The sequence below is a fragment of the Rutidosis leptorrhynchoides genome, chromosome 7, assembly GCF_046630445.1.
Source record: "Rutidosis leptorrhynchoides isolate AG116_Rl617_1_P2 chromosome 7, CSIRO_AGI_Rlap_v1, whole genome shotgun sequence".
NCBI classification, from domain to species: Eukaryota; Viridiplantae; Streptophyta; class Magnoliopsida; order Asterales; family Asteraceae; genus Rutidosis; species Rutidosis leptorrhynchoides.
In genome coordinates, this window is record NC_092339.1 from 251978901 (window position 1) to 252123079 (window position 144179).

Below are 144179 nucleotides of genomic sequence, written 5' to 3' on the forward strand. Positions count from 1 at the left end.
TGCATGGCATATAGATTTTAGTTTCTTATTATCTGTACTGCATATTTTTGCTTTCTGTGTGCATTTTCTTGCATGATCTCTTTCATGTTTGCATGCTAGTCTGTAGCTATTTTCTGTTTCCTTTGTTTAAAATGCTAAAAGACAAAAAGATTTTATGTTTTAGTATTTTAGGGGGAGTATATGTTTCAACAGAAAATACCTACAAAGTGTAAAATGCCTCATCAAAAAAACCCTAAAAAGTTGAAAATTCCGAAAATGAGCTTGTTTTGATTAATTTGTGGGATATGAAGAAATTACTGTACTGAGAATTAATATATTTGATTAGTAAGGACTGATTTGAACGTTTATGTTTATCTGTTATGTAATGGACTGATAGATGTGACTTATGAATTCTTAGAATTAGACAATCATAATAAGAATAACGATCATCTAAGATTCAGAAGTAATGAACGATCTATAGCTTTTGAAGGTAGTCACCTAGTTATCTCCGAAACTGTATCAAAAGATAATTGTTGAGGAACTCAACAGTCGGTTGAGGGTATCCCCTATCATAATTGATAATCACTAGAAAAGGTTGGGGGTGGATTTAAGGTTGAGGATTATCTGTTTGGCTGGTGCATACCACGTTTTCACGGGCTTAAGACTTAATAATCGAAACTAAACCCCGAAAATATCAGAGAAAATTAGTTTATGTCGAAGTAAGTGTCCCATCTCGCTTAAGGTCGAAATGTATAATTCCTTATTGCGGACCGTTCAAGCATTTAAGGGAGAACACCTTCGATTGATCTGACCACACAACAAAGAAACATGAGTTCACGCATAAAATTGGAAAATCCATTCATGATGGCATTCAAAATCAATATATCAAAATACAGTGATATGCTAAAAAAGAAATATAAAAAGAAAATCAAAGTAAAAAATAATTGGCGTATCAAGATGGCAAAGTCCTGAAAGTATGAAGAATGCTGATTCATGATGTGCTCATAAAGAACTCAGATCATTCTTAGTGTGATGCCCCCGCGCAGCTTGAATTATTTAATCATGACGTTCATACTGAACTATCAAGATTCTTGTCGTCTGCAATTTTGATTTATACCTATTAAGACTGTAAGTTAGAAAGATACTTACCTAGATATACTCTAAATAATATATAAATGAAAGTTTATCTTTCGATTCCGTTTTCCATTTCAAATTGAACATAAAGAAGTTAAGGGCCTTGAGATTTATTTCGTGTGATGACTAGTCATCAGGCAAGTCTGCTTTAACTGTAGACCAATCCCCGCGGTAAATAATGCGCCTATTCGGATAATCCAATATATTCTAAGATCTACCGACCAACTAGATTAAAGATTGTCAACACATTGGTAGAAGCAAAAGGCTGACAGGGTTATTCAAAATGCCGTGAGAACCATCATGTTCAATTTGATTGAAGTACATGGATAGAGATAATGGAAAGTTAAGCGTAATGAATTGACAACCTAATAAAAACGCACAATCATAAGTGATGAAAGAATCAAGGATTAATGAACTTAGCGTGATCTCAAAAATCAATGCTCTATAATGTTCAAGCAATTAATGCCAACATGATTGTCGAAGTGTCCTGAATGAGTCTGTTCATGTTTAATGAGGATTGATATCAGTAATTGCATGATAATAGACATAGACTGGATAATTAGGAATGAACAACAGAAATGGTTTCAATATGTCATTTTTGATCCATTTTTTTAAAATTGTTAATCATCTTGCTCACAAAAAGAATGTGGATTTGTATGTTTAGCTTATCTGTTTGTTAGATAATTCGCTTTGAAAACTGTAAAACAACAAAAAGATTTTGGTTTTCATGTTATTGCATTTCATGATAGAATGTCTTTTCTTTGCATATTTTTAGTTGCATGACATTATATTTCAGAAACTTATAAAGATTTTATCTTCTCTTTATTTTCTGATTATCTTCTGAATGCACAATGACATCTGAAAGAACCTTGTCAAGATCAAGATATGTTTGGCCACCAAATCCATAAGATAGAAGTTTATAGAGCTTATGATTGTTTGAAGGACTTTAAATGATTTAAGGTGTTAGTGAACTTAAGATGACATTACACTGTAGGACTTACTCAGGAGAAACAAAATGTTTAGAGTAATAACCTCGTTTTGGTTAGGATTTTTCATCTGCCTAAGTGATCATTAACTTGATGGATTAGTGATTTATGACTCAAATTGAAAGTGCTAGTTAGCTCTAAGATTGCCAAATGAGTCGAAATCCTAAGTTAGTGAAAATTTGAAATTTCCTAAGTGGCTCACTCGCACGATTGATGTGTGAACCGTACGAGTAACCACACGATTGAGGCTAACCGTAAGGATGACCCTATTCTAGATTTGTCTATTTCACTTCTGGGTCACACGTACGAGTGACTCTGGGACGCGCGGTTAATGGTGAACCGTGTGCTCAACCGTACGGTTGAGCACTAGAGTATAAATAGAGGGTGCTGAGCACAGGAGCTCACATTTGTGCACCCATTTCATTTTTTTTCTTTCTAAAATCGATATTCACCAATCGTGTTTTCCACCGCAGCATTTGTTAAGCATATTAAGCCGACCTCAGCGCCACCAAATGAAATGTCCTGTTCATATCGATTATAAATGTTTCATATTAATTGATTTCGTTGCGAGGTTTTGACCTCTATATGAGACATTTTTCAAAGACTGCATTCGATTTTTAAAACAAACCATAACCTTTATTTTATCAATAAAGCTTTAAAACATTACGGCGATCATCAAAAAATGATAATCTAAAATATAGCGTTTCACACAACCATTACATAATGGTTTACAATAATATTATACTTCAACTTAAGTCTTCGAATGCAGTTTTTAAACAATATTATACAAGCATGGATTCCAAATCTTGTCCTTAATTTAGTATGCAACAGCGGAAGCTCTTAACAATCACCTAAGAATAAACATGCTTAGAACGTCAACAAAAAATGTTGGTGAGTTATAGGTTTAGCCTATATATTCATCAAATCGTAACAATAGACCACAAGATTTCATATTTCCTTTTTTCATAAATATACATCCCATAAATAGAGATAAAAATCATTCATATGGTGAACACCTGGTAACCGACATTAACAAGATGCATATAGAATATCCCCATCAATCCGGAACTCCCTTCGGACATGATAAAATCGAAGTACTAAAGTAGTTCAAATTCTCTGACTGGGGCTTGTTAGTGCCCATAGATCTATCTTTAGGATTCTCATCAATTATTGGCCAGTTCCCTAATTCTTAGGCTACCAAGCAAAAAGGGGCATATTCAATTTCGATAATTCAACCATAAAATGTAGTTTCACGTTCTTGTGTCTATTTTGTAAAAAATTTATAAAATTGCATGTATTCTCATCCCAAAATTATTAGATTTTAAGAGTGGGACTATAACACACTTTCACATATTTTTACTTTGTCGATAATAAGACTTGGCCACTGGTCGATTCACGAACCTATAACAAATATGTACATATATATCAAAGTATGATCGATATATATTCACAACATTTTTTATTACGTTTTAATGATTTAAGTTTGTTAAGTTAACAGTCCAACGTTAGTAATCTACAACTAGTTGTCCACAGTTAGATGTACAGAAATTAATCAATATATATTACCTCGAATCAATCCACGACCCAGTGTATACAAGTCTCAGGCTAGATCACAACTCAAAGTATATATATTATTTTGGAATCAACCTCAACCCTGTATAGCTAACTCAAGCATTACTGCATATAGAGTGTCTATGGTTGTTCCGAAATATATATATAGATGGGTTGATATGATATGTCAAAACATTTTATATGTGTCTATGGTCTATCAAGGTTACATAATATATGTTAGAACACATGTACAATACATAACTTCTTCGTTTTAAATCCGTTTTGAGTGAATCGAATTGCTATGGTTTCATATTGAACTGTACTTTATGAATCTAAACAGAGAAGGTATAGGTTTATGGTCGGAAATACAGGTTACAAGTCAATTTTGTAAGAGGTAGTCATTTCAGTCGAAAGAACGACGTCTTGATGACCATTTTGAAAAACATACTTCCACTTTGAGTTTAACCATGATTTTTGGATATAGTTTTATGTTCATAACTAAAATCATTTTCAAAGAATAATAACTTTTAAATCAAAGTTTATCATAGCTTTTAATTATCTAACCCAAAACAGCCCCCGGTTTCTCTATGACGGCGTATGTCCGGTTTTACGGTGTTCTTCGTGTTTTCAGGTTTTAAATCATTATGTTAGCATATCATATAGATATAGAACATGTGTTTAGTTGATTTTAAAAGTCAAGTTAAAAGGATTAACTTTGTTTGCGAACAAGTTTAGAATTAACTAAACTTTGTTCTAGTGATATATATATATATATATATATATATATATATATATATATATATATATATATATATATATATATATATATATATATATATATATATATATATATATATATATGAATTAAATGATGTTATGAACATCATTACTATCTCAAGTTTAGTAGGTAAACCTACTGGAAGTGACAAAAATTGATCTAGCTTCAAAGTATCTTGGATGGCTTGAAAGTTCTTGAAGTAGAATCATGACACTAAAACAAGTTCAAGTAAGATTATCTGTTGAATTAAGATTGTTATAGTTATAGAAATTGAATCAAAGTTTGAATATGAGTATTACCTTGATTTAGAAAGATAACCTACTATAAATAACAAAGATTTCTTGAGATTGGATGATCACTTGAAATGGATTTGCAAGATTGGAAGAAAGCTAGTAAACTTGAAAGTATTTGTGAAGTGTTCTTGATGTGTTCTTGAATGATGATGTTTCTTGATTGTAATTGAAGCTAGATTGACCTAGATGATCAATATTACTGAAGTATAGATGTTCTTAAGCTTAGAGAGAGTTAAGATGGAGAGAATTTGGATTAGAAATTCAAAGAAATATGATGTGTGTGTTGTTTGAAAAAAATGCCTAATACTTAGTCAATATAAGGTTACTAGTTTTTGTTTTCATGCTCATAAGTCATGCTAGTTGTCAAATGATGGTTCCCACATGTCTTAGTGACTCACAAGGGCTGCTAAGAGCTGATCATTGAAGTGTATATACCAATAGTAAATACATCTAGAAGCTGTGTATTGTACGAGTACTAATACGGATGAAAACGAGTAGAATTGTTGATGAAAACGAATGAGGATGTAATTGTAAGCATTTTTTATAAGTAGAAGTACTTTGATATGTGTCTTGAAGTCTTTCAAAAGTGTATGAATACATCTTAAAACATTACATGTATATACATTTTAACTGAGTCGTTAAGTCATCGTTAGTCGTTACATGTAAATGCTGTTTTGAAACCTTTAAGTTAACGATCTCATTTTATGTAGTTAACCCATTGTTTATTAAATCTAACGAGATGTTAAATTATCATATTATCATGATAACATGGTGTATGAATATATCTTAATATGATATATATATATATATATATATATATATATATATATATATATATATATATATATATATATATATATATATATATACATTAAAATGTCGTTACAACGATAATCGTTACATATATGTCTCGTTTCAAAATTCTTAAGTTAGTAGTCTTGTTTTACATATGTAATTCATTGTTAACATACTTAATGATATATATAATTATCATTTTATCATTTTAAATATAGTGTAACAATATCTTAATATGATACATATGTATTTAATAAGACGTTATTTTAACGATAATCGTTATATATATCGTTTCGAGTTTCTTAACTTAGTAGTCTCATTTTTATGTATATAGCTCATTGTTAATATACCTTGTGAGATACTTACCTATCATAATATCATGTTAACTATATATATATATATATATATATATATATATATATATATATATATATATATATATATATATATATATATATATATATATATATATATATATATATATATATCATCATATAGTTTTTACAAGTTTTAACGTTCGTAAATTGCCGTCAACTTGGGTGGTCAATTGTCTACATGAAACTCATTTCAAATAATCAAGTCTTAACAAGTTTGATTGCTTAACATGTTGGAAACATTTAATCATGCAAATATAGTTTTCATTTAATATATAATCATGGAAAATTTCGGGCACTACAGTACCTACCCGTTAATAAATTTCGTCCCGAAATTTTAAGCAGTTGAAGGTGTTGACGTATCTTCTGAAAATAGGTACGGGTATTTCAGCTTCATCTGATCTTCACGCTCCCAGGTGAACTCGGGTCCCCTACGAGCATTCCATTGAACCTTGACGATCGGTATCTTATTTTGCTTGAGTCTTTTAACCTCACGATCCATTATCTCGACTGGTTCTTCAACGAATTGTAGTTTTTCGTTGATTTTAATTTCGTCTAAAAGAATAGTGAGATCTTCTTTAGCTAAGCACTTCTTCAGATTCGAGACGTGAAAGGTATTATGTACATTGGCGAGTTGTTGAGGTAATTCAAGTCGGTAGGCTACTGGTCCGACACAATCTAAAATCTTGAATGGTCAAATGTATCTTAGATTCAGTTCCCCCCGTTTACCAAATCGAACAACGCCTTTCCAAGGTGAAACCTTAAGCATGACCATCTCTCCAATTTCAAATTCAATATCTTTCCTTTTAAGGTCCGCGTAGCTCTTTTGTCGACTCTGGGCGGTTTTCAACCGTTGTTGAATTTGGATAATTTTCTCGGTAGTTTCTTAGATTATCTTCTAACCCGTAATCTGTCTATCCCCCAATTTACTCCAAAAAATCGGAGACCTGCACTTTCTACCATAAAGTGCTTCGAACGGTACCATTTCGATACTCGAGTGGTAACTATTGTTGTAGGAAAATTCTGCTAACGGTAGATGTCGATCCCAACTGTTTCCAAAATCAATAACACATGCTCGTAGCATGTCTTCAAGAGTCTGTATCGTCCTTTCGCTCTGCCTATCGGTTTGTGGATGATAGGCAGTACTCATGTCTAGACGAGTTCCCAATGCTTGCTGTAATGTCTGTCAAAACCTTGAAACAAATCTGCCATCTCTATCAGAGATAATAGAGATTGGTATTCCATATCTAGAGACAAATTCCTTCAAGTATAATCGCGCCAACTTCTCCATTTTATCATCTTCTCTCATTGGCAGAAAGTGTGCTGACTTGGTGAGACGATCGACTATTACCCAAATAGTATCATAACCACTTGCAGTCCTTGGCAATTTAGTAATGAAATCCATGGTAATGTTTCCCATTTCCATTCCGAGATTTCAGGTTGTTGAAGTAGACCTGATGGTTTTTGATGTTCAGCTTTGTCCTTAGAACATGTCAAACATTCTCCCACATATCTAGCAATATCGGCTTTCATACCCGGCCACCAAAAGTGCTTCTTGAGATCTTTGTACATCTTTCCCGCTCCGGGATGTATTGAGTATCTGGTTTTATGTGCTTCCTTAAGTACCATTTCTCTCACATCTCCAAACTTTGGTACCCAAATTCTTTCAGCCCTATACCGGGTTCCGTCTTCCCGAATATTAAGATGTTTCTTCGATCCTTTGGATATTTCATTCTTTAAATTTCCTTCTTTTAAAACTCCCTGCTACGCCTCCTTTATTTGAGTAGTAAGGTTAGTACGAATAATTATATTCATAGCTTTTACCCGCATAGGTTCTCTGTCTTTTCTACTCAAAGCGTCGGCTACCACATTCGCCTTCCCCGAGTGGTATCGAATCTCAAAGTCATAATCGTTCAACAGTTCAATCCACCTACACTGCCTCATGTTCAGCTGTTTCTGATCAAATATATGTTGGAGACTTTTGTGGTCGGTATATATGATACTTTTGACCCCATATAAGTAGTGTCTCCAAGTCTTTAATGCAAAAACAACTGCGCCTAATTCCAAATCATGTGTCGTATAATTCTGCTCATGAATCTTCAATTGTCTAGATGCATAAGCAATTACCTTCATTCGTTGCATTAATACACAACCGAGGCCTTGCTTTGAGGCATCACAATATATCACAAAATCTTCATTCCCTTCAGGCAATGACAATATAGGTTTTGTAGTTAACTTTTTCTTCAACAATTGAAATGCTTTCTCCTGCTCATCCTCCCATTCAAATTTCTTCCCTTTATGCGTTAATGCAGTTAAGGGTTTTGCTATTTTGGAAAAATCTTAGATGAACCTTCTGTAGTAACCAGCCAGTCCTAAAAATTGGCGTATATGCTTCGAAGTTTTTGGGGTTTCCCACTTTTCAACGGTTTCAATCTTTGCCGGATCTACCTGAATATCTTCTTTGTTCACTATGTGTTCGAGGAATTGAACTTCTTCCAACCAAAATGCACACTTTGAAAACTTAGCGTACAGTTTTTCTTTCCTCAACAAATCTAGCCCTTTTCTCCAATGTTCTTCGTGCTCTTAATCATTCTTTGAGTAAATAAGTATGTCATCGATGAAAACAATGACAAACTAGTCAAGGTATGGTCCACACACTCGGTTCATAAGGTCCATGAACACAGCTGGTGCGTTAGTCAACCCAAACGGCATAACCATAAATTCGTAATGACCGTAACGCGTCCTAAAAGCATTTTTTGGAATATCATCCTTCTTCACCCGCATTTGATGATATCCAGAACGTAAATCAATCTTCGAGTAAACTGACGAACTTTGCAGCTGATTAAATAAATCGTCGATTCTCGGTAGTGGATAACGGTTCTTGAGGGTAAGTTTGTTCAACTCTCTATAGTCGATACATAATCTAAATGTACCATCTTTCTTTTTGATAAACAAAACAGGAGCTCCCCACGGTGATGTGCTTGGTCGTATGAAACCACGCTCTAAAAGTTCTTGTAATTGGCTCTGAAGTTCCTTCATTTCGCTCGGTGCGAGTCTGTATAGAGCACGAGCTATTGGTGCAGCTCCCGGTACAAGGTCTATTTGAAATTCAATGGATCAGCGTGGAGGTAATCCTGGTAATTCTTTTGGAAATACATCGAAAAATTCTTTTGCGACGGGAACATCATTGATGTTCTTTTCTTCGAAATTGACTTTCTCGACATGTGCTAGCACAGCATAGCAACCTTTTCTTATTAGTTTTTGCACCTTCAGGTTACTAATAAGATTTAACTTCGCGTTGCTCTTTTCTCCGTACACCATTAAGGGTTTTCTCTTTTTGCGCATAATGCGTATCGCATTTTTGTAACAAACGATCTCAGCTTTCACCTCTTTCAACCAGTCCATGCCAATTATTACATCAAAACTCCCTAACTCTACTGGTATCAAATCAATCTTAAACGTTTCACCAACCAGTTTAATTTCTCGATTCCGACATATATTATCTGCTGTAATTAATTTACCGTTTGCTAATTCGAGTAAAAATTTATTATCCAAAGGCGTCAATGGAAAAATTAATTTAGCACAAAAATCTCTACTCATATAGCTTCTATCCACACCCGAATCAAATAAAATATAAGCAGATTTATTGTCAATAAGAAACGTACCCGTAATAAGCTCCGGGTCTTCTTGCGCTTCTGCCGCATTAATATTGAAAACTCTTCCGCGGCCTTGCCCATTAGTATTTTAATGACCCGTCCTAATCCATCTGAATGAAGTCCATACTCGATTATAAATGATTCACAATAGTTGATTTCATTGTGAGGTATTTGATCTCTAAATGATACATTTTACAAACATTGCATTCGTTTTTAAAAGATAAACTTTCATCACATCGAAAGTTGACGACATGCATACCATTTCATAATATATCCAAACTATAAATGACTTGATAATAATCTTGATGAACTCAATGACCTGAATGCAACGTCTTTTGAAATATGCCATGAATGACTCCAAGTAATATCTCTAAAATGAGCAAATATACATCGGAAGATTTCTTTCATACCTGAGAATAAACAAGCTTTAAAGTGTCAACCAAAAAGTTGGTGAGTTCATTAGTTTATCATAAACAATCATTTCCAATAATATAATAGACCACAAGATTTCATTTTCTTTTCAAGGTGTAGGTCTGCTCACTGCTATAAAATTCAGTCATATGGATTGAACACCTGGTAACCGACATTAACAAGATGCATATAGAATATTCCGGGACATCCTTCGGACATGATAATTTCAAAGTACTAAAGCATCCGCAACAACAGATGGGTCTTGTTGGGCTCAATAGATCTATCTTTAGGATTCGCGTCAATTAGTAGACTGGTTTACTAATTCTTAGGTTACCAAGCAAAAAGGGGCATATTCGGCTTCGATCCATTCAACCATATAATGTAGTTTCGATTACTTGTGTCTACTTCGTAAAATATTTATAAAAGCATCGCATGTATTCTCAGTCCCAAAAATATATATTGCAAAAGAATTTAAAAAGGGAGCAAATGAAACTCACAATACGATATTTTGTAGTAAAAATATGCATACGACGGAACTGAACAATGCAGGGTTGGCCTCGGATTCAAGAACCTATATCATTTATATATATATATATTAACACATTGTAATCGAACAAATTTATATATATTTATTAGTGATAACATTTTTATATTTATAGGTTTCATTATTTAAGTAAATATATTCATTTTATATCTTTTGAATAAATAAAAGTATTAATATAGTGAAGTTATGAGTATTAAATATATTTTTATATAAATATCATTTATCTGCTAAATTAATAATTGTAATAATAATAGATTAAGGATAATAATAATAATGATAGTAATAATAGTGATAATAACAATAGAAATGTTAATTTTAAAAAAGATGATTTTAATGATAATACTTGTAATCTTAATGATAATACTAATAATAATAGTAATAATAATCTTAATAATAATAATAACATAATAATGATATTAATATAAAACTACCTTCAAAAAGCCCTTTAAAACAAAAATGCCCCAAGCAGGGCTCGAACCCGCGACCTCTCCATTAACCAACACACCACCCAACCATTCAACCGTTTCTGCTTTTATGATTTATATTCGGCATTCAATATATGTAACCCGTATTATATTGACCCAATCAGGAACTTGTAGCCCAACAGAACAACATAACAGCCCACTAGTGCACAAGGGATTTATGGCCAAATTCAAATATATAACTTGGCCTGTTAGTTGATTTAAATATCGGCCTCACTAAGAAAAATATAAGTTGGCCCGATACAAGACAATACTAATTCAAAATTTTTGGTTTGAAACAATCTGATGTGGCTGATAAGGACTTCCTGTAAAGTAGGAGAGGCAATTAGAAATTCGACCAAGTTTTATTGGGCAACCCTCCACCGAAAGTAATATCTAGCTGTGCATTCCATCATTCATAAGATAAACATAAGATATTATGTTGGCTCATGATCATTATTTATATCATAACATAACCATTATCATTCCTTTTTATTTATATATATCATCGCTATCTATATCTTGCTGTAACTATTCTTTTGTCTTCATCATTCACTACCAGAAGATTAACAGTAGAAATACACAAATATGAGGATGAATATGAAGTCGAAACAGAAAAAGAAAACGAGGATCTAGCTGCAATAATGTTGGATAGTTGTTTTAATAGAATAGAAACAGAAAGATATAACAGCAGCTGTGGGTTTCTGACGAGGTGTTTTTGATGATTGAACACGAGCAAGAAAGGTAGTAAAAGAGGAGTAACTGGTGTGTTTGGATTGGGTCTGAGCTGATCGAGCAGTAACAGAAGTGTAGTAGTAGGTGGTTAAATGGGTTGTAGGGTTTAGGGATGATCATGGATGGTGATAGTTTTCGTGGGTTTCATGAAAGAAGACGGTGGTTACTTTGATGATGTTGATGATTGTGATTTCGTTATGGAAACAGAAAAACATGTGAGTTTTGATGGCTCAATTGGTGGTGCAACAGAAAGAAATAGTAGATGGAACCAGACTTACAAAAGCTCGATGGACATGGTGGTGATGAGATTTCATATAATTCATGTAAGTGTACATGTATACATATGTAATTAGATAGGTAAAGATAAATAATGATCATGAATTAATTGTGGTTGCAAGGGTGGCGAAATGTTGTTATAATGACGATTTCTTTATATTTTTATTTGATTTTTCTTCTCCTTCTTTTTGAATTTGCCATTCAGGTTTTGTAGAGTTCAACGAGATAAATATCACCACAAGATTCGATTATTAGTTGTTTGTATTTGACAATTGAAACAGATCTGCAACTGATTGTCGACATATAGAATCAAAATCAGAAGAAAGAACAAAAATAGAATATAGAAAGCAAATTAGGACTGGGACGTTCAACAGCTTTTGGATTGTTCTTCTGATTTAAGTCGTGATTTGTACTGGATTGGAAACATAAAGCAAAAATTTCTACAGCATGATATCGATTGGAAACAGAATACGTCCTTTCTTGTATTTATATATATATATATAATGTATTTATATATTTATATATATTTATATATATCAAGGTTGGAGAATTCTGATCTCGGAGAGATCTCGTTTGGACCTTTTTTAGGGAGATCTCGGCATCTCGTAATAATCTTGGGGAGATCTCGGACATTGACTTACGTTGACTTTATAGTTTTTTTAATAAAAATAAACATAAAAACATAAATATATGTATATTTATATACGTTTTTATGAAATTTACAAAAATATCCGAGAAATGAGCGAGAAAATCTAGGTTATTACGAATTTTACAAGAAAATCTTACAAATTAGCAAGAAAATCCGAGAAATAGTGGCTTTGACTAAGTTTGACCCCGTTGACTGAGAAATCTCGGGAGATGAACATCTCGTCTCGGTTTCCTTCTAAAAACGAGATCTCGGGGAGATCTCGGGAGATTTACAACACTGATATATATGTAATCTGTATGTACTTGTATAATATATCTGTATATCTGTTTATCTAATTATATATGTATTCTATTATATATATTAATCTGTGTTTTATATATTTATATGTATTTATATATATATATATATATATATATATATATATATATATATATATATATATATATATATATATATATATATATATATATATATATATATATATATATATATATATATATATATATATATCTGTAACTATATATAATTACATTTTTAGCTATATTAATAATTATCAATGTATTAAGGATAATAACATTATTAACATTTATGTTAACAAGAATACTAATATTAATAACAATAATAATAGTTTTAATATAAAAATAATTATAATAATACCATTATTGATAATACTCAATATAATAAATTATATATATATCAAATAGAGATACAATTAATAATTTTAATAATGCTAATATTACCAACATTTGTATTACTAATAATATTGAATGTAATAGTATTATAACAACTATAATTAACTTGTAATTACAATTAATATTTAATTTATTAATTATATATTATTTTGAGATAACATCTATTGAATATTTAATATTTATATATATTACAATATAATAATTATTATTATTAGAATTCATATTTATACATATAGATTCATAATACTATTTTATATATATTCTGTTTATTACTTTATATTTTTTAATTCCAATTGATTAATGTTTAATTTATTAACTCAAATTTTTATTTATACACATATGTTTATATTTTAATCTATATATATATATATATATATATATATATATATATATATATATATATATATATATATATATATATATATATATTACATAATTTACTTACACAATTGTTCGTGAATCGTCGGGGATGATCAAAGGTTTAAGCGTATCCATGTAAACAGTTTAAAGATTTTGAGATTCAATTAAATAGACTTTGCTTATCATGTCGAAACCATATAAAATTAAGTTTAAATTTGGTCAGAAATTTCCGAGTCGTCACAAGTATTTCCTTGATTCGGGCAATTTCTAATAATGTGGCCTGGTTTTCCACATTTATAACAAACTACGGCGGCATTTTTTGTTCCGACATTATTTGTTCCTTTAATTCGGTTATTTATGAGTCCGTAGGCCTCACACTTCGTCGCACTATAACCATTTCTATTACACTTGATGCAAAATGTCGTACAGAACACATTCGAATGATACTCTTCACACCTTTGACATGGCTGCTTCTGATTCTTGTTGTTATAGGAATTGTTGTTGTTGCGGTTGTTATTGTTGTTGGGACGATTGTTGTAGTTGTTGTTGGGACATTTGTTGTAGTTGTTATGGTGGTTATTGTAGTTGTTGTTGGGGTTCCGATTGTTGTTGTTGCGATTGATGTTGCGGTTGTTGGGATAGTTGTTGCGATTGTGATTGTTGTTGTTGTTGTTGTATTGGTGACCCTTATCACTGGTTTCTTCTCACTTTCTCTTGACTTGTTTCATGTTGGTTTCTTCGGCCGCCTACTCTTTAATTCTTTCCTCAATCTGGTTTATGAGTTTGTGAGCCATTCGACTTGCCTTTTGTATGGAGACAGGCTCGTGTGAACTTATATCTTCTTGAATCCTTTATGGTAACCCTTTTACAAATGCGTCGATCTTTTCTTCTTCATCTTCGAACGCTCTTGGACGCAATAGGCACAACTCTGTGAATCGGCGTTCGTAAGTGGTAATGTCGAATCCCTGTGTTCGTAATCCTTTAAGCTCTACTTTGAGCTTATTGACCTCGTTTTTAGGACGGTACTGCTCAGTCATCAGATGTTTGAATGCTGACCATGGTAGTGCGTAAGCAGCATCTTGTCCCACTTGCTCTAGATAGGTATTCCACCATGTTAACGCAGTACCTGTGAAGGTATGCGAGGCGTACTTCACCCTATCTTCTTCGGTACATTTACTTATGGCAAACACCGATTCGACCTTCTCGGTCCACCGTTTCAATCCGATTGGACCCTCGGTTCCATCGAATTCCAAAGGTTTGTAGGCAGTGAATTCTTTGTAGGAGCATCCTACACGATTTCTAGTGGCGTTAGATCCATTGCTAGTTTTAGAGTTATTGTTGTTATTTCGCATTGCAGCCTGCACTGCGGCTACATTTACAGCAAGGAAAACACGGAAGTCTTCCTTGGTCATATTCAGAGTATTTCGAGTAGTAGGTACCATTTCCTTCAAAAAAAATAACCATATGAATCAAGTTAATCATACAGAATATTAAGAGTAGTTAATAGTATTTTCTAGCATGATATGAACTCATTTATAAAAGCTTTTTCTTCATATTAGCATTTTATAATTTATAATTTGGGTAGTACCTACCCGTTAAGTTCATACTTAGTAGCTAATATGCAATTCAACTACTACAATTCTACATGAAAAACTGATAATAATATTTCGCGCTCAAACTTTTATACAATATTTTACAAACATACAATACCACTATTTAACATATAGGATGAAATATAGCACATAATAACTTTACTACACGGCAGCTATAAAGGCAATTCTAGTTAATACGCAAGTCGTTCAGCAAAGGCAATAAAGACACGTAATTCATAAGTCCAGAAACAAGTCATGCATTCGGGTTTTACTAGTATTATTTCCCATCCTTGGTCTTGTGGAAAATAACTGTTGTGACCGTTGGCTAGGCAGCATGTTGTAATGTCGTCAAAAGGACGAGGGTTACGTAATGCCCAACAGCCCCATAACAATCTAAAAACCTTGTTTTTCACCTCAACTACTGAGTCCGTCACTTGTGGGAATGTTTTATTTAAAAGTTGCAACCCAATGTTCTTTTTATCAATTTGGTGAGAAGCGAACATTACTAACCCGTAAGCATAACATGCTTCTTTATGTTGCATGTTAGAAGCTCTTTCTAAAGAACGGAGTCCTATGTTGGGATATGTTGAGTCAAAATAGGTTCTTAACCCGTAGCGTAAAATTGCATCTGGGTTTCCCGCACTAATTGCCTTAAAGAAAACTTGGCGTAACTTAAAGTCTCCCTAATGTGATATACCCCATCTTTCAAAGGAAAGCATTTTATAAACTAAGGCATACCTGGAATGTCTTTCAAACGTTCGACAAACTAATTTTGCAGTAAATAATTGTGCTGATGAATTCTGCCCGATACTAGACAAGATTTCATCAATCATATCCCCTGGTAGGTCTTCTAAAATTTTTGGTTGTCTATCCTTAACGTCCATTTTTGTTTTTATACTGTAAAATAAACAAGGATTGGATTCGTAAAAGACAATTAACAAATAATACAAGCAATTTTTACATATATCTTAAAAGTACAAGTACACAACAATACATATATTACACATCATGATTACAACTCTTTATTCCGACTCACTCGTTTCTTCTTCTTCGGACTTGGTTCGTTTGGCTAATTTCCTAGGGATACATGGTGATCCTCTAATACGAGCCGACATTTTCACAAATGGTTTAGAAAAACCTGGTGGCCTAGATGTTCCCGGATTATTGTTAAAATCTAAGAAATACGGGCGTTTATGATACACATAAAGTTCATCGTGGTCGAAATCAGGTATCTCTATTTTGATGCCCTTTCCCTTATTATTCTCTTTTGCTTTATTAAATTGAGTTGGGGTAATTTCTATAACATCATCGGAATCCTCGTCGGGATCTGATTCATCAGAAAATTGGTAATTTTCCCAATATTTTGCTTCCTTGGTGGAAACACCATTGACCATTTTTCAACTTTGGTCCATTAGTTGAGGATTTTCTTTTATTTAATCGTTTTACTGTAGGTATTAATATTTCTTCCTCCGAAACCTCTTGTTCTTCCGGTTCCTCTTCTTCCGGTTCCTCCTCTTCCGGTTCCTCTTCGGGAATTTGTAAATCTTCTCAAAATATATTTGACTCTTCATTATTATTAGGTGAGTCTATGGGATTTGTACTAGAGGTAGAAATCTATCACACAATATCAAACACGTTAAGAGATTAATATATCACATAATATTTACATGTTAATAATATGTAGTTTCCAACAAAAAATGTTAAGCAATCGTTTTTAAAGAAAACACGGTCGAAGTCCAGACTCACTAATGCATCCTAACAAACTCAGTCAGACACACTAATGCAATTTCTGGTTCTCTAAAACCAATGCTCGGATAGCAACTGAAATGTCCCGTTCATATCAATTATAAACGTTTCATATTAATTGATTTCGTTGCGAGGTTTTGACCTCTATATGAGACGTTTTTCAAAGACTGCATTTGATTTTTAAAACAAACCATAACCTTTATTTTATCGATAAAGCTTTAAAACATTACGACGATCATCAAATAATGATAATCTAAAATATAGCATTTCACACGACCATTACATAATAGTTTACAATAATATTACACTTCAACTTAAGTCTTCGAATGCAGTTTTTAAACAATATTATACAAGCATGGACTCCAAATCTTGTACTTAATTTAGTATGCAACAGCGGAAGTTCTTAACAATCACCTGAGAATAAACATGCTTAAAACGTCAAAAAAAAATGTTGGTATGTTATAGGTTTAACCTATATATTGATCAAATCGTAGTAATAGACCACAAGATTTCATATTTCCTTTTTTCATAAATATACATCCCATGCATTGAGATAAAAATCATTCATATGGTGAATACCTGGTAACCAACATTAACAAGATACATATAGAATATCCCCATCATTCCGGGACTCCCTTCGGACATGATAAAATCGAAGTACTAAAGCAGTTCAAATTCTCTGACTGGGGCTTGTTAGTGCCCATAGATCTATCTTTAGGATTCGCGTCAATTAGGGTCCAGTTCCCTAATTCTTAGGCTACCAAGCAAAAAGGGGCATGTTTGATTTCGATAATTCAACCATAGAATTTAGTTTCACGTTCTTGTGTCTATTTTGTAAAACATTTATAAAATTGCGGTATTCTCATCCCAAAAATATTAGATTTTAACAGTGGGACTATAACTCACTTTCACAGATTTTTACTTTGCTGGAAATAAGACTTGGCCACTGGTCGATTCACGAACCTATAACAGATATGTACATATATATCAAAGTATGATCAAAATATATTCACAACATTTTTTATCACGTTTTAATGATTTAAGTTTGTTAAATTAACAGTCCAACGTTAGTAATCTACAACTAGTTGTCCACAGTTAGATGTACAGAAATAAATCAATATATATTATCTCGAATCAATCCACGACCCAGTGTATACAAGTCTCAGGCTAGATCACAACTCAAAGTATATATTATTTTAGAATCAACCTCAACCCTGTATAGCTAACTCAAGCATTACTGCATATAGAGTGTCTATGGTTGTTCCGAAATATATATATAGATGGGTCGATATGATATGTCAAAACATTTTATACGTGTCTATGGTCTATCAAGGTTACATAATATATGTTAGAATACATGTACAATACAATATAAGTTAGTTAGGATATGGTTAGTATAGATTTTTGTAAAATCATCACGTAGTCAAAGTAACCATTTTTAATCAATTTTGTTTTACCCATAACTTCTTCGTTTTAAATCCGTTTTGAGTGAATCGAATTGCTAAGGTTTCATATTGAACTGTAATTTATGAATCTAAACAGAGTAGGTAAACCTACTGGAAGTGACAAAAATTATCTAGCTTCAAAGGATCTTGGATGGCTTGAAAGTTCTTGAAGTAGAATCATGACACGAAAACAAGTTCAAGTAAGATTATCACTCGAATTAAGATTGTTATAATTATAGAAATTGAATCAAAGTTTGAATATGAGTATTACCTTGATTTAGAAAGATAACCTACTGTAAATAACAAAGATTTCTTGAGATTGTATGATCACTTGAAATGGATTTGCAAGATTGGAAGTAAGCTAGTAAACTTGAAAGTATTTGTGAAGTGTTCTTGATGTGTTCTTGAATGATGATGTTTCTTGATTGTAATTGAAGCAAGATTGACCTATATGATCAATATTACTGAAGTATGGATGTTCTTAAGCTTAGAGAGAGTTAAGATGGAGAGAATTTGAATTAGAAAATCAAAGAAATGTGATGTGTGTGTTGTTTGAAAAAAATGCCTAATGCCTAGTCAATATAAGGTTACTAGTTTTTGTTTTCATGCTCATAAGTCATGCTAGTTGTCAAATGATGGTTCCCACATGTCTTGGTAACTCACAAGGGCTGCTAAGAGCTGATCATTGAAGTGTATATACCAATAGTAAATACATCTAGAAGCTGTGTATTGTAGGAGTACGAATACAGATGAAAACGAGTAGAATTGTTGATGAAAACGAATGAGGATGTAATTATAAGCATTTTTGATAAGTAGAAGTACTTTGATATGTGTCTTGAAGTCTTTAAAAAGTGTATGAATACATCTTAAAACATTACATGTATATACATTTTAACTGAGTCGTTAAGTCATCGTTAGTCATTACATGTAAATGCTGTTTTGAAACTTTTAAGTTAACGATCTCATTTAATGTAGTTAACCTATTGTTTATTAAATCTAATGAGATGTTAAATTATCATATTATCACGATAACATGGTGTATGAATATATCTTAATATGATATATATATACATTAAAATGTCGTTACAACGATAACCGTTACATATATGTCTCATTTCGAAATTCTTAAGTTAGTAGTCTTCTTTTACATATGTAGTTCATTGTTAACATACTTAATGATATATATAATTATCATTTTATCATGTTAAATATAGTGTAACAATATCTTAATATGATACATATGTATTTAATAAGACGTTGTTATAACGATAATCGTTACATATATCGTTTCGAGTTTCTTAACTTAGTAGTCTCATTTTTATGTATATAGCTCATTGTTAATATACCTTGTGAGATACTTACCTATCATAATATCATGTTAACTATATATATATATATATATATATATATATATATATATATATATATATATATAGTGGTAGGATCAAGAGGGAAGTAACCATTCGGGGGGAAGCAAAAACTTTTTTTTTTGTTTTTTGAAAAAACTTTGTTCACGAACATTCTAGATGAGATGATAATATGAACATTTATAGAGACACTTAGTGATAAATGCTTTTATTTTGGCAGGAAAACGCTTGAAGAAGTAATATATAACAATTATCGTGTTTTTCGAGCTTATTTTGAGGTTTTAGCTATTGGGGTTTAGATATTAGGGTTTAGATATTAGGGTTTATAGGTTTTAGATATTAGGGTTTATAGGGTTTAGATATTAGGGTTTAGAAATTTAGGGTTTAGGGTTTAGATTTAGGATTTAGATTGAGTTTTTAACACAAACGGTTTAGAGTTTAGGGTTTAGGTTTTAGGGTTTAGGGTTTGGTGTTTTGGGTTTATGGAATAAACCCAAAACCCTAAACCCTAAACCCTAAACTCTAAATCGGGCTAAATTTTACTTCACAAAACATGAAAAAAAAAACGTTCATATTCTTTACGAACAATATTATCTTGAATGTTATTTTTGTTGATCGTTTTTCCGCCTAAATAATAACATTCATCACAAAGTGTCTCTTCTAAATGTTCATATTTTTGTGTGATCTTAATGCCGGAAAAAAAGAAATTTCAAAAAAAACGAAAAAAAAAATTTTTTGCTTCCCCCCGCTTCCCCCTGATTGGTTACTTCCCATTGATCCTGCCCCTATATATATATATATATATATATATATATATATATATATATATATATATATATATATATATATATATATATATCATCTTATAGTTTTTACAAGTTTTAACGTTCGTGAATAGCCGGTCAACTTGGGTGGTCAATTGTCTACATGAAACTCATTTCAAATAATCAAGTCTTAACAAGTTTGATTGCTTAACATGTTGGAAATATTTAATCATGAAAATATAGTTTTCATTTAATATATAATCATGAAAAAGTTCGGGTCGCTACACCAAATAGGTAATATAATCATGAAATAGTTCGGGTCGTTACACCAACCGTAAGGGTTTGTAAGTCGAATTTCATTGAAGTGTGTTTAGGATGCTATCTGTTATTGTTTTATGTTAAATGCTATCTATACTTGCTATTGTGATGTAAATCAGTCCCTAAAACAACCAAACATGTAATCCCGTCGATTTAAAAAATGCATTTAATAATGGTTTCATCAGACATGCACGAGTGACATCACTCGCATGCGTGGGACATGACTCGCACAAGTTAGTACGTGGTTAAGGCTTAACCATGTGAACCTTTGAGCCCACTCATTTGATTTCATTTGACTGCTCACTCGCTTGATAGAGCTGATACATGTGATTAACCGCACGAGTCACCACTCGGTTGACTCACTCGCTTATAAATGTTTCCTCAACCGTGTACATTGTCTGAAATCATGTTATTGCTCAAACGTGTCAACAGTGACACGAGTGACCATGTTACTTGCACGAATGAGCTCTCAGCCGCATGTGTGACAGTATCACTCGTGCTTTTTGTCCTGTTTAATGAATTTATGACACGTTGTTGCAAATGCTTTGATGTTTTTACGATATGTGAGTTGTATTTCTAACATTTCTGTTGCTATTTCAGTTTGTTAAGAAATCACCAATGGCAGAACAACAAGTCAATGTTCCAGTTGTTAACCTAGAAGCTCAAGGGGAGCAAGGACAGAATACTCAAGTGAATCCTGTTAATCCACCTGCTCAACAAGAGATTATTCTAGAAAAGGGTGAGCTCAACAATTAGGTCGCCCTCTATGACACTACTCTTAAGAGGGTGATTATTTTAAAGAGATTGTGGCTTTTCTTCAGCGATCAAGGATACATACTGCTATTTCTACTCCATGCACGGCTTACTACAGCCACCAAAGAGAATTCTGGAGAAATGCGGCACTTGATGTGTTAGAAGCTGAGACTAAGCTGGTCAGTACTGTTCAAGGGCATGAGATCTTTGTTTCTAAGACTGTGATAAGGAAGATTTTAAGTTTTAATGATGAGAACTGCACCCACATCACAACCAATCGAGAAAGAATCCACGAATGCTTTAAGAGATGTGCATATTCTGGTTATATTTCTGGTAAATCTGAACTGATGAAGACTCTTCTGCCTCTACAGTTTTGATATCTTGCTCATGTGATAATGCACTGCTTAAGTGGACGTAAAGCTGGTTTTGATAAACTGAATGAGAAAGTGCAGAGTATGTTTATGGCACTCGTCCTAAGGGCTCCATATGATTTCTCAGGATTCGTCGTCTATTACTTCAAAGCAAATCTTTTCAGATCTACACAGAGATATCTTATCTACGCCTGTTTTCTTCAATTGATTATCAATGAAGCTGCACCAGATCTACCAAAGCTTGAAGAGGATATAATTCACCTTAAACCAATGAATCCAATAACTTTTCAGAGAATGGAGGAAACAAAAAACGAGGATTTGAAACCTGATTTTAACAGAAAGCTTGTTTGTCATCTCATCAAGGAGAATTATAGATATCCATCCAGCTGGTAATGCTTGGAGAAATGACGATTCTGACTCTAACTATGAAGTTACCGATGAGGAGGAAGGTGGAGATGATAATCAAAGAGCAACTGGTGAAGCTCAAAGAGGAAATGATGATAATGTTGATGTTAATGATGGTGATGATGATGAAGCAACATAGGAAGATGTTAGTTTGATTCAAAGGAAGAGAAAAGGTAAAGGACCGATGACTTTCGAACAACCAAAGAAGAAGGAGATGAGAACCAAACACAATTATGACTCATCTCAGATGTCATCTCAGGGATGTTCTAAACAACAAGCTCAGAGACAACCTTCAGGTTTCATGAAGGACGCTAGAGCTGCTGTTACCTCACCGAGACCTGCCACCACAATACCTCAGGTTATATTTCTGGTAAATCTGAACTGATGAAGACTCTTCTACCTCTACAGTTTCGATATCTTGCTCATGTGATAATGCACTGCTTAAGTGGACATAAAGCTGGTTTTGATAAGCTGAATGAGAAAGTGCAGAGTATGTTTGTGGCACTCGTCCTGAGGGCTCTGTATGATTTCTCAGGATTCGTCGTCTATTACTTCAAAGCAAATCTTTTCAGTTCTACATAGAGATATCTTATCTACGCCCGTTTTCTTCAATTGATTATCAATGAAGCTGCACCAGATCTACCAAAGCTTGAAGAGGATATAATTCACCTTAAACCAATGAATCCAATAAATTTTCAGAGAATGGAGGAAACAAAAAATGAGGATTTGAAACCTGATTTTAACAGAAAGCTTGTTTGTCATCTCATCAAGGAGAATTATAGATATCCAGCTGGTAATGCTTGGAGAAATGACGATTCTGACTCTAACTATGAAGTTATCGATGAGGAGGAAGGTGGAGATGATAATCAAAGAGCAACTGGTGAAGCTCAAAGAGGAAATGATGATAATGTTGATGTTAATGATGGTGATGAAGATGAAGCAACATAGGAAGATGTTAGTTTGATTCAAAGGAAGAGAAAATGTAAAGGACCGATAACTTTCGAACAACCAAAGAAGAAGGAGAAGAGAACCAAACACAATTATGACTCATCTCAGATGTCATCTCAGGGAGGTTCTAAACAACAAGCTCAGAGACAACCTTCCGGTTTCATGAAGGACGCTAGAGCTGCTGTTACCTCACCGAGACCTGCCACCACAACACCTCTGGTCACGTCATCAGAATTCAAGACACATCAAAATCTTCTGTTATTGTTGATCACTAAGATTACTAATCTCGAGAATCAAGCCATCAAAGAGAAGAAAGTTAGTGAAGCAAAGATTGAGTCGTTAGTGGAAGAAAACAAAAGGTTGTGGAATTGAATGAACCGTCAGAAGGGAAAGACGAAGAAGTTAAAGAAAAAGATTGTGGCTATTAAGAGTGAAAACAAGTTGAAGTGGAAGGAGATGAATGATAAGCTCAAACAAATTACCTCTGGTAAAACCAAGTTGATAACAGATGGAGGTGAATATTCCTCTTATTTGGGAGGTGGTTGTGATAACCCGGAAATTTCCGACCAAATTTAAACTTAATCTTTATATGATTTTGACACGATAAGCAAAGTCTGTAATGTTGAGTCTCAAAAATATTGAAGTGTTTTCATTTATGCAATTACCCTTTGACTATTCCCGACGATTCACGAACATTTGTGTGTAAATAAAAATGTAAATATATATGAATTCTATACATAAGTAGTATTATATACTGTAATATATAAATATTAAAGATTCCATAAAATTATATAATTGATAGATATGATATAATAAATGGTAACATATTATATGTAATTACAAGCTAAAGTATAATTGCTATATTAATATTATTACCATTACTCTTATTATTATAATTATTAATATTAATATTAATATTAATATTAATATTTGTGTCATTAATATTATCATATAAAGTATATATATACATATGAAATTTGATAAGTATAAGTTGGTACATTATTAATGTTAATAGTATTATTATCAATAAAATTAATATTATTATAAATAATAATATTTTTATTTTTATTATTATTATTATTAAAATTAGTGTTAGATATATCATTAAATAATATATAAATATGAAAGTTGACATATATAAATTGATATTATTATTGGTATTATTGTTATTATTAATAATATTAGTATTATTATAATTAGTATTATTGTTATTAATATATTATTGTTATACATTTTATAGAAATTATTATCATTAATAGTAGTAATAATATTATTATTATTACTATTATATTTGTATTACTATTATTTATAATATTAAGGGTATTATTATTATATTTATATCTATTAATAAGATTAATCTATAAATATAAATATATATAAATACAAAAGCTATACAATTACAGATATATATACAGATATATGAATATTGATATATACAACTTAATATATAAATACATATACATTTACAGAAATATATATATATATATATATATATATATATATATATATATATATATATATATATATATATATATATATATATATATATATATATATATATATATAAGATAATATACATATATAACTATAAATAAATACATATTATTACTCATAAGATTCTAAATTAGGTTAAATCCTTGTCAACTGTATTTGATTTTTGTTTATATCCCTAAAAACGTTTTCCATATCAATCAATCGTACAGATTGTTGAATTTAACGAATTTACTTTATTTATTTTTCTTCCTGACTAAAATTTCGTGTCCTTTATGTCAGATCTTGTTACCTATTGACTTCATTGATAAATACAGACAACCAGAGATCGTATAATCATCCTATAGAAGTCTTTCACCACAAATTGAAGTTGAAAAACATAAATTTTGAAGGAAAACCCGACGGTTCCCCTGTACACCCAACTTTTTGCCCATAAATTGAATATGAATCAATTTTCAAAATGTAATAGTGTGGTTTTGTTAGGAATCCTCTATTGAAACTATATGCAAAGTTTCATATTCTAATTTCTAATATCGAATCCAAATTTTGGAGTCAAAGATTTTATCTAAAAAGTCAAACTTCGTGTTCATCATAAAATTTGCTTTTGTTTTAACGTTTCTGTTAAGATTGATGATTCAGAAACTTTGTATGAATGTTTTAGAATGTATTTCATGTTATAATCATAGTCTATAATGGTCTCCATTTCAAAATCAATTTTTTTTATACAGCGACGGTAGCAGCAGGGATTTTATTTTTTTTCTTTCATTTCCTAATCAATCAAGAACGATGCCTTCTAGTTCTCTGTTTGTTTACAAGTACTAAATGAAACCACAAATCCGTTATTTTAGGTCTTGAACTTCTCTGGTCGATTTGATTATGATGGAGAAGATGATGAATACGGAAGTACATAATACGGGTTACATATATTTTTGGGAAAGATAAATTTCAGAAAAACAGTTATGGTCAATTGGTTAAGCGTTTTTGTGTATTTACGAGAGGTCTCGGGTTCGAGCCCAGTTCATGGCAATTTTTTTTTATAAAAAAGCTTTTGAAGGGTATACATCCTTACTTTTATTTCTATTATTATTATTATTATGATTATTATTATTGGTACCATGATTATTATTATTATGTTGTTATTATTATTGTTATCGTAAGAGTTATAATAATTTTTATTATTATCATAGTTATAAGTATTATAACAATTATTATTATAATTATAAGTATTATTAATGTTATCATTATTAATCTATCATTTTAGTATTATTATTATTATTATTATTATTATTATTATTATTATTATTATTATTATTATTATTAGCAATATAATAAAATTTACTTTTTATTTTCATAAACATTAGTATTAGTATCATTATATAAATATTAGAGTTATTATTATTATTATTATTATTATTATTATTATTATTATTATTATTATTAACATATGTATTATTATAAATATTAACATTATTATTAATATGATTACAATTATTATTGTTGTTATTATTAAAAATTACTATTATTATTATTATTATCATTTTTACTAAAATTATTATCACTAAAGCTATCATTATTATTGTTATCAGTATTATTATGTAAATACTAGAATCATTATCATAATTATCATTAACAATAAAATTGATATATTTACACTTATTATCCTTAATATCATTATTATTATTATTACTAGAATTACTAACATTATTATCTTATTAGTAATATTACGTATTATAATCATTTTTATCACTATTAATATTATTTCAGTATTACTATAATTATTATTATTAATATAAAAATAGTATACTTAATACATATAACATAACAAAAATTAATATTTTTATATACAAAATGAATATATGAAACATGTATATATACCATTAAAATAGAAAGGATATAACTAATATATATATATATATATATATATATATATATATATATATATATATATATATATATATATATATATATATGTGTGTGTGTGTGTGTGTGTGTGTGTGTGTATGTGTGTGTGTGTGTGTGTGTGTGTGTGTTCGATTACAATTATGTATATTAATAAATATACAAATGGTATAGGTTCGTGAATCCAAGGCCAACCCTACACTTGTTCATTGATGTCACATGTATTTTTACTACAAAATACAGTATTGTGAGTTTCATTTGCTCCCTTTTTAAATACTTTTGCAATATATATTTTTTGGGACTGAGAATACATGCGCTTTTATAAATGTTTGACGAAATAGACACAAGTACTCGAAAAATTACATTCTATGATTGGAATATCGAATCGAATATCACCCTTTTAGCTTGGTAGCCTAAGAATTAGGGAACGGACACCCTAATTGACGCGAATCCTAAAGGTAGACGGGCACTAACTCCCCCATACTGGAAAATGGTATGCTTTAGTACTTCGAGTTTATATTATACAAACGATTTTCTGTTTGGGGTTATTCTATATGCATTATGTTAATGTCGGTTACCAGGTGTTCAATCCATATGAATGATTTTTTAAACACTTGAGAGTGTATGATTATTGAATAAAAGAAATCTTGCGGTCTATTAAAATTATGGAAATGATTGATTTCTATAAACTAATGAACTCACCAACTTTTTGGTTGACACTTTAAAGCATGTTTATTCTCAAGTATTAAGGAAATCTTTCGCTGTGCATTTGCTCATTTTAAATATATTACTTGGAATCATTCATGGCATATTTCAAAAGACGTTGCATTCAAGTCGTTGAGTTCAATAGAGATTATTATTAAGTAAATGACAGATTAGGTCATTTATAGGTTGGATACTATGAAATGGTATACATGCATGTCAACTTTCGATGTAATAAAAGGTTGTCTTTTAAAAATGAATGCAATATTTGTAAAATGTATCATATAGAGGTCAAATAACTCGCGATGTAATCATATGTTATTGTATTCGTCCTTATGGATTAGGACTGGTCATCTCATGTGGTATCAGAGCGGTGGTCTTAGCAAACCAGGACTTGCATTAGTGTATCTAACTGATAGTTATTAAGATGCATTAGTAAGTCTGGACTTCGACCTTAGCTGCATGTTAAAAAGTTTTGCTTATCATATCCTGTCGAAAATTACATGATTATCATTTTTAGTCTAGACACATCTTACTGCATTGATTGCATGAATAGTATATAGACAAAATTCATATCTTAGCGTATCTGCTAATTCATATCTTAGCGTATCTGTTACTATAAACTTTACCTGACATATTCCGTAAATTCCTCCGTAATCTACGAAATCTTTTGTTCTATAAATATAGATATTATATGTAATTAGAATATCATCCGATAGCCGAAAATCATTTCATATCGAAAAATCCTTTATTCCATCGTACGAAATGGAACTCGCCACTAGTTCAAGTTCCTCGGATTCCGATATGGAGTTTCGCTCGAGCTCCGAAAGCAGTGTGACCGAAATGGATCAACCAATCAGCCATCATCTATTCTGGATGAATTGGGGATGGGTTCGTAGCCTCCTCAATCATTGGAGACAAGAAGTAGGAGATCCCTTCCATCCACCACATTGCCCTCTTGGCGAAGAATCTGAAGCACTTACCGGCGAACCTATCCGAGACACCATTTTCTCACTCATTTCCAGAGTGTCTCGTCACGATTATATATTATCTCAAATTTTAGATCTTATTCATCCGCTCGTCCGAACCGACAACCACCCCGGTGTAATAGAAGAAGTCAACGAGCTTCGCGCTCGGGTAGTGACTTTGGAGAGTATGGTGCAAAGGTTACAAGCACCAGCAGCAGCACCGGCAGCAACAGTACCATCACCACCACCACCACCAAAAGCAACATCCGCACCCTACACATTAACATCACAATCGGTACCTCGAGCATCAACATCACACACACCATAGATACCAAGGAGTACCAACAACAACAAACGATGAAGTATTGATTCATAACTTCTTCGGAGAAATATTCTACGGTGATTATGTAATCTCTAAAGTTTTAGAGATTATTTACTCAAATTATAGCCGTAAACCAAGATGAATGGATGGATAGAAATGATACAGGAAAGAATAGAAACCCTGACAAGGATGATGCACGAATTACAAGCTAGACTTGTTTACCAGCAGCATCAACAGTACCGCCAACATCACCATCAGTATTACCAACACCAGCAACACCTGTAACACTACAAGCTCCATCAATTACATAACCACCAACGATATCGACAACACAATCACCAATAAGTATATCAAAATAACGAGTTATGAAGTATTAACACATTTCCACTGAAGGATTTATATGTATATCTTATATATATAAATTTTTAAACCATAATAAATCTTTCTGTACTAAGCTATTATGTGTGAGTCTTAACTACTCGGTTAATTCATATTACTAATATGCTATGATGTACATCCTTCGTCAGCAACTTAACCATCGTTAACTACAATCTCTGGTTTAATTCAATGAATTCCATTTCATAATAAATCAAGTGTATTATTCAAATATATGTTTGATTTTATACTTTCATCATCGGTGTACTCGAAACTTTCTAGAAAACATTATTCATATCTTGCAAAGTTCACAAGAATTCCACGAGCACCAACATCATTCACTGAATAAATATCAATAAAAATGAATAATGAATTATTAATTCATAATTTCATTTACGCGAAGATTACGAAATTTCTAAAGTTTTAGAGATTATTCATTTCTAGTTCCAGCTGAAAATCAAATGAGTTTAATATGATATTAACTCATTAAATCTGTATTACATCTGAAGAAAATATACATACATATATATTTTCATAAGAACTGTAATAAAATCCTCTGGTACAAAACATTACTAGGGAAATTTTTTTAACGAGTAGGTAATACCCGAGAGATATATAAATTCACAATTAATATGTTACATTCTTCGATTTTGATTCAGCAATCATCAACTATACTCACTATTTTCACAACAATATACATTCTTTCATAGAAATCAAAACAACCATACTCATTCAAATTCAATTACATACTCTGATTTTGAAATTGCATAATTCAATTCGAGATATAACCAGTATCATCACTCTGAGGTTCCTACATCTTTCAAAACTATACTTTGACTTCATAACTATACTAGAACATCATTTCCATTCATGGAACCCAGAAAAATATTTTTATCATTCAAAATCCTAGAACATCATATGTATATTAACAATTACAATCTGTGTTCAAACCCTTCGAAATTCCTGAAGACACTCGAGATGATGATACAACCACATGTTACCCGCAGTCTTGTACCTGAAAAACCCTCGAAACCAAAGTCATAGTTTAACACGTATCCATGTCAGACCCTTTGGCATTTATTAGCTAAAATAACTTTTCAATCTCTTTTCAAAATAGATAGTTTTGTCACAGCTCCAGCAAATCACCTTCAATTGTTCATTCGAATAAGTCTTATTATAACGATTACCCCTTTATCATTGTTACCGGGGAACCTTTCATATCTCGCCACATTAGCAGTAAACTTATCAACAACTTCATTGATCTTTAAGCCTCTCCGAAAAATCACGATACTTATTCATTGAAACTTTATCAAGTACTCATCTACAACTTGTAACTATAATTGGCATACCAACTATTGGGAATTAGCAAATCAGTATTTTGAATTTCGCAACAACTTTACGCCAACAGTTATATATATACATATAACGTCTACCTCCAAGACTTACAGACTTCGAATGTGAAGTTTCTGAAAAACACCCTAAACTGCGAACTAGTTCTCGAAATTTTGAAAAATGCTGATGAAGCAGCAAAAACTGTAAACAACCTTAACAGTAAAAAGTTTGATAATAAAGAATAGTGTGTTAGCAAAGCTCAGAAAAAGAGAAGGTTTGGAACTGGAAAACGGATTGAGCAAAGTATGAAAGAGGCTGTGGACAAATCACAAAGACTAAACCTGCCTTCAAAGAATCCAAATGATGCAGTATCTGCTGAAATCATTAACGAATACCTTGCTCCTGACTCTAAACCCTTGCGGACAATATTCTTCATTATCCTCTGATATTAGAAATTCTAAGATATCATCGTATCTTTCATTATAAATATCCTTGATATTTCTAAAGATATTTTCATAATTATTCTTATCTGAAATCATTTATCTCTTCACGCTATCAGTGCTACATCATAAAGGAAACTGTTTTAGTTTCTAAACATCTGAAACCTCTGAGTGTAAAGTATGAATGTTTTTTTTTTGAAGTAATGTTGGGAACTAAAGCATGAGTTAGTATAATATAATGACACTTGATCAACGTGATTATATTACAGTAAGTCATGCTGAGTTTCTAATGGGACATGACGATTCACAGATCATAACGTCATCTTGTGCCATGTTAAACGACTCTTGTATTCTACTTCACCTTTAAACATATCAAGAAAATATTTTTTCTTGAAGATTCTGTCTTTTCAGGGATATTCTTGTAATTTGACAAATCAAGATCATACCATTACCATTTCCTTCTTAGAACATTAACTATGTTCATTCCGAAATTCATATCTACGAATTCTGGACCATTACATGCGGTGCTTGATGGCAAGAAGAGAAAACAAAAGAATGAAGCTCCGAAATAGAAATTGGAGTATAAATCGCAGTAGATAGGAGAGAGCATTAACTATGGATGACAATGATTATAGAAGACAGAAGCAGGGACTTCGAAAAAAATAAGGAAAGATATAAAGTTCGATAGCAACACATAAATTACAAACCGTGTATATCAATATGTATTGCAACGTAAAGACACGAGAGAATTAAAAGCACTATAACCCCAAGATAATAGTAAAAGTAAATAAAATCCTCCGGTGGTAGATGAAAGAGAAGAATGACAGATATGAAAGTTAGGAGTATATCAAGGATCAGCACGGGATGGAGCATATTGACGAATGCTTTAAAGTATGAGTTGAGGGAGAAAGAATAAAAAGTATGAGTTGTGGAAATAAGGAAACGAAGGGGGTGGATTTATAGTAAAATATTCGACAGAGCAATCGAGACAGATTACCGCATTTAATTAAAGAGATCTTAACTTCTTTATTCGCTGAAGAATCAGATCTTATAGATTACGAAGATTTTCTCTAAATCCCTTGAACTCCGAAAATCAATACTATCTACGTCAAAAGATATGACGAATCTACATTTATTCATTTCACTCTTTTGTGATAACTTCACTCGTACTCTTCACAAAATCGAATTATTTTTATGCATATTACTCAATGATGATAAAATTCTATTTATCAACTCATATTTATCATGAAAACATTCTTATCGTTATCCATGATGACCTCGATCAAATTTCGGGGACGAAATTTCTTTAACGGGTAGGTACTGTGACAATCCGGAAATTTCCGACCAAATTTAAACTTAATCTTTATATGATTTTGACACGATAAGCAAAGTCTGTAATGTTGAGTCTCAAAAATATTGAAGTGTTTTCATTTACGCAATTACCCTTTGACTATTCCCGACGATTCTCGAACATTTGTGTGCAAATAAAAATGTAAATATATATGAATTCTATACATAAGTAGTATTATATACTGTAATATATAAATATTAAAGATTTCATAAAATTATATAATTGATAGATATGATATAATAAATGGTAACATATTATATGTAATTACAAGCTAAAGTATAGTTGCTGTATTAATATTATTACCATTACTCTTATTATTATAATTATTAATATTAATATTAATATTAATATTTGTGTCATTAATATTATCATATAAAGTATATATATACATATGAAGTTTGATAAGTATAAGTTGGTACATTATTAATGTTAATAGTATTATTATCAATAAAATTAATATTATTATAACTAATAATATTTTTATTTTTATTATTATTATTAAAATCAGTGTTAGATATATCATTAAATAATATATAAATATGAAAGTTGACATATATAAATTGATATTATTATTGGTATTATTGTTATTATTAATAATATTAGTATCATTATAATTAGTATTATTGTTATTAATATATTATTGTTATACATTTTATAGAAATTATTATCATTAACAGTAGTAATAATATTATTATTATTACTATTATATTTGTATTACTATTATTTATAATATTAAGGGTATTATTATTATATTTATATCTATATCTATTAATAAGATTAATCTATAAATATAAATATATATAAATATAAAAGCTATACAATTACAGATATAAATACAGATATATGAATATTGATATATATAATGAAATGTCTCGTTCATATTGATTATAAACGCTCCATATTAATTGATTTCGTCGCGAGGTTTTGACCTCTATATGAGACGTTTTTCAAAGACTGCATTCATTTTTAAAACAAGCATAACCTTTATTATATCGATAAAGGTTTAAAAAGCATTACGTAGATTATCAAATAATGATAATCTAAAATATACTGTTTACACACGACCATTACATAATGGTTTACAATAAGAATATATTACATCAAAAATAAGTTTCTTGAATGCAGTTTTTATACAATATCATACAAGCATGGACTCCAAATCTTGTCCTTATTTTAGTATGCAACAGCGAAAGCTCTTAATAATTACCTGAGAATAAACATGCTTAAAACGTCAACAAAAATGTTGGTGAGTTATAGGTTTAACCTATATATTATCAAATCATAATAATAGACTACAAGATTTCATATTTCAATACATCCCATACATAGAGATAAAAATCATTCATATGGTGAACACCTGGTAACCGACATTAACAAGATGCATATAGAATATCCCCATCATTCCGGGACACCCATCGGACATGATAATTTCGAAGTACTAAAGCATTCCAAATTCCAGAATGGGGCTTGTTGGGCCCGATAGATCTATCTATAGGATTCGCGTCAATTTGGGGGTCTGTTCCCAAATTCTTAGGCAACCAAGCTAAAAAGGGGCATATTCGGCTTCGATCATTCACCCATATAATGTAGTTTCATTTACTTGTGTCTATTTCGTAAAACATTTATAAAACTGCATGTATTCTCATCCCAAAATATTAGATTTTAAAAGTGGGACTATAACTCACTCTCACAGATTTTTACTTCATCGGAAAGTAAGACTTGGCCACTGGTCGATTCACGAACCTATAACAAATATGTACATATATATCAAAGTATGTTCAAAATATATTTACAACATTTTTTAATACGTTTTAATGTTTTAAGCTTATTAAGTCAGCTGTCCTCGTTAATAACCTACAACTAGTTGTCCATAGTTAGATGTACAGAAATAAATCGAAGCATATATATTTTTGGAATCAACCTCAACCCTGTATAGCTAACTCCAACATTACTGCATATAGAGTGTCTATGGTTGTTCCAAATAATATATATACATGGGTTGATATGATATGTCAAAATATTTGCATACGTGTCTATGGTATCCCAAGATTACATAATATATTAGAATACATGTATATAATACAATATACGTTAGCTAGGATATGATTTGTATAGAATTGTTACAATATTTCCCGTAGCTACAACTATCAAAAAATATCCAATCTTGTTTTACCCATAACTTCTTCATTTTAAATCCGTTTTGAGTGAATCAAATTGCTATGATTTCATATTGAACTCTATTTTATGAATCTAAACAAAAAAAAGTATAGGTTTATAGTCGAAAATATAAGTTACAAGTCATTTTTATAAGAGGTAGTCATTTCAGTCGAAAGAACGACGTCTTGATGACCATTTTGAAAAACATACTTCCACTTGGAGTTTAACCATGATTTTTGGATATAGTTTCATGTTCATAAGAAAAATTATTTTCCTAGAAGAACAACTTTTAAATCAAAGTTTATCATAGTTTTTAATTATCAAACCTAAAACAGCCCGCGGTGTTACTACGACGGCGTATGTCCAGTTTTACGGTGTTTTTCGTGTTTTCAGGTTTTAAATCATTTAGTTAGCATATCATATAGATATAGAACATGTGTTTAGTTGATTTTAAAAGTCAATTTAGAAAGATTAACTTTTATTTGCGAACAAGTTTAGAATTAACTAAACTATGTTCTAGTGATTACATGTTCAAATCTTCGAATAAGATAGTTTTATATGTATGAATTGAATGATGTTATGAACATCATTACTACCTCAAGTTTAGTAGGTAAACCTACTGGAAGTGATAAGAAATGATCTAGCTTCAAAGGATCTTGGATGGCTTGAAAGTTATTGAAGTAGAATCATGACACGAAAACAAGTTCAAGTAAGATTATCACTCGAATTAAGATAGTTATAGTTATAGGAACTGAATCAAAGTTTGTATATCAGTATTACCTTGATTTAAAATGATATCTTACTGTAAACAACAAGGATTTCTTGAGGTTAGATGATCACTTTACAAGATTGGAAGTGAGCTAGTAAACTTGGAAGTATTCTTGATTTTATGAAACTAGAACTTGTAGAATTTATGAAGAACACTTAGAACTTGAAGATGGAACTTGAGAGAGATCAATTAGATGAAAAAAATTGAAGAATGAAAGTGTTTGTAGGTGTTTTTGATCGTTGGTATATGGATTAGATATAAAGGATATGTAATTTTTTTTTCATGTAAATAAGTCATGAATGATTACTAATATTTTTGTAATTTTATGAGATATTTCATGCTAGTTGCCAAATGATGGTTCTCACATGTGTTAGGTAACTCACATGGGCTGCTAAGAGCTGATCATTGGAGTGTATATAGCAATAGTGCATACATTTAGAAGCTGTTTATTGTACGAGTACGAATACGGGTGCATACGAGTAGAATTGTTGATGAAACTGAACGAGGATGTAATTGTAAAAATTTTTGTTAAGTAGAAGTATTTTGATAAGTGTCTTGAAGTCTTTCAAAAGTGTATGAATACATATTAAAACACTACATGTACATATATTTTAACTGAGTCGTTAAGTCATCGTTAGTCGTTACATGTAAATGTTGATTTGAAACCTTTAAGTTAACGATCTTGTTAAATGTTATTAACTCAATGTTCATTATATCTAATGAGATGTTAAATTATTATATTATCATGATATTATGATATTTTAATATATCTTAATATGATATATATACATTTAAATGTCGTTACAACGATAATCGTTACATATATGTCTCGTTTCGAAATCCTTAAGTTAGTAGTCTTGTTTTTACATATGTAGTTCATTGTTAATATACATAATGACATGTTTACTTATTATTTATCATGATTAAAACATAGTGCAACAATATCTTAATATGATTCATATGTAATTAGTAAGACGTTGTTATAACGATAATCGTTATATATATCGTTTCGAGTTTCTTAATTCAATAAACACAATTTTATGTATATAACTCATTGTTAAAATACCTAATGAGAGACTTACTTATCATAATATCATGTTAACTATATATATAATCATATATATGTCATCATATAGTTTTTAAAAGTTTTAACGTTCGTGAATCACCGGTCAACTTGGGTGGTCAATTGTCTATATGAAACCTATTTCAATTAATCAAGTCTTAACAAGTTTGATTGCTTAACATGTTGGAAACACTTAATAATGTAAATAACAATTTCATTTAATATATATAAACATGGAAAAGTTCTGGTCACTACAGTACCTACCCGTTAAATAAATTTCGTCCCGAAATTTTAAGCAGTTGGAGGTGTTGACGTATCTTCTGGAAATAAGTGTGGGTATTTCTTCTTCATCTAATCTTCTCGTTCCCAGGTGAACTCGGGTCCTCTACGAGAATTCCATCGCACCTTAACAATTGGTATCTTGTTTTGCTTAAGTCTTTTAATCTCACGATCCATTATTTCGACGGGTTCTTCGATGAATTGAAGTTTTTCGTTGATTTGAATTTCGTCTAATGGAATAGTGAGATCTTCTTTAGCAAAACATTTCTTCAAATTCGAGACGTGGAAAGTGTTATGTACAGCCGCGAGTTGTTGAGGTAACTCAAGTCGGTAAGCTACTGGTCCGACACGATCAATAATCTTGAATGGTCCAATATACCTTGGATTTAATTTCTCTCGTTTACCAAATCGAACAACGCCTTTCCAAGGTGCAACTTTAAGCATGACCATCTCTCCAATTTCAAATTCTATATCTTTTCTTTTAATGTCAGCGTAACTCTTTTGTCGACTTTGGGCAGTTTTCAACCGTTGTTGAATTTGGATGATCTTCTCGGTAGTTTCTTGTATTATCTCCGGACCCGTAATCTGTATATCCCCCACTTCACTCCAACAAATCGGAGACCTGCACTTTCTACCATAAAGTGCTTCAAACGGCGCCATCTCAATGCTTGAATGGAAGCTGTTGTTGTAGGAAAATTCTGCTAACGGAAGGTGTCGATCCCAACTGTTTCCGAAATCAATAACACAGGCTCGTAGCATGTCTTCAAGCGTTTGTATCGTCCTTTTGCTCTGCCCATCAGTTTGTGGATGATAGGCAGTACTCATGTCCAGACGAGTTCCTAATGCTTGCTGTAATGTTTGCCAGAATCTTGAAATAAATCTGCCATCCCTATCAGAGATAATAGAGATTGGTATTCCATGTCTGGAGACGAATTCCTTCAAATACAGTCGTGCTAACTTCTCCATCTTGTCATCTTCTCTTATTGGCAGGAAGTGTGCTGATTTGGTGAGACGATCAACTATTACCCAAATAGTATCAAAACCACTTGCAGTCCTTGGCAATTTAGTGATGAAATCCATGGTAATGTTTTCCCATTTCCATTCCGGGATTTCGGGTTGTTGAAGTAGACCTGATGGTTTCTGATGCTTCGCTTTGACCTTAGAACATGTCAAACATTCTCCTACATATTTAGCAACATCAGCTTTCATACCCGGCCACCAAAAAAGTTTCTTGAGATCCGTGTACATCTTCCCCGTTCCAGGATGTATTGAGTATCTGGTTTAATGAGCTTCTCTAAGTACCATTTCTCTCATATCTCCAAATTTTGGTACCCAAATTCTTTTAGCCCTATACCAGGTTCCGTCTTCTCGAATATTAAGATGCTTCTCTGATCCTTTGGGTATTTCATCCCTTAAGTTTCCCTCTTTTAAAACTCCTTGTTGCGCCTCCTTTATTTGAGTAGTAAGGTTAGTGTGAATCATTATATTCATAGCTTTTACTCGAATAGGTTCTCTGTCCTTTCTGCTCAAGGCGTCGGCTACCACATTTGCCTTTCCCGGGTGGTAACGAATCTCAAAGTTGTAATCATTCAACAATTCAATCCACCTACGCTGCCTCATATTCAGTTGTTTCTAATTAAATATGTGTTGAAGACTTTTGTGGTCGGTATATATAATATTTTTGACCCCATATAAGTAGTGCCTCCAAGTCTTTAATGCAAAAATAACCGCGCCTAATTCCAAATCATGCGTCGTATAATTCTGCTCGTGAATCTTCAATTGTCTAGACGCATAAGCAATTACCTTCATTCGTTGCATTAATACCAACCGAGACCTTTCTTTGAGGCGTCACAATATATCACAAAATCATCATTCCCTTCAGGTAATGACAATATAGGTGCCGTAGTTAACTTTTTCTTCAATAATTGAAACGCTTTCTCTTGTTCATCCTTCCATTCAAATTTCTTCCCTTTATGCATTAATGCAGTCAAGGGTTTTGCTATTTTGGAAAAATCTTGGATGAATCTTCTGTAATAACCAGCTAGCCCTAAAAATTGGCGTATGTGTTTCAGAGTTTTCGGGGTTTCCCACTTTTCAACGGTTTCAATCTTTGCTGGATCCACCTGAATACCTTCTTTGTTCACTATGTGACCGAGGAATTGAACTTCTTCCAACCAAAATGCACACTTTGAAAACTTAGCGTACATTTTTTCTTTTCTCAGCAACTCTAGCACTTTTCTCAAATGTTCTTCATGCTCTTGATCATTCTTTGAGTAAATAAGTATGTCATCGATGAAAACAATGAGAAACTTGTCAAGATATGGCCCACACACTCAGTTCATGAGGTCCATGAACACAGCTGGTGCGTTAGTCAATCCAAACGGCATAACCATAAACTCGTAATGACCGTAACGCGTCCTAAAAGAAGTCTTTGGAATATCATCCTCCTTCACCCGCATTTGATGATATCCAGAACATAAATCGATCTTCGAATAAACAGACGAGCCTTGTAGTTGATCAAATAAGTCGTCGATTCTCGGTAGTGGATAGCGGTTCTTGATGGTAATTTGTTCAACTCTCGGTAGTCGATACACAACCTAAATGTACCATCTTTCTTCTAGACAAACAAAATAGGAGCTCCCCATGGTGATGTGCTTGGTCGAATGAAACCACGCTCTAAAAGTTCCTGTAACTGACTTTGTAATTCTTTCATTTCGCTGGGTATGAGTCTGTATGGAGCACGAGCTATTGGTGCAGCTCCTGGTACAAGGTCTATTTGAAATTCAACGGATCGATGTTGTGGTAATCCCGGTAATTCTTTCGGAAATACATCGGGAAATTCTTTTGCGACGGGAACATCACTGGTGTTCTTTTCTTCAGGTTTAACTTCCTTGATGTGTGCTAGAATGACGTAACAACCTTTTCTTATTAGTTTTTGCGCCTTCAAACTACTAATAAGTTTTAATTTCGCGTTGTTCTTTTCTCCGTACACCATTAAGGGTTTTCCTTTTTCACGCATAATGCGAATCGCATTTTTGTAACAAACGACCTCTGCTCTCACCTTCTTCAACCAGTCCATGCCAATTATTACATCAAAACTCCCTAACTCAACTGGTATTAAATCAATCTTAAACGTTTCATCACCCAGTTTAATTTCTCTATCCCGACATATATTATCTGCTGAAATTAATTTACCATTTGCTAATTCGAGTAAAAATTTACTATCCAAAGGCTTCAATGGGCAACTTAACTTATCACAAAAATCTCTACTCATATAGCTTCTATCTGCACCCGAATCAAATAAAACATAAGCAGATTTATTATCAATAAGAAACGTACCTGTAACAAGCTCCGGGTCTTCCTGCGCTTCTGCCGTATTAATATTGAAAACTCTTCCGCGACCCTGCCCATTAGTATTCCCCTGATTCGGGCAATTACTTCTAATGTGGCCCGGTTTTCCACATCCATAACAAACAAAGGCGGCATTACTTGTTTCGCCACTATTTGTTCCTTTAGTTCTGTTAAACTTTGGTCCGTAGACCTCACACTTTTTCACACCATGGCTAGTTCTTTTACACTTGGTGCAAAATGTCGTGCATAACCCATTCTGGTGGTACTCTTCACACCTTTGGCATTTTTGGTTTTTGTTGTCGTTGTTGTTATTGAGGTTGTTGTTGGGATTGTTATTGTTGTTGGAACGGTTGTTGTAGTTGTTGTTGTTGGGACGTTTGTTGTAGTTATTGTTAGGATTGCGGTTATTGTTGCGATTGTTGTTGCGGTTGTGGTTGTAATTGTTGTTGTTGTTGTTGTTGTATTGGTGACCCTTGTCACTGGTTTCTTCCCACTTTCTCTTGAGTTGTTTCGTGTTGGCTTCTTCGACCTCCTGTTCTTTAATTCTTCCCTCAATCTGATTTATGAGTTTATGAGCCATTCTACTTGCCTTTTGTATGGAAGCGGGCTAGTGTGAACTCACATCTTCTTGAATCCTTACTGGTAACCCGTTTACAAATGCGTCGATCTTCTCTTCTTCATCTTCAAATGCTCCCGGACACAATAGGCACAACTCTGTGAATCGTCGTTCATACGTGGTAATGTCGAACCCTTATGTTCGTAACTCTCTAAGTTTTGCCTTGAGCTTATTGACTTTGTTTCTAGGACGGTACTGCTCGTTCATCAATTGCTTGAATGCTGACCACGGTAGTGCGTAAGCAGCATTTTGTCCTGCCTGTTCAAGATAGGTGTTCCACCACGTTAACGCAGTACCTGTGAAGGTATGCGTAGCGTATTTAACTTTGTCCTCTTTAGTACACTTACTTATGGCAAACACCGATTCGACTTTCTCGGTCCACCGTTTCAATCCAATTGGTCCTTCGATTCCATCAAATTCCAAAGGTTTACAGGCAGTGAATTCTTTGTAGGTGCATCCTACACGATTTCTTGTTGAATTAGTTCCACTGCTAGATCCAGAGTTATTGTTATTTTGCATCACAGCCTGTACTGCGGCTATGTTTGCTACAAGGAAAACACGGAAGTCTTCCTCGCTCATGTTCAAATTCTGACGAGTCACCGGTGCCATTTCCTTCAAAAAATAGCCAAAAGAATTGAGTTAATCATATAGAATTTAAGAGTAGTCAATAGTATCTCGTAGCATTATATGAACTTATTTATAAAAGCTTTTTCTTCATATTAGCGTTTTATAAGTTTAAATTCGGGTACTACCTACCCGTTAAGTTCATACTTAGTAGCTAATATACAATTCAACTACTACAATTCCATATGAAAAACTGATTTTAATAATATATCACATACAAATATTCTTCAAACTTACAACTTCGCTATATTACATATAACATGAAATATAGTACACAATGATACAGGACAGTTTTGAAGATAAATCTAGTTAATACGCAAGTTGTTCAGCAAAGGAAATAAAGACACGTAATTCATAAGTCCAGAAACAAGTCATGCATTCAGGTTTTACTAAGACTACTTCCCATCCTTGGTCTTGTGGAAAGTAACCGTTATGACCATTGGCTAGGCAGCATGTTGTAATGTCGTCAAAATGACGAGGGTTTCGTAATGTCCAACAGCCCCGTAATAATCTAAAAACCTTGTTTCTTACCCCAACTACTGAATCCGTCACTTGTGGGAAGGTTTTATTTAAAAGTTGTAACCCGATATTCTTTTTCTCACTTTGGTAAGAAGCGAACATCACTAACCCGTAAGTATAACATGCTTCTTTATGTTGCATGTTAGAAGCTCTTTCTAACTCACGAAATCCTATGTTGGGATATGTTGAGTCAAAATAGGTTCTTAACCCGTAGCGTAAAATTGCATTTGGGTTCCCCGCATTTAACGCTTTAAAAAAAATACGGCGTAACTTACGGTCTCCCCAATGTGATATACCCCACCTATCAAAGGAAAGCCTTTTATAAACTAAGGCATTTCTGGAAAGTCTTTCAAATGTTTGACAAGTTAATTTCGCTGTATCTAAAAGTGCTGATGAATTCTGACCGACTCTAGACAAGATTTCCTCGATCATATCCTCTGGTAGGTCTTCTAAAATATTCGGTTGTCTACCCTTAACGTCCATTTTGTTTTTATACTGTAAAATAGACAAGGATTAGATTCGTAAAAGATAATTAACAAACAATACAAGCAATTTTTACATAGAACATAAAAGTACAAGCACACTACAATACATATAATACACAACATGATTACAACCCTCTAATCTGAATCACTGGTTTCTTCTTCTTTGGACTTGGTTCATTTTCCTAATTTTCTAGGAATATATGGTGTTTCTCTAATACGAGCCGTCATTTTTCACAATGGTTTAGAAAAACCTGGTGGTTTAGAGGTTCTCGGGTCATTGTTACATTTTAGGAAATACGGATGTTGCCGATACATATAAAGTTCATCGGGGTTGGAATCGGGTTTCTCTATTTTTATACCTTTTCCCTTATTATTTTCTTTCGCTTTATTAAATTAGGTCGAGGTAATTTCTATAACATCATCGGAATCCTCATCAGGATCCGATTCATCGGAAAATTTGTAATCTTCTCAATATTTTGCTTCCTCGACGGAAACACCATTGACCATTATTAACTTTGGTCCGTTAGTTTAGAATTTTCTTTTATTTAATCGAATTGCTGTAGGTATCGATATTTCTTCCTCCGGAACCTCTTCCTCTTCCGGTTCCTCCTCTTCCGGTTCTTCTTCTTCCGGTTCCTCCACTTCCGATTCCTCCTCTTCCGGTTCTTCTTCGGGAATTTGTGAATCTTCCCAAAATATATTCGACTCTTCATTATTATTAGGTGAATCGATGGGATTTGTACTAGTGGTAGACATCTATCACACAATATCAAACACATTAAGAGGTTAATATATCACATAATATTTACATGTTAATAATATATAGTTTCCAACAAAAGTGTTAAGCAATCGTTTTTAAAGAAAACACGGTCGAAGTCCAGACTCACTAATGTATCCTAACAAACTAGATAAGACACACAAATGCAAATTTCTAGTTCTCTAAGACCAACGCTCAGATACCAACTGAAATGTCCCGTTCATATTGATTATAAACGTTCCATATTAATTGATTTCGTCGCGAGGTTTTGACCTCTATATGAGATGTTTTTCAAAGACTGCATTCATTTTTAAAACAAGCATAACCTTTATTATATCAATAAAGGTTTAAAAAGCATTACGTAGATTATCAAATAATGATAATCTAAAATATACTGTTTACACACGACCATTACATAATGGTTTACAATAAGAATATATTACATCAAAAATAAGTTTCTTGAATGCAGTTTTTATACAATATCATACAAGCATGGACTCCAAATCTTGTCCTTATTTTAGTATGCAACAGCGGAAGCTCTTAGTATTCACCTGAGAATAAACATGCTTTAAACGTCAACAAAAATGTTGGTGAGTTATAGGTTTAACCTATATATATCAAATCGTAACAATAGACCATAAGATTTCATATTTCAATACACATCCCATACATAGAGATAAAAATCATTCATATGGTGAACACCTGGTAACCGACATTAACAAGATGCATATAGAATATCCCCATCATTCCAGGACACCCATCGGAAATGATAATTTCGAAGTATTAAAGCATTCCAAATTCCAGAATGGGGCTTGTTGGGCCCGATAGATCTATCTTTAGCATTCGCGTCAATTTGGGGGTCTGTTCCCAAATTCTTAGGCTACCAAGCTAAAAAGAGGCATATTCGGCTTCGATCATTCACCCATATAATGTAGTTTCATTTACTTGTGTCTATTTCGTAAAACATTTAAAAAACTGCATGTATTCTCATCCCAAAATATTAGATTTTAAAAGTGGGACTATAACTCATTCTCACAGATTTTTACTTCTTCGGGAAGTAAGACTTGGCCACTGGTCGATTCACGAACCTATAACAAATATGTACATATATATCAAAGTATGTTCAAAATATATTTACAACATTTTTTAATACGTTTTAATGTTTTAAGCTTATTAAGTCAGCTGTCCTCGTTAATAACCTACAACTAGTTGTCCATAGTTATATGTACAGAAATAAATCGATATATATTATCTTGGATCAATCCATGACCCAGTGTATACACGTCTCAGGCTAGATCACAACTCAAAGCATATATATTTTTGGAATCAACCTCAACCCTGTATAGCTAACTCCAACATTACTGCATATAGAGTGTCTATGGTTGTTCCAAATAATATATATACATGGGTTAATATGATATGTCAAAACATTTGCATACGTGTCTATGGTATCCTAAGATTACATAATATATTAGAATACATGTATAATACAATATAAGTTAGCTAGGATATGATTTGTATAGAATTGTTACAATATTTCCCGTAGCTACAACAATCAAAAAATATCCAATCTTGTTTTAACCATAACTTCTTCGTTTTAAATCCGTTTTGAGTGAATCAAATTGCTATGGTTTCATATTGAACTCTATTTTATGAATCTAAACAGAAAAAGTATAGGTTTATAGTCAAAAATATAAGTTACAAGTTATTTTTGTAAGAGGTAGTCATTTCAGTCGAAAGAACGACGTCTTGATGACCATTTTGAAAAACATACTTTCACTTTGAGTTTAACCATGATTTTTGGATATAGTTTCATATTCATAAGAAAAATCATTTTCCTAGAAGAACAACTTTTAAATCAAAGTTTATCATAGTTTTTAATTATCAAACCCAAAACAGCCCGCGGTGTTACTACGACGGCGTATGTCAAGTTTTACGGTGTTTTTCGTGTTTCCAGGTTTTAAATCATTAAGTTAGCATATCATATAGATACATAACATGTGTTTAGTTGATTTTAAAAGTCAAGTTAGAAGGATTAACTTTTATTTGCGAACAAGTTTAGAATTAACTAAACTATGTTCTAGTGATTACATGTTCAAATCTTTGAATAAGATAGTTTTATATGTATGAATCGAATGATGTTATGAACATCATTACTACCTCAAGTTTAGTAGGTAAACCTACTGGAAGTGACAAGAAATGATCTAGCTTTAAAGGATCTTGGATGGCTTGAAAGTTATTGAAGTAGAATCATGACACGAAAACAAGTTCATGTAAGATTATCACTCGAATTAAGATAGTTATAGTTATAGGAACTGAATCAAAGTTTGTATATCAGTATTACCTTGATTTAGAATGATATCTTACTGTAAACAACAAGGATTTCTTGAGGTTGGATGATCACTTTACAAGATTGGAAGTGAGCTAGTAAACTTGGAAGTATTCTTGATTTTATGAAACTAGAACTTGTAGAATTTATGAAGAACACTTAGAACTTGAAGATGGAACTTGAGAGAGATCAATTAGATGAAGAAAATTGAAGAATGAAAGTGTTTGTAGGTGTTTTTGGTCGTTGGTATATGGATTAGATATAAAGGATATGTAATTTTGTTTTCATGTAAATAAGTCATGAATGATTACTAATATTTTTGTAATTTTATGAGATATTTCATGCTAGTTGCCAAATGATGGTTCCCACATGTGTTAGGTGACTCACATGGGCTGCTAAGAGCTGATCATTGGAGTGTATATACCAATAGTGCATACATTTAGAAGCTGTGTGTTGTACGAGTACGAATACGGGTGCATACGAGTAGAATTGTTGATGAAACTGAACGAGGATGTAATTGTAAGCATTTTTGTTAAGTAGAAGTATTTTGATAAGTGTCTTGAATTCTTTCAAAAGTGTATGAATACATATTAAAACACTACATGTATATATATTTTAACTGAGTCGTTAAGTCATCGTTAGTCGTTACATGTAAATGTTGATTTGAAACCTTTAAGTTAACGATCTTGTTAAATGTTATTAACTTAATGTTCATTATATCTAATGAGATATTAAATTATTATATTATCATGATATTATGATATATTAATATATCTTAATATGATATATATACATTTAAATGTCGTTACAACGATAATCGTTACATATATGTCTCGTTTCGAAATCCTTAAGTTAGTAGTCTTGTTTTTACATATGTAGTTCATTGTTAATATACATAATGACATGTTTACTTATCATTTATCATGATTAAAACATAGTGTAACAATATCTTAATATGATTCATATGTAATTAGTAAGACGTTGTTATAACGATAATCGTTATATATATCGTTTCGAGTTTCTTAATTCAATAAACACAATTTTATGTATATAACTCATTGTTAAAATACCTAATGAGATACTTACTTATCATAATATCATCTTAACTATATATATAATCATATATATGTCATCATATAGTTTTTACAAGTTTTAACGTTCGTGAATCACCGGTCAACTTGGATGGTCAATTGTCTATATGAAACCTATTTCAATTAATCAAGTCTTAACAAGTTTGATTGCTTAACATGTTGGAAACACTTAATCATGTAAATAACAATTTCATTTAATATATATAAACATGGAAAAGTTTGGGTCACTACATATAACTTAATATATAAATACATATACATTTACATAATATATATATATATATATATATATATATATATATATATATATATATACGATAATATACATATATAACTATAAATAAATACGTATTATTACTCATAAGATTCTAAATCAAATTAAATCCTTGTCAACTGTATTTGATTTTTGTTTATATCCCTAAAAACGTTTTCCATATCAATCAATCGTACAGATTGTTGAATTTAACGAATTTACTTTATTTATTTTTCTTCCTGACTAAAATTTCGTGTCCTTTATGTCGGATCTTGTTACCTATCGACTTCATTGATAAATACAGACAACCAGTGATCGTACAATCATCCTATAGAAGTCGTTCACCACAAATTGAAGTTGAAAAATGAAAATTTTGAAGGAAAACCCGACGGTTCCCCTGTACACCCAACTTTTTGCCCATAAATTGAATATGAATCAATTTTTGAAATGTAATAGTGTGGTTTTGTTAGGAATCCTCTATTGAAACTATCTGCAAAGTTTCATATTCTAATTTCTAATATCGAATCCAAATTTTGGAGTCAATGATTTTATCTAAAAAGTCAAACTTCGTGTTCATCATAAAGTTCGCTTTTGTTTTAACGTTTCTGTTAAGATTGATGATTCAGAAACTTTCTATGAATGTTTTAGAATGTATTTCATGTTATAATCATGGTCTATAATGGTCTCCATTTCAAAATCAATTTTTATTTTTATTTTTTATACAGCGACGGTAGCAGCAGGGATTTTATTTTTTTTCTTTCATTTCCTAATCAATCAAGAACGATACCTTCTAGTTCTCTGTTTGTTTACAAGTGCTAAATGAAACCACAAATCCATTATTTTGGGTCTTGAACTTCTCTGGTCGATTTGATAATGATGGAGAAGATGATGAATATGGGAGTACATAATACGGGTTATATATATTTTTGGGAAAGATAAATTTCAGAAAAACAGTTATGGTCGATTGGTTAAGGGTGTTTGTGTATTTAAGAGAGGTCTCGGGTTCTAGCCCGGTTCGTGGCAATTTTTCTTTAGAAAAAGCTTTTGAAGGGTATACATCCTTACTTTTAATTCTATTATTATTATTATTATTATGATTATTATTATTATAATTATTATTATTGTTACCATGATTATTATTATTATGTTGTTATTATTATTGTTATCGTAAGAGTTATAATTATTATTATTATTATTATTTTTATTATTATAAGTATTATTAATGTTATCATTATTAATCTATCATTTTAGTATTATTATCATTATTACGATTATGGTTATTATTATTATTAGGATTATAATAAAATTTACTTTTTATTTTCATAAACATTAGTATTAGTATCATTATATAAATATTAGAGTTATTATTATTATTATTATTAACATCTGTATTATTATAAATATTAACATTATTATTAATATGATTACAATTATTAGTGTTGTTATTATTAAAAATTACTATTATTATTATTATTATTATTATTATTATCATTTTTACTAAAATTATTATCACTAAAGCTATCATTATTATTGTTATCAGTATTATTATGTAAATACTAGAATCATTATCATAATTATCATTAACAATAAAATTGATATATTTACACTTATTATCCTTAATATCATTATTATTATTATTAATAGAATTACTAACATTATTATCTTATTAATAATATTACGTATTATAATCATTTTTACCACTATTAATATTATTTTAGTATTATTATAATTATTATTATTAATATAAAAATGGTATATTTAATACATATAACATAACAAAAATTAATATTTTTATATACAAAATGAATATATGAAACATGTATATATACCATTAAAATAGAAAGGATATAACTAATAAATTTATATATATATATATATATATATATATATATATATATATATATATATATATATATATATATATATATATATATATATATATATGTGTGTGTGTGTGTGTGTATGTGTATGTGTGTGTGTGTTCGATTACAATTATATATATTAATAAATATACAAATGGTATAGGTTCGTGAATCCAAGGCCAACCCTACACTTGTTCATTGACGTCACATGTAATTTTACTACAAAATACAGTATTGTGAGTTTCATTTGCTCCCTTTTTAAATGCTTTTGCAATATATATTTTTTGGGACTGAGAATACATGCGCTTTTATAAATGTTTGACGAAATAGACACAAGTACCCGAAAATTACATTCTATGATTGGATTATCGAATCGAATATCACCCTTTTAGCTTGGTAGCCTAAGAATTAGGGAACAGACACCCTAATTGACGCGAATCCTAAAGGTAGATCTACGGGCACTAACTCCCCCATACTGGAAATGGTATGCTTTAGTACTTCGAGTTTATATTATACAGACGATTTTCTGTTTGGGGATATTCTATATGCATGATGTTAATGTCGGTTACCAGGTGTTCAATCCATATGAATGATTTTTTAAACACTTGCGAGTGTATGATTATTGAATAAAGGAAATCTTGTGGTCTATTAAAATTATGGAAATGATTGATTATGATAAACTAATGAACTCACCAACCTTTTGGTTGACACTTTAAAGCATGTTTATTCACGGGTATTAAGGAAATCTTCCGCTGTGCATTTGCTCATTTTAGAGATATTACTTTGAATCATTCATGGCATATTTCAAAAGACGTTGCATTCAAGTCGTTGATTTCAATAGAGATTATTATTAAGTAAATGGCAGATTAGGTCATTTATAGTTGGATATTATGAAATGGTATACTTGCATGTCAACTTTCAATGTAATAAAAGGTTGTCTTTTAAAAATGAATGCAATATTTTAAAAAGTATCATATAGAGGTCAAATAACTCGCGATGTAATCATATGTTATTGTATTCGTCCTTATGGATTAGGACGGGTCGTCTCTTTGGTGACCAAAAAGATGATGAAGAAGATGCTGGCACTGGAGGACCCTCTTTTGAATATCCATTAGTGATACCTATTCGAAGCTTTAATGAATATGGTGAGGTCTTTACTGCTGAATATTATATAATTATTCAAATGTTTTTAATGATGCAGAAAAGGGGGAAGTTCCACCAAGTGATTTCTCAGTGGAACAGCTTGCTGCTCTGGCATACGACAGTGAAAATGATACAGAGGATGCAGAGACAGTTGAAGCTGAAGTCAAGGCTCCACAAGAAGAGCCATCTGCTAATGTCCCTCTCGAATCAATCCAAAATATTGACTTAAGTGATTTTGATAATTTGTTTGCGGATGAAAAGAGTGAAGATTCTGTTGGTAAAGATAATGTGAAAAAGGATGTGATAATTGAGTCCGAGGATGAATTGGTGACAGAATCTGAGAATGAAGAAGAAGAAGAAGAAGAAGAAGAAGAAGAAGAAGAAGAAGAAGAAGAAGAAGAAGAAGAAGAAGAAGAAGAAGAAGAAGAAGAAGTTGACATTGTTATGCCTTCGCTCGAGCCCTACTCAAACCTGTCACTCAATACTTTAAGTGACTTTTTCAATTTGAGTAGTGAGGTGAAAAGGAAGAATTTAAATGATTTAGAAAAGGCGAGAAAGGTTTACAAAGAGCAAGTAAAGGAAGTTGATGTATTAATGGAAAGGAATAAGAGAATCCGACATAAGAAACTGCTCGTTGAGAAAGAAAGAAATGAGATTGAGTTGAAGAAGAAGAAACTCTGAGTCGAGCAAACTAAAGCCGAGGTATGGAATGAGATTAATAAGTGGTTCGAACGTGAGAGGGTTATGGTGAATAGAAACATTGAAGAAGACGAGATCCCTCAGAGTTGGTGGAAACAAAACATTGTTAACCCTGATCAAATAAACAAGCCGGAACTCGAGCCAAAGTTTGTCAGTTTCTATGAAGAGGGAAAGAGAACCAAGAAGTATGCCAAGGGTAAAATTCTGAGCTGGGGATACTCCAAGGAGATAAATTGTTTTGCGATCAAGAGGGAAGGAGGAGTTGATTATATGGCAAGACCGAGTCACTTCAAAACTCTACCTTACTTTGAGATCATGCAACTTGCGAAGCTGGAGATGTTGAACGCTGAGGATAGTGACCTTTCCAGATTGTTTCAGAGAAAACTCAGATATGAGTACAAAACAGGGAAATGGGATATCTTTAAGTCAACAGCCGCCAGGTTCTCCATGCACCCAACAAAGTTGAATTCGAAAGGTGGACCTGTTCGGGTTGTTAAGTTCTATCCAGTCAAGTATATGAAACAATCTCCTTTGATGCCCTTACCCAAGGATATATGTAAAAACTTCAGATGGTGGTTCTATTATGAATTGTCGGAGGAAGCAGTGATACTGACTGCAATTTAGAAAGAAGATGGAAGCATACAGTTTGACAATGTGAGGATTCTGGATCCTGTGTGGCTGAGAAACTTGTCGAGATTTGATGTAGAGACACTTCACCGCCATCACATTACATTCAGAGATGATAAAAAGGAGGAAGCTATGAGATATCAACGTGTGATCGATGTCTTCCATGCCTACCTCAACAGAGAAAGTGATGCTCAAAGCTCGAACCAAGCTCAGGCCAACTGAATCCTGTCAGATACTGTGTTGCTAGTTTATATTTTGTTTTTGATGTTTTTATGTGAGAGAGAGAATCTGGATGTGTATTTGATGTTAAACTGATGTTACTTTTGGACTTATTTGTATTTCACAGACGTTTACTTTATTGTAATTGATGTTCTAGGTCCTAGGGGGAGTTGTTGATTCATTTTCTGTAAGTCCTTAGACATCTATCCTACGTTTGTGATTAGTACTTCAGTTTATGGGCTACCATGATCGCTCGTTATTATCCTATATGTATTTATATGTGGTTACAGGTACTGCAAGAATGCGAAAAGGATGTTTGACTATTTTAGACTCAGTCTGACGTACGAGTGAAGGCTCACTCGTACGACTGACAAGCTCATACGCACGGTTGAGCTGAGCTGAGTCACAAATCTAATCTGAGTATACATACACGAGTGAGTGATCACCCGTAAGGCTAAGGCAGCCCACTCGTACGAGTGACGGCTGACTCGCACGGTTGACTCAACAGCAGGGGTATATAAGTGTTATGTTCTCCATTTTAGGTTAAGCCTCTCATTACACACACATCACTCAGATCTGGTAGCCTTATCCAATTCTCTCTCAACCCAAATCACTTAAGAGGTGAATAATAGCTCTAGGCATCAATCTAATCACACATCCATTGTTGTGGTTTGACTTGATTAATCCCAAAAAGCACAATATATTCACTAGAATGGTTTGATTCACTAATTCCGCCTTTGTATGAATTAAACCTGTTGATTTCGATGTTCCTAGTCATGTTTCATCAAATTATATCCACAATATTTAACTAATCATATTATATTATATTTTTATTTTTATTTTTATTTTTATTTATTACGTAGTTTATTTACAGTATTTGTTGTAAAAAGTATATATATATATACTACAATAATTTTAATTTTTAACTTTACTTTTCATATGGTTCCGAGCAATAATTCTTATTCTTATTAATAATAATAATAATAAATAATAAACATATCATTCCTCCTGATTCCTATTCCTATTCCTATTTCTCATCTTGTTGATGGTTCATATATTCAGACACGAACACAGTGCTCTCCTTCGTTAAACCCCAAGTCAACCAAATCTTCTAGTGGGGGTCCTCCATAGCTGCGCTGGCATCCGTCGTCTCCGGCTGCTCATAGTCCGGTCTTCTTTTCAACTTCAATTATTATTGAACCACTTTGTAAGTAATTATTTCACTTGTTAATTCTACATTATTCATTCTTTAATTGCTCATTTAAATTGTATTCCTTGTAAGCAATTTTTTTTGACTTTAAGTCTAGGGTTTGTTTGGCTATAATCGATTAAGCGAATATTCAATTGAACTAATTATGTGCTTACCTGAGTATGTTTCTTGTAAATTGTCATTTTTGTGAGTTGCATTATTATTTAATTGTATTCAATTTCTGCAACTTGGGGGTGGGTATTTGGATTAGCTCTTTTAAAAAGATCGTTGGCTTATTTTGTATGTTGATAATGCAATAAGAAATTTTCACGTGACAAACACTTTTTGGCATTTTATAGATTATTGGAGGTGAAAATTCCCAATTTCTGTTGCCTATGGGATTGAGCTCTGTAAAAATGGCTTTTAACCCCTATAACATAAGCTAAGCCGTATACTATTAAAAATGCATTTTGTGGACCAGCCAATTTTATATTCGTTTTTAATGATCGTGGTTATACGTTATTGTTATATCTATATAGGTGGTAATTGAATTGAACTGTGTAATGATTTCAGAATGAATAAAACCTTCTAATATCTGTATTTAAGAGAATTAGATTGTCATTCTACTAACATCACATTTGAAACAATAGTCATATATAAAGCATGAACATTTTGTTATCTCTAGTTATTTGTTACATTCTTGAATTTGCATTTTGGAATGAAATATGTATTCACTCTTTCCTTATTTAAATGATAATATTTTTATTTGTTGTCATCTTTGTAGTGTTTTGTTGTAATTTATATACAAAGAGAACCACTGGCGAAGAACATGAATCCTTCAACAACCATGAACGTTCCAAAGATTCATGGTTGTAATTGTCTCCAACCCTTAATTTCTCATATTTCCAAGAATGTCAAACCAACCTCTCCTACTTTATATCTTAAATCTAAGCTCTGTCATATCTCATCAGCCACAAACCTTTATCCTTATGCCCAATTTTCCACCTTTAGAACCGATCCGAAGCTCAAAAATGTCCGGGTTTCAGAAATCGGAGCTCCATTATGGATTCAAAATGATGAAAATGAAGGAGAGAACACTCTTTATTCGGAGGACTTGACTATGAACGGGAATGTTTATCAGAAGACGTTGAGGTTGGTGGAATGTTCTATGTTTGCTGCTCTTGGTGGGTTAGTCTACATCTTAAGTAGCTCTCTTGCTATTGAGGTACTATTTTTATGCAATTCTTCTTGCTAGGTTATTTTTATTCTAGTTAAAGCCAGGGTTGCAACGCTTGGAAAAACTCGCCGATTACTCGGTCAACTCTCGGTCAACCCTCGGTCAAGGGGGATTATTCGAGATTACTCGGCAAAAACAAAAACTTGGGACTTGGCCAGAACTCGGGATTACATGGAAAATTTGTTAAAACCGGTCAAAACTCTGTCAAAATTGGTCAAAGTCAAACTTGGTCAACAACTTATTACTCCCTGAGTTGCCAATTACTACCTAACAATTCCCGACCAAGTACTCCCTGAGTAGTGATTTTAGCAACCTTGGACCAAGTTAATGATTAAGGAGATACAAAATTGTGCTTGAACTCCTTTCGCTAATGTACATTATTCTAATTGGAATGCTAACTAACGATGTGTGGTGTTGACAGAACTACTTTGGTTGTTTCTTTGCGTTGCCGATTGTGTTCTCCTCGATGAGATGGGATATTGTTGCTGGTAGAAAGACTATGGTGTGTAGTTATCAATTTTTTTTTTGTCCTTAAATATTTATCATAATCTTGTTGCATCTTTGTTATATGCATTTAATAATTTTGTAGGTGGCAACTGCTACACTTTTGCTTGTGTTGGCTGGGCCGATAAAAGCAATAACTTACCTGGTCAGCAAACGTTCATTTTGCAGTCACCTTTTAAAACATTTACTCGTTTAACTTTAATTGGATATTGGATATATGGTCCAGTTTTGCCCTTATTTTCCAATGCCGTATGTAAGTTTGGGTGCTGAATCCATACATCTAATTTGTATATATTTTTGCATTGCAGCTAATGCACGGTTTTCTTGGTCTTGCCATGGGCTCTTTATGGAGGTATGTAGTTGGTTCATCTAATATTAATTTAAGATATGTACATACATATAGTGTATTAAGCATTTGTGAAGTTAACTTTAGTATACATGGCTCTTGAGTCAAAAATTCGTTCTAGCATGCCCTAGCTTATGAACTGCACATAAATATTAATGTACATTTGATTAAGAGTCAAAGATCATACAATAAATGTTTAGCAATAACCTGTACGCTGACGGGTCCTTAGTACTTGAAGATCTTGAGATAGGTCATAAACTGTATAGTGCAAAATTTAGGTTAAATTTTTACTCGTGAGGGAGGATGTACTAAGAAAAAAATGCTAAAAGATTCTTTTTTTTTTTTTTTTTTTTTTTTTATAAACTACCGTTTCAGCATCAAAGGTTTTAGTTGAACTTCAGGGTTGTTTCTATTTGTTTAGCTGACTGTAATTATGTGTGAATTTTTCTATCATCCACTGATTAATTTATAGTTGTGTTGTTTTGTTATCAATCATTTCCCAGGTCAAAAACTAGTTGGGGTGTTTCCATATTTGTGAGCGCAATTGTAACTCTCTCTCTCTCTCTCTCTCTCTCTCTCTCTCTCTCCCAACATAATTTCCCACATTTTGGAATAACTCTCCGGTTTTGAACAATCGAGTTTAGTGATACTCATCTTAAATTATTTCAGGTTAGAGCTGCAGGTGCACTGGGATATGTTGTGATGTACTCATTCTTAATCAGGGAGAATATTCTCGCTTTGGTAAGTTTGTAACTAATAATTAATCGTTCATAAAAAACACATGTATTCAGTATTCATTTGAATTGATTATGCTTTTTTTTTGTAGATCACCATAAACATTCATGCATCAGCCACATTTATCCTCTCATCGTTAGGCTTCTTGGCAATTCCATCAATGGATGTGATATACTCCATTTTTGGTACCTTGGTACGTCTTATTAACTTCTCAGTTACTATTACTCTATTTTGTAAACGAACGTACCCACTTTTGAGATCTGAAATCTTTATCCAAATGGATTATGAATATGGTGATACGAAATGTTGGTTTTGAAATATTCATAAATCCATGTATAAGTGATAACCTTGAAATTCAAAGTCAAAAGTAACTTCGTTCAGCAAACCAAAATTCATAATTAATATTATTGTTTATTATCATCTTTAATTAGACCCCTCTTTGTTTTGGCAGCTCTTAATTAATTGTTGTTTCTTTGTATTCCTGCTACATCTTCTATACGCTCTCTTCTTTTCGAGGCTTGGAATGAAGGAGTCCCTGAGGTTACCGAAATGGTTTGCTAAAGCCATTTGACGTTTCACACCCTTCGATTATTGCCTCAGTAGAGGACAATCAAGTCTGTTCTTCCAAAATTCTTGTTTCGAAGTCCAGGTTGTACGTAACTACGTTTGAGAGGTATGATTTCGATAATGTATTTATAAGCTTTTAAATACCCTAGTGAATGGTCAAACTCTTGAAAGTAATGTTAAACTTAATTGCACATATTTTAGTTACATAAATATTTCAAAAGTAAATATATCAAACATATGTAATGGGCACATAGTATGAGTACAAAAACTACTATTAGAATTTTGACCTAACATCGACCAACCTTGACTTTGACCGACTCAGACAAACTCCGACTTTGACTGCCCTTGACCCGACTTTTTAGCGTTGACCGACTAATTAGACATTCTGGGTGAAACGGGACGGGCTAGTCACCAAACCGAATAGTCGGCCGAGGCGGCCGCTGTCTACAACACTAATCTAAGGTTGTGACTTTACACTAACCCCCAACAATAACTACTAAAACGAAATAACAACCAATATAATAACTACCAATTTATAATAAGTGCTTATCTTGATCCATTAATAAACTTGATTAATCCAACACTTATATGATGTTCCTGACATTAACACATTAAGATAGGCTTTATATACAAATAATTAGAAACCAACCGTCTGATACATCCGTTCTCCATTGTTTTTTTAGCTGTTCACTATCATGCAAGTTGTTGATTGTTTCTTAATTTTTATTGTTGTAGCTTTATCTGACGGTACTTAAATCAAGAAATGTTGATTAGAAAACGTAAACGATGGAGGATTATGTTGGGGAAAAGACATCATATTGATTAGGTAATTTAAATGGTCATAGGCGTATCCATTGATTCTGAGACCCTTTCTGTTAATTTAGATCCTCGAGAACGTTCAAGGAATCTGAGTATAGCATATACAACTACAGTTGATGAGAATATTTATGCTTCGTAGAGATTATTTGATGCTTCTTCGTCACAATTGTATTTGAGCTATTGCTGTAATGAGTTTATAAAACCTGATTTATGTCTTATCTTTGGTCCAACTGTTAACTTGATCAATGATTCACATTTGGAGCGGCAAAAGTATGTGGTGGTCGGATAACATGTTAAAATCTTGTTCTACTTGAAGTCATTTTGGTTTGTATGTGAAAACAATACGGACATTTGTTGATCATGAATTGTTGAGTTTTGAAACAAACCCGAAAGGTTGATATATAACGAAGGGGAACAATGGTCGTGATTGACTCGAGTTAGTATAAACAATAATTTAACCACCATCAACTTTTATTAACAATCTATTAGAAAGAAGTGTGTCCACTTTTGCATACTCTTTGGTCATAAAAATATGATTTTGTATCTTGCATTTACAGGAAGCATTCTTGAAATGGTGTTTAGTTTATAGAAGACCAACTATAGTTATAATTAGGGATAGGGATATTCACCCGATCCACCCGTTTTGTGATGGATATGGATGAACCTAAATGGATATGAATACGGATATGAACCTAAATGGATATGGATGAAAAGTTTTATTCATGATTATATCCATTACCACCCGAAATACATATATATATATATATATATATATATATATATATATATATATATATATATATATATATATATATATATATATATATATATATATATATATATTCATTTACGGTTAGATTTCCATTATGTTTTAATACCTACAATGAAAAACTATAATATATTACAATCAAACACGTATATCTAACAAAACAAACTTAAAATTTCATATTTAATTTTTCCTAATCTATATTTTATAGTAAATTTAACAATTTTTGTTACATATTGCGACAAAGATTACATATTCTTATAGATAGATTTTAATTTGTCATGTTATATTCATTTTTGTTATACTACGTTTTTCTTTTAATCGCATATTAGGATATTTTGTAACAAAATTCTAATATCCATTGGATATCCATTAACCCGCTAAATCCACTAGATAATGATATGGATGGATGACCTGGAACTAAATGGATATGGATATGGATATGGATGAACAAAAATTAAATGAATGTAGATATGGATACGGCGTCACTCGATCCATATCCGATCCATTGTCATCCCTAATTATAATATAAAATTGTATATATAATCAATACGAGAACATAGTTTTGGGCCCGAGTCTAGGCTTGGGTGCTACACGTCATGTTCACATTGGGTGCGTAGGCTCGGCTATTACAAAAGTCGCATCATTAAATTGGAAATTTTCAATTTAGTCCCGACACTTTCAATTATTCACATTTAGTCCTCGCCCATTTTCATTTTCATCCTTCCATTATTTACGATTTATCTCTCTTACTTTTCTAAAAGTGGATAATTGAAAGTAGAGATACTAAATTAAAAATTTTAAGTTTTTGTAATAGTGAACCTGAGCCTAAGCAGCCAATCCGAACTAGACGTGTGGCACTCAAGCCTAGGCTCAGGCCCGAAGCTATTTTAAGGGATTGATTATATAGATCATTCCAAATTCCATTTCCAATTCTATTATGATCATGCATATTTTAACCATAGGGTTAATATGCCTGTTCAACGCGTAAAGTGAGGTTTAAGGATCTTAGAACAAGGCTCTTCGGTCCGGCTACCGTGAATAACCCTGGCCGACATGATGATGTCGGCAGGGTGGCCAAGTGATTAAGTCCACCTTCGATAACGATCGTCGATCAAAAGGCCCCAGGTAAGGTCATAGGTGCTAGTTAACGAGAAACTAACCTGTTGACCTTGAGAAGATGCTAGATGATGATGGTTACGTAAGACGTGTAGTAGATGATGGTTACGTAACGTGATTGTGTGTTTAGAATGATACTAAGGGTTTGTATATATAGGCAAACCCTAATTCTAGAATCATCTAAGATAATGATAATCTCGTCCATAACTAACTCCCCCGAATCTCGGATATAATTATGGAAAAGATATTGACTTGATGACCAAGTAACTGTCGTACCGGGAACAAAGGCATTCGATACATAACCGCATACCGCATACCGCATAAAAGGTATACGCATTCGCATGCTATCAAGGGCCCGCATACAGATGAAATGCGCATGCGGGTTGCGGTATCATTATGTCCCCCCAGTTTGATGTTATATGACGCAAGACATATGATATCAAACTATTAAGCGAAAAAGAAAAAACAAGAAAATGGCTAGCATTTAATTTTTCGCGTGCGTTTCGAGGGCATTAAATGCCTGTCATTGTCGCAGAAACCCATTCGGCTGACAAAACGTAAAGTGGCAGTTGGCAGGCGCGTGTCAGCCACGCGCTCATAGTTAACCATGCCCAACTGACATTCACGCGCGTTCATAAAATGACACCCGTTGATTGCGTTACACGTGTACAGCCACGATCACACCATTCCACCCCATGACTCCCAATCTTTTACTATAAATAGACCCGTTTCACACACATTTCTACTTTTCTGCACCAAGCTTCCCAGATACGCTGCCATTTTCAATTCCGATCAAAACTCGAATATTCCAGCCAACTTCTAAAGGTTAGTTATTCTCCGATCACTTTATAGAAAATGACTAAGGCTAACGAGACATATGTAGATAGCGTAGTGTCTATTATAGAGCAGAAGCATATTGATTCTTTAGTTAAACAATACCCACCGCTGGCACAGTATAATCCGGTGCCTCCCCAGTCTAATCAACGTGCTCATTCACCACCGGAGAACAATGTAGCTATATATGAGCATGCGTTTAAGCATGGCAATTTTAGGGTGCCCCCTTCCGACTTCTTTTTGGGGGTTTTTAGATCATTTTGGCGTAGGGTTAGGGCAATTACACCCTTACGCGATAGGGAAGATTGTACTGTTTGAGATGTGGTGTGTTGCACTCAACAAGGTGCCCCTGGTTAAGGTGTTCTGCCATTTATACCGCTTAGCCAACCACCACAAATCCTGGTTCACATTCTTCGTCCGCCAAAACTTCACCAAAACCCCAAAATCGAATGCGGGTCACTGGAAAGAAACTTTCTTTTTCATCGACCAATCTGTTGTTGGAGCCAACTTTCCGCAAACGCTTATCTGGTGTGAAAGCATGGCCAAGGACGTGAACAAAACCCCCATCCTTGATGACGAGGAAATGAAGCTGTTAGCAGAGTACGCTAACGCACAGCTTGTGCACCGGTCTTATGGGAACATTATGCTGCGGTTGGGAAGGATATCCGCGCACTGGCCATGGGAGAACATGCGTCCGGCCATAATCGCGCCGAATGGCAAGGGTAGGAATAGTATAAATGCATATGAATATTTAACCACTAGCGTATACATACATGTTTTAATATTGCGCATATGCTTGCAGAGACGAAGATGAAGAAAGTGCTCACCTCAGAGGAGATTGCGGCCATCTCCTTCCGCAAGCAGAACGTTAATGAGCCGCTTGAGCAGGAGAAGACTGGCGAGAACGAGGTGGACGCACCTGCCACCTCGGGCAACAAGCGCAAAGCTGCCAAAGCCACCAAACCAAGCAGAAGAAGAAGAAGAAGCTAACCCCTAAACAAAAGGAGGACATGCGGAATGACAACTTTGTCCCCGTCGACCCAACATCCGCAGATCTTCCTCCTCCTATCACTGGTAAGCATCTCTTTTCTTTCGTAAACACCGTATGATTAATCTTCACATGCTAACAAGTTACTGATATGCAGAGCATATTGAGGAGACGCAGCAGGCGCAGCCGCAGGCAAATCCGGAACTGGAGGCTACCGCCACATCCAGGGACAGGGCGATACACCTTGACTCTGATTCTACACCAGTCCCACCGCCCGGTAGCTTCCGATTGGCAAACTTGGCACAGCTCACCCAGTCCTCCGCCGAAAATGCCGCAGAGCAGTCTGCGTTTCTGCAACAAATCTTTCCGGCGAAGTTCCGCAATCAGCTGGCCGCACTGCCCTTTCACCAAGCGCTCAATGCCTTCGTCCAGAACGGCCTTGTGTTCTTTGGTATGTTCGCGGACCAGGCCCGTCGCTCCACCAATTTGTATCAGGTGGCCGTGCAGAAAGAAACAGAGTTGGGACTGCTGTAAGCGGGCGTTGATCAGGTCAAGAAAGACAGGGATGCCACGGAAGAAGCGCGCAAGGCAGTGGAGGTGACTGCGGCGGAGACAAAGGCCGCGCTGATTGAGGAAAGGAAAAAGAACCGCGAGCTGGTGGGGGCGGTTGACCAGGCTAAGGGGGAGACGGAGTGCCTGCGGATGGAACTGGAAAGGGTGTGCAGGGAGATGGATGATGCGGTGACTGGCCGCGAGCTAGCGGAGGCAGACTTGTCAAAGCTTCGCACCTCCCTTCACGCCATCGCGCAGAAGGTAATGGACTCGGGACCCGTCACCAAAAAGTTCAACGCCTACGTCGATGCGGTGAACGAGCATGAAAATAACAAGGTCATGCTTGAGGAGATCAAAGGCTGCGACCTCACGCTACCGTACCCTGAGGTTGTGCGAAAACATTTGAAAGAGGGTATAGCTGAGGCGCTCCTAGAAGCGGAGCAGGCCATCCAGTCCATCCTAATCCCCCTAATAGATGCGTTTGCTGCGGATCCCAACATGCCCATTGATGGGTTTCTCAAGGAGGATTTTTAGATTTTGTTTGTAACTATTTGTGCCGTAAGTCCCGTGTTGGGCAGGCATGTTAAACAATGACTGTAATAACCTTAGTTTTAATATATGATATTATTTTGTGCATGCGTTGTGTATTAATTGTTTATATATCGCGAATCAAAATAAATGGTGGACCGCATGCCTATGCGCATAGTTAACCAAAACTCATGCGCATACGCAGGTACTGCGTAAAATAAACCAATATTTTAGCAATTTTACCTTTAACAATTTAGACTCAAAAGCTACTGCGTTATTGCTTTGTCATGTGCTAGAGGTGCACTTTAGCTGTATGGTAAGCAACGCAACTAAAAACAAACCAATGCTTTTATACTTAAGAGTTCCTCAAGCAAACTAATGCGAGAGTAATTACGCGCAAGCAAACCAATGCTTGTAGTTTTAAGTCGACTTGGCAGCCATCTAGTCTGCGTGGCGCTTGGCTAGGGGAAAACCAATTCCCTTCGCCTGCCGTTGATATCTAGCCTTGTAACCAAATAGACTTCTGCCGCACGGGGGCTAGAGGACACCCCTTAAGTAGGCAGGAACCGCATACAAAAAAAAAAAAAAAACAACAAAAGTATGCGCGAGTAAATATTTAATTGGCATTAATCATGATTACAACCGCGACACATCCAAACGGACGGAAAATACATAGAAAAAATAATGTGCTAAAATAAATAGGAGTGATCAGGTCCATCCAGCTACATATAACATTTTTTCAACAATGTCGCGTGCCAAGTGCGTTTCACAGGTTTTCTATCTAATGTCTCGAGATGGTATGCCCCGGTGTTGCTTGCTTTTGCTACCCTGTACGGACCTTCCCAACGGGGGCCCAATTTCCCAGTATCCTGCGCATGACTTGCGTCATTCTGACGCCAAACTAAGTCCCCGCACTTATAAGAGCGCGAACGCACACGCTGATTGTAGTACTTTGCAATTTTTTGCTTATTATTGGTTTCGTTTACCGCCGCAGAGAGTCTGCGTTCTTCAAGCAGATTAAGATTTTCCCGCAAAGCTTCTGAGTTATTTTCCTCGTCAAAATTCTGTATGCGGAATGTTGGCACCCCAATTTCTGCGGGTACAACAGCTTCTGATCCATAGACCAAACTAAACGGAGTCTAACCAGTTCTCGCTTTGGGTGTTGTTCTATGCGCCCACAAAACTTTTGGTAGTTCGTCCACCCAACCAATGCGACCATGACCCAATCTAGCTTTGATTCCGGCCACTATATCCCGGTTGGTGACTTTGCATTGTCCATTCGCCTGCGGATGCGCAACGGAAGTAAAAGTTTGCTTAATATTAAGCTCCGCGCACCAACTACGAAAAGGATCCCCCGCAAACTGTGTACCGTTATCACTAACGATTTCGTTTGGTATGCCGAATCAACAAACAATGTCTTCCCATACAAAATTTCGCACCCTCTTTCCTGAAATTGTTGCCAGCGGTCGCGCTTCAACCCACTTAGTGAAATAGTCGATTGCAACAATCAAGAATTTGATGTTTCCTCGGCCTTTTGGAAATGGTCCGACTATGTCAATTGCCCATTTGCAGAATGGCCATAGTGAGGAGACCTGTATCATAGGATGCGCAGGTGCCCTGCTGATGGGTGCATGTATTTGGCAAGATTCGCATTGCTTAACTATTCGTGCGGTATCATTACATAGTGAGCCAATAATAACCTAGCCGCATAATTTTTGACACAATAGACCTGTGCCCTGAATGAAGAGCGCATGCACCCTCATGCACCTCGCGTATAACCTCCTCTGCCTCTTTCGGACCAATACACCTTAAGTGCGGCCCTAAATAATTTTTTCGATATAGGACGTCACCCTCAAGGGCATACAGTGGTGCCTTGGTGCGGACCTTCTTCGCATCAACGGAATCCGCAGGTGATGTGCCGTCCCGCAGGAAAGCAATAATAGGTGTCATCCATGTTGAGCTGGATTCCTCAACAGGTGCCACCAAAGGCATCATAACAATTGATTTCGCATGCAGTTCTTCTATAAGAACTTTCTTCCCCAGATGATCAAAGGCCAAAGCAGCCAATTTGCTAAGCGCATCCGCCTTCTTATTTTGCCCCCGCATGACGTGGGAGATTTGAAAAGCTTCAAACTGGTCAGCGAGGTTATGAACAAGGGATAAATACTGCTGCATGGCTATGTCATGCGCTTCGAAGTCTCCGCTGACTTGACTGCATACCAGCTTTGAATCTACATAAGCGTGCAGAATTTGGACATTTAATTTATGCGCGATACGCATACCTGCTAACAAAGCCTCATATTTTGCTTCGTTGTTCGTAACAGCAAAATTAAACCGCAGCGCATATGTATGCTCTTCACCACCTGGGCCAGTTAAAATTACACCTGCACCCGCGCCAGCTGCGCTGCAGGCACCATCGGTGTATAATTTCCATGGTGACAAAGATGGCACAGGCGTGTCCTGATGCGCTGTCGATGCCTCAACATCTGCAGGTAACTCTGCTAGGTAATCCGCAAGTATTTGACCCTTAACCGCGCTGCGCAAATAAAAATTTCTTTCATGTTCTCCTAACTCAACTGCCCATTTAGCGATTCGGCCAGAAATCTCAGGCTTGTACAACACCTGAAAGAAAAATGATTGCGTTAGTCAATGCGGTAACCCCGGACATTGCCGCAAATTAGGCACGTACCAACCTGTTTGATCGGTTGATCAGTTAGAACCACGATTGGATGTGCTTGAAAGTACCGGCGCAAACGCCGCGCCATGTGGACTAGCGCATATACTAGTTTTTCTATTGGTGAATGGTTTACTTCGCTTGATGTCAGCGTCTTGCTTACGAAGTAGACCGGCATTTGCGTCTGAGAAAACCTCAGCGTCATATTTCTGCGAAATAAATAATGCATGTAAATAAAAGTGGATTACCTTTCCGCGATCTGCGATAAGAACCGAGCTGATAGCCTCTTTCGATGCCTCAAGGTACAGCTTAAGCGTTTCTCCTGATACTGGCGCGGTGAGTGTTGGTAATTCAGCGAGCACTCTCTTCATCTCCTGAAAGGCTGATTCTGCTTCCTGAGTCCATACGAAGTCTTTTTTCTTTAAACAATTCTTCAAAGTATTGAAGAATGGCAATTGTCACTCTGCGGCCTTCGACAAAAACCGCGTGACCGCCGTAAGCTTCTCAGTTAGACTCTGCACGTCTTTCTTTGTCTTCGGAGATGGCAAACTATCAATGGCCTCAATCTTTTTGGGATTTGCCTTGATTCCCCGAGCTGTCACTACATGACCTAAAAACTTGCCTTCCTCTTCCCCAAAACTACATTTGAGCGGGTTAAGCTTCATGTTGATCCTGCGTAGAGACGCAAATTTTTCTAGGATGTCTGCGAGCATTTCTTCTTCGGTGTTACTTTTAATCACCAAGTCATCGACATATGCTTCAAGGTTTCTGCCAATTTGGTGCTTGAAGGCTGCGTCAATTACGCGCTAATAGGTTGCGCCTGCGTTTTTTAATCCGAAGGGCATCTTCGTATAACAGTAAATACCTTGCGGCGTATGGAAAGCAGTTTTGTCCTCATCTTCCGCAGCCATTAAGATTTGGTGATAACCCTTGTACGCATCTAGAAAACACTTGTACCGGAACCCTGACAGTGATTCCACCTTCCAGTCTATCTCCGGGAGAGGGTAGTTGTCCTTAGGACACGCTTTATTAATGTCTTTAAAATCAAAGCACATCCGCCAATTACCGTCAGCCTTTTTGACTAACACAGGATTAGCCACCCATGTCTGATACCGCACCTCCCGCAGGATGTTTGCTTTGACAAGATTATCTACTTCTGCGCACAACCAATCACTGCGCTCAAGAGCCATATGCCGCTTTTTTGTCTAACGGGCGTGAGTGATGGGTTAACATTCAATTTATGTTCCGCAATGTCTCGCGGAACCCCCATCATGTCTGATTCACGCCACGCGAAAACATCTGCGTTAGCGGACAATATTCCATGCAATTTGGCATTTGTTTCGGCTGACAAGCCTGCGCTGATTTTAATTCGTTTATCCGGATGTAAACGGTTTATTATGACTGTACTGCTTGCGAGTTGTTCTCCCATGCTGGGAATGTTTACAGGCACAACTGAACCACACAACTCGGTTGTTTGATGTGACGCAATTATGGCAACCCCTCCCTTCGTAGGAAACTTAATCAAACCATGCACCACCGACGGTATAACGTTAAAACGTCGTATGAAATTTCTCCCAAGCAGCGCGTTGTACCGCGAAGTTGAACGAACCACATAAAAGTCAACTAACTCGTGTCCGACCAATTGCGGATTCTTGTCATCTGCGAGTTCTATTATTAGCTCTATCCGGCCTAGCGGCCATGAGCTTTCTCCGGAGAACCCAGATAACGTAATATCAGACTGGCGTAGCTGCGTTTTAACTTCTGTAGGGAGGAAACGATAGCAATGCTCGTACATAATGTCAACTCCACTCCCGGTGTCAACATGCATGAGTTTAATTTGTACTCCGCAAGTAGGGATGCGACACTTGATGATAATGGGCTCATTAACTGCGTCGATTGACATTACAGGAGGAAACGTGATTGGGAGAAGTTCCTAGTCATGGCGATCATTGTACTTTCTCCGCTGGCTAACTTTCTCTGCGTCGACCATATTAATGGTTAAGTCGGCGTTTTTTGTTTTATCAACTTTTTGCCATGCGAAAGTTTTAGCCTTCGACCCTTCCTCTGCGGATTTTCCCTTGTCCTTCTTAGGTGGTTTTAGGTGATCCAATTTACCTGCGCGTAGTGCCTCGAGCACTCGTTCCATCAAGTTTTTACATCGATTAATGTCATGCCCGTAGTCGTCATGGAATTCGCAATACTTTGTTTTATCCCGCTTGCCAAATTCTGTAAGCGGAGTTGGAACCGCAAAGGTCGCGCACACTAGTTCGGTTGCCAAAATTTCTTTTGGCGTTTTAGACAAACTTTTAAGCAGCGCATAGTTCTGATTATTGATGCCGCGCTGATTATTGTTTCGAAAATTGCCACTTGATTTCCCTTTATCATTCCTGATAGGACCATCGCTTGGATACCTTCCGCGAGAGTTGTTGCCACGATTTTGATCGCGCGAACGATCATCATCGTCTTTCCTCTCGTTGCGTGAGCTAGCTGTTGGAATATCATTATCTTCGCCACTCCATATATAGTCATGGCATTCATTAAGCGCTTCAGCATAAGTTGTTGGGACTGTATGGCGCAGACGCCTTACCAGTGTTGGATGACGTTCTGAGTTTATACCATGTATGAGTCCGGAAATCTGTTGCTCTGGCTTGAGATCTGGTATGCGCAGACACTCATTAGTATATCTTGTGAGAAATTCACCCAAAGATTCCTTGGATTTCTGCACAATATCATGACATTCGATGTGAGTGCGTTTGCGTGGCCTCTGATTCTGATATTGCAGCAAGAACTTCGTCCGCAGATCCATGAACCCGGATATGCTACCTGATGGGAGTTTATTAAACCATTCGCAAGCAATGCCCTGCAGCGTCATGGGAAATATCTGACATGCGACCGGATCCACCCAACCTTGGGTGCGCATTGCGCCCTCGAAACGCTGTAGGAAGTCATCCGGATCAGTCAAACCATTATAAGTACCCAGTGTATGGGGTATCTTTGGCGCTGATGGAAACGGATATGCAGTTATATGCGAAGGAAACTTATCAAAAGTAGTTGGTAGCTCAAAAGGTGGTTTAACAGGGTCACCTTTGAGCCCTGCGAAGAAACGCCTCATCATATCCTGAACAAAATCAGGTTGTGAAAATAGGTGGACCATGTCAGGAGGCGCCGCCTGCATAAATTGGCTTGCGAGATTCGCCTGCCCCTGAATATTTTGCCAAGGCTGCCCTGGCGTCTGCGGATACAACCAAGGCTGATGCGTTGGAAAAGAAGGCAGGCTTGCCAGCGCAGAGTATACGGGTAGCTGAAGAGGTGCCGAAACCTGTGGCGTAGATGCCTGCGAGACCTGAGGATATGCCGCTATAAGCCCAACCGTATGCGCAGTGCTTTGCTGTTCTGCGGTTATCGTCGTCCAATGAGAATTGGCATCCGGAATGACACCGAACCCCCAACTATTAAGTAATGCCTGCGCATCCGCAGGAGTCAAAAACTGCGAAATTGGACGCGGTGGTTGCCAAGGTTGCAATGGTGTAAACGATGAATTCTGCTGAACACTCTGCGTCTGCGGAGGGATTGAAACCGTGGTACTATAAATAGGTACCTGGTCGCAGCATACCACATGCGGGCCTACTGTTTCACCGCTAGTGCCCACCAAGATTGAAATGTCCCGTTCTTATTGATTAAAAATATTCCATATTAATTGATTTCGTTGCGAGGTTTTGACCTCTATATGAGACGTTTTTCAAAGACTGCATTCATTTTAAAACAAACCATAACCTTTATTTCATCAATAAGGGTTTAAAAAGCTTTACGTAGATTATCAAATAATGATAATCTAAAATATCCTGTTTACACACGACCATTACATAATGGTTTACAATACAAATATGTTACAACAAAATAAGTTTCTTGAATGCAGTTTTTACACAATATCATACAAGCATGGACTCCAAATCTCATCCTTATTTAAGTATGCGACAGCGGAAGCTCTTAATAATCACCTGAGAATAAACATGCTTAAAACGTCAACAAAAATGTTGGTGAGTTATAGGTTTAACCTATATATATCAAATCGTAACAATAGACCACAAGATTTCATATTTCAATACACATCCCATACATAGAGATAAAAATCATTCATATGGTGAACACCTGGTAACCGACATTAACAAGATGCATATATATGAATATCCCCATCATTCCGGGACACCCTTCGGATATGATATAAATTTCGAAGTACTAAAGCATCCGGTACTTTGGATGGGGTTTTCTAGGCCCAATAGATCTATCTTTAGGATTCGCGTCAATTAGGGTGTCTGTTCCCTAATTCTTAGATTACCAGACTTAATAAAAAGGGGCATATTCGATTTCGATAATTCAACCATAGAATGTAGTTTCACGTACTTTTGTCTATTTTGTAAATCATTTATAAAACCTGCATGTATTCTCATCCCAAAAATATTAGATTTTAAAAGTGGGACTATAACTCACTTTCACAGATTTTTACTTCATCGGGAAGTAAGACTTGGCCACTGGTTGATTCACGAACCTATAACAATATATACATATATATCAAAGTATGTTCAAAATATATTTACAACACTTTTAATACATTTTGATGTTTTAAGTTTATTAATTCAGCTGTCCTCGTTAGTAACCTACAACTAGTTGTCCACAGTTAGATATACAGAAATAAATCGATAAATATTATCTTGAATCAATCCACGACCCAGTGTATACGTATCTCAATATTGATCACAACTCAAACTATATATATATTTTGGAATCAACCTCAACCCTGTATAGCTAACTCCAACATTCACATATAGAGTGTCTATGGTTGTTCCGCAATATATATATATAGATGGGTCGACATGATAGGTCGAAACATTGTATACGTGTCTATGGTATCTCAAGATTACATAATATACAATATAAGTTGATTAGGTTATGGTTGGAATAGATTTATTACTAACTTTCACGTAGGTAAAATGAGTAGTTTTTATCAATCTTGTTTTACTCGCCATTTCTTCGTTTCTAATCCGTTTTGAGTGAATCAAATTGCTATGGTTTCATATTGAACTCTATTTTATGAATCTAAACAGAAAAATTATAGGTTTATAGTCGGTAAAATAAGTTACAAGTCGTTTTTGTAAAGGTAGTCATTTCAGTCGAAAGAACGACGTCTAGATGACCATTTTAGAAAACATACTTCCACTTTGAGTTTAACCATAATTTTTGGATATAGTTTCATGTTCATAATAAAAATCATTTTCTCAGAATAACAACTTTTAAATCAAAGTTTATCATAGTTTTTAATTAACTAACCCAAAACAGCCCGCGGTGTTACTACGACGGCGTAAATCCGGTTTTACGGTGTTTTTCGTGTTTCCAGGTTTTAAATCATTAAGTTAGCATATCATATAGATATAGAACATGTGTTTAGTTGATTTTAAAAGTCAAGTTAGAAGGATTAACTTTTGTTTGCGAACAAGTTTAGAATTAACTAAACTATGTTCTAGTGATTACAAGTTTAAACCTTCGAATAAGATAGCTTTATATGTATGAATCGAATGATGTTATGAACATCATTACTACCTTAAGTTCCTTGGATAAACCTACTGGAAAATAGAAAAATGGATCTAGCTTCAACGGATCCTTGGATGGCTCGAAGTTCTTGAAGCAGAATCATGACACGAAAACAAGTTCAAGTAAGATCATCACTTGAAATAAGATTGTTATAGTTATAGAAATTAAACCAAAGTTTGAATATGATTATTACCTTGTATTAGAATGATAACCTACTATAAAAAACAAAGATTTCTTGAGGTTGGATGATCACCTTACAAGATTGGAAGTGAGCTAGCAAACTTGAAAGTATTCTTGATTTTATGTAACTAGAACTTGTAGAATTTATGAAGAACACTTAGAACTTGAAGATAGAACTTGAGAGAGATCAATTAGATGAAGAAAATTGAAGAATGAAAGTGTTTGTAGGTGTTTTTGGTCGTTGGTGTATGGATTAGATATAAAGGATATGTAATTTTGTTTTCATGTAAATAAGTCATGAATGATTACTCATATTTTTGTAATTTTATGAGATATTTCATGCTAGTTGCCAAATGATGATTCCCACATGTGTTAGGTGACTCACATGGGCTACAAATAGCTGATCATTGGAGTGTATATACCAATAGTACATACATCTAAAAGCTGTGTATTGTACGAGTACGAATACGGGTGCATACGAGTAGAATTGTTGATGAAACTGAACGAGGATGTAATTGTAAGCATTTTTGTTAAGTAGAAGTATTTTGATAAGTGTATTGAAGTCTTTCAAAAGTGTATAAATACATATTAAAACACTACATGTATATACATTTTAACTGAGTCGTTAAGTCATCGTTAGTCGTTACATGTAAATGTTGTTTTGAAACCTTTAGGTTAACGATCTTGTTGAATGTTGTTAACCCATTGTTTATTATAAAAAATGAGATGTTAAATTTTTATATTATCATGATATTATGATATATAATATATCTTAGTATGATATATATACAGTTAAATGTCGTTACAACGATAATCGTTACATATATGTCTCGTTTCGAAATCATTAAGTTAGTAGTCTTATTTTTACATATGTATTTCATTGTTAATACACTTAATAATATATTTACTTATCATTTAACATAATTAACCAAGTGTATCAATATCTTAATATAATTCATATGTACCTAGTAAGACGTTGTTATAACGATAATCGTTATATATATCGTTTTCGAGTTTCTTAATTTAATAGTCTCATTTTTATGTATATAACTCATTGTTAAAATACCTAATGAGATACATACTTATAATAAAATCATGTTAACTATATATATAACCATATATATGTCCTCGTATAGTTTTTTCAAGTTTTAACGTTCGTGAATCACCGGTCAACTTGGGTGGTCAATTGTCTATATGAAACCTATTTCAATTAATCAAGTCTTAACAAGTTTGATTGCTTAATATGTTGGAAACACTTAATCATGTAAATAACAATTTCATTTAATATATATATAAACATGGAAAAGTTCGGGTCACTACAGTACCTACCCGTTAAATAAATTTCGTCCCGAAATTTTAAGCAGTTGGAGGTGTTGACGTATCTTCTGGAAATAAATGCGGGTATTTCTTCTTCATCTGATCTTCACACTTCCAGGTGAACTCGGGTCCTCTACGAGCATTCCATCGAACCTTAACAATCGGTATCTTGTTTTGTTTAAGTCTCTTAACCTCACGATCCATTATTTCGACGGGTTCTTCAATGAATTGAAGTTTTTCATTGATTTGGATTTCGTCCAACGGAATAGTGAGATCTTCTTTAGCAAAACATTTCTTCAAATTTGAGACGTGGAAAGTGTTATGTACAGCCGCGAGTTGTTGAGGTAGCTCCAGTTGGTAAGCTACTGGTCCGACACGATCTATAATCTTGAATGGTCCAATGTACCTTGGATTTAGTTTCCCCCGTTTACCAGATCGAACAACGCCTTTCCAAGGTGAAACCTTAAGCATGACCATTTCTCCAATTTCAAACTCTATATCTTTTCTTTTACTGTTCGCGTAGCTCTTTTGTCGACTCTGGGCGGTTTTCAATCTTTGTTGAATTTGGATGATTTTCTCGGTAGTTTCTTGTATTATCTCCGGACCCGTAATCTGTCTATCCCCCACTTCACTCCAACAAATCGGAGACCTGCACTTTCTACCATAAAGTGCTTCAAACGGCGCCATCTCAATGCTTGAATGGTAGCTGTTGTTGTAGGAAAATTCTGCTAACGGTAGATGTCGATCCCAACTGTTTCCGAAATCAATAACACATGCTCGTAGCATGTATTCAAGCATTTGTATCGTCCTTTCGCTTTGCCCATCAGTTTGTGGATGATAGGCAGTACTCATGTCTAGACGAGTTCCTAATGCTTGCTGTAATGTCTGCCAGAATCTAGAAATAAATCTGCCATCCATATCAGAGATAATAGAGATTGGTATTCCATGTCTGGAGACGACTTCCTTCAAATACAGTCGTGCTAACTTCTCCATCTTGTCATCTTCTCTTATTGGCAGGAAGTGTGCTGATTTGGTGAGACGATCAACTATTACCCAAATAGTATCAAAACCACTTGCAGTCCTTGGCAATTCAGTGATGAAATCCATGGTAATGTTTTCCCATTTCCATTCCAAGATTTCGGGTTGTTGAAGTAGACCTGATGGTTTCTGATGCTCAGCTTTGACCTTAGAACACGTCAAACATTCTCCTACATATTTAGCAACATCGGCTTTCATACCCGGCCACCAAAAATGTTTCTTGAGATCCTTGTACATCTTCCCCGTTCCAGGATGTATTGAGTATCTGGTTTTATGAGCTTCTCTAAGTACCATTTCTCTCATATCTCCAAATTTTGGTACCCAAATCCTTTCAGCCCTATACCGGGTTCTGTCTTCCCGAATATTAAGATGCTTCCCCGATCCTTTGGGTATTTCATCCTTTAAATTTCCCTCTTTTAAAACTCCTTGTTGCGCCTCCTTTATTTGAGTAGTAAGGTTATTATGAATCATTATATTCATAGATTTTACTCGAATGGGTTCTCTGTCCTTCCTGCTCAAGGCATCGGCTACCACATTTGCCTTCCCCGGGTGGTAACGAATCTCAAAGTCGTAATCATTCAACAATTCAATCCACCTACGCTGCCTCATATTCAGTTGTTTCTGATTAAATATGCGTTGAAGACTTTTGTGGTCGGTATATATAATACTTTTGACCCCATATAAGTAGTGCCTCCAAGTCTTTAATGCAAAAACAACCGCGCCTAATTCCAAATCATGCGTCGTATAATTTTGCTCGTGAATCTTCAATTGTCTAGACGCATAAGCAATCACCTTCGTCCGTTGCATTAATACACAACCGAGACCTTGCTTTGATGCGTCACAATAAATCACAAAATCATCATTCCCTTTAGGCAATGACAATATAGGTGCCGTAGTTAGCTTTTTCTTCAATAATTGAAATGCTTTCTCTTGTTCATCCTTCCATTCAAATTTCTTCCCTTTATGCGTTAATGCAGTCAAGGGTTTTGCTATTCTGGAAAAGTCTTGGATGAACCTTCTGTAGTAACCAGCTAGTCCTAAAAACTGGCGTATGTGTTTCGGAGTTTTCGGGGTTTCCCACTTTTCAACAGTTTCTATCTTTGCCGGATCCACCTTAATACCTTCTTTGTTCACTATGTGACCGAGGAATTGAACTTCTTCCAACCAAAATGCACACTTTGAAAACTTATCGTACAATTCTTCCTTCCTCAATACTTCTAACACCTTTCTCAAATGTTCACCGTGTTCTTGGTCATTCTTTGAGTAAATAAGTATGTCATCAATGAAAACAATGACAAACTTGTCAAGGTATGGTCCACACACTCGGTTCATAAGGTCCATGAACACAGCTAGTGCATTAGTTAAACCAAATGGCATGACCATAATCTCGTAATGACCATAACATGTTCTGAAAGCTATCTTTGGAATATCATCTTCTTTCACCCGCATTTGATGATACCCAGAACGTAAGTCAATCTTTGAATAAACAGACGAGCCTTGTAGTTGATCAAATAAGTCATCAATTCTCGGCAGTGGGTAGCGGTTCTTGATGGTAAGTTTGTTCAACTCTCGGTAGTCGATACACAACCTGAATGTACCATCTTTCTTCTTGACAAACAAAACAAAAGCTCCCCACGGTGATGTGCTTGGTCGAATGAAACCACGCTCTAAAAGTTCTTGTAATTGGCTTTGCAGTTCTTTCATCTCGTTGGGTGCGAGTCTGTAAGGAGCACGAACTATTGGTGCTGCTCCTGGTACAAGATCTATTTGAAATTCAACGGATCGATGTGGGGGTAATCCCGGTAATTCTTTCGGAAATACATCGGGAAATTCTTTTGCAATGGGAACATCATTGATGATCTTTTCTTCAGTTTGTACTTTCTCAACGTGTGCTAGAACAACATAGCAACCTTTTCTTATTAGTTTTTGTGCCTTCAAATTACTAATAAGATGTAGCTTCGTGTTGCCCTTTTCTCCGTACACCATTAAGGGTTTTCCTTTTTCTCGTATAATGCAAATTGCATTTTTGTAACAAACGATCTCTGCTTTCACTTCTTTTAACCAGTCCATACCGATTATCACATCAAAACTCCCTAACTCTACTGGTATCAAATCAATCTTAAATGTTTCGCTAACCAGTTTAATTTCTCGATTCCGACATATATTATCTGCTGAAATTAATTTACCATTTACTAATTCGAGTAAAAATTTACTATCCAACGGCGTCAATGGACAACTTAATTTAGCACAAAAATCTCTACTCATATAGCTTCTATCCGCACCCTAATCAAATAAAACGTAAGCAGATTTATTGTCAATAAGAAACGTACCCGTAACAAGCTCCGGGTCTTCCTGTGCCTCTGCCGCATTAATATTGAAAACTCTTCCGCGGCCTTGTCCATTCGTGTTCTCCTGGTTCGGGCAATTTCTAATAATGTGGCCCGGTTTTCCACATTTATAACAAACTACATTGGTATAACTTGCTCCGCCATTACTCGTTCCGACACCATTTGTTCCTTTCGTTCTGCTAACCCCTGGTCCGTAGACCTCACACTTCGCCGCACTATGACCATTTCTTTTACACTTGTTGCAAAATTTGGTGCAGAACCCAGAGTGATACTTTTCACACATCTGGCATAGCTGCTTCTGATTGTTGTTGTTGATGTTGCGGTTGTTATTGTTGTTGGGATGATTGTTGTAGTTGCTGTTGTTATTGTTGTTGTTGTTGTTGTTGTTGTTGTTGTTGTTGTTGTTGTTGTTGTTGTTGTTGTTGTTGTTGTTGTTGTTGTTGTTGGGCCGTTTGTTGTAGTTGCGATTGATGTTGCGATTGTTGGGATAATTGTTGCGATTATTATTGTAATTGCTGTTGTTGTTGTATTGGTGATTCTTATCACCGTTTTCCTCCCACTTTCTTTTGACTTGCTTCACATTGGCCTCTTCAACCGTCTGTTCTTTAATTCTTTCCTCAATCTGGTTAACTAGTTTGTGAGCCATTCTACATGCCTGTTGTATAGAGGCGGGCTCGTGTGAACTTATATCTTCTTGGATTCTTTCCGGTAATCCTTTCACAAACGCGTCGATCTTCTCTTCCTCATCTTCGAACGCTCCCGGACACAATAGGCACAATTCTGTGAATCGTCTTTCGTACGTGGTAATATCAAATCCTTGGGTTCGTAACCCTCTAAGTTCTGTCTTGAGCTTATTGACCTCGGTTCTGGGACGGTACTTCTCGTTCATCAAGTGCTTGAATGCTGACCACGGTAGTGCGTACGCATCATCTTGTCCCACTTGCTCTAGATAGGTATTCCACCATGTTAACGCAGAACCTGTGAAGGTATGCGTAGCGTACTTCACTTTGTCCTCTTCAGTACACTTACTTATGGCAAACACCGATTCGACCTTCTCGGTCCAAAGTTTCAATCCGATCGGTCCTTTGGTTCCATCAAATTCCAAAGGTTTGCAGGCAATGAATTCTTTGTAGGTGGATCCTACACGATTTCCTGTACTGCTAGATCCAAGGTTATTGTTGGTATGTAGCGCAGCCTGTACTGCGGCTATGTTTGAAGCTAGAAAAGTGCGGAATTCCTCTTCATTCATATTCACGGTGTGTCGAGTAGTCGGTGCCATTTCTTTCAAAATAGTCAAATGGAACAAGTTAATCATACAGAATATTAAGAGTAGTTAATAGTATTTCGTAGCATAATATGAACTCATTTATAAAAGCTTTTTCTTCATATTAGCGTTTTATAAGTTTAAATTCGGGTAGTACCTACCCGTTAAGTTCATACTTAGTAGCTAATATACAATTCAACTACTACAATTCTATATGAAAAACTGATTATAATAATATTTCGCGTTCAAACTTTTATACAATATTTTACAAACTTACAATACCGCTTATTTTACATAAAGCATGAAATATAGCACACAATAACTTTGATACAAGATAGTTGTGAAGATAATTCTAGCTAGTACACAAGTCGTTCAGCAAAGGCAATAAAGACACGTAATTCATACGTCCAGAAACAAGTCATGCATTCTGGTTTTACTAGGACTACTTCCCATCCTTGGTCTTGTGGAACATAACCGTTATGGCCGTTGATAAGACAGCGTGTTGTAACGTCGTCAAAGGGACGAGGGTTACGTAATGACCAACAGTCTCGTAATAACCTAAAAACCTCATTTCTTACCCCAATTACCGACTCCGTCACTTGTGGGAACGTTTTGTTTAATAGTTGTAGCCCGATGTTCTTTTTCTCACTTTGGTGAGAAGCGAACATTACTAACCCGTAAGCATAGCATGCTTCTTTATGTTGCATGTTAGCCGCTTTTTCTAAATCATAAAGTCCTATATTCGGATACATTGAGTCAAAATAATTTCTTAACCCGTTGCGTAAAATAGCATTTGGGTTCCCCCAATATATGCGTCAAAGTAAACACATCGTAACGTATGGATTTCCCAATGTGATATCCCCCATTTTTCAAACGAAAGTCTCTTATAAACCAAGGCATTCTTGGAACGTTCTTCGAATGTCTTACAAACTGATATCGCCTTAAATAGTTGTGCCGAAGAATTCTGACCGACTCTAGACAAGATTTCATCAATCATGTCTCCGGGTAGGTCTCTTAAAATATTGGGTTGTCTATCCATTTTGTGTTTTTATACTGTAAAATAGACAAGAGTTAGATTCATAAAAAAATACTTATTAATACAAGCAATTTTTACATATATCATAAAGCTTAAGCACACTATATTACATATATTACACTACACGAATACAACTATCTTATTCCGACTCGCTCGTTTCTTCTTCTTCTTCGGTTTTGGTTCGTTTTGCCAAGTTTCTAGGGATATATGATGTTCCCCTAATACGAGCTGTCGTTTTCCACAACGGTTTAGAAAAACTTGGTGGTTTAGAGGTTCCCGGGTCATTGTTACAACTTAAGGGCTTCGGGGGTTGACGATACATATAAAGTTCATCGGGGTTGGAATTAGATTTCTCTATTTTTATGCCCTTTCCCTTATTATTTTCTTTTGCCTTTTTAAATTCAGTTGGGGTAATTTCTATAACATCTTCGGAATTCTCGTCGGAATCCGATTCATCGGAGAATTGGTAATCCTCCCAATATTTTGCTTCCTTGGCGGAAACACCATTGACCATAATTAACCTTGGTCGGTTGGTTGAGGATTTTCTTTTACTTAACCGTTTTATTATTTCCCCCACCGGTTCTATTTCCTCCTCCGGTTCCTCCACTTCCGGTTCTAATTCTTCTTCCGGTTCTGATTCTTCTTCCGGTTCTTCTTCGGGAACTTGTGAATCAGTCCAATATATATTCGACTCTTCGTTATTATTAGGTGAGTCAATGGGATTTGTGCTAGAGGTAGACATCTATCACACAATATCAAACATGTTAAGAGATTAATATATCACATAATATATACATGTTAATAATATATAGTTTCCAACAAAAATGTTAAGCAATCATTTTTAAAGAAAACACGGTCGAAGTCCAGACTCACTAATGCATCCTAACAAACTCGATAAGACACACTAATGCAAATTTTCTGGTTCTCTAAGACCAACGCTCGGATACCAACTGAAATGTCCCGTTCTTATTGATTAAAAACGTTCCATATTAATTGATTTCGTTGCGAGGTTTTGACCTCTATATGAGACGTTTTTCAAAGACTGCATTCATTTTAAAACAAACCATAACCTTTATTTCATCAATAAAGGTTTAAAAAGCTTTACGTAGATGATCAAATAATGATAATCTAAAATATCATGTTTACACACGACCATTACATAATGGTTTACAATACAAATATGTTACAACAAAATAAGTTTCTTGAATGCAGTTTTTACACAATATCATACTAGCATGGTGTGACGATCGCTCCAAATCCATATGGACGAACACGTCATTCATTGATTTCATTGCGAGGTATTTGACCTCTATGTGATACGTTTTGTAACATTGCATTCGTTTGAAAAGGTATTTCATAAATGAATATATAAATTCCAGGTTTTTTTACATCTGATGATTCCTACGTATAGACAATCACCATTTAAATGGTTTACAATAATACATCTGTTGACAATACAGTCAAAATAAGATACATGGTAATGGTTTGATGAATGCAAGTTTCTTGTATATAGCATGTATGACTCCAAGCACATAACTTGTATCACGTATGAGCAAACAGCGGAAGACTTCTAGAAACCTGAGAATAAACATGCTTCAAGTGTCAACACAAAGGTTGGTGAGTTCATAGTTTTAATATTACACATAATCCGTATATCAATGTGGATTACAAAAGTTCAGTTGTTTTATTCAAAACGTTTATCAATAGGTTTTACATAAAAGGTGGATCACAAGATTTCAGTTGTTTCATCCGAAACGTTTATCAATCGGTTCTACAAAATTGAGCACCCTGGTAACTAAACTTTAACGTTTATATAATTTGTACCCTTTGTATAATCATCTTAATAATACACGCAAACCAACGTGTACGCTTCTCAAATAGCATACGTCCGTTAAAAGGCTAGCGCTCTAGCTCGGACGGGGATATCAAGCCCTATGGATCCATATACTACTACTCGCGCCCACCAGTTCTTATAACTGGCAGTTAACAGTTACCAAAGCTAAGGGATTTTCGGTTCAAACTCAGTGTAGAATTTAGTATGTACTTGTATCCATTGCGTTTAAAATAAAGTGCATGTATTCTCAGCCCAAAAATATATATTGCAAAAGCAATTAAAAAGGGAGCAAATGAAACTCACACATATAAATATTGTATATCGGTTAATAAAGAATTTGCATGTATTCTCAGCCCAAAAATGTAGAGAGTAAAAGGGATCTTATGAAACTCACACATATAAATATTGTATATCGGTTAATAAAGCATTTGCATGTATTCTCAGCCCAAAAATGTAGAGAGTAAAAGGGATCTTATGAAACTCACTGTTTAATATTGATATACAATATTGCAGGAAAGCACGTAGACGCATCGGAGATGATAAACACGAGGTTTGATTCACAAAAAATAACCCCGAACATTACCCATAACCTCCTTGGCAATAACCCATAATTTCCTTAGCTCTAGCTTGCTCGAAAACTCATTTTGAAAATTACTTGGACAGCACTCCGTCGTAATATTTGATGTACATTATTATTTTTGTATCGCAAAAATAATAACACTAATAATAAAAAAAAATAATAAGATTAATAATAATCTTATTAATAATAATAATAATAATAATAATAATAATAATAATAATAATAATATAAATAATAAATAAAATAAATACGGAGTAATATGTATGTGTGTGTTTTTTTTTTCTTTCTTTACTCGGCAGAAAATGTTGCAATTTATAGAACCTGGCCTGAAATCTGGAGTCATGCGACTCGTATGGAAATGGCCTTCTGGCCATGCGACTCGCATGAGGACCAGGGACAGCTCACATTGTTTTGGCTCCTAGCTTGTCGACATAATATAAAATAAATATAAATATATAAATAATTAATATAATTATTTATATATTATATTTTATTCTTGTGCATAGTAGACTAGATATTTTTGGTCCGTTGCGTCGGGCGTTTCTTCTTGACTCGGGTCCCGGTTCCGGATTTTCAGACGTCCTTGCGTACTATTTTATATCGTGTACTTTGCGTTCCGCAACTTGTACTCTTGTCATTTTTAGACGTTCTTCATCAATAATTTGAACCTTTTTAATTGTATCTTGTACATTTGAGCATTTTGGACCTTTCCGTCTTCAATTCTTCGTTTTCGCCTTTTGTCTTCGCACTTATTAAATATAAACGAATATTACTTGAATATGGAACAATTACAACTAAAATCCTGTCTTTCTTGGGGGATAATGCTATGAAATATATGTTCCTTTTTAGCCTTATCAATAGCCTTAAATTATCCCTTAATTATATCACTCAAAGTGTATCTTAAACTTTCGAGTGTTTTGGTCATTTACTTCTATAAATCATCGTCTCGCTATTTGTTAAAATACATTTTTATAATAGCGTTTTACTGTAGCAAACTTACTGTAGCAAAGTCAAATTTTACTGTAGCAATTCACTGTAGCAAAGTCAATTTCACTGTAGCAAATAGTGATTTTCGAAAACACTGTAGCATTTTGAGTAATGTGGCAATTTGAAAACACTGTAACAAATTAGTGTTTAACTGGTTCATCTTAAACGCTTTAGTTAACTTATCTAAATATCAATTGAATCAATAAACGAATGTTACTATCGTTTATTATATATATGTATATATCTTTTTAATATACATAAATCAGTTTTTAAATACACATTGGAAGTTATTTATAAATAAATTTTAATAATAAATATTTCAACTTATCATATACATTCAAATAGATATTTAAACCAATAAGTTTAATGTACGATATCAAACAATTAATACATTGTTACCTTTTCATGTTATAGTATATATGTATCTATTTACATATAATTGTTCGCGAATCGTCGAAAACAACCGAAGGGTATTTAAATATATAAAAGTAATTCAAAAATTTTGAGATTCAGTTTTACAGACTTTGCTTATCGTGTCGGAAATGTTAATCATACAAAGATTAAGTTTAAATTTAGTCGAAATTTCTGGGTCATTACAGTACCTACCCGTTAAAGAAATTTCGTCCCGAAATTTGAGTGAGGTCGTAATGGCTAACAATAAAAATGTTTTCATGACGAATATGAGTTGATAAATAGAATTTTATTACCGTTGAGTAATATGGATAAAACAATCCAATTACTCAGAGCTTATAAGAGAAGTTATCGTAATTGAGTGAAATGGAGAATAGAGATGCGTCTTATCTCTTGATGTAGTAACGATTGATTTCCGGAATTTAAGGAATAGAAAATCTTCATTATCTAAATAAGATTTGATTCTTCGGGAATTAAGGAAATTATGATTTCCTTTGATTAAATGCGTAATCTACCTCGATTGCTATGTCTGATATTTCGCTATAAATTGACCTCTTCCGTTCCATTTATTTTCACCACTCCTACTTTCTTTCCCAATTAATACATTCAAAAGATTGTGAAAATGTTTAATCCAGTTCTGGTTCTTGACCTAATATTGACGTTTGCCACACTCATCCTTCTTTTCCAGCTCCCACCAGAAGAATCTGTTTATTTCTATTATGCTCTAGGGATAGTTGTATTTATCATTCTCCCGTGTCTTTATATTGCTATACGCATTGATATACACGGTTTGTAAATTTATGTGTTTTTATCTGGCTTTTATTTTCCATTATATTTCGGAGCTTCATGCTTTCGTTTTCTCTTCCCGACCTTAAGTCAAGCGAATAATGGTCCAGAATTTGTAGGTATGAATTTCAGAATAAACATAATTAATGTTCTATGAAAGAAACGGTAATGGCACAATCTGACTTGTCAAATTACCAGAATATCCGGAAAAGACCGAATCATCAAGAAATATATTTTCTTGATATATTTAGAGATTATATAGAATGAAAGAGTTATGTAACATGGTTTATGATGAGGGTGTGATCTGTGAACCTTTGTCACGTTCCATTAGAAACTCAACATGACTTACTGTAATATAATCACGTTGATCAAGTGTCATTATATTATACTAACTCATGCTTCAGTTCCCAACATTACTTCAAAACATCCATTTTTTCGAATTTTTTTAGATTTTAGAAATTAAAATAGTTTCTTTTATGATGTAACACAGATAGCGCGAAGAGGTAATGATTTCAGATAAGAATGGTTTCAAAAATTATCTTCAGAAATATGGAGGATATTTATAATGGGAGATACGATGATATCTTAGAATATTTAAGATAAGATGATGATGAAGAATATTGTCCGCAAAGGTTTTAGTGTAAGGAGCAAGGTATTCTTTAATGATTTCAGCAGACTCTGAATCATTTGGATTCTTTGAAGGTAGATTTAGTCTTTGTGATTTGTCCACAGCCTCCTTCATGGTCTGCTCAATCCGTTTTTCAATTCCAAACCTTCTCTTTTTCTCTGCTTTACCACCATACTATTCTTTATCATCAAACTTTTGACTGTTAAGGTCGTTTACAGTTTTTGCTGCTTCATCAGCATTGTTCCAATTTCAGAGAATTAGTTTCATAGTTTGGGGTGTTTTTCAAAAACTTCACATTCGAAGTATGTAATTCGAGGAGGTAGACGTTATATGTACACATATAACTGTTGGCGTAGACGTGCTGCAAGATTTCAAAATACTGATTGCAAATTCCCGATAGTTGGAATGGCAACTATTGTTACAAGATGTGGATGAGTACATGATAGGGTTTCAATGTATATATAGTGATTTCCGGAGAGTTTCAAATAACAGAGTGACGGAGTCGCTGGTACATTTACTGCTAATATGGTGGAACATAAAAGGTTCCCCAGTAACAAAAACGTATATGCCAAAGTTATAAGTCTGAAAGGTCGTCGTTGACTAGTTGAATGGGTGATAATACTGGATACTTTTAAAAAGGAATTGCAAGGTTACTTTCAGTAATAATAATGCCGAAGGATTTATCACAGATACGTGTTAAAGTTTTACTTAGGTTTCGAGAGCTTTCCAGATATATGATTATAAGTACAAATCTTTCTTCTCGTAGATATCGTGTAGTTGGTTTGTCTTCTCGTTTGTTCATTAGTTGAAGTGTTTCCAAGAATTTCGATGGGTTTGAACGCAAAATATAATCATATGATGTTCTAGTACTGTTCTGAATTCAAAGCATGGGTTTCGAAGCATGGTTTTGAAAGATGTAGGAATCTAAGAGTGATGTTTTTCGTTTAATCTTGACTTGGATTCTGATCTATCGAAATCAGAATATGAAATTGAATGAAAATGGTTATTCTGCGATGAACAGATACGTATATCTATAGGTTTGAGCAGTATAGTTAATGATTGCTGAATCAGAATTGAAGAATGTATAGTGTAACATATTAATGTGGAATTTATATATTTCTAGGGTATTACCTACCCGTTAAAATATTCTCATCATTAACAGTTTGTACAAAAGGATTTTCAATTACAATCTTTATGAAAATATATGTATGTATATTTCCTTCAGATGTAATATAGATTTAATGAGTTATTAAACTCATTTGATTTTCGGTTGGAACTAGAAATGAATAATCTCTTCTATATTAAAGATTATATAATCGTCGCAGGATATTTCTCCAATTAAGTTATGAATTAATACTTCATCTTTTATGGTTATTAGTATTCTTCGGTGCCTACGGTGCATATGAGGTTGATACTCGTGGGACAGATTATGAGGTTAAGGTTTACGGTGCGGATGTTGTTGTTGGTGGTACTGGTACTGTTGTTGGTTGTGCTGCTGGTTCTGGTGGTGCTACCGGTGCTGCCTGTGATGCCTGCAAATTGTGCATCATATTCTCCAAAGCCACAACTCGAGCGCGAAGCTCGTTAACTTCTTCTATTATTCCGGGATGATTGGCGGTTGGTACGAGAGGATGAATAAAGTTTAAAATTCTAGTTATCATATAATCGTTGCGAAATATCCTGGAAATTAGGGTAAAGATAGTGTTTCGAACGGGTTCGCCGGTAAGTGCCTCAGGTTCCTCACCAAGAGGTGAATTCGGTTGGTGGAAAGGATCGCCTTCCTCTTGTCTCCATCGATTAAGTTGATTACGAACCCATCCCCAATTCATCCAGAATTGGTGGTGACTGATTGGTTGATTCATTCCGGTTACACTGCTTTCGGAACTCAGGTGGAAACTCATATCGGAATCCGAAGAACCCGAATTACTTGCAGAATTCATCTTACACGGTTAGATAAATAATTTTCGATGTGAAATGATTTTCGGATATCGAATGATATTCTAATTACATAGAATACCTTTATATAGTACAAAGGATCCGCAAATTACGGAGAAACTTTCGGAAACTGTCAAGTAAAGGTAACAGTAACAGATACGCTAAGATATTCATTTTGTCTATACACTAGTCATGCAATCCATGCAATAAGGTGTGTCTAGACTACAAATGATAAGCAGGTAATTTTCCACACAAGGAATGATAAGCAGGTAATTTCTAACAAAAAAAATTATAAGCAACAACTTTTATCATGCAGACATGGTCGAAGTCCAGACTCACTAATGTATCCTAACAATAACCGGTTAGACACACTAATGCAAATTCTGGTTCGCTAAGACCAACGCTCTGATACCAACTGTGACGATCGCTCCAAATCCATATGGACGAACACGTCATTCATTGATTTCATTGCGAGGTATTTGACCTCTATGTGATACGTTTTGTAACATTGCATTCGTTTGAAAAGGTATTTCATAAATGAATATATAAATTCCAGGTTTTTTTACATCTGATGATTCCTACGTATAGACAATCACCATTTAAATGGTTTACAATAATACATCTGTTGACAATACAGTCAAAATAAGATACATGGTAATGGTTTGATGAATGCAAGTTTCTTGTATATAGCATGTATGACTCCAAGCACATAACTTGTATCACGTATGAGCAAACAGCGGAAGACTTCTAGAAACCTGAGAATAAACATGCTTCAAGTGTCAATGCAAAGGTTGGTGAGTTCATAGTTTTAATATTACACATAATCCGTATATCAATGTGGATTACAAAAGTTCAGTTGTTTTATTCAAAACGTTTATCAATAGGTTTTACATAAAAGGTGGATCACAAGATTTCAGTTGTTTCATCCGAAACGTTTATCAATCGGTTCTACGAAATTGAGCACCCTGGTAACTAAACTTTAACGTTTATATAATTTGTACCCTTTGTATAATCATCTTAATAATACACGCAAACCAACGTGTACGCTTCTCAAATAGCATACGTCCGTTAAAAGGCTAGCGCTCTAGCTCGGACGGGGATATCAAGCCCTATGGATCCATATACTACTACTCGCGCCCACCAGTTCTTATAACTGGCAGTTAACAGTTACCAAAGCTAAGGGATTTTCGGTTCAAACTCAGTGTAGAATTTATTATGTACTTGTATCCATTGCGTTTAAAATAAAGTGCATGTATTCTCAGCCCAAAAATATATATTGCAAAAGCAATTAAAAAGGGAGCAAATGAAACTCACGCATATAAATATTGTATATCGGTTAATAAAGCATTTGCATGTATTCTCAGCCCAAAAATATAGAGAGTAAAAGGGATCTTATGAAACTCACACATATAAATATTGTATATCGGTTAATAAAGCATTTGCATGTATTCTCAGCCCAAAAATGTAGAGAGTAAAAGGGATCTTATGAAACTCACTGTTTAATATTGATATACAATATTGCAGGAAAGCACGTAGACGCATCGGAGATGATAAACACGAGGTTTGATTCACAAAAAATAACCCCGAACATTACCCATAACCTCCTTGGCAATAACCCATAATTTCCTTAGCTCTACCTTGCTCGAAAACTCATTTTGAAAATTACTTGGACAGCACTCCGTCGTAATATTTGATGTACATTATTATTTTTGTATCGCAAAAATAATAACACTAATAATAATAAAAAATTATAAGATTAATAATAATCTTATTAATAATAATAATAATAATAATAATAATAATAATAATAATAATAATAATATAAATAATAAATAAAATAAATACGGAGTAATATGTATGTGTGTGTTTTTTTTTTCTTTCTTTACTCGGCAGAAAATGTTGCAATTTATAGAACCTGGCCTGAAATCTGGAGTCATGCGACTCGCATGGAAATGGCCTTCTGGCCATGCGACTCGCATGAGGACCAGGGACAGCTCACATTGTTTTGGCTCCTAGCTTGTCGACATAATATAAAATAAATATAAATATATAAATAATTAATATAATTATTTATATATTATATTTTATTCTTGTGCATAGTAGACTAGATATTTTTGGTCCGTTGCGTCGGGCGTTTCTTCTTGACTCTGGTCCCGGTTCCGGATTTTCAGACGTCCTTGCGTACTATTTTATATCGTGTACTTTGCGTTCCGCAACTTGTACTCTTGTCATTTTTAGACGTTCTTCATTAATAATTTGAACCTTTTTAATTGTATCTTGTACATTTGAGCATTTTGGACCTTTTCGTCTTCAATTCTTCGTTTTCGCCTTTTGTCTTCGCACTTATTAAATATAAACGAATATTACTTGAATATGGAGCAATTACAACTAAAATCCTGTCTTTCTTGGGGGATAATGCTATGAAATATATGTTCCTTTTTAGCCTTATCAATAGCCTTAAATTATCCCTTAATTATATCACTCAAAGTGTATCTTAAACTTTCGAGTGTTTTGGTCATTTACTTCTATAAATCATCGTCTCGCTATTTGTTAAAATACATTTTTATAATAGCGTTTTACTGTAGCAAATAGTGATTTTCGAAAACACTGTAGCATTTTGAGTAATGTGGCAATTTGAAAACACTGTAACAAATTAGTGTTTAACTGGTTCATCTTAAACGCTTTAGTTAACTTATCTAAATATCAATTGAATCAATAAACGAATGTTACTATCGTTTATTATATATATGTATATATCTTTTTAATATACATAAATCAGTTTTTAAATACACATTGGAAGTTATTTATAAATAAATTTTAATAATAAATATTTCAACTTATCATATACATTCAAATAGATATTTAAACCAATAAGTTTAATGTACGGTATCAAACAATTAATACATTGTTACCTTTTCATGTTATAGTATATATGTATCTATTTACATATAATTGTTCGCGAATCGTCGAAAACAACCGAAGGGTATTTAAATATATAAAAGTAATTCAAAAATTTTGAGATTCAGTTTTACAGACTTTGCTTATCGTGTCGGAAATGTTAATCATACAAAGATTAAGTTTAAATTTAGTCGAAATTTCTGGGTCATTACACATGGACTCCAAATCTCGTCCATATTTAAGTATGCGACAGCGGAAGCTCTTAATAATCACCTGAGAATAAACATGCTTAAAACGTCAACAAAAATGTTGGTGAGTTATAGGTTTAACCTATATATATCAAATCGTAACAATAGACCACAAGATTTCATATTTCAATACACATCCCATACATAGAGATAAAAATCATTCATATGGTGAACACCTGGTAACCGACATTAACAAGATGCATATATAAGAATATCCCCATCATTCCGGGACACCCTTCGGATATGATATAAATTTCGAAGTACTAAAGCATCCGGTACTTTGAATGGGGTTTGTTAGGCCCAATAGATCTATCTTTAGGATTCGCGTCAATTAGGGTGTCTGTTCCCTAATTCTTAGATTACCAGACTTAATAAAAAGGGGCATATTCGATTTCGATAATTCAACCATAGAATGTAGTTTCACGTACTTGTGTCTATTTTGTAAATCATTTATAAAACCTGCATGTATTCTCATCCCAAAAATATTAGATTTTAAAAGTGGGACTATAACTCACTTTCACAGATTTTTACTTCGTCGGGAAGTAAGACTTGGCCACTGGTTGATTCACGAACCTATAACAATATATACATATATATCAAAGTATGTTCAAAATATATTTACAACACTTTTAATACATTTTGATGTTTTAAGTTTATTAAGTCAGCTGTTCTCGTTAGTAACCTACAACTAGTTGTCCACAGTTAGATGTACAGAAATAAATCGATAAATATTATCTTGAATCAATCCACGACCCAGTGTATACGTATCTCAGTATTGATCACAACTCAAACTATATATATATTTTGGAATCAACCTCAACCCTGTATAGCTAACTCCAACATTCACATATAGAGTGTCTATGGTTGTTCCGCAATATATATATAGATGGGTCGACATGATAGGTCGAAACATTGTATACGTGTCTATGGTATCTCAAGATTACATAATATACAATATAAGTTGATTAGGTTATGGTTGGAATAGATTTATTACTAACTTTCACGTAGGTAAAATGAGTAGTTTTTATCAGTGTTGTAAAAAACGGAAAAAACGGGGGTGTAGACGGATTTTGGAGTGCCCCGTCCCGTTTATACATAAAACGTTTGAAAAAACGGAAATCGGCCAAAAAACGGTCAAAAGACGGTCAAACACGGTCCGAGACGGGAAAAAACGGGTTTTTCTGATTTTTTTCAAGTTTTTTTTTTTTTTTTTTTTTAATATTAAACGTTGTGCTATTACTTAGGGTTTCTTTTTTTATGTTTGAAATGTTGAAGTATTTAAACATGTGTGAAATGCTTATGTTTGGAATAATGTAATGTACAATATATATATAATATATAACATTTTTATTTAAAAGTCAACGTTAGTCAACATCCGTCTAGACCTCCGTCTCGACCCCGTCTCGACCCTTTTAGGACCCGACCACCCCGTCTCGCGTCTTTTGCAACCTTGGTTTTTATCAATCTTGTTTTACTCGCCATTTCTTCGTTTCTAATCCGTTTTGAGTGAATCAAATTGCTATGGTTTCATATTGAACTCTATTTTATGAATCTAAACAGAAAAATTATAGGTTTATAGTCGGAAAAATAAGTTACAAGTCGTTTTTGTAAAGGTAGTCATTTCAGTCGAAAGAACGACGTCTAGATGACCATTTTAGAAAACATACTTCCACTTTGAGTTTAACCATAATTTTTGGATATAGTTTCATGTTCATAATAAAAATCATTTTCTCAGAATAACAACTTTTGAATCAAAGTTTATCATAGTTTTTAATTAACTAACCCAAAACAGCCCGCGGTGTTACTACGACGGCGTAAATCCGGTTTTACGGTGTTTTTCGTGTTTCCAGGTTTTAAATCATTAAGTTAGCATATCATATAGATATAGAACATGTGTTTAGTTGATTTTAAAAGTCAAGTTAGAAGGATTAACTTTTTTTTGCGAACAAGTTTAGAATTAACTAAACTATGTTCTAGTGATTACAAGTTTAAACCTTCGAATAAGATAGCTTTATATGTATGAATCGAATGATGTTATGAACATCATTACTACCTTAGGTTCCTTGGATAAACCTAATGGAAAAGAGAAAAATGGATCTAGCTTCAACGGATCTTTGGATGGCTCGAAGTTCTTGAAGCAGAATCATGACACGAAAACAAGTTCAAGTAAGATCATCACTTGAAATAAGATTGTTATAGTTATAGAAATTGAACCAAAGTTTGAATATGATTATTACCTTGTATTAGAATGATAACCTACTGTAAGAAACAAAGATTTCTTGAGGTTGGATGATCACCTTACAAGATTGGAAGTGAGCTAGCAAACTTGAAAGTATTCTTGATTTTATGTAACTAGAACTTGTAGAATTTATGAAGAACACTTAGAACTTGAAGATAGAACTTGAGAGAGATCAATTATATGAAGAAAATTGAAGAATGAAAGTGTTTGTAGGTGTTTTTGGTCGTTGGTGTATGGATTAGATATAAAGGATATGTAATTTTGTTTTCATGTAAATAAGTCATGAATGATTACTCATACTTTTGTAATTTTATGAGATATTTCATGCTAGTTGCCAAATGATGGTTCCCACATGTGTTAGGTGACTCACATGGGCTGCTAAGAGCTGATCATTGGAGTGTATATACCAATAGTACATAAATCTAAAAGCTGTGTATTGTACGAGTACGAATACGGGTGCATACGAGTAGAATTGTTGATGAAACTGAACGAGGATGTAATTGTAAGCATTTTTGTTAAGTAGAAGTATTTTGATAAGTGTATTGAAGTCTTTCAAAAGTGTATAAATACATATTAAAACACTACATGTATATACATTTTAACTGAGTCGTTAAGTCATCGTTAGTCGTTACATGTAAATGTTGTTTTGAAACATTTAGGTTAACGATCTTGTTGAATGTTGTTAACCCATTGTTTATTATAACAAATGAGATGTTAAATTTTTATATTATCATGATATTATGATATATAATATATCTTAGTATGATATATATACAGTTAAATGTCGTTACAACGATAATCGTTACATATATGTCTCGTTTCGAAATCATTAAGTTAGTAGTCTTATTTTTACATATGTATTTCATTGTTAATACACTTAATAATATATTTACTTATCATTTAACATAATTAACCAAGTGTATCAATATCTTAATATGATTCATATGTACCTAGTAAGACGTTGTTATAACGATAATCGTTATATATATCGTTTTCGAGTTTCTTAATTTAATAGTCTCATTTTTATGTATATAACTCATTGTTAAAATACCTAATGAGATACATACTTATAATAAAATCATGTTAACTATATATATAACCATATATATGTCATCGTATAGTTTTTACAAGTTTTAACGTTCGTAATCACCGGTCAACTTAGGTGGTCAATTGTCTATATGAAACCTATTTCAATTAATCAAGTCTTAACAAGTTTGATTGCTTAACATGTTGGAAACACTTAATCATGTAAATAACAATTTCATTTAATATATATATATAAACATGGAAAAGTTCGGGTCACTACAAAGATGACCCTTGGATCCACCGCGGAAAAATCCAACCGCGTGGTGGTTACTGGCGAGTTTGCCCTTGGCGGTGTAATCCCATCTGGATATATCGGCTTATACCTCTGAAAAGGCTCGCCGGATACAGGCGGAGGATATGGCGCGTATCCCGCCCCCGTAGCCATAGCTTGCGTCTGCTGATTACCAGACGGCGTGTTTTGATTATCTGTTTGAGTACGTTCCGATGATTCCCCGAAAGTCATGATACTATTAAAGAAAAAATTCAAAAAATTCTGTGAATAATAAGCCTTATAATTCAAAACTGTAAAAGAAAAAACAAATAAACATGTCTTGAATTAGTTCGACTCTCAATGAAAGCACCACTTGATCATGCATATTTTAACCATAGGGTTAATATGCCTGTTCAACGCGTAAAGTGAGGTTTAATGATCTTAGAACAAGGCTCTTCGGTCCGGCTACCGTGAATAACCCTGGCCGACATGATGATGTCGGCGGGGTGGCCAAGTGATTAAGTCCACCTTCGATAACGATCGTCGATCAAAAGGCCCCAGGTAAGGTCGTAGGTGCTAGTTAACGAGAAACTAACCTGTTGACCTTGAGAAGATGCTAGAGGATGCTGGTTACGTAAGACGTGTAGTAGATGATGGTTACGTAACGTGATTGTGTGTTTAGAATGATACTAAGGGTTTGTATATATAGGCAAACCCTAATTCTAGAATCATCTAAGATAATGATAACCTCGTCCATAACTAACTCCCCCGAATCTCGGATATAATTATGGAAAAGATATTGACTTGATGACCAAGTAACTGCCGTACCGGGAACAAAGGCATTCGATACATAACCGCATACCGCATAAAAGGTATACGCATTCGCATGCTATCAAGGGCCCGCATACAGATGAAATGCGCATGCGGGTTGCGGTATCATTATATTATATTCTAATTAATTTTACAGATTCCATTCTATCATAACTCATTTCGTGAACCAAATTGGTCTTGATGTCAATTCGAATTAATTTCACTGATTCCATTCCATCATAATGACATGAACACATTGGACCACTTTCGGAAAACAAATGAGTTCGGACTCTAGGACTGAACAGTAAATACCAGGTGCAGTTCTGTATATATAAACTCTAATAAACATAAAGTGGCTTTGTGAGTTTGAGAGCAAATAACATCTTATTGCTGGGAAAATTAAACCGCTGTTACATTAAACAAATCAAAACCGTAGCGGCAGTAGGAATTAAAAGAGTCATCAAACTCTACTCAAATCTTTAGCATCCCATAAGTTTTGAGTACAGTAAATGATGCTTGGAAACCAAGAACAAAAAACTTAAAAGAACAAGTAGCAACTCAACATCAGTGGATTACATCATCCACCAATTTTGAGTGATGTAAACTGATTTGATTTCAGCCACAGCTTATTGAACACACAATTCAAAATGACATTTAACTATTTTGTTTACTACCACTCCAATCACCAATGATTTCGACCATTGGAGATGCACGTGGAGAGGGTAACAGAGCTTCCAACAACTTCACCTCTTCATCCTGGTCGTAAACCATTAACCTGACCTTCTTGAGAACCGGTGACTTGGCCAAAATAAGCCTCACAAAATCAAACTCAGGCTTCTTATTGCCAAAATTGTCAATCTCCAATTCAATCAGATGTTCTAATTGAATATCCGAATAATCTTGCATTGCAACAGTGTAGAAGTCAACTTATTCAAAGTAATTCCAGTGACCTGCATCTTCGCAATGCATCTATCAATGTTTTCTTGTGTCAGTATGTCTCAATATATGTATAAGAATAAAGGACAACTTTCATACCTACACAACTATTCAATTTAATATGAGGCATATCCAATTTAAACACTAAAAGGATCTCATCCAAATTAACAATAGCAAATCTGTTCAAACGCTTTTACAACAATAAATACCAATTTAACATTTTCATCTTTTTACGCCAGTTCTACACCATCACTTAGAACTAGACCCAAACCAAGGATGATCATGTAATGTAAATTAAACACAATAGTACACATATTTAAGAATGTGAATTTATTTATTTAGGTTATAATAATTGAAATATAAAACAAAGGATGCCTTTATTAAATGCTTAAGCGTATAAGGTTTTTCCAAATCAAACTACCATAAGAAGGAAAGTATTTTTACTCCAGGCGGCCTAACCAAGTTATACAGTGACCGTTAACTAGTGAGGTTTGAAATTGAGACCTTTTAAGAGAATAACAAGATACCAACACTAGGCTAATATACTTGAAAATAAAATGGGATCAACGGATCAACGATATGTTGTTTACCTGTAGTCTAAGTTTCTCCAAGTCTGGGGAGCTTCTGGTCATAAGTACAAGAAACCGCAACCAATCATTTTCAAGGAAACACATTCTTTCTAAGCATAAGTATTTGAGGTGCACTAATGAAGTTGCAAGCTCTCGTGGAACCATCCCTCTACGTAAATGCTTCAACCATAGGCAAAACATATATAAGAAAAAAACAATGTTTTCAATCGAAATCAATTACATATAATGCAGATAAGTTTACCTGAATCTCTGAAACACAGAGAGTAAGATTTTCAATCACGGGTAAGCACTGAAATAGCGCATTCATGGTTTCATATTCATCTTCAGTGAAAATCCAAGTACTATTATGTGATACCTGCAACAACGCACAACTTTAAAGTAAGTAATGAAAGCCCACGAGGATCGATACTCTAGTAACAACTACTTACCATCGTGAAGCTCTTAAGTTGTGGATTATTGGATAAGAATTGCTTAAGTGTTTTTCTATCGATGCGGACATACTCCAAGCATAAGGTTGTAAGGTTACCATATCCATTGAACGATGGTAAATGGTTAATACTACAATAAGAGAGATATAACTCTGTTAACTGATGAAACGAAAAAAGGGATAATGGCAGATCACACAATGAACTCAACCGAAGTTTCTTGACAGTATTTTTTCTCGACAAATGAAGTAAAATTTGGTCGATTTCCGGATAATCGTCAGTTGCGTCAGATATTCTCATGGAAAGGGTGAAGTCAACTATTGGCCCCTGGTATAGTAACAAGAATTGAAATATAGCATAGAAAAGTTTACACGTCCTGCTCATCTTTTTTCCTTTCACTTTGTGGATTTACAAACCCTTGCTCAATAACGGGTAGCTGATTTTCATTGGGTGATTCATCGAACAGATCCTCGGTAAACACAACTTTAGGAATCTTGGTCCAATTGTACCTCCATTGCTTAGAGAGGACACTTGCCCTTACTACCTCTTCAGTTGGCAGACGGAACAGGATGTTTTCTAAAATGTCATAAGGAAGGTTGTTGATCGATCCATCTAACAATAAACGTTGAGCATCCATCTTTGGACACTAAATCATAATGAAAAAAGAACTCATTACTGCAAAAGTCTAGATAAAACATAATTTAATACATGAATACACAAAATAAACCTATTACAAACACTTAGGGTGAAATGTCTATTGCTAATTCAACAAAAGTTCATGCTTTGCGAATTTAACTTTGAGCTCAAGTTCCAACAATCAGTAACACAGTAAACACATATATCTGTTTATTTGGAATTGGAATTTATAGAAGTATAAACAATCAAAACAAGTTTTCATAACCATTAGCCTGAAATAATAATAAGAATAAAAAAAATTGATCATATACCTTTGAAGTCTCTAAGACCAATTCTGGAACAAACTAAAGCATCAATAAGTCCAATATTTTGCTCAAAATAATTTTAGGGTTTATCTGGTTTAGAATGGAATCGGTTATATTAAGGTGCGACACATCCTTTGATAATTTATTGATCCTTCCAAAAAAAAGAAAAATAATAGCTAATCCCAAGTCTTCTTATGTAAGACTCTTTTTTTAAATTACTATTTTGCTCAAAATAAGTTTAGGGTTTATCTGGTTTAGAATGGAATCGGTTATATTAAGGTGCGATACATGATTTGATAATTTATTTATCCTTCCAAAAAAAAAAAAAGCTAATTCCGAGTCTTCTTATGTACGACTCTTTTTCTAATTTTTTTTTTTGAAAAGCAAAAAGTATTATTATTATTACTCGGATTATAACCGTACAAGTCCCTATACGCATCTATACAATGTTATAGACAAATCGAACAATCGAAAAAAGATTGAAATTTAATCTATAATGTAATAATCGGAAGTGACGTAGACTAATCAACGCTATGAGGGAACGAACTTGTGAAAAAACAAGCAGGGCAAGAGGAGACAACCGTGCCGATCAAGCGGCGACAAAGTTGCCGAACAACTAACCCATTTAATCTAACCCACATAAGCTAATTAGAATCAACGAACACTACCCGATTTAAGTAATGCCATGTTAACCGATTCTCATGCGATTTGGAGGCGATGCCACGTAAAATGAAGGGTTGAGGAGCCATTGATGCCAATCGATTGGTATTTTTTTTCGCGTACGGTTTGAGATCCAGCTAAAACTTTGAATTTGAATCTCAGAGATAATCATTGCGGGGTTCCACATTTTATATGAAAAAACTTTTAGGTTCCTATGTTTCCATATAATGTAGCACGCAATCCATTTAGTAGCTTGCCACAAGGAAAGTCCAATGGAGTTATGTGAGAAACCTTGGTCAGAGATGATGGCTTCATTGATGTTAGAAATTGTTGTGCTATTTTGATTCCACCAATCAAGCACTTGTATCCAAATTGAGGACACTTTTTGACAATTAACAAAACGCATGTTCAATGGTTTCGATGTGGTGATCGCATAAGGGGCATAAGTTGGTATGAAGGTCAATTCCTTTTTTATCAAGTTCACTTCTAATCAGGATTTTTTTGTTGAATGACTCTCCATGAGAATATGAAGATCTTTTGTGGGACGTATTTGTTGCGAGCTAATGATAGGTTTCTAGAGTGGATGTCATATTTAAGTGTATTGATTAGATTTGACATTGTTGATGTAGAGAAAGTGTCGGATGCGTCGAGGGAGAACTTCCATGAATCAGGGCAATCCGAAATACTTACGGATGATATTAGATTAGTGAGTACCGTAAGTTCATCCATTGCACGACCACTAGGAGTCCGGGACCAATCCCAATTTCTGATCGAAGTGGAGTTAACGTTCAATATTCTATCGGCAACAGTTGCTTCTTTATGGGATTCCAGCATGAATAATCTATGAAATAATGATTTGAGACTCTCGGAGCTGATCCATATGTCATGCCAAAAACTGATCGATGTGCCATTGTCTATGCGCTTTGAAATCGAAGATGTGAAGAAGGTGCCTAAGTTGTCAGCGACTTTTCCGGCTTTAATAATCTCTTTCCAAATGGTGCGACCTGAAATGTTCCTGCATAAAACATTAGTATCCAACCCCCCCGGCCCATAGATGCTTTTGATGATTTTTACCCATAATGCATTATCTTCATTTTTAAAACGCCACCACCATTTACATAGTAGTGATATGTTTTTAGCAAAAAGGGACCCCACGTTTAAACCCCCGCTTTCGTAAGCTAGAATTATTTGATCCCATTTAATCTAATTAATTTTATTATCATTTGAAGAACCCCCAGAAGAATTTCCGTCTTTTAGATTCGAGTACCTTAAGGATCACCTTGTCGTTTTTCAGAATTTAAAAAACCAAACACTAAAATACCCATAATTAAACATATTCTATCATAACCTTCATCTACGTATAACTTTTTATAATTAAGTCATTACTTAATAAATTGATTATTTCTTTTAAGCAAAGTAAAACATATTTATATATTACTCCCTCCCTCCTCACATTACAAAAGTTCACTTACTTTTTACACCTAGTGTGATGACCCGTCCAAATCCACTTGGACGAAGCCATCATTCATCGATTTCATAGTGAGGTACTGACCTCTACATGATACATTTTGTAAACATTGCATTCTTTTGAAAAGGCACACCATAAATGAATATCAATTTTCAAGGTTTTCGGCATCTGATGATTTCTACATATAGACAATCACCGTAAATAATAGTTTACCATAATACATCCGTTGACAATACAGTCAAAATAAGATGCATGGTGATGGTTTTTTGAATGCAAAGTTTTCTCGAATAAAGCATGTATGACTCCATGCACATAGCTTGTATAACGTATAAGCAAACAGCGGAAGGCTTCTAGGAACCTGAGAATAAACATGCTTAAAAGTGTCAACACAAATGTTGGTGAGTTCATAGTTTTAGTGTTGCGCATAATCTGTATATAAAGGTGAATCGCAAGATTTCAGTTGTTTCATCCAGAAACGTTTATCAAAATATTCTACGAAATTGAGCACCTTGGTAACTAAACTTTAACGTTATAATAAGTACCCCTGTTTTAACATACATGCAACCAACATGTACAATACAAGCAATTCAACATGTACTAAACTCAAATAGCATACGTCTGTTTTATAGTTCAGGCTAGGGTTTCTATACCTGGAACAGACGGGGATGTCAAGCCCTATGGATCCATATACCACTATTCGCGCCCACCAGTTCTTATAACCGGCAGTTACTAGTTACCAAAGCTAAGGAATTTTTGGTTCAAACTCGGTGTAGAATTTAGTATGTACTTGTATCCATTGCGTTTAAAATAAAGTGCATGTATTCTCAGCCTAAAATATAGATTGCAAAAGCAATTAAAAAGGGAGCAAATGAAACTCACCTTAGCAGCACATAAATTCATTCACCGAAATGTGACTGAAACTCGGAATGCAAAGTAATCGTAGATCTCAACCTAGAGAACATATGTTGGTCAATAAATGTTTAACAAGCTAGGTCGGGTCATAGTTGTTGACAATGAATATTGTCTATTATTTGTGGCATGCGGTTTTAGTCTTAATTAATGTAATAGGTAGTTTACTTGTTATGTTATTAGTTTGTTTAACCATGGTAAATGTAACTTACCATGTCAAGTTACCACTAGGAGGTTGCTAGTATAAAAGCAACCTCCCACTCTCATTTGTAACTAGTTGAGTTAACTAGTGTGTGTAATCTTAATATTATTCTCTCAATTATCTCTCATGCTAGTTCTTGTACATCTTCACTACCAAAACCCATAAACACTTAATATAAACCGATCGGACCCTCGAATTGGGGCTAACAATAGTGTATCACAATCCTAATGCTCGAGACCGACATCTAAAAGTTAACAAAAGTCATCTCAAAAGTCAACCTGACCCGATATGATCTTTAAATCTATACATGTTTATTAACATAGTATAAGTCTTGATAATTGAACGAATTTATAGTTTATCAAACTCAAAATATTACTTATTTCAGGAGCTATATTATATTTGAATTATCATGGCAATCGAACATATTTTGTTATTTCAAATAGTTTTCCAATATTTGTAAAACCAGATTATAATGTTTATAAAGCTTTAAAACATGATAAGACAGTCAACTTTGACAACTGTTCAACAAAATGAGACGTGCTTTATATAGAAATTCATTTACTAGATTAGTAATATTTGAAAATTCAATTTATCAATCTCATAGACAAGTTGTTTAAATATTAATTTACAGTTTCAAACACAATTTCAATTAACGTTAACCATAATTCAGTTGACTATATCTTTTAATTCGTTCATCGAAATCACGTGATTTCTAAATGAAAAGTTAATAATTTTTCGTCAGCTTTCCAAAAACATGCATATCATATACTTTATATAAGTAGCATATGTATCAAATTCGTGATTCATCATAAACTATCTAACGACAAAATTAAAGAATATAAGCATGCATAAACATATATACTCGAGCACTAGACATGGATACACTATTAATATATAAAAGATAAGATATGAATGCTCACGTATCAATATTGTGATTCAATATTGTAGGAAACTACGTAGACGCAACGGAGATGATAAACACTAGTTTGACTCACGAGCTATACCCCCGAACCGTACCCATAAACTCCATAGCTATAACCCATAATTTCCTTAGCTCTATCCCGCTCGAAAATTCATTTTGAAAATATGCGAGCAGAACCTCGTCGTAGTATTTTATGTATAAATAATAATAATACTAATACTACTAATAATAAGATTAATAATAATATTAATAATAATAATAATAATAATAATAATAATAATAATAATAATAATAATAATAATAATAATAATAATAATAATAATAATAATAATAATAATAATAATAATAATAATAATTATAATTATAATAATAATAATTATAATTATAATACATATAGAGGGAGATATGCGAAAGATAGATAGATTGAATGAATGTTTCTGGCCAAAACTGATCGAGCTTTTATAATGTGGCCTGTCTCCTCATCCCATGCGATCGCATGGATGGGAAGGCATAATCCCATGCGATCGCATGGCCTAAAAATCCAGCTCACAATGTTTTGTTTTCTTGTTTGTCGACATACTTTTTACTGTAGCAAATAGTGTCACTGTAGCAAATAGTGTTTTACTGTATCAAATAGTGTTTTACTGTAGTAAATAGTATTTAATGTAGCAAAGTCGTTTTTACTGTAGTAAATAGTGTTTTACTGTAGCAAGTCGTTTTTACTATAGCAAATAGTGATTTTCGAGAATACTGTAGCAAAATGATTTTTACTGTAGCAAATAGTGATTTTCGAAAACACTGTAGCTTTTCGGGTACTGTAGCAATTCAAAAATACTGTAGTAAATTAGTATTTTACTTGTTCATCTTAAACGTTTTAGTTAACTTATCTAAATATCAATCGAATCAATAAACGAATGTTACTATCGTTTACTAAATAACTTGAAATTATATATATGTATATATCTTTATTTAATATACATAAATCAGTTTTTAAATACACATTGCAAGTTATTTATGAATAATTAATATTCCAACTTATTGTATATATATATATATATATATATATATATATATATATATATATATATATATATATATATATATATATATATATATATATATATATATATATATATATATATCTATTTACAAATAGATGTTCGTGAATCGTCGGTCAATAGTCAAAGGTTAAATGAATATATAACATTAGTTCAAAAAGTTTGAGAATCAATATTACAGACTTTGCTTATCGTGTCGAAAACATATAAAGATTAAGTTTAAATTTGGTCGGAAATTTCTGGGTTGTCACGGTACATACCCGTTAAAGAAATTTCGTCCTGAAATTTGATTGAGATCGTCATGGCTGACAATAAGTATGTTTTCATGACGAATACGAGTTGATGTGACTAATATAGATAAAACGATTCGATTATGTGAAACGTACGAGTGAAGCTATCACAAAAGGTTGAGATAAAGATTTAACTTTTGACGTAGTCACGGTGGATTTCCGGATTTCAAGGAATCTAGAGGAAAATCTTCGTAATAATATTTGATTATTCGGTAGTTAAGGAGATAGGATCTTCTTTGGTTAAATGCGATAATCTGTTTTGATTGCTCTGTCTGATATTTCACTATAAATCTACCCTATTCATTTCCTTATTTTCCACAGCTCATACCTTCTATTCTTTCTCCCTCAATTCATATTTTGAAGCATTCATCAATATGCTCCATCCAGTTCTGCTTCTTGATATACTCCTAACTTTCATATCTGTCATTCTTCTTTTTCATCTGCCGCCGGAAGAATCTATTTACTTCTACTAAACTCTTGGTTTTATAGTGTTTTTAGTTCTCCCGTGTCTTTATATTGCTATATGCATCGATATACACGGTTTGTAATTTCCGATTTGTTGTTGGGTTTTATATCTTCCCTTATATTTCGGAGTCCTTGTTTCTGTCTTTCTATAATCATTGACATCCACAGTTAATGCTCTCTCCTATTTGCTGCGATTTATACTCCCATTTCTATTTCTGAGCTCCATGCTTTTATTTTCTTCTTCTTCCCGACTTCAAGTCAAGCGAATAATGGTCCAGAATTCGTAGGTATGGAGTTTCGAATGATCATAATATACAAAGCAGAAAGGAAAGGTAATAGCACGATTTGATTTGTCAAATTACCAGAATATCCGAAAAAGACCGAATCATCAAGAAAAATATTTTCTTGATATGTTTAGAGGTTTAATAGAATGAAAGAGTTATGTAACATGGTTCATGATGAGGGCATGATCTGTGAACCTTTATCACATTCCATTAGAAACTCAGCATGACTTACTGTAATATAATCACGTTGATCAGGTGTGTAAGACCCGAATATTTATTGTACGAAAGTGTAATTATGCTACATAGAGTGCAGGAAGCAATGTGTAATTAAATAAAGTTCAGATTCTGCCCAGACATGGGTGCGCACCGCGCACCATAAGGTGTGCACGCCGCGCACATGCCCAACGACAGAATTCTGCCTTTTTCTATTTTAAGTTTAATGAAGGGCTTTTCGGTCTTTTCACTTGAGACCGGATCTCAGGCCTTATCAGCTGGTTTGGATCCACTTTTGGATCATTTTTACATCCATTCATCACTCTCAAGTATCTTAGAGAGAGAGAGGGAGAATTCTAGTGAGAGAATTGGGGTTTTTGTAACAACCCTCACTTTTCGACTTCTAAATTTACTGAATTAACCCTAGGGTTATATGTCTGACTATATGTATTAAGGGTTGTTATATACAATTAAATATTGACCGAATAGTAATTTTTAATCAACAATGTACGCTTAAATAAATAATATATTATTAATTTATATAATTTGACATAATTTAACTAAGTATATAAACTTTGTATCACTTTTATTATTTAGTTAATGTATTATATATTTAACTATATAATAAATCTAATTATATATAAATGTAATAATATTTACAAACTTACTAAAACTATAGTTTAATAATTAAAATCATAATTATTATTAAAAATACAAAATACCGAATTATTTATTATTTTTATGCAAAATTTGTATTTATTAAATAAATAAATAAATAAAAATATATTGTTGACAAATATTCTTGGAAAAACATTAAATAAATTTGTTTATTTACAAAAAAAAAAAAATTTCTTAAAATAAATAAAAAATAAATAAATTACTTTTTAATTAAAAATTTTAATGGAAAAACTACTTTTATTATTTTATTTTGTGCATTATCCCATGACCTAACATTTAATACTTTTTAATTTTAAAATCCCATTAAGAATTAAATATTTCTTTTTCTTTTAATTATTTTATTCTTTTTACCTAATTTTTTCAAGTATAAATACCCATCATTTCTCATTCAAACTCACACCAAAATTTCTCTCATTCTCTCTTTGAAGAATTACTACTAGTAAGTATTCTTTTCTTACTTTTTATTTTTTTTACTTTTTACTTTTTACTTTTTACTTCGGTTATTATTTTTACCGAAATATGTAAATAATGTTATAAATTATATGCAATTAAAAATAAAATAAAGAACATGTATACACTATTACTATTACTAGCACCTATAACCTACTACTTATATTGTAACATAAAAACATTTTGGGATATGTATTAGAGATGTATAGATCTTCGAACTTTCTTGACGAATGGTTTCTATGAGATTCTAGGCAGAGGGTTTGGATTTCCAATTTAAAGGGTCCTATGACTCAAGCCCCTAGATCTAAATTAGCCATTCGAAGGGAAAGGGGTGATTGGAAGCTTATCTAATGCGGAAAGTATCCTAAAATGGAAAACATTGATAAAAGTAGAAACTCTCTAGTCATAGAAACTTAGTAAAATAAGAAACTTTCTAAAAATGAAAACTTTATAAAAATAGTAACTTACTAGGAATAGAAACTTAGTAAAACAAACTATACTTAAACACATACTTAAACTTAAATATGGGCAAAACACTTAACTACTCTTAAATGTCAATAGGTTAACTTTCCTGCTCACTCGTTCAACTCTTTATTCCGAGGAATAACACTCTCTCTACTTACTAAGGTGAATTCATAGCCCCTCTTTATTTGCTAGCAAACTTACTTACTTTTACTTGGGGTGAGACACATGCTGTTTTTACATTTTACACTTTAGACACAAGTACCAAACTGTTAAACTATGCTATACTCGGCTATGTCCGACTAAGTCCCTACAGTGATATTTTTAATTGCTGCGGCATGCTTAATTATTGGGGGTAGGCCTATCGGGAGTAACGTCCCCGATACATTTGACCAAGTCTTTGTATTACTTAATAATGAAATTAAACCGACAAGGACAGACACAACTTGTCATGGGGCAAACTTGAACGTTTAGTCTAAATATCACGCATTGGCATAACTTTTTGATCCTGCGGGAGATCAACTTTACAACCTAAATCTTGTGGTCTAAAACAACGACAAACTTTTTGTTAAACCTATGAACTTCACTCAACCTTTTTGGTTGACACTTTAGCATGTTTTGTCTCAGGTGCTGTTTGATTCAAGCTCTTATACTTACTTCTTATGTGATGCTACTTGGACATAGGATCAAGAGATATCGCATTTATTACTTCGGCATGTGAACATTTACGATATTGTTATTCCTGTCATTGTAACGATATTTCATTTTCCGCTGCGTACTCATTAAAGTTAAATTCATCATTTAGTATTGTTCTCGTTTATTATAATATGTTGGTATGTTTTGATATTAGTGACGTTCCTTCCAGACCCTATTGGGAGGGCGTTACAGATTGGTTTCAGAGCATAACCAGGCTGTTATAGAGAACCAGGATTGCATTTTTATGTGTGCCTTACTTGTTAGCTAGGGTGCCTTAGCAATCTAGGAAACTATAACCTTTCCTGCCTTAGAATTAAAGCACTTAGGATTGCCCCATAATCTTAACGATTATGCTTTAATAAACTTGACTTAAAGATTCTAATCAAAATATCCTTCCTAATGTTAGGATGTCTAATTATCATCAAACGACCAAAATGAATCTTTTCAAGCCAACCGAAAAAGATACTGAAAGGTCTTCCACAGAAAGACCAGTCCAAAGTCTACCTTATGGCTTTGGTGGTGCTCCCTCACCAAATTATAGCCCAAATACTACTCTAAAGTTACATGGGTCTCCTGAATACTATCCAATCCCGAGGAATAAAGACAAGAGGAAATGTTTTGAAGAAACTGGGCCGTCAAAGAAAAGATCCCGATCTCCTTTCTACGATGAAGTTGATGCCAAGTACGAGCTCATGAATCAGCGAAAAACTACCGATGGCCTAATTCGCCATATTGCAAGGATCGATTTTCAAATGAAGGAAAAAGACCTAGCGATCAAGAAGCTCATAGAGGAAAATACTGAACTAAAGAAAGAGATAAAGTTGGTGAAGTATGAAGGTGATAGAAATACCCGATGGGGGAAGCAATCTCTCTCCTACCTAAGAGAAGATGTTGACCTTAGATTGAAGATGGAGGAAAACCGCGTGAATAATCAACTTTCTATAAGGGACCACAAGTACCATGTAATCAACAATGAAGTTTCTAACCTTTATGATAATCTCGAGTTCCTGCATGAGAAACAAAAGGCGAAGAATGAGAAAGTTGAGAAGTTTATGAAGAAGGTTGAGGACGAGAAGAAGGAATATGAATCTTAATATTCTTTAGTTATCTTTCTATTTTCCATCTATGTAAAGGCTATGCCTTAAAACTATTTCTATTTCCGAATAATATATTAAAAGGCTTATTTAATGCATAGTTCCTTAATAAAATAAAGTGTTTTATTTATATCATGTGATATAAATACTTTATCTTATTCCTACTTGTAATTGCTCAAATTTGTTAACTTATCCGACTTATGTTCACTTTTATGTAGTGACATCATGGTTCGTTCAGCTGCACCTACCGTTAACAATGTTGTGTTAACTACTGAACAATTCCAACAGTTACTCGCTGCCGCCCAAGGCAACGCCCAAGCTAACCATGCTAATCCACAACCGAAACCTTGTTCCTACAAGGATTTTTCAAACTGTCATCCTCCTGCATTTAAGGGGACTGGAGAAGCTGTTGAACTAGTCCGTTGGTTCGAGAAGATGGAATCTATTTTCCATATTTGCAACTGTGGTGATAACGATCGAGTAAAGTATGCCACTAGCTCATTGGGTGGCAATGCTTTAACTTGGTGGACTGCTCATGCCAAGTCCGTAGGAATTGATAATGCTAATGCAATTCCATGGGATGAACTCAAAAGCATGATGGTCAACAAATTCTGTCCTCAAAGTCAAGTTCAGAAACTTGAAGCTGAGTTCTAGGAACTCAAGGTCAAGGGTACTGACATTGAGAACTATACCAATCGTTATCTGGAGCTTTCTACTCTATGTCCTGAAATGTTTCCTACTGAAGCTAGAAGAATTGAGCGGTATATTGAAGGTCTTCCCGAGGATGTTCAAGGGAATGTTATTGCTGCTGAGAAGGTTACTTTGGATGCTGTGATTCTCATGGCACAAAATCTCATGTTGGCCAAGAGAAGAAGGGCGTCGACCAATAAGCAAGTTGAAACCAAGGGTAATGATGGTAAGAGGAAGTTTGAGCCATCTCAAGGTTCGGCTCAGAATGATAATAAGAAGCCTGCGGATGGTACAAGGTCGAATTATAAGGGTACTTATCCTTTCTGTATTCGTTGTGAGAGGCATCACCCGGGGAAGTGTACTGCGATTTGTGCGTTGTGTAAGAAAGTGGGACACGTTGCTAAGACATGTAAGACTCCTCCGAAGGATAAGGCTATTGTTCCGGCCATAGCTCCTCCTACATGCTATACTTGTGGAGAGAAGGGACACATTAGTCCGAATTGTCCTAAGAAGAAAGATAATCCCGCTACTGGAGCTAATGTTACTGCTGCGAAGGGTCGTGCGTTTGTCATTACTGCTGCTGAAGCCCGAGATGAAGATGAAGTTATCACGGGTACGTATCTTGTCAATAATTTCTATGCAACTATTTTATTCGATACTGGTGCCGACAGAAGTTACGTGTCTAGTGATTTTTGTACCCTATTTGCTGAAAAGCCTCAACCCTTAGAAACTAAAAGATTAGTAGAAGTAGCCAATGGAAAGTTCATGCAAGTCGATAAAATCTATAAAAACTGCAACCTAATCTTAGCCGATAAAGAATTTAAGATAGACCTTTTGCCGGTCGAACTCAGAAGTTTTGACGTCGTAGTTGGTATGGATTGGTTACGTCCATTACATGCTGCTATCATGTGTTACGATAAAACTGTTAATGTTTCATTGGGGAATGGAGATACTCTCATCATCCAAGGTGAAAAGAGTGGTTCCAACCTCAATATCATCTCCTATATCAAAACCCACAAATACCTTATGAAAGGTTATCCAGCCATTCTAGCCCACGTTAAGATGATCGAATCGAAAGAGAAGTGTATTGAAGATGTACCAGTGGTTAAAGACTTTCCCGTTGTGTTTCCCGAAGATCTTCCTGGTCTTCCACCTCCTCGACAAGTTGAATTTCAAATTGATTTAGCTCCCGGTGCTGCTCCTATTGCTAAAGCACCATACCGTTTAGCACCTTCCGAAATGAAGGAACTTTCCAACCAGCTCCAAGAACTATTGGATAAAGGTTTCATTCGTCCAAGCTCGTCCCCATGGGGAGCTCCTATTCTATTTGTTAAAAAGAAGGATGGTACGTTAAGGATGTGCATTGATTACCGCGAACTTAACAAGCTTACTATCAAGAACCGTTATCCATTGCCACGTATTGATGATCTATTCGACCAACTTCAAGGGTCAAGTGTTTATTCAAAGATTGATTTGAGGTCCGGATATCACCAACTTAGAGTCAAGGAATCTGATATTCCTAAGACTGCTTTTCGCACTCGTTATGGGCACTATGAATTCTGTGTCATGCCTTTTGGTTTGACCAATGCTCCTGCCATTTTCATGGATCTCATGAACCGTGTCTGCAAACCTTATCTCGATAAATTCGTCATTGTTTTCATTGATGACATTTTGATCTACTTCAAGAGCGAGAAGGAACATGAGCAACATCTGCGCGTGATTCTTGAACTCTTACGAAAGGAACAACTCTACGCTAAGTTTTCTAAGTGCGAGTTATGGCTCAAAACCGTACAATTCCTCGGACACGTTGTTGATAGTAATGAAATACATGTCGATCCAGCTAAGATTACCGCTATCCAGAACTGGGAGATACCAAAGACTGCGAAGAATATTCGTTAATTTTTGGGACTTGCCGGTTATTATCGGAGATTCATAAAGGATTTTTTCCTTCTTGCCAAACCTCTTACGAAGCTAACTCAAAAAGGGAAGAAGTTTGAGTGGAAGAACAGGAATCTGCTTTCAAGATTCTGAAAGAGAAGTTGACCACATCCCCGATTCTATCTTTACCTGAAGGTACTGACGATTTTGTTGTTTACTGCGATGCCTCAAAACAAAGCCTTGGTTGTGTTTTAATGCAACGTGAAAAGGTTATTGCCTACGCATCTAGACAGTTGAAGAAACACGAGGAGAACTATACCACACACGACCTTGAGTTAGGTGCCGTGGTATTTGCATTAAAGATATGGAGACATTATCTATATGGTACCCAGTTTATGGTGTACACTGACCATAAAAGTCTTCGACACATCTTTGATCAAAAACAGCTGAATATGAGGCAAAGCAGATGGCTCGAGTTATTGAACGATTATGACTGTAAGATGGAATATCATCCTGGCAAGGCAAACGTAGTTGCCGATGCCCTCAGTCAAAAAGACGATGTTAAACGTGTTCGTGCCTTAAACCTGAAAATCAAATCAAATCTTATATCAAGAATCTGTGAAGCTCAACTGGAAGATATTAAACCAACACTCATCAAAGGTGAAGGACCTATCGGTTTCGAGAACCAACTCCAAGTGAAAGCTAATGGTACACGGTACTTTGGCAACAGAATTTGGGTTCCTCGCTTCGGTAATCTCCGTGAAATAGTCTTGGATGAAGCGCATAAGACTAGGTATTCTATTCATCCGGGTTCCAGTAAGATGTACCACGATGTGAAGGAATTCTACTGGCAGCCTAATATGAAAGCCGACATTGCTACTTATGTTAGTAAGTGTCTCACTTGTTTGAAAGTTAAGGCTGAACATCAAAAGCCTTCTGGTCTGTTGACACAACCCGATATTCCGCAGTGGAAGTGGGAATGTATCGCTATGGACTTTATTACTAAATTTGCTAAGACTTCTAGTGGCAATGATACTATATGGGTCATAGTAGATCGTCTTACTAAATCTGCTCATTTTTACCGATCAAGGAGACCGACAAGATGGAGAGATTGTCACAACTGTATATCAAAGAAATTGTCTCTCGTCATGGTGTTCCTATATCAATCATATCCGATTGTGATTGTAGATTCACTTCCAGATTCTGGAAATCCTTACAAACTGCTCTTGGAACTCAACTCGATATGAGTACTACTTATCATCCGCAAACCGATGGTCAAAGTGAACGAACCATTCAAACATTGGAAGATATGCTTCGCGCTTGTGTTATCGACTTCGGCAAAGGCTGGGATAGACATTTGCCTTTGGTTGAATTCTCTTACAATAATAGTTACCACTCAAGTATTAAGGCTGCACCTTTTGAGGCCTTATACGGACGAAAATGTAGATCCCCACCGTGCTGGGATGAATTAGAGGACAGACAGTTAACTGGTCCTGAAATCATACACGAGACAACCGAAAAGATAGTTCAGATTAAGAAACGAATAGAAACTGCCCGCAGTCGACAGAAGAGCTATGCTAATAAAGGTCGGAAAGATTTGGAATTCCAAGTTGGTGACAAAGTCATGTTGAAAGTATCCCCTTGGAAAGGCGTCGTTCGTTTTGGTAAACGAAGCAAACTAAGTCCGCGTTTTGTTGGACCCTTCAAGATTACTGAAAGGATCGGACCCGTGGCTTATCGATTAGAATTACCTGCTGAACTTAGCAGCGTACACAACATATTTCATGTCTCAAATCTTAAAAAGTGTCTCGCTGATGACACTCTCGTTATTCCTTTGGATGACATTCGCATTGATGATAAAATGCACTTCATAGAGGAACCCGTAGAAGTCATGTACCGATCTGCTAAACGCTTAAAACAAAGCACCATACCTATTGTTAAGATCCGTTGGAATTCACGACGTGGCCCCGAGTATACCTGGGAACGTGAAGACCAAATGAAACAGAAATATCCCCATCTCTTCTCAACCGCTGATGCATCCGAGAAGTCTACCTAAAACTTCGGGACGAAGTTTTTATTAATGGGGAGGTACTGTAACAACCCTTACTTTTCGACTTCTAAATTTACTGAATTAACCCTAGGGTTATATGTCTGACTATATGTATTAAGGGTTGTTATATACAATTAAATATTGACCGAATAGTAATTTTTAGTCAACAATGTACGCTTAAATAAATAATATATTATTAATTTATATAATTTGACATAATTTAACTAAGTATATAAACTTTGTATCACTTTTATTATTTAGTTAATGTATTATATATTTAACTATATAATAAATCTAATTATATATAAATGTAATAATATTTACAAACTTACTAAAACTATAGTTTAATAATTAAAATAATAATTATTATTAAAAATACAAAATACCGAATTATTTATTATTTTTATGCAAAATTTGTATTTATTAATTAAATAAAAAAAATAAAAAATAAAAAATATTATTGACAAATATTCTTGGAAAAACATTAAATAAATTTGTTTATTTACAAAAAAAAAAAAAATTCTTAAAATAAATAAAAAATAAATAAAAAATAAATTACTTTTTAATTAAAAATTTCAATGGAAAAACTACTTTTATTATTTTATTTTGTGCATTATCCCATGACCTAACATTTAATACTTTTTAATTTTAAAATCTCATTAAGAATTAAATATTTCTTTTTCTTTTAATTATTTTATTCTTTTTACCTAATTTTTTCAAGTATAAATACCCCTCATTTCTCATTCAAACTCACACCAAAATTTCTCTCATTCTCTCTTTGAAGAATTACTACTAGTAAGTATTCTTTTCTTACTTTTTATTTTTTTTACTTTTTACTTTTTACTTTTTTACTTTTTACTTTTTACTTCGGTTATTATTTTTACCAAAATATGTAAATAATGTCATAAATTATATGCAATTAAAAATAAAATAAATAACATGTATACACTATTACTATTACTAGCACCTATAACCTACTACTTATATTGTAACATAAAAACATTTTGGGATATGTATTAGAGATGTATAGATCTTCGAACTTTCTTGACGAATGGTTTCTATGAGATTCTAGGCAGAGGGTTTGGATTTCCGATTTAAAGGGACCTATGACTCAAGCCCCTAGATCTAAATTAGCCATTCGAAGGGAAAGGGGTGATTGGAAGCTTATCTAATACGGCAAGTATCCTAAAATGGAAAACATTGATAAAAGTAGAAACTCTCTAGTCATAGAAACTTAGTAAAATAAGAAACTTTCTAAAAATGAAAACTTTATAAAAATAGTAACTTACTAGGAATAGAAACTTAGTAAAACAAACTATATTTAAACACATACTTAAACTTAAATATGGGCAAAACACTTAACTACTCTTAAATGTCAATAGGTTGACTTTCCTGCTCACTCGTTCAACTCTTTATTCCGAGGAATAACACTCTCTCTACTTACTAAGGTGAATTCATAGCCCCTCTTTATTTGCTAGCAAACTTACTTACTTTTACTTGGGGTGAGACACATGCTGTTTTTACTTTTTACACTTTAGACACAAGTACCAAACTGTTAAACTATGCTATACTCGGCTATGTCCGACTAAGTCCCTACAGTGATATTTTTAATTGCTGCGGCATGCTTAATTATTGGGGGTAGGCCTATCGGGAGTAACGTCCCCGATACATTTGACCAAGTCATTGTATTACTTAATAATGAAATTAAACCAACAAGGACAGACACAACTTGTCATGGGACAAACTTAAACGTTTAGTCTAAATATCACGCATTGGCATAACTTTTTGATCCTGCGGGAGATCAACTTTACAACCTAAATCTTGTGGTCTAAAACAACGACAAACTTTTTGTTAAACCTATGAACTTCACTCAACCTTTTTGGTTGACACTTTAGCATGTTTTGTCTCAGGTGCTGTTTGATTCAAGCTCTTATACTTACTGCTTATGTGATGCTACTTGGACATAGGATCAAGAGATATCGCATTTATTACTTCGGCATGTGAATATTTATGATATTGTTATTCTTGTCATTGTAACGACATTTCATTTTCCGCTGCGTACTCATTAAAGTTAAATTCATCATTTAGTATTGTTCTCGTTTATTATAATATGTTGGTATGTTTTGATATTAGTGACGTTCCTTCCAGACCCTATTGGGACGGCGTTACAGTTTTGGAGAGGAAGGAGCTTGAATTGATCAAAGTCTCGGGTTTTAAAGTTGTTCACCTCGTTCCTAGCTTCGTTTTGGTTGTTGTGGTACGTTCTAACTCCGAATTTCATTGTTTGATTTTGATATTCAAGTTAGGGTTTGAACTTAAATTATTGATAAACCCATTTAAACTCATGAAGTGAGTTTAGTGTTCCTTGTAATCGGGTTTATTGTTATTGTTGGTGAATTTTGGGTTGGTGAACAAATTGGTTATGATTAGGATTTGTAATTGGGTTTAATCATTAGGTTTAGTGATTATGGAAGTATTGGAACCCTTTTTGTGTGTTTGAAAGACTAATTTTGGAATGGAGTCAAAATTAGGGTTTTTGGATGATTTTGAGATTGATAAGTGTTTAACACTTATGATTGGGTTAAATTGGCATATTAGGACCATTGTCACTTGTGATTAGTGATTATTGGTTAGTTTGGACGTGTTGTGTTTATGAGCGCGATTGGTCGAATTTGCACTAAGTGTCGAATTGAGTTGGTTGTAAATCCACTCTAAGTGTGTTGTTGTATTTGTGATGAATTGATTAGGAATTTTCCATTGACGAGTTGCTAATTACTTGGAAGCATTCATCAAGACGACAAGGTGAGTGTTAATATCCTATGTGAATATGTATGTGTAGGATGGGTGCGGGTCGGGTGAAGTGGTTCTCGGTTATAGAGCTAACTTCACATATAGGTGGATTTTTATGGACTTGTGTAATAGGTCCAATTGGCACGGTTGTGCGTTTTGGGTTGACCACCGTTGGTGAGTTGCACACTTGTGTCTACGATATCACATGGATTGTGATTTGGAGTTATAACCCCGACGGCGTGGGTTATGGAGTGAGAAATGAATATCGGTTGCTCGTATTCATAATATTTTGGGTAGTGAATCTCGGGTAGTGCGGATTCATGATGACTCGGGTTGTTCGGTCATCTTGTGATGAGGTAGTGAATCTCGGGTTGTGTGAATTCAGTAAGGCTCGGGTAGTTCGGCCAACCTCGGTTGTTGAATTGGTGAAGAAGTGAATATCGGGTTGTGCGAATTCACTAAGGCTCGGGTTGTTCGGCCAATCTTCATTGTGGTGTTTGGTATTTGGTAATGGGTTAAGGGGTTAACCTTATTTCATTTATATATTGTTATATATATATATATATATATATATATATATATATATATATATATATATATATATATATATATATATATATATATATATATATATATATATATATATATATATATATATATATATATTGTTTTATTGTCGTGATGTAGCTAACCCTCCGGGTGTAGCTTCTTGGCGTTGTTCACATCGTCGTTGGTGAACTTATGTTTGTTGATGCATATTTTGCTTGTTGCTTAGTGATCGTACGGTATGCTTAGATTAACTTGCCTTATTGCATGGATGCTCCGGTATGCGGTATTTGAATATTTGTGGCGTGTCCATTTTATGCATATATATGTATGTAGTATATTTTCACTCACTAAGCGTTAGCTTACCCTCTCGTTGTTTACATTTTTATAGATTGCATGGATGCGGTGGCACGGGTAAGCGGGAACTAGTGGACTCGCATAGTTGCTTTAGAAGATCTTGCTTTTGGATTGATTAGGATTGGGTAGCGTATCCCCAATTGCCATGCTCGGTCTTTATTTTGTGTTAAAAATCATGTGGTCGAAAACTTGTAGTTTGTACGAAAGTCGTAAAACGGCCGATGTGGGCCCGGTCTCATAAAACTCATTTTATTATTGGAACGTGTTAGTTTTAACTAATATAATATGTTGTGAAAAGCGTTTGGTCTAAAAGTGTCGGGAAGCAAGAGATCTTTTTACGAAAATTGGAAAAAGTGGACAGCGGGCTTCCAGGCCCTGTGCGCGCCGCGCACAGGTGTGGGTGCGCGCCGCGCACCCCATCTGGACAGCTCAGTTTTAAAATTTTTTTTATGCTGCGTTTTTGGTCGGTTAACGGGTTGGGTTGTTACAAGGTGTCATTATATTATACTAACTCATGCTTCAGTCCCAACACTGCTTCAAAAATATTCATAATTTAAACTTGAAGGTTTACAGAATATAGAAACTAAACAGTTTCCTTTATGAGGTAATACAGATAACGCGAGGAGATAAATGATTTCAGATAAGAATAGTTATGAAAATATCTTTAGAAATATCGAGGATATTTATAATGAAAGATATGATGATATCTTAGAATTTCTAATATCAAAGGACAATAAAGAATATTTTTCCGTAAGGATTTAGATTCCGAAGCAAGGTATTCGTTAATGACTTCAGCAGATACTGAATCATTTGGATGCTTTGAAGGCAGGTTCAGTATTTGTGATTTGTCAATAGTTTCCTTCATAGTTTGCTCAATCTGTTTTTCAGTTTCAAATATGAGCTTTTTCAACATACTCTTCTTTATCATCAAACTTTTGGACATTAAGCCCATTTACAGTTTTGATGTTTCATCAGCCTTTAAAGTTATCATAACCAAATCGTCGGTTATCAATCCGAGGTGTTTTTAAGAGTTTGAAGAGTTTGAATGAAGATTGTAATTGTCAAGATACATATGATGTTCTATAATTTTGAATGATACAAATATTTTTCTGGGTTTTAGAAGTGATGTTCTAGCACAGTTTTGAAGTCAAAGTATAACTTTGAAAGATATAGGGATGTAAGAGTGATATCTTCTGTTAAATCTTAACTTGGATTCTGATTTGTCAAAATCAGAATATGTAATCAAATTTGGGTGAGAATGGTTGTTTTGATTTCTATCAAAGAATGTATATCGTTGTGAAAGTAGTGAGTATAGTTGATGATTTGTTGAATCAGAATCGAAGAATGTAACATATTAATTGTGAATTTATATATCTCTCGGGTATTAACTACCCGTTAAAATATTCTCACCATTAACAGTTTGTACAAAAGAATTTTTTATTTTTTTAATTACAATCTTTATGAAAATATACCTACATATATATTTTCTTTAGATGTAATCATGGATTTAATGAGTTAACATAATATTAATCTCATCTGGTTTTCGATTAGGACTAGGAATATATAATCTCTAAAGCTTTAGATATTAAATAATTGCCGTAGAATATTTTTCTAATGAAATTATGAATCAATACTTCATCGGTTATTGTTGTTGGTACTCATTGGTATCTATGGTACGTATGACGTTGATGCTCTTGGAACATCTTGTGATGTTGAATCATGGGATTTGGATGTTGTTGATGGTGGTAATGGTACTGTTGGTGTTGATGATGGTGGTACTGTTGATGCCGGTGATGCTGCTGGTGCTTGTAACCTTTGCACCATATTCTCCAAAGCCACTGCTCGAGCGCGAAGCTCGTTGACTTCTTCTATTACACCGGGGTGATTGTCGGTTCGGACGAGTGGATGAATAAGATCTAGAATTTGAGATAGCATATAATCATGACGAGATACTCTGGAAATGAGAGAGAAAATGCTATTACGAACAGGTTCGCCGGTAAGTGCTTCAGGTTCTTCGCCAAGAGGGGAATGTGGTGGATGGAAAGGATCACCTTCTTCTTGTCTCCAATGATTAAGTAGGCTACGAACTCATCCCCAATTCATCCAGAATAGATGATGGCTAATTGGTTGCTTCATTCCGGTCACACTGCTTTCGGAGCTCGAGGAGTTCAAGGAATCAAGTGAGAAATCCATATTATATGATCGGATAAAGGGTTTTCGATATGAGATGGGTGTTGAATACTAAATGATATCTTCGTCTCCTTGAATACGTATATATAGCAAAAAGATTCTGTAATTTACGGAAGAAATTTAGGAAAAGTGTCAGACAAAGTCTGCTGAGATAAATATGATAAGATATGATTGGTCTATACTTCCATTTATGCAATAATTGCAGTAAGACGTGTCTAGACTAAATAAAGATAAGCAAGTAATTTCTGACAAGAAATGATAAGCAAAACTCGGTAAAAACAGATACGGTCATAGTCCAGACTCACTAATGCATCCTAACAATTACCAGTTAAACACACTAATGCAAATTCTGGTTCCCTAATACCTCAAACTCTGATGCCAACTGTGATAACCCATCCAAATCCAGTTGGATGAAGTCATCATTCATCGATTTCATAGTGAGGTACTGACCTCTACATGATACGTTTTGTAAACATTGCATTCTTTTGAAAAGGCATACCATAAATGAATATCAATTTCCAAGGTTTTCGGCATCTAATGATTTCTACATATAGACAATCACCGTAAATAATAGTTTACCATAATACATCCGTTGACAATACAGTCAAAATAAGATGCATGGTGATGATTTTGTGAATGCAAAGTTTTATCGAATAAAGCATGTATGACTCCATACACATAGCTTGTATAGCATATAAGCAAACAACGGAAGACTTCTAGGAACCTGAGAATAAACATGCTTAAAAGTGTCAACACAAAGGTTGGTGAGTTCATAGTTTTAGTGTTGCGCATAATCTGTATATAAAGGTGGATCACAAGATTTCAGTTGTTTCATCCAGAAACGTTTATCAAAATATTCTACAAAATTGAGCACCCTGGTAACTAAACTTTAACGTTATAATAAGTACCCATGTTTTAACATACATGCAACCAATATGTACAATACACGCAATCCAACGTGTACTAAACTCAAATAGCATACGTCTGTTTTATAGTTCAGGTTAGGGTTTCTATACCTGGAACAGACGGGGATGTCAAGCCCTATGGATCCATATACCACTATTCGCGCCCACCAGTTCTTATAACCGACAGTTACTGGTTACCAAAGCTAAGGGATTTTCGGTTCAAACTCGGTGTAGAATTTAGTATGTACTTGTATCCATTGCGTTTAAAATAAAGTGCATGTATTCTTAGCCCAAAATATAGATTGCAAAAGCAATTAAAAAGGGAGCAAATGAAACTCACCTTAGCAGCACATAAATTCATTCACCGAAATGTGACTGAAACTTGGAATGCAAAGTAATCGTAGATCTCAACTTAGAGAACATATGTTGGTCAATAAATGTTTAACAAGCTAGGTTGGGTCATAGTGTATCACAATCCTAATGCTCGAGACCGACATGTAAAAGTTAACAAAAGTCATCTCAAAAGTCAACCTGACCCGATATGATCTTTAAATCTATACATGTTTATTAACATAGTATAAGTCTTGATAATTGAACGAATTTATAGTTTATCAAACTCAAAATATTACTTATTTCAGGAGCTATATTATATTTGAATTATCATGGCAATCGAACATATTTTATTATTTCACATAGTTTTTTAATATTTGTAAAATCAGATTATAATGTTTATAAAGCTTTAAAACATGATAAGACAGTCAACTTTGACAATTGTTCAACAAAATGAGACGTGCTTTATATAGAAATTCATTTACTAGATTAGTAATATTTGAAAATCTAATTTATCAATCTCACAGACAAGTTGTTTAAATATTAATTTACAGTTTCAAACACAATTTCAATTAACGTTAACCATAATTCAGTTGAGCATATCTTTTAATCCATTCATCGAAATCACGCGATTTCTAAATGAAAAGTTAATAATTTTTCGCCAGCTTTCCAAAAACATGCATATCATATACTTTATATCAGTAGCATATGTATCAAATTCGTGATTCATCATAAACTATCTAACGACAAAATTAAAGCAAACAAGCATGCATAAACATATATATACTCGAGCACTAGACATGGATACACTAATAATATATAAAAGATAAGATATGAATGCTCACGTATCAACATTGTGATTCAATATTGTAGGAAACTACGTAGACGCAACGAAGATGATAAACACTAGTTTGACTCATGAGCTATACCCCAAACCATACCCATAAACTCCATAGCTATAACCCATAATTTCCTTAGCTCTATCCCGCTCGAAAATTCATTTTGAAAATATGCGAGCAGAACCTCGTCGTAGTATTCTATGTATAAATAATAATAATACTAATACTACTAATAATAAGATTAATAATAATATGAATCTTAATAATAATAATAATAATAATAATAATAATAATAATAATAATAATAATAATAATAATAATAATAATAATAATAATTATTATTATTATTATTATAATTATAATACATATAGAGGGAGATATGCGAAAGATAGATAGATTGAATGAATGTATCTGGCTAAAACTGATCGAGGCATGTCTCCTCATCTCATGCGATCGCATGGATAGGAAGGCATAATCCCATGCAATCGCATGGCCTAAAAATCCAGCCCACAATGTTTTGTTTTCTTGTTTGTCGACATATTTTTCACTGTAGAAAATAGTGTTTACTGTAGCAAATAGTATTTACTATAGCAAAGTCATTTTTACTGTAGCAAAGTCGTTTTTACTGTATCAAATAGTGATTTTCGAAAACACTGTAGCAAAATGATTTTTACTGTAGCAAATAGTGATTTTCAAAAACACTGTATCTTTTCGGGTACTGTAGCAATTCGAAAATACTGTAGTAAATTAGTATTTTACTTGTTCATCTTAAACGTTTTAGGTAACTTATCTAAATATCAATCGAATCAATAAACGAATGTTACTATCATTTACTAAATAACTTGAAATTATATATATGTATATATCTTTATTTAATATACATAAATCAGTTTTTAAATACACATTGCAAGTTATTTATGAATAATTAATATTCCAACTTATTGTTTATATATATATATATATATATATATATATATATATATATATATATATATATATATATATATATATATATATATATATATATATATATATATATATATTTACAAATAGATGTTCGTGAATCGTCGGTTAATAGTCAAAGGTTAACTGAATATATAACATTAGTTCAAAAATTTTGAGAATCAATTTTATAGACTTTGCTTATCGTGTCGAAAACATATAAAGATTAAGTTTAAATTTGGTTGGAAATTTCCGGGTTGTCACACCTAGTTTTATACAATTACTCTAACTTCATTTTTCATCAATCAGAAATCTTCTCTCTTCAGAGTAACGTATTTTCATTAGTTGAAATCGAAAGTGGACACTTGAAATAGGACATCTCAAAATTAACATGTGGACACTTGTGTTGGAATGGATGGAGTATAAGGCGAGTCAAGTGAGGTAAACGACATGGCTAGGATTAAATGGAAAAAAGTGATTGTAGAATGCGTGTTCTCTTATCATAGGCTTCTGTGAATCGAGCGACCTCCCCTTGCATGCAATGATGAGGTGGTGAACCTCTCATTCTAATTCAGTGTTCTCCTAACCGTGCAAAATATTTCCCATCACACGGTTCATCAACTTGATCTTCTGGGAAATTGTATGTCTGAACAGCCCTGAAAAAAAAGTTAAGGTTTCGTTTTCGACCAAGAATCAAAGCTTTATCACTTATGATAAGGACGATGCTAATTATTTTCTTGTTAAAGAGGGCATTTTCCTTAGCTACTTAAAGGTACAACTTCATACGTGTATAGACAGAGTTCATCGTGATTCCTTGACAGATGCCTCTAATGAGGGTTTTACAATGAGTTAAAACATGTCTAAAATAGATTAAAGGTGAATGAGATATCGAGTCTCAAAGTTGCTAATTTGGTGCAAACTTGTAAGGATTGAAAAGAATTGAAAGTTGTCCCACATTCAGTGGGAGTAAACTTAAGGCAATTATCTCTACTATAAATAAAGGCCTTTAGGCTTTGAAGAAAGACACACCAAAAACTAAAAGCACAAGCACAATTAATTTTTCCTCTAGGCCGTAACATTGTCTCCCCGTTACAGTTATCTTTCGAACAATAGTTTAAGTCCCGTAGAATCTGTTTAAGGGAAAACACAAGCCTGATTCCTCTACGGTAATATTGTATTTGTTTAGTTTATGATTTTCAGGTTTAGAACTAGACATATATTTGTTATTTTTCTGCTCTGACTCCATGATCGTTTTACCTTCGGTTCTCACCTGATTTGATTATATGTGTTGCATAGTGTAATCTAATTATTACGATTCATGTATTCAGTTAAAACATAATCTGATCTATCAGTTTCGTATATACTCCGTATATTTTTACAAAACACACTCTTATGTTGGTAATTTAAGAGTTCTGGAAAGATACCTCAAGGATCTAATTTGTCCGTTATTACTTAATTCCAAAAGTCTCCATCCCAGTCAACGTCAAAGATATTCGTCCAATCTTGTTAATTGGATCTCCTTACCAGATCGTGGCTATAGTCTTGTTTGTAAGTAACTAGGGGGAGGGGGGGGGGGTGAATAGTTACTTAATACGTTTTTACCACCTTTTCGATTGATCACCAAAAATGATTAACTATGATCAACCAATTCAACTCAAACTTGATGTGTGTGGTGTATATGTTCAAATGATAATCAAAGTAATGTAAAGAACATAAACACAAGGATTTATAGTGGTTCGGGTAAATGTTAACTAATCCACCTTAATCCACTCCCCGATTACACTAATCAGAATTTCTTGCTTCACTAAGTGCTTTTCTCCAAACCCCGTGGAGATCCAATTTACAAGTCTTCACCTTCTTTGGTAGACAACAAACCTAATATTTCTATCCCTTTGAAAGACCAACTCCAACCTAGCTTAACTTGTCTTCACCTTGGACAAGTATTAATCTTCAAATAAGATTAATCAACTTCCTAAGTCCCTTTAAGGAAGTAGATCACTAAGCTAGCCTATGCTTCTACTAATTGAAGTTACAAGACTTATACAATTTGTAATGATGATCCTAAGACAACACTAGGACATACATTACACTAAGTAAACTCACAAGATGAACAATTTTGATTAGTAAGTTTACAATAACCAAATTCTATATCTATAAGATCATAGAATCTTCTCTTTCTTGATCACATTTGAGTAGTAATTAGAGCCCTTGTGATCTCTGAAAATAAGATTTTGAAATATGCAAGAGGGTCAACTTCCAATGCTCTTCAATGCCTGCCTTTTATAGTGAGATTCACAAAATAGCCGTTGTCACACAGTTGCAGACACGGTCGACCGTGGTTCGACCGTGCGTGCTACAGTCCAAAATTGTGTATCCGTTGTATAGCCGTTTGACTCAGATTTGAACATCACATTTTAGAATCTTTACTCCATCTAGCACCTACAAAAGAAACCCAATATCCCATACAAGTACTATATGCATTAAGTGTGTGAGATTTGGTCATATTGAGTGAAAATGACATAACACTCCAAATGTGGTAAACCCAACATTCTTGGGGAAATGTCTTGATTGACATTTTGGGTAATCTCAGTTTGGTCAAGACTTAGTTAGGCTCATTAATGCATTTGGTTCAATTCTAAAGACTAGTCAACATGTCATTAACTTCCTAGTTTCAATTAATCACAAGTCATATTTATTTTAAGATTTAGTGAGGATTAATTGAATGATGTCTTTCTAAAATAAACATTAAGTGTGTAAAGACATCAATGTTAAGACAAGTAATCACAATGTGTTACTTAGATAAGACCAAATAAATTGTTGACCATTATTCCTTTGTGAACCATTTTACACTTAATTCATTGGAGTAGACTAGTTACTTGAATCCTAGTATTCTAACTAGTAAACACATAACAAGCATATTAATCAAGTTGGCAAATTGATGAGTATTAAACATATTAGCAAGTAGCAAGTAATATTAAACATAGCAAGAGATAGTTATTCTAAATCAATCATATAGATATTTGCACAACACTATAGTTTAAGCTTTTAGCAAGCTTACTTGCAATATAACATATTGCATGATTAATGTGTAAGCACACATTAATGTCCAACACATGCACAAGGGAAGAGCAATCTCTAGTTGGGACTTGGTAACCATCCTAAATGTATCTAAGTGTATTTTAGGATTACAAGTCTTTACTAGTTACACTTGAAGCATTGTTCTTCATTTAGCCTTAATTTGTCACCAAGTCATCTTTAATTGTAATTAGTGTTCTAGTGACATTAGCTTAAGTGTGTTGGTACTTGATGATCATCCTAAGGATATCTAAATAAGTTTTAAGATCACAAGTTGTTGATTAACACTTATGTGTTATGTCTAATCATGGTTAATTTGTCATTAAGATGTAATTAAGTGTAATTAACCAAGATTAGTGTTTTTATGATCAAAACTCAATTGAATATGGAGAGGACATCTATTCTAAGCATGTTAAGAAAGGTTTCGTGAATTATAGATGTTGGGAAGTAGTCAAACTAAATTTGGTCAAAAATGGTGACTGAGAAAACTACGGTCGCACTGCGGTTGACCGTGGTGGCGACCGTGCAACTTGTTTTCACAAAACTGCGTTGCAATTCAGTCTGGGCTTCTACTGCTAGGTATGCGGTCAACCGTGTAGTGACCCGAACTTTTCCATGTTTATATATATTAATTGAGATTAATATTTACATGATTAAATGTTTCCAACATGTTAAGCAATTAAACTTGTTAAGACTTGATTAATTGAAATATGTTTCATATAGACAATTGACCACCCAAGTTGACCGGCGATTCACGAACGTTAAAACTTGTAAAAACGACATGACGATATATATATATGGATATACATATGGTTAACATGAGATTATGATAAGTAAGTATCTCCATAAGTATATTAACAATGAGTTACATACATATAAACAAGACTACTAACTTAAGGATTTCGAAACGAGACATATATGTAACGATTATCGTTGTAACGACATTTAAATGAATATATATCATATTAAGATATATTAATATATCATAATATCATGATAATATAATAATTTAAAATCTCATTTGATATTATAAACATTGGGTTAACAACATTTAACAAGATCGTTAACCTAAAGGTTTCAAAACAACACTTACATGTAACGACTAACGATGACTTAACGACTCAGTTAAAATGTATATACATGTAGTGTTTTAATATGTATTTATACACTTTTGAAAGACTTCAATACACTTATCAAAATACTTCTACTTAACAAAAATGCTTACAATTACATCCTCGTTCAGTTTCATCAACAATTCTACTCGTATGCACCCGTATTCGTACTCGTACAATACACAGCTTTTAGATGTATGTACTATTGGTATATACACTCCAATGATCAGATATTAGCAGCCCATGTGAGTCACCTAACACATGTGGGAACCATCATTTGGCAACTAGCATGAAATATCTCATAAAATTACAAAAATATGAGTAATCATTCATGACTTATTTACATGAAAACAAAATTACATATCCTTTATATCTAATCCATACACCAACGACCAAAAACACCTACAAATACTTTCATTCTTCAATTTTCTTCATCTAATTAATCTCTCTCAAGTTCTATCTTCAAGTTCTAAGTGTTCTTCATATATTCTACAAGTTCTAGTTACATAAAATCAAGAATACTTTCAAGTTTGCTAGCTCACTTCCAATCTTGTAAGGTGATCATCCAACCTCAAGAAATCTTTATTTCTTACAGTAGGTTATCATTCTAATACAAGGTAATAATCATATTCAAACTTTGGTTCAATTTCTATAACTATAACAATCTTATTTCAAGTGATGATCTTACTTGAACTTGTTTTCGTGTCATGATTCTGCTTCAAGAACTTCGAGCCATCCAAGGATCCGTTGAAGCTAGATCCATTTTTATCTTTTCCAGTAGGTTTATCCAAGGAACTTAAGGTAGTAATGATGTTCATAACATCATTCGATTCATATATATAAAGCTATCTTATTCGAAGGTTTAAACTTGTAATCACTAGAACATAGTTTAGTTAATTCTAAACTTGTTCCCAAACAAAAGTTAATCCTTCTAACTTGACTTTTAAAATCAACTAAACACATGTTCTATATCTACATGATATGCTAACTTAATGATTTAAAACCTGGAAACACGAAAAACACCGTAAAACCGGATTTACGCCGTCGTAGTACCACCGCGGGCTGTTTTGGGTTAGTTAATTAAAAACTATGATAAACTTTGATTTAAAAGTTGTTATTCTGAGAAAATGATTTTTATTATGAACATGAAACTATATCCAAAAATTATGGTTAAACTCAAAGTGGAAGTATGTTTTCTAAAATGGCCATCTAGACGTCGTTCTTTCGACTGAAATGACTACCTTTACAAAAACGACTTGTAACTTATTTTTCTGACTATAAACCTATAATTTTTCTGTTTAGATTCATAAAATAGAGTTCAATATGAAACCATAGCAATTTGATTCACTCAAAACGGATTTAAAATGAAGAAGTTATGGGTAAAACAAGATTGGAAAATTTTTCTCATTTTAGCTACGTGAAAATTGGTAACAAATCTATTCCAACCATAACTTAATCAACTTGTATTGTATATTATGTAATCTTGAGATACCATAGACACATATACAATGTTTCGACCTATCATGTCGACACATCTATATATATTTCGGAACAACCATAGACACTCTATATGTGAATGTTGGAGTTAGCTATACAGGGTTGAGGTTGATTCCAAAATATATATAATTTGAGTTGTGATCAATACTGAGATACGTATACACTGGGTCGTGGATTGATTCAAGATAATATTTATCGATTTATTTCTGTACATCTAACTGTGGACAACTAGTTGTAGGTTACTAACGAGGACAGCTGACTTAATAAACTTAAAACATCAAAATATATTAAAAGTGTTGTAAATATATTTTGAACATACTTTGATATACATGTATATATTGTTATAGGTTCGTGAATCAACCAGTGGCCAAGTCTTACTTCCCGACGAAGTAAAAATCTGTGAAAGTGAGTTATAGTCCCACTTTTAAAATCTAATATTTTTGGGATGAGAATACATGCAGGTTTTATAAATGATTTACAAAATAGACACAAGTACGTGAAACTACATTCTATGGTTGAATTATCGAAATCGAATATGCCCCTTTTTATTAAGTCTGGTAATCTAAGAATTAGGGAACAGACATCCTAATTGACGCGAATCCTAAAGATAGATCTATTGGGCCTAACAAACCCCATCCAAAGTACCGGATGCTTTAGTACTTCGAAATTTATATCATATCCGAAGGGTGTCCCGGAATGATGGGGATATTCTTATATATGCATCTTGTTAATGTCGGTTACCAGGTGTTCACCATATGAATGATTTTTATCTCTATGTATGGGATGTGTATTGAAATATGAAATCTTGTGGTCTATTATTATGATTTGATATATATAGGTTAAACCTATAACTCACCAACATCTTTGTTGACGTTTTAAGCATGTTTATTCTCAGGTGATTATTAAGAGCTTCCGCTGTCGCATACTTAAATAAGGACGAGATTTGGAGTCCATGCTTGTATGATATTGTGTAAAAGCTGCATTCAAGAAACTTATTTTGTTGTAACATATTTGTATTGTAAACCATTATGTAATGGTCGTGTGTAAACAGGATATTTTAGATTATCATTATTTGATAATCTACGTAAAGCTTTTTAAAACCTTTATCTATGAAATAAAGGTTATGGTTTGTTTTAAAATGAATGCAGTCTTTGAAAAACCTCTCATATAGAGGTCAAAACCTCGCAACGAAATCAATTAATATGGAACGTTTTTAATCAATAAGAACGGGACATTTCAGTTGGTATCCGAGCGTTGGTCTTAGAGAACCAGAATTTTGCATTAGTGTGTCTTATCGAGTTTGTTAGGATGCATTAGTGAGTCTGGACTTCGACCGTGTTTACTTGAAAAATGATTGCTTAACAAATTTTGTTGGAAACTATATATTTTTAACATGTGAATATTATGTGATATATTAATCTCTTAACGCGTTTGATATTATGTGATAGATGTCTACCTCTAGAACAAGTCCCATTGACTCACCTAATAATAATGAAGAGTCAAATGTAAATTGGAATGATTCGTGGACTGATTCACAAGTTCCCGAAGAGGAACCGGAAGAAGAGTCGGAACCGGAAGAAGAATCGGAACCGGAAGAAGAATCGGAATCGGATGAAGAAGTAGAACCGGTGGGGGAAATAATAAAACGGTTAAGTAAAAGAAAATCCTCAACCAACCGACCAAGGTTAATTATGGTCAATGGTGTTTCCGCCAAGGAAGCAAAATATTGGGAGGATTACCAATTCTCCGATGAATCGGATTCCGACGAGAATTCCGATGATGTTATAGAAATTACCCCAACTGAATTTAAAAAGGCAAAAGAAAATAATAAGGGAAAGGGCATAAAAATAAAGAAATCTAATTCCAACCCCGATGAACTTTATATGTATCGTCAACCCCCGAAGTCCTTAAGTTGTAACAATGACCCGGGAACCTCTAAACCACCAGGTTTTTCTAAACCGTTGTGGAAAACGACAGTTAGTATTAGGGGAACATCATATATCCCTAGAAACTTGGCAAAACGAACCAAAACCGAAGAAGAAGAAACGAGCGAGTCGGAATAAGATAGTTGTATTCGTGTGGTGTAATATATGTAATATAGTGTGCTTATGCTTTATGATATATGTAAAAATTGCTTGTATTAATAAGTATTTTTTTATGAATCTAACTCTTGTCTATTTTACAGTTTAAAAACACAAAATGGATAGACAACCCAATATTTTAAGAGACCTACCCGGAGACATGATTGATGAAATCTTGTCTAGAGTCAGCCAGAATTCCTCGGCACAACTATTTAAGGCGAGATCAGTTTGTAAGACATTCGAAGAACGTTCCAAGAATGTCTTGGTTTATAAGAGACTTTCGTTTGAAAGATGGGGGATATCACATTGGGAAACCCATAAGTTACGATGTGTTTACTTTGACGCATATATTGCGGGGAACCCAAATGCTATTTTACGCAACGGGTTAAGAAATTATTTTGACTCAATATATTCGAATATTGGACTTCGTGATTTAGAAAAAGCGGCTAACATGCAACATAAAGAAGCATGTTATGCTTACGGATTAGTAATGTTCGCTTCTCACCAAAGTGAGAACAAGAACATCGGGCTACAACTATTAAACAAAACGTTTCCACAAGTGACGGAGTCGGTAATTGGGGTAAGAAATGAGGTTTTTAGATTGTTACGGGACTGTTGGACATTACGTAACCCTCGTCCCTTTGACGACGTTACAACACGCTGTCTTATCAACGGCCATAACGGTTATGTTCCACAAGACCAAGGATGGGAAGTAGTCCTAGTAAAACCAGAATGCATGACTTGTTTCTGGACGTATGAATTACGTGTCTTTATTGCCTTTGCTGAACGACTTGTGTACAATCTAGAATTATCTTCACAACTATCTTGTATCAAAGTTATTGTGTGCTATATTTCATGCTTTATGTAAAATAAGCGGTATTGTAAGTTTGTAAAATATTGTATAAAAGTTTGAACGCGAAATATTATTATAATCAGTTTTTCATATAGAATTGTAGTAGTTGAATTGTATATTAGCTACTAAGTATAAACTTAACGGGTAGGTACTACCCGAATTTAAACTTATAAAACGCTAATATGAAGAAAAAGCTTTTATAAATGAGTTCATATTATGCTACGAAATACTATTAACTACTCTTAATATTCTGTATGATTAACTTGTTCCATTTGACTATTTTGAAGGAAATGGCACCGACTACTCGACACACCGTGAATATGAATGAAGAGGAATTCCGTACTTTTCTAGCTTCAAACATAGCCGCAGTACAGGCTGCGCTATATACCAACAATAACCTTGGATCTAGCAGTACAGGAAATCGTGTAGGATGCACCTACAAATAATTCACTGCCTGCAAACCTTTGGAATTTGATGGAACCGAAGGACCGATCGGATTGAAACGGTGGACCGAGAAGGTCGAATCGGTGTTTGCCATAAGTAAGTGTACTGAAGAGGACAAAGTGAAGTACGCTACGCATACCTTCACAGGTTCTGCGTTAACATGGTGGAATACCTATCTAGAGCAAGTGGGACAAGACGATGCGTACGCACTACCGTGGTCAGCATTCAAGCACTTGATGAACGAGAATACCGTCCCAGAACCGAGGTCAATAAGCTCAAGACAGAACTTAGAGGGTTACGAACCCAAGGATTTGATATTACCACGTATGAAAGACGATTCACAGAATTGTGCCTATTGTGTCCGGGAGCATTCGAAGATGAGGAAGAGAAGATCGACGCGTTTGTGAAAGGATTACCGGAAAGAATCCAAGAAGATATAAGTTCACACGAGCCCGCCTCTATACAACAGGCATGTAGAATGGCTCACAAACTAGTGAACCAGATTGAAGAAAGAATTAAAGAACAGACTGCTGAAGAGGCCAATGTGAAGCAAGTCAAAAGAAAGTGGGAGGAAAACGGTGATAAGAATCACCAATACAACAACAACAGCAATTACAACAATAATCGCAACAATTATCCCAACAATCGCAACATCAATCGCAACTACAACAAACGGCCCAACAACAACAACAACAACAACAACAACAACAACAACAACAACAACAACAACAACAACAACAACAATCATCCCAACTACAATAATAACTGCAACAACAACAACAATCAGAAGCAGCTATGCCAAAGGTGTGAAAAGTATCACTCGGGGTTCTGCACCAAATTTTGCAACAAGTGTAAAAGAAATGGTCAGAGCGTGGCGAAGTGTGAGGTCTACGGACCAGGGGTTAATAGAACGAAAGGAATAAATGGTGTCGGAACGAGTAATGGCGGAGCAAGTAGTGTCGGAGCAAGTTATGCCAATGTAGTTTGTTATAAATGTGGAAAACCGGGCCACATTATTAGAAATTGCCCGAACCAGGAGAACACGAATGGACAAGGCCGCGGAAGAGTTTTCAATATTAATGCGGCAGAGGCACAGGAAGACCCGGAGCTTGTTACGGGTACGTTTCTTATTGACAATTAATCTGCTTACGTTTTATTTGATTCGGGTGCGGATAGAAGCTATATGAGTAGAGATTTTTGTGCTAAATTAAGTTGTCCATTGACGCCTTTGGATAGTAAATTTTTACTCGAATTAGCAAATGGTAAATTAATTTCAGCAGATAATATATGTCGGAATCGAGAAATTAAACTGGTTAGCGAAACATTTAAGATTGATTTGATACCAGTAGAGTTAGGGAGTTTTGATGTGATAATCGGTATGGACTGGTTGAAAGAAGTGAAAGCAGAGATCGTCTGTTACAAAAATGCAATTCGCATTATACGAGAAAAAGGAAAACCCTTAATGGTGTACGGAGAAAAGGGCAACACGAAGCTACATCTTATTAGTAATTTGAAGGCACAAAAACTAATAAGAAAAGGTTTCTATGCTGTTCTAGCACACGTCGAGAAAGTACAAACTGAAGAAAAGAGCATCAATGATGTTCCCATTGCAAAAGAATTTCCCGATGTATTTCCGAAAGAATTACCGGGATTACCCCCACATCGACCCGTTGAATTTCAAATAGATCTTGTACCAGGAGCTGCACCAATAGCTCGTGCTCCTTACAGACTCGCACCCAGCGAGATGAAAGAATTGCAAAGCCAATTACAAGAACTTTTAGAGCGTGGTTTCATTCGACCGAGCACATCACCGTGGGGAGCTCCTGTTTTGTTTGTCAAGAAGAAAGATGGTACATTCAGGTTGTGTATCGACTACCGAGAGTTGAACAAACTTACCATCAAGAACCGCTACCCACTACCGAGAATCGACAACTTATTTGATCAACTACAAGGCTCGTCTGTTTATTCAAAGATTGACTTACGTTCCGGGTATCATCAAATGCGGGTGAAAGAAGATGATATTCCAAAGACTGCTTTCAGAACTCGTTACGGTCATTACGAGTTTATGGTCATGCCGTTTGGTTTAACTAATGCACCAGCTGTGTTCATGGACCTTATGAACCGAGTGTGTGGACCATACCTTGACAAGTTTGTCATTGTTTTCATTGATGACATACTTATTTACTTAAAGAATGACCAAGAACACGGTGAACATTTGAGAAAGGTGTTAGAAGTATTGAGGAAGGAAAAACTGTACGCTAAGTTTTCAAAGTGTGCATTTTGGTTAGAAGAAGTTCAATTCCTCGGTCACATAGTGAACAAAGAAGGTATTAAGGTGGATCCGGCAAAGATAGAAACTGTTGAAAAGTGGGAAACCCCGAAAACTCCGAAACACATACGCCAATTTTTAGGACTAGCTGGTTACTACAGAAGGTTCATCCAAGACTTTTCCAGAATAGCAAAACCCTTGACTGCATTAACGCATAAAGGGAAGAAATTTGAATGGAATGATGAACAAGAGAAAGCGTTTCAGTTATTGAAGAAAAAGCTAACTACGGCACCTATATTGTCATTGCCTGAAGGGAATGATGATTTTGTGATTTATCGTGACGCATCAAAGCAAGGTCTCGGTTGTGTATTAATGCAACGAATGAAGGTGATTGCTTATGCGTCTAGACAATTGAAGATTCACGAACAAAATTATACGACGCATGATTTGGAATTAGGCGCGGTTGTTTTTGCATTAAAGACTTGGAGGCACTACTTATATGGGGTCAAAAGTATTATATATACCGACCACAAAAGTCTTCAACACATATTTAATCAGAAACAACTGAATATGAGGCAGCGTAGGTGGATTGAATTATTGAATGATTACGACTTTGAGATTCGTTACCACCCGGGGAAGGCAAATGTGGTAGCCGATGCCTTGAGCAGAAAGGACAGAGAACCCATTCGAGTAAAATCTATGAATATAATGATTCATAATAACCTTACTACTCAAATAAAGGAGGCGCAACAAGGAGTTTTAAAAGAGGGAAATTTAAAGGATGAAATACCCAAAGGATCGGAGAAGCATCTTAATATTCGGGAAGACGGAACCCGGTATAGGGCTGAAAGGATTTGGGTACCAAAATTTGGAGATATGAGAGAAATGGTACTTAGAGAAGCTCATAAAACCAGATACTCAATACATCCTCTAACGGGGAAGATGTACAAGGATCTCAAGAAACATTTTTGGTGGCCGAGTATGAAAGCCGATGTTGCTAAATATGTAGGAGAATGTTTGACGTGTTCTAAGGTCAAAGCTGAGCATCAGAAACCATCAGGTCTACTTCAACAACCCGAAATCCCGGAATGGAAATGGGAAAACATTACCATGGATTTCATCACTAAATTGCCAAGGACTGCAAGTGGTTTTGATACTATTTGGGTAATAGTTGATCGTCTCACCAAGTCAGCACACTTCCTGCCAATAAGAGAAGATGACAAGATGGAGAAGTTAGCACGACTGTATTTGAAGGAAGTCGTCTCCAGACATGGAATACCAATCTCTATTATCTCTGATAGGGATGGCAGATTTATTTCAAGATTCTGGCAGACATTACAGCAAGCATTAGGAACTCGTCTAGACATGAGTACTGCCTATCATCCACAAACTGATGGGCAGAGTGAAAGGACGATACAAACGCTTGAAGACATGCTACGAGCATGTGTTATTGATTTCGGAAACAGTTGGGATCGACATCTACCGTTAGCAGAATTTTCCTACAACAACAGCTACCATTCAAGCATTGAGATGGCGCCGTTTGAAGCACTTTATGGTAGAAAGTGCAGGTCTCCGATTTGTTGGAGTGAAGTGGGGGATAGACAGATTACGGGTCCGGAGATTATACAAGAAACTACCGAGAAGATCATCCAAATTCAACAACGGTTGAAAACCGCCCAAAGTCGACAAAAGAGCTACGCTGACATTAAAAGAAAAGATATAGAATTTGAAATTGGAGAGATGGTCATGCTTAAAGTTTCACCTTGGAAAGGCGTTGTTCGATTTGGTAAACGAGGAAAATTAAATCCAAGGTATATTGGACCATTCAAGATTATTGATCGTGTCGGACCAGTAGCTTACCGACTTGAGTTACCTCAACAACTCGCGGCTGTACATAACACTTTCCACGTCTCAAATTTGAAGAAATGTTTTGCTAAAGAAGATCTCACTATTCCGTTGGACGAAATCTAAATCAATGAAAAACTCCAATTCATCGAAGAACCCGTCGAAATAATGGATCGTGAGGTTAAAAGACTTAAGCAAAACAAGATACCAATTGTTAAGGTTCGATGGAATGCTCGTAGAGGACCCGAGTTCACCTGGGATCATGAAGATCAGATGAAGAAGAAATACCCGCATTTATTTCCAGAAGATTCGTCAACACCTTCAACAGCTTAAAATTTCGGGACGAAATTTATTTAACGGGTAGGTACTGTAGTGACCCGAACTTTTCCATGTTTATATATATTAATTGAGATTGATATTTACATGATTAAATGTTTCCAACATGTTAAGCAATTAAACTTGTTAAGACTTGATTAATTGAAATATGTTTCATATAGACAATTGACCACCCAAGTTGACCGGCGATTCACGAACGTTAAAACTTGTAAAAACGACATGACGATATATATATGGATATACATATGGTTAACATGAGATTATGATAAGTAAGTATCTCCATAAGTATATTAACAATGAGTTACATACATATAAACAAGACTACTAACTTAAGGATTTTGAAACGAGACATATATGTAACGATTATCGTTGTAACGACATTTAAATGAATATATATCATATTAAGATATATTAATATATCATAATATCATGATAATATAATAATTTAAAATCTCATTTGATATTATAAACATTGGGTTAACAACATTTAACAAGATCGTTAACCTAAAGGTTTCAAAACAACACTTACATGTAACGACTAACGATGACTTAACGACTCAGTTAAAATGTATATACATGTAGTGTTTTAATATGTATTTATACACTTTTGAAAGACTTCAATACACTTATCAAAATACTTCTACTTAACAAAAATGCTTACAATTACATCCTCGTTCAGTTTCAACAATTCTACTCGTATGCACCCGTATTCGTACTCGTACAATACACAGCTTTTAGATGTATGTACTATTGGTATATACACTCCAATGATCAGCTCTTAGCAGCCCATGTGAGTCACCTAACACATGTGGGAACCATCATTTGGCAACTAGCATGAAATATCTCATAAAATTACAAAAATATGAGTAATCATTCATGACTTATTTACATGAAAACAAAATTACATATCCTTTATATCTAATCCATACACCAACGACCAAAAACACCTACAAACACTTTCATTCTTCAAATTTCTTCATCTAATTAATCTCTCTCAAGTTCTATCTTCAAGTTCTATGTGTTCTTCATATATTCTACAAGTTCTAGTTACATAAAATCAAGAATACTTTCAAGTTTGCTAGCTCACTTCCAATCTTGTAAGGTGATCATCCAACCTCAAGAAATCTTTATTTCTTACAGTAGGTTATCATTCTAATACAAGGTAATAATCATATTCAAACTTTGGTTCAATTTCTATAACTATAACAATCTTATTTCAAGTGATGATCTTACTTGAACTTGTTTTCGTGTCATGATTCTGCTTCAAGAACTTCGAGCCATCCAAGGATCCGTTGAAGCTAGATCCATTTTTCTCTTTTCCAGTAGGTTTGTCCAAGGAACTTAAGGTAGTAATGATGTTCATAACATCATTTGATTCATATATATAAAGCTATCTTATTCGAAGGTTTAAACTTGTAATCACTAGAACATAGTTTAGTAAATTCTAAACTTGTTCGCAAACAAAAGTTAATCCTTCTAACTTGACTTTTAAAATCAACTAAACACATGTTCTATATCTATATGATATGCTAACTTAATGATTTAAAACCTGGAAACACGAAAAACACCGTAAAACCGGATTTACGCCGTCGTAGTAACACCGCAGGCTGTTTTGGGTTAGTTAATTAAAAACTATGATAAACTTTGATTTAAAAGTTGTTATTCTGAGAAAATGATTTTTATTATGAACATGAAACTATATCCAAAAATTATGGTTAAACTCAAAGTGGAAGTATGTTTTCTAAAATGGCCATCTAGACGTCGTTCTTTCGACTGAAATGACTACCTTTACAAAAACGACTTGTAACTTATTTTTCCGACTATAAACCTATACTTTTTCTGTTTAGATTCATAAAATAGAGTTCAATATGAAACCATAGCAATTTGATTCACTCAAAACGGATTTAAAATGAAGAAGTTATGGGTAAAACAAGATTGGAAAATTTTTCTCATTTTAGCTACGTGAAAATTGGTAACAAATCTATTCCAACCATAACTTAATCAACTTGTATTGTATATTATGTAATCTTGAGATACCATAGACACGTATACAATGTTTCGACCTATCATGTCGACACATCTATATATATTTCGGAACAACCATAGACACTCTATATGTGAATGTTGGAGTTAGCTATACAGGGTTGAGGTTGATTCCAAAATATATATAGTTTGAGTTGTGATCAATACTGAGATACGTATACACTGGGTCGTGGATTGATTCAAGATAATATTTATCGATTTATTTCTGTACATCTAACTGTGGACAACTAGTTGTAGATTACTAACGAGGACCGCTGACTTAATAAACTTAAAACATCAAAATATATTAAAAGTGTTGTAAATATATTTTGAACATACTTTGATATACATGTATATATTGTTATAGGTTCGTGAATCAACCAGTGGCCAAGTCTTACTTCCCGACGAAGTAAAAATCTGTGAAAGTGAGTTATAGTCTCACTTTTAAAATCTAATATTTTTGGGATGAGAATACATGCAGGTTTTATAAATGATTTACAAAATAGACACAAGTACGTGAAACTACATTCTATGGTTGAATTATCGAAATCGAATATGCCCCTTTTTATTAAGTCTGGTAATCTAAGAATTAGGGAACAGACACCCTAATTGACGCGAATCCTAAAGATAGATCTATTGGGCCTAACAAACCCCATCCAAAGTACCGGATGCTTTAGTACTTCGAAATTTATATCATATCCGAAGGGTGTCCCGGAATGATGGGGATATTCTTATATATGCATCTTGTTAATGTCGGTTACCAGGTGTTCACCATATGAATGATTTTTATCTCTATGTATGGGATGTGTATTGAAATATGAAATCTTGTGGTCTATTATTATGATTTGATATATATAGGTTAAACCTATAACTCACCAACATTTTTGTTGACGTTTTAAGCATGTTTATTCTCAGGTGATTATTAAGAGCTTCCGCTGTCGCATACTTAAATAAGAACGAGATTTGGAGTCCATGCTTGTATGATATTGTGTAAAAACTGCATTCAAGAAACTTATTTTGTTGTAACATATTTGTATTGTAAACCATTATGTAATGGTCGTGTGTAAACAGGATATTTTAGATTATCATTATTTGATAATCTACGTAAAGCTTTTTAAAACCTTTATCTATGAAATAAAGGTTATGGTTTGTTTTAAAATGAATGCAGTCTTTGAAAAACGTCTCATATAGAGGTCAAAACCTCGCAACGAAATCAATTAATATGGAACGTTTTTAATCAATAAGAACGGGACATTTCAAACCATACTTTGACCGTGTACTTTGCTGACCTTTATTTTCATTCTTTAAGTTTTGTTTGACTTGGTCATTTCACTACAAGAAAACTGTTATCTTAGGACCCCCAAAAGGGTCGTAAAAAGCCTGTTCTTAGGAATTCTGGCCTAATAGGACCCTCAAACCATTGGACGTGTAGGTGGGCGCCGTATTAACCAAAAAGGGTCCTAACGTTTATAGGACCGGTTTCATGAGTCCTATTAACAACATAAAAAGTGTCCTTATAGAAGACCATCTTAGGACCCTTAACAATATAATCTGACGCATAAATTTGTGTTGTTAGAACATATTAGGACTCCAAAAAAGTGTACTAATATAATTTAGTACCACAAAAAGGGTCTTAATATAACTAGATGTTAATTAAGTACCACAAAAAAAGGGTCTTAATATAATTTAGTACCACAAAAAAGGGTCCTAATATAATTTAGTACCACAAAATAGGGTCCTAATATAATTTAGTACCACAAAAAAGGGTCCTAATAAAACTAGATGTTAATTAAATACCACAGAAAAGGGTCCTAATTTAATTTAGTACCACAAAAAAGGGTCCTAAGTTAACTATATGTTAATTAAGTACCACAAAAAAGAGTCCTAATATAAGTAGATGTTAATTTTGTACCACAAAAAAGGGTCCTGTGATATGTATATGTTAGTACCAAAAAAGGGTCCTAACAAGTAATAGGAGTTCCGAATATCCGGTTCGGATATTCGGGTCGATTTTGGGTTTTGGGCTAGGATATGGTAATTGGGCCTTTCTAGCCCAGTTTTGATAATTGGGCCTTTTGGATCTGCTTCAGCTATCTGGGCCTGTCGCCACGTTTAAGCTTACTAGGCCTTTTGTGCCCGGTAATGCTATTTGGGCCTTATGGGCCTGATTCAGCCATTTTGGGCCTTTCGGGCCTGCTTCAGCTATTTGGTCCTGGTTCGGATCCAGTTTTCTTTTGCTGCATCAATTTATTATTCATTACAATTACAATAAATTTAAAATTACAAAACAAATATTAATATTGTTGCAATCTATAAAATATTACAGATTACAGATTATAATATTGTTTCAACACCACACATGCAAGAACATTTCTAGGTAACATCAACATATTAAAGATCATTGTCTCAAACACACAAACTCATAAAACAATTAATATTCATGTTCAAACATTATAATCAAACCGGACAGATTAAAAAATATTACAGATTACGTATCTATCTATTTATTTAATTTAATTTATTCATTTATCTATATCTATCTATATCTATATTCTATATCTATAGTTTCTATTAAAATCCTATAATGATAATGTCATTATTAGGCTAATTCCTTTGTTAAAAAAAATTAAAAAATAAAAGAAAAAAAATCTAAGCATTATGAGTGATGTCATTAATCTAAATAAATTTGAATTAAAATTAAATCTTATTAATTAATTATTATTACAACATCATTTATTAATAATTATTTTAATTATTAAAATTAAATAATTTTGAATTATTTTAATTAATTATTTTGAATTGAGTACGAGAAGGTATAAAAGTTAGGCAGAAGGAAACCAATTCTAAATTTATATTTTAATTTACACGTTTAAAATAAAATGACAACCAACATTATCTATTATGATTGGATGTGGATTGTTTAATAAATGAGTTTAGCATTCACATTCACTTAATACATAAAACATGTCATTAAATTATTTCTTTTAAACAAACCTGTGATTTCACGGGTCATTTCACTTTTAATATTAAATATCTAAAATGACGATGTCATAAATAAACATTTTCTAAGCATAAAAATAATTCAAAATAAAAAGAAAATTTAATAACATCTTTAATGATGTCATTATTTTATATTAAATTTAATTAAAAAAACAATACGAAATCTTTTATAAAAGGAAATACTAATCTTCAGGAGAACACCAACATATTTAAAAATTTTAAATCATATTGTAAAATGTTTATATAATAATTGTATTTTAAATTTTTTTTAAAATTTCATAAGGCATTTATTAGTACTAATAATTATTATTAAAAAATATAAATTATCAACTTTTAGCAAACTTTATTATTATTATTATTTATTTTTATTATAGTAATTATTATTATATTATTATATTAATAATATTCAAATATGGATTCTCTTTATGAGATTAATTACGTTGTATATGTATGCGAAAGTACATGTCTTTATATATTTTTAAAAATAACGAAAAGTTTCTTAGTTGAACTGGTCATTCAAATAAATGATTTTAATTAGCATTTACATTCACTTATTACCTAAAACATGTCATATTTAAATTATTTCGTTTAAACAAAACCGTGATTCCACGGGTCGTCATTTCACTATTATATATATATATATATATATATATATATATATATATATATATATATATATATATATATATATATATATATATATATATATATATATATATATATAACTAAAATAATATAAGTATAAGTTATATGCGAAACAATTAAACAGTTAATTAGAATGTTTCTTTTAATTATATATTTGGGTCTCAAAAATCGGCAATATATAAGTTCATGTTGGGCGTTAACATAAACTAACATCGTATATCATAATTGATCCTAATTGAACATCGTTTATCATATATGTTAATTTTTTTAACGTAAGTACAGTGCATTAAGATCAATATATATGAATCAACATTATTAAGATCATTAAACACCCGATAAGCCTTTAGAGCATTCGACGTCGATATATATATGATTATTAGGCTACATCAATATCAGCCCATTCAATCAATATATGGTATATATTAAAATTGAGATCGCCTGATCGATTTAGTTCATATGACTTATCATATCATCCGTCAAGTTCTAAACTGCTTGATCGAATATACCATGCACACATTAAGTTCGTCCGATAAGCAAGCTCATTCTCGATCATCATTTACGATGGCCCTAAACCCTAAACATTACTAAATTCCAAAACCTAAACCCTAAACACTAAAGCCTAAACCATAAACCCTAAACACTTAATAAACCCTAAACCCTAAACAGTAAACCCTAAACCCTAAACAATAAACCATAAACCCTAAGCCGTAAACCCTAAACCGTATACGCTAAACCCTACACCCTAAACCATAAACCCTAAACCGTACACCCTAGCTACACCCTAAACCATAAACCATACCCTAAACCCTAAACCCTTTAAACCATAAACCTAGCTAAACCCAAAACCCTAAATTACCCTAGTCATCCATAAACCTTAAATGTTAACCCCAAACACTAAACCATAGACCCAATCCCTAGCCAAAAGTTCAAACAAGAACCATACAAATTAATGGCGAAAACTGCGAGAACCATTGAATTTCAAGGATTTTGACACCACGTGATCGACTTGATTCAATTCACATGTAAATGTTAATGGATATAGTAATTAATATTAACAAAAAATATTAAAAAAACATATATATAATATCTAACCATATATATATATATATATATATATATATATAATCTCTCGTATGTATAGTATGTGCAAGTATGTTGTGAGCGAGCATGCGAACATTTATACCCTAAACTCTACCTTAAATTTAAAGTACCGGCCTAAACCCTATATATACCCAAAATCCGGCCGATACCTAAACCCTGAAACGAACCCTAAACCCTAAACCCGCCTATACCCCAAACCCTACACGCACCCTAATCCCTAATAATTATTAGCATGGTTAATGTACAATATTAATTAAAGCATGCATATATACCCTAAACATTACATTAAACCATAAACAACCCTAAACCCTAAATCATTAGCGTTAGTTGTATATTATATAGCTTTAAGCTTGTCCAAGTCGATGTTATGATTATACGTCACTAGATCTTCTGATATGCTTTAACCTCGTCCAATAAGCCTAGGTATATAAGATCTATTTGGACAGGCTTAACCTAGTATTTTATGTTTTATATTTTATTTGAATTATATTCTTATATTAAACTTATATTACTAGTTACATCTTAAAATTAGATGTATCATAATAATCATAATTCAAAATTATTATTATTATTAAGATGAGTTTGCAGATCTAAGTTAATTGCAATCATCAAGTACGTATGTAATTGCAATCGATCATCATCAGTTATTGAAGATGTGTTTACAGATCTAAGTAATACTGTACGAAATTGAAGATAGTAGATAAGTTAATTGCAATCATTGAAAAATTGGGTCACATTTGTTTCATACGCTTTGTCCATACCCCTGCATACGAAAAAGAACTTGACAAATTTATTGAACCAGGTTAATTTCTTTCTCCTGCTTACTGAAAACACGAATATATATATATATATATATATATATATATATATATATATATATATATATATATATATATATATATATATATATATATATAAATTAAATAGATTTTGTAAAATACAGGTCTATGATGGGCTCGACTTAGATGTCTAAATGTAGATCTACCCCTGAATTCGAAGAAGGACTCGACAAATTCTTAGAACGTATTTTCTCTAGAAAGGAAATAGGTGGTCATATATATTGTCTGTGCATAAATTGTGGTAATCTCAAAGGGGTTGATCGGGTTAAGGCTATAAAATTCCAACTGTGCTTCTCGAACCAGATGACACACTAATGTGGGATGCTGAAGATGATATGGAAGGATTGGTCGAATGCATCTTCCATATGTTTGAAGATGAAAATGAAGATGAGGTTGATATCCCAGAAACTGAAACTCAGAGTAATGTACCAAACATAAATGCTGAAAGGTTTTATAAAGTATTGGGAGATGCAAAGAAAGAACTATATCCCAGCTGTAAGTTCTATGTTCTTTCGTTCATTGTTAGACTCCTCCATTCGAAGTGTGTTGGAAAATGTAATGAAAAAGGATTCAGCATGATTCTTGACACAATGAGGGAAGCCTTCCCTCATGCTTCCATACTGAAGTCATTGTATGAAGTCATGAAGTTAATAAGAGAGTTGGGTCTTGGTTATGAGAAAATTGATACTTGTCCAAATGATTGTATGTTGTACTGGAAACAAAACAAGGACAAAATTATATGTGACGTATGTCAGACCTCAAGATATAAACAAAGTAACAATAATGATTCTGAAGAAGAGTCAACCACACAAGCTGATAATGATGGTGATTATAAAGCTAAGAAGGTTGGAGCAAAAGTGTTGCGTTATTTTCCACTCATACCACGGTTGCAAAGATTGTTTATGTCCCCTAAAATGTCCGAGTCCATGAGATGGCATCAAGAGAGTCGTACGAAAGATGGTCTATTAAGACATCCTACAGATTCACCAGCCTGGAAAACATTCGATCATCAGAATTGTAAATTTTCTAAAGAACCTCGTAATGTGAGGCTTGGTTTTGCAAGTGATGGGTTTAACCCTTTTGGAAACATGAGTGTTTCACATAGTACCTGGCATGTTGTTTTGATACCGTATAATCTACCACCATAGTTATGCATGAACAAACCTTTTTTGTTAATAACTTTACTTATACCTGGTACATCTGCTCCAAGTAATAATATAGACATCTATATGCAACCTCTAATTGATGAGTTGAAGGATTTGTGGGATACTGGAGTTAATACTTATGATGCATCCACAAAGAGTAAATTCCCACTGCGTGCATGTTTGATATGGACGATAAGTGACTTTCCTACTTATACGAATTTATCGGGTTGGAGCACTAAAGGTAAATTAGCTTGTGCTTCTTGCCATAAGGAAACCAAATCAATACGGTTATCAAACTCCCACAAAGATATCTTCATGGCACATCATCGCTGGTTGGAAATGTCGCATGCTTTCCATTTTTTAAAAGATGCCTTTGATGGCACAGAAGATAATGAAGGGCCACCGCGTTGTTTAACAGGGGAACAAGTTGCGGACCTGAAAGGTTTTAATATATAAAATGGAAAACTTGTGAAGGATAACCCATCTTTACCATTTAACTGGAAGAAGAGAAGTATTTTTTTTTTGAGTTACCATACTGGAAAAATAACTTAATACATCATAATATAGACGTAATGCATACTGAAAAGAATGTATGTGACAGTGTCATTGGAACGTTAATGAATATAGATGGAAAGACCAAGGATCATTTAAAAGCACGTCGTGATTTGAAAGAAATGGGTATTAGACCTGAACTTCATCCAGAACCTTTACCAAATGGCAACGTGTATTTGCCTCCTGCATGTTTCGTATTGGATAAAAAGGAGAAAGAAAAATTTTGTAAGGTGCTAAAAAGGGTGAAAGTGCCAGATGGTTATGCTGCTAATATTTCTAGGTGCATTCAGGTACAACCTCCAAAAATTTTAGGCCTAAAAAGTCACGATAATCATATTTTGATGCAGCAGTTGCTTCCCCTGGCCATACGAAATATTTTACCTCGCGATGTGCGTTCTGTTATCATGAAGTTATGTTGGTACTACAGACAATTATGCTCAAAATTTCTTAAGACTGCTGACTTAATTCGGATGGAAAAAGATATTGTAAAAATACTTTGTGATTTAGAAAGGATTTTTCCATCGTCATTTTTTAACGTCATGATTCATCTATCGGTTCCTCTGGCTTCAGAGGCCAGATTAGGGGGACCTGTTCATTACCGTTGGATGTATCCAATCGAGAGGTGACCATTTATGATGTAGTAAATTATACTCTACTTGTTTAAATATACACTTTTTTGACCACTGATCAGGTATTTAGTTACATTAAAATCATATGTGCGAAACAGGAGTAAACCCGAGGGTTCAATTGTCGAAGGATATCTAGCTGAAGAGTGTCTTTCATTTTGTTCTTTGTATTTAGCCAGTGATGTCGAGACTATACGTAATAAGACTAGTCGGAATCATGATGATGGTGGTGATGAGACTGTTTTACCAATATTTTGTATGTCTGGTCGACCCATTGGTGCAACAGACGTAGTAAAATTCGGCCACGACACTTTGGCTATTGCACACTCACATTTGTTGTTCAATTGTAGTGAAATAGATTTCTTACGAACGTAAGTTATTTAAATTTACTATGTTATTAGATTAGTGTTTTTTTATATGACATTGTGTAATTTTGATGATAATGTACCTATATTAATATATTATTCTATTTTTATTACTTTGACTGCAGAGAGCATCTGAATATTCTACATCAAGAATATCAGACTAAAAGTAAGCGTTACATTAAACGTTTACATAGTAGAGAGTTTTAGGAGTGGCTGACTGATTATGTAAGTAATTTTGCTAGTTTTATTATGATAATGTAGTGATCATGATATATATAACTGAGCGAAACCTATAAACAAATTGGCTCAAATCAGGTTGATGACGATATGGCTGGGGATTACAGAATCACAAATAATATAACAGCATTGCCAAACGGTCCATATATGGTTGTAAAGAAATATAAGGGATATATCATAAATGGTTTCCGATTTCACATTAAAGATGTAGAGAAGAATAGGACAACACAAAATAGCGGAGTTATGATTGATGCCGTAACAAGAAACTTCTCAAGTGCTAGCGATGACAATCCTATTTTGGGAGATGTAACTTACTAAGGTGTTTTAAATGATATAATCGAGTTGTAGTATGCTGACAATAAGCAAGTAGTTTTGTTCCATTGTGATTGGATATCAGGTGCTTCCAGGATAAAAGTTGATGAGAATGGGTTTACGACACTCGATTTTCGAGGTATGAAGCCAACTAAAGAGCCTTATATTCTAGCTTCGCAAGCACAACAAGTATTCTATGTTCAAGATCGTGCTCGTAAAGGTTGGAAAGTTGTGATCAAGAGAACACCTAGAGTTAATTTTGACATGGAAGAACAAACGTGTATCGATGATGTAAAAACGCATTTGCAGAGTGACACACCGATGGGTCCTCAAATTGTAGAAAATGCGACTATTGAATTGGTTAGAGACGATTTGACTGGGGATATTATTGACGATGATACTTTATTAGTTGCTGCTGCTACAGCTGAAAATCAAATTGGAGATGCTTCCTGATGCAATGTTAATGATATTTTGGGGGAAGACAAACATTTCGTTCTTTTGTTGTATTTATCAAAGTTATCCCAACACTATAGTTTTTGAAGATGATGATGGATTCATTGTTTATCATTTTGTTCTTTTGTATGATACATAAATCTTAAATTTCAAAATTTGACCATAACCATGAGAATGGTTAGATAGTGAATATATCCAAAATTTGCATAATATGTGTTGTAACTTATACTCTACTTTATCGGCTACAGTGAGTTACATGCATCCCTATATGTAGGTAATACTCTAAAGTCATGATTATTCTGGAAGTATGTGTACTTTCTACTCAGTATTTTAAGTACACAATCAATATGCATTAAAGTGTTGTACCATGAAATGTCCCGTTCTTATTGATTAAAAACGTTCCATATTAATTGATTTCGTTGCTAGGTTTTGACCTCTATATGAGACGTTTTTCAAAGATTGCATTCATTTTAAAACAAACCATAACCTTTATTTCATCAATAAAGGTTTAAAAAGCTTTACGTAGATTATCAAATAATGATAATCTAAAATATCCTGTTTACACACGACCATTACATAATGGTTTACAATACAAATATGTTACAACAAAATAAGTTTCTTGAATGCAGTTTTTACACAATATCATACAAGCATGGACTCCAAATCTCGTTCTTATTTAAGTATGCGACAGCGGAAGCTCTTAATAATCACCTGAGAATAAACATGCTTAAAACGTCAACAAAAATGTTGGTGAGTTATAGGTTTAACCTATATACATCAAATCATAATAATAGACCACAAGATTTCATATTTCAATATACATCCCATACATAGAGATAAAAATCATTCATATGGTGAACACCTGGTAACCGACATTAACAAGATGCATATATAAGAATATCCCCATCATTTCGGGACACCCTTCGGATATGATATAAATTTTGAAGTACTAAAGCATCCGATACTTTGGATGGGGTTTGTTAGGCCCAATAGATCTATCTTTAGGATTCACGTCAATTAGGGTGTCTGTTCCCTAATTCTTAGATTACCAGACTTAATAAAAAGGGGCATATTCGATTTCGATAATTCAACCATAGAATGTAGTTTCACGTACTTGTGTCTATTTTGTAAATCATTTATAAAACCTGCATGTATTCTCATCCCAAAAATATTAGATTTTAAAAGTGGGACTATAACTCACTTTCACAGATTTTTACTTCGTCGGAAAGTAAGACTTGGCCACTGGTTGATTCACGAACCTATAACAATATATACATATATATCAAAGTATGTTCAAAATATATTTACAACACTTTTAATATATTTTGATGTTTTAAGTTTATTAAGTCAGCTGTCCTCGTTAGTAACCTACAACTAGTTGTCCACAGTTGAATGTACAGAAATAAATCGATAAATTTTATCTTGAATCAATCCACGACCCAGTGTATACGTATCTCAGTATTGATCACAACTCAAACTATATATATTTTGGAATCAACCTCAACCCTGTATAGCTAACTCCAACATTCACATATAGAGTGTCTATGGTTGTTCCGAAATATATATAGATGTGTCGACATGATAGGTCGAAACATTGTATACGTGTCTATGGTATCTCAAGATTACATAATATACAATACAAGTTGATTAAGTTATGGTTGGAATAGATTTGTTACCAATTTTTACGTAGCTAAAATGAGAAAAATTATCAAATCTTGTTTTAC

The 144179-nt window shown here is 33.9% G+C and overlaps 3 protein-coding genes across 5 annotated transcripts; 2 read left to right on the plus strand and 1 right to left on the minus strand.

Moving 5' to 3' along the window:
* The first annotated feature begins 52075 nt into the window (after positions 1 to 52075).
* Positions 52076 to 56844, plus strand: LOC139858098 (uncharacterized). Its single transcript, XM_071846951.1, has 10 exons — positions 52076 to 52313; positions 53080 to 53520; positions 53954 to 54034; positions 54122 to 54181; positions 54345 to 54388; positions 54886 to 54928; positions 55052 to 55123; positions 55209 to 55310; positions 55569 to 55790; positions 56420 to 56844. Exons 2-9 carry the CDS (start codon positions 53125 to 53127, stop codon positions 55686 to 55688), a joined length of 918 nt encoding a protein of 305 aa, XP_071703052.1. The 5' UTR covers positions 52076 to 52313; positions 53080 to 53124; the 3' UTR covers positions 55689 to 55790; positions 56420 to 56844.
* A 34907-nt stretch (positions 56845 to 91751) lies between these two features.
* On the minus strand, positions 91752 to 94498 carry LOC139858241 (F-box protein At1g80960-like). Of its 3 annotated transcripts, none has more exons than XM_071847102.1 (6): positions 94285 to 94498; positions 93709 to 93983; positions 93341 to 93470; positions 93154 to 93267; positions 92913 to 93071; positions 91752 to 92336 (listed from the first exon to the last, which is right to left on the minus strand). In XM_071847102.1, the coding sequence occupies exons 2-6, from the start codon at positions 93972 to 93974 to the stop codon at positions 92265 to 92267; spliced, it is 741 nt and encodes a 246-aa protein (XP_071703203.1). In that variant the 5' UTR covers positions 93975 to 93983; positions 94285 to 94498; the 3' UTR covers positions 91752 to 92264. The 3 variants fall into 3 exon arrangements, with proteins under 3 accessions (XP_071703203.1, XP_071703204.1, XP_071703205.1); XM_071847103.1 differs by having other exon boundaries at positions 91752 to 92355; XM_071847104.1 differs by lacking the exon at positions 94285 to 94498 and having other exon boundaries at positions 93549 to 93845.
* Positions 94499 to 139994: 45496 nt separating this feature from the next.
* On the plus strand, positions 139995 to 141660 carry LOC139859948 (uncharacterized). Its single transcript, XM_071848730.1, has 4 exons — positions 139995 to 140352; positions 140538 to 141084; positions 141190 to 141459; positions 141579 to 141660. The coding sequence occupies exons 1-4, from the start codon at positions 139995 to 139997 to the stop codon at positions 141658 to 141660; spliced, it is 1257 nt and encodes a 418-aa protein (XP_071704831.1).
* The last annotated feature ends 2519 nt before the right edge of the window (positions 141661 to 144179 follow it).

Coding starts and splice junctions, on each gene's coding strand:
- LOC139858098 (XM_071846951.1), top strand. CDS start 53,125: ATGAATCCTTCAACAACCATGAACGTTCCAAAGATTCATGGTTGTAAT. Junction 55,124..55,208: donor GGGAGAATATTCTCGCTTTG/GTAAGTTTGTAA, acceptor TTTTTTTTGTAG/ATCACCATAAACATTCATGC. Junction 55,311..55,568: donor ACTCCATTTTTGGTACCTTG/GTACGTCTTATT, acceptor TTGTTTTGGCAG/CTCTTAATTAATTGTTGTTT.
- LOC139858241 (XM_071847102.1), bottom strand. CDS start 93,974: ATGGATGCTCAACGTTTATTGTTAGATGGATCGATCAACAACCTTCCT. Junction 93,268..93,340: donor AACTTAAGAGCTTCACGATG/GTAAGTAGTTGT, acceptor GCGTTGTTGCAG/GTATCACATAATAGTACTTG. Junction 93,072..93,153: donor TCTGTGTTTCAGAGATTCAG/GTAAACTTATCT, acceptor CTATGGTTGAAG/CATTTACGTAGAGGGATGGT.
- LOC139859948 (XM_071848730.1), top strand. CDS start 139,995: ATGCAACCTCTAATTGATGAGTTGAAGGATTTGTGGGATACTGGAGTT. Junction 140,353..140,537: donor ACAAGTTGCGGACCTGAAAG/GTTTTAATATAT, acceptor TAATGAATATAG/ATGGAAAGACCAAGGATCAT. Junction 141,460..141,578: donor GAAATAGATTTCTTACGAAC/GTAAGTTATTTA, acceptor CTTTGACTGCAG/AGAGCATCTGAATATTCTAC.